The sequence below is a fragment of the Enhydra lutris genome, unplaced genomic scaffold (genome assembly GCF_002288905.1).
Source record: "Enhydra lutris kenyoni isolate GAN:26980312 unplaced genomic scaffold, ASM228890v2 scaffoldscaffold11, whole genome shotgun sequence".
NCBI classification, from domain to species: Eukaryota; Metazoa; Chordata; class Mammalia; order Carnivora; family Mustelidae; genus Enhydra; species Enhydra lutris.
The window spans coordinates 21,155,257-21,299,435 of NW_019154095.1; positions in this window are offsets into that span (position 1 = coordinate 21,155,257).

Below are 144,179 nucleotides of genomic sequence, written 5' to 3' on the forward strand. Positions count from 1 at the left end.
GTTATATCATATATATATGGAAGATTTTCTCATACACTATAGAAACGAGGCCTACGCAACTCATAACTGGAGGCCTGAAATATAATTTAATTTTACTGCTATGATACTAAATAAGTTCCTCCTTTTATCCATTCATAGACAAGTGTACACCATCTTCTGGCAATGATTCCCACAGAATGGGAAAGCAGATAAGTAGACAGGATGAATATATTCCCCCCCCCCCATATATCCTACAGGGAAGAATGTTGTGCAACAATAAAGTATCAGTTACACATAAAACTATTAAGCCGGAGACATAAAATTACAATTATCTAAAAGCCTCATTAAACAAGTGCATTTTATTGCATAACAATAGCTAATAGAAATGACAAGAGAAAGTATGAGGAGAAAGCCATGGTAAAGATTAGTCACCAGAATTCCTTTGCTCAGAAATGGTCAAAATTCTGTCCCTAATTTTGCCTACAAAAAAGTAAAAACAAAGTGAAAAACAAAAGACACATTTAAAGGAGCCACTTAATCTTAGAGGAGATAGGATGTCAGGTACTTCATCAGCACTATCATATTTGCCAATTATTTATTGACCAATTCTTGTGTATTCGTATTTTTAAAGAAGTCCCATTATATATGGAAAAATAAAAATTATTATGACTTACTCATGGCATAGTTTAAAGGGATTATATGTAATTCCAGAAAAATGTTATAATTCAAAAGAATACATTTATTTTTTCAGGTACTGGATCTTTTTCTGAATGATGAATTTATAGTTGGGACTGTATCTTCAAAATATTAGCCCAACATGTAACAAAATTCCTGGCTTATATCAACTCAATAGAAGTTGTTTAATTAGGAAAATAATACTAGTTAATCCATTTTTAATAAAGAAATTTCTTTATCTCAAAAGCTTAAAGTGACTTAATATAAAAAGCAGTTTCAGAGAGAAGCACAACAGAAAATTTGGAGAATGTGTATTTACAGAGGCTGAATTTGAAACTCCCACATGTTTAATAATAGAAAAGTTCAGAATTATATAAATTCTATCATATGGTATTTCATTTCTAAATACGTCTCTTAATCTTCTTTCATAACACTTGGAAGCTCCTCCTGTCAATATGCTGAAGCCTCTCTCCTGCCCTTTAATCTGGGTACACTTTAACTTACTCTGTCCCTGAGATGATGGAGCTACTACAGTCACCATAGAGGAAAAGGGATGTCAACAAGTATTTTCTGCATAACTTACAGCCACAGGCTGGTTCTGAGACACCTCTGGAGTCCTTCTAAATTCTGTGCAAAGCACCATGAGAAGCACTAAAAACTCTTCAAGAGCAGAGACTGTACCCAATTCATATTTAGGCTTGTCGTCACTAGCAGAACAGTACTATATACGACAAGGACCCTTGATTGCTTTTGATAAATGAATAAACAAAGAGAAAAGAGCTAAACAACATAACAGCAACCAAGTCCAAATGTGGAATCCCAACGCTATACACTATATGTAGAGTAGATTTTTGTTTTGTTTGCTTTTATTTTCATATGACTCTAGACAATAAGATTTGAGTCCAGTAGACGGTGTACTTTATGAAGCACTACAACCTATAAAACAAAAGAGAATAGGTAGAGAAAGAGCATACATATGATTTTTAACTATGTGTGCCTATGTATTACAAGGATTTATGCCATGTGTGTGACATTTCTAATTTTATGAAACCTTTTGACCTGTGATCTAATGTTCTGTAAAGGAAAACACTGAATAAAACAAGAGGCTGTGTTCTTTCAATGTCTGAGTCAGTCAAAATAATTTATTTAGAGACCTTATAAAATGCAGTAACTTTTTCTACTGACCGAGCTTCCATGTAGTGACTTACAATGATCATGAACTGAAATAGCTGTTACTTTTCATTGCTTACCCTAACACCAAGGAATGACTAGAGCATTGTGGGGAACAGAAAGAAAAAACAGTATCTCATCTGTTTAAAAAGATTTCTCCAAATTAAAATTTTATTTTGATTATTTAAGGGAACTTCTGTACAAGAACAGTAATCACAACTTGCAGGGACAATTGTGTAGTTTCTTGGCTGTGCCCTCGTATCACCCAGTATTCCTTCCCCCTCAGGATCCAGAACCAAGCTGCTGGTAGTCACCATTTCCTACCATACACTCATCCTCCTAATATTAAGAAATTCCTGGGACATCTGGGTGGCTCAGTCAGTTAAGCATCTGCCTTCTTCAGTTCAGGTCATGATCCCGGAGTCCTGGGATGATGGAGTCCCACATTGGACTCCCTGCTTCTCTCTCTTCCCCTGTCCCTCCACCCCACTTGTGCTCACTTGCTCACTCACTCTCTCTCAAATAAATAAAATCTCTAAAAAGAGAAAAAAAATTCCTGCATATGACCTACTGTTTCTGTAGTATGTCATTACAGAACACCTGGTGGGGGAAGAAGGGAACAGAACTGTGCTGATAATTTACAGAATTCTCATTTGAAATGAGTCTCTGCTTGTCACATTCTGGCCACTGTCATGGTGCCAGGGAGTCAATCACTGATAGTGTTCACATAACGGACAAAAACAAAGCCAAAATATTCCTCATAAATCAGATGAATATCTAGAAACTTAACTGGCAGCATGACAGATCTTAAGTCCCGACCATTATTTCATGCACAGTTGTAGACACCAGTTAAATTTTTTTTTAACACAGTTGGACCTTCTCCGTTACATATACCCGCATGTGCAAGCACACACCAGTCTCCTGGTAGGTGGAAATAAGGCAGTAAGAAAATAATGAAGATAAACCTACCAAATAAAACAAATTACTAACAAGAAATAAAGTATAGCAGAAAAACCCTAGGGAGCAAGGGGAAGCAGATGGAAAAAGACCAATGAAGATAATAATAATAATGACAATGAAGTGAACGAAAATAATAATGAATGTTTCTTTATATGGTATATCTCATCTAAGGAACTCACAAGAGGCTGATCCTATAAAAATGGGTTGCAAATAAACATTTCCTCATGTAGGCAACTGTGTGAATAATGGTAAGAAGCAGCATGGCTTATTGGGCAGGAAGATGAGAAGAAAAGAACTCTTTTTTTTTTTTTTTTAAAGTTAGGAAACTGGCATGGGTTGTTAAGTTTGAAAGCAAAATCAACATTTATTCATCAGTGCTTAGAAAAAGAAGGAATGGCCCATTAAAACAGTTCAATAGTTCCCCCTTTCTGATGAAAAAAAAAAGAAAAGAAAATCAAATTTCTTTCCATGAACTACAACTCAATTGGCAGATAGACATTAGCCCTACTCAACTATCTGTGATTTCCTAAACACACTATGTTCCTTCACATCTTCATGGCCTTGTGTTCACTCATTCTCTTCCTCACAAACTTCCCTTGGTGAAAAAATTGTGTAGACCAGGATTAACACAACTTTTCTGTAAAGCACCAGAGAATTAATATTTTAGGCATTACAGGCCATGTGCCCTCCAATAACTATTAAACTCTGTTGTACCATGGAGGCAGCTTTTAAAAACACACATTAGGGACGCCTGAGTGGCTCAGTGGGTTGAAGCCTCTGCCTTCGGCGCAGGTCATGGTCTCAGGGTCCTGGGATGGAGCCCCGCATCAGGCTCTCTGCTCGGCAGGAAGCCTGCTTCCTCCTCTCTCTCCTCCTGCCTCTCTGCCTACTTGTGATCTCTGTCTGTCAAATAAATAAATAAAATATTTAAAAAAAAAATAAATAAAAACACACATTAATTAGTGTGGCTGTGTTCCAATAAAACTATATTTATGGACAACAAAGTTTAAATTTCATACAATTCTATATGTCAAAAATAATTTCTTTTCTTCTAATAATCATTTGAAAAATGTAGGGGGGGGAACAACATTTTGAGATAGTAGGCTGTACAAAAACAGATTGTAGGCCACGTTTGGTCAGTGGGCTGCAGTTTGCTGATCTGTAATCTAAATAAATATCATTGGCTTTGTGAAATTATTTTTAATATATTCCATGGCCAGTCACTACTTTGTTTTCTTTCATAGTACTCTGCTTATATTACATCATTGTTTATACTACTCATCTCTAAATCTACCATTTCTTCCGAACTATGAACTCCTTAGAAGCATCAAATACTGGAAACATAGTGGTTAAGGACACAGATTCTGGGGCCAGACTTAACTAGGTTTGAATCCAAGTTCCAACACTGTATTAATAAGCTTTAAAAGAGTTTATGATCCCTGTGCCTCACAGCTTTTAAAAACTGAGAATTATGATTGTCCATATAACACAAATGTTCTAAAGCATGCTTAAAACATGCTATCCCAAATTTGAAGAGTTCTCACAAATTTGTAGCAACAAGTGAGAACCTTTTGAAAAATTATAGTATGCAAACTTTTATCTTCAGTTTATCTAATGCAGAACCCAATACACAACTGGTGTTCAATAAGTACTTTTTTATGTTAAATGACTGTTTTTTAAATTTAACTATTTTCTATTCTTTTCCCCAATGGTTAGTATAGTTGTGTGTACTGGGGAGGGAGAATAAAAGATTAAACTCATGTATACATAATAGAAATTAAGTATCATAAAGTTCTTTTTGACACATGTATGGTATTTTAATGTTCTCACAATTTATTTACAATGAGTACAGATGTCCACTGCGAGCCCAGATGTCATTGTTTATTTACTCATTCAGGAAATTTCCACTGAATCTGTATTCTCTGCCAGGATTTGGTGCTAGAATAAATGAATTCAATGAATTATGGTATCAGCCACCAAAAAGTTTGTTGTTCTATTGTTGAGACAGACTCATAAACTAACAGTATCAATAAAATGCAAAAGGTACCTATTAAAGGCAGAAAGAAATGAGCATGTGAGTGATATACCCAAAAATTTTTTTAAAAACAAATGAGTTGATAATCAAATGAAATACTGCAGATAAATAGAATTTGTCAGACTGATAGATGAGTTTTCCAAGAAGAAAAACAGCTTTTACAGGAACACACAAATGCATTCAGTAACTTGGCTATTTCAGACAAAACAAAAAACAAAAAAACAAAACAAAAAAACGCCAAGTGTTGGGGAGAGGTCAAGATACAGCTGAAAGGTGGTCTCCAGTCATGGAAAGTACAATATGGCATGATAAGGACTTTGAGCTCTATTCTTTTGCAGAATAGAAATCATAAGGGTTTTAACAAGGGGAACAGATGTAAGTACCCAAGGAAAAGAACTCAGTGCAAGAGAAGAGGCAGGTACGTCTAAATCACAAACAGATGGTGAACGTGCAAAGAAGGAGCACCTTCTTTCCTTGTGAACGTATTCCCTTATGAGATAAGAAGATAGTTAATGAATGGGAAAAGGGGGAGGTATTCAACAAAATATTAAATTTAAATGACCTTAGGACATCCTCAAAACATATACTTAGTGAGTCATTTAGACATAACATATCTTATACATATGACAGCCTAGATGTAATCTGCTTATTTATGTTAATTTAATAATTACTCTTAAATTAAGTTGGATCACAAATTAATTGTAGTATGAATGAAAAAGGAGCACACACTTTGAAGCCAGGGAGATCAGGCCTTGTCTGTGACTTGAACAAGGTATGATCCTCCCTAGTGCTGTTTCTTTTTTTTTTTTTTTTTAATTTTTTTTTTAAAGATTTTATTTATTTATTTGACAGAGAGATCACAAGCAGGAAGAGAGGCAGGCAGAGAGAGAGAGGAGGAAGCAGGCTCCCCTAGAGAGCAGAGAGCCCGATGCGGGGCTCGATCCCAGGACTCTGAGATCATGACTTGAGCCGAAGGCAGCGGCTTAACCCACTGAGCCACCCAGGCGCCCCCCTGGTGCTGTTTCTTAACAAAGCAGGTGTTATGTTTAATTTTCTCATCTGTAAAATAAAAAAATTCTACCTGCCTTACCGAACCATCACAAATTAAGTGAGATACTATCTACAAAATGTCGGGTGTAGTACCTTTCAAAGAATAAATTCTCAATTCCTAACATTCTCTTTGTCCATCTCTGTGCTGTGGGAGTCACAAAAACAAGGTATGGCACGCACCTACAAAGAGTTCATGGTCATGCTGGGACAAGAAACATTATAATGTAAAAATAATTCCACAGAGTATCTACACAGTTTGAGAATTTATAAAACAGACTGAGCATTGAAATGGGAAGTAATCAGGATAGAACAATATAAGCAAAAATACTGTAGATACAAAAGTCTATAACGTTTATGTGTACTTTCATACACAGAGACTGAAAAGAAATGGACTAACTAGTAATAATTGTCATAGGTCCTTCATAAGATTACAGAGTATTTTAAATTTCCCTCTTTGCACAGTTTCTGCATTTTCTAATATAATATCAAAATTGTAGCAAATTTACAATAAAAAATGCTTTTAAAACTGTTAACTGATTTTTTCTCAACAAAAAGAGAAAAAAGAAAAAAGATGTAAATTTAACTATCTAATGATAACATCACTAATGTAATATATATAATTTAATAAATATTTAGCAATATATACCATATAGTAAATATCAAATGTTATATTATAAATATTTATAATTCTACATTATTAACTATGCAATGTATCACATATAATATTTTATGTAACATTAAATATAAATGTATAATTTATATATAATATAAATACAAATATATTTATAATATAAATAAATTATATAAATATAAATATATAATATAAAATTTATATATAGTATAAATATATAATATAATACATAATTAGTAATTGTATATTAGTAATCCTATAAAAAATTAGTAATATGTATATTAAATATACATATATGGATGGGTAGAATTGAGAACTTTCTTCTAAAACTTAGAATAATGGGTACAATATGACAAAGTTAAATAATCTGAAAATTAAGCTAGACAAGTTTATGTACATGGAGTCAAGTTTACCTGATGGAAAACACAACTCTCACCTGCACATGTAATTAATTATGGTAAAAATCTGACTTTTGCTTTTCTAGAATTGTCACCTCAATGTTTTAATTTTTCATATCATATTGAATGTGTTAACTCAATCTAAATATCTGAGTTAAATCTAATTTTTATTTACTTCTATAGACCATAATAGAAAATTGATTATTGGCATACATGATTAAAATGATGCATTGTAAAATATAATTAATAATTTTTATTAAATAATTAAATTTTCATTTCATCAAGTTGTCTAAATATGAAGCAGTGACATCTTTTTGCAGTGATAATCTCAAGAAAAACACAAGCTTCATATTCCATTACTTAGATAGATACAGATTCTATTTCAACTGAAGATATATTCACAGTGAATTATTTGTATCAGGACACTAATTTTTTGTATTAACTTTTTTTATATTCTAGTTCATTAACATAGAGTATAATACTGGTTTCAGGAGTAGAATTTAGATTCATCACATACATACACTTACAGTGCGTACCATAACAAGTGCCCTCCTTTTATTAACATTTTTTTCTAGGGAAATTTTCATGCAAGTGGTTTCAGCTTGAATTAACATATTACTAACATAACGGGAATATTTTAACATCTCATATATATCAGAGTTTGATTTCATATGATGTACTATACAATGTTTGAAAGTTTTAAGGAACGTAAATATTTGTGTGTTCTCTTCTCTCCTTACTAAAAATAATAGTAGTAACATATATGATTCCTAATATTTCAAACATGATGGACTTTTCAACAGCCTAAATTTTTAGGACCCTAACTTCTTGCACATTTTTTCTTCCAAGTTTTCAATTTTCATATTTACCCTCTATACCCAGTATGAACACAAAACAAATGAAGGAAAACAATAAATCCCTTTATTCCTGCTCTTGGGTTTTTCTATCAAGATTAATGACACCATAATATACCCAGATGGGAGAAGCTAGGCCATATGATCAACGTTTCAAGCTCCCTGGCTGCATACTCCCTTTTATTGGGGGGACAGATTACACATTATTTTCACAAAGGGCCATACCCTTCCACTACAAACAAGCACTTTTTTAGAAAAGACAAAATGACTAAAATCAAATTACTTCTAATATTCTTTTATATTGCCAACACTACAAACCATCCTTTCAGCCCCTGAGCAAAGGGAGAAAAGCAACATACACCATACAAACCTGTAAGATTGATATGGCACATGAGGGTCTCTAAGTCTAGATCAGCAGATCCCCTTAAACAAGAAAGGAAAACACTCCACACCCTCAAATGCCTCAATTTCTTTAAGTATCAGAAAAAGGCAAGAAGGGGATGTAGGGGTTATGTTTGGAGAAAGGTGGGATTTAACATTAATTTTAAATAACTGACAGTATTCATTGAAACCGGCAACCAAAGGCTGATCTCATGCTTTCCTTGATGACTGCCTAACTGTAGCCAAGGCTAAAATCGCATAGCCCTAGTGATTCTATGATCTTCACAGAAGTGGTAAGAATATTTCTACCAACCAGTCTCCAGAAATATGTACATTTCATAGGTTAAATAAAAAGCCAGCTCAGCACTTTTACTCAACTGAAATAGTGGTTTTTTCTTGTAGTTGTTTTTGTTTAGTTTTCATTTCAGTATACTTTATATAAATTAAATGGAAGAAATGATTGACATTCACTTATTATTTTCAATCAGGATATAGAATCCTGGCATAAAATTTTCCTTTAGCACGACTTTCACAGATCCCTGTAATTAGGCTGTTAAGATGGCCTTAGGTCTATTTCCTAAAGCATTTCTTTCCAAACTTCCTCTGGTCAGCTCACAACCTATCATTCTACAAATACTTCCTTTACTCTGCTTTTATTAATCAGGTAATATCTTGAGAGAGAATCCTGTCCAAAGACAGAATGTGATGGTTAATATTATGTGTCAATCTGGCGGGCCATGATGTTTGATGTGCATTCAAACATTATTCTGGATGTTTCTGTGAGGGTATTTTTGGATAAGATTAACATTAAATCAGTGAACAATGTGTAAACAGGTTGCCGTCTATACTGTGGGTGGGCCTTGTCCAATTAGTTGAAGGCCTTAATAAAACAAATGATTGCCCTCTCCTAAGCAAGAGTGAATGCTACAGCCTGACAGCCACCAAACTTGAACGCCAGCATTGGCTCTTCTCTGGGTTTCCAGCCTGCCAGGTGAACCTACAGATTTAGGATTTGCCAGCCTCCGTAATTACGTGAGCCAATACATGAGCCAATTTCTTAAAATAATTATCCTTATGTCCATATATACACCTACATCTTATTGGTTTCTTCCTCCCCTATGGAGAATCATAAGATACCCCACAACATCCTATTGCCATCTAAAAGTTAGCCTACACTTTCTTTAGTTAAAGTTAAGAGTGTCCATGCCTCCCTGTCCTACGAGAAGATAAATCCGGTGAAATAGAAACCACATTTTACTGTCTTTACGGACACCGCCACAAAATTGTCTAGCACATGGGAGAAGCTCCGTAAGTAATTAACTGAATCAATCCACATGGACTTTGAATATAACTTTAAAAAGTTACTTTTATTAAAATGAATAATATATAATTATTCCCTTTGTCTTAGGAATCCTCAGCAGCTCCATGTGTTTTGGATCACTCTATGACTTTGCACAAAGTATTAAAGAATCACTAGCTTGAAATGTCAGTAATTGAACCAACGATCCCCGTTAGCACAAAGGCAATATATGTAAGCCAACAGGAACAATATTACTATCCTTTCAAAAGGATTCTTCATCTTATATTATCCTCATTGTTTTGTTCACTAATTAGTTCTTTAATCAACTGATTATCTATTAAGTACTCATTTAATTACCTTACATGTAGATACTGGTTATATTAAGGGCTTTTGAACATTTTACTCTAACACCCTAAGAAAATTATCACTGTAGTGGCTTTGACTCAAACACCACATGAAGAAAAAATATGCTTATAAGGAATATTCAAATATATAAACATTCACAATTATAATGTACTAAATTGTGAAGACAAATGCTTTACACAGATGTGCAAGAACAGTAATGAACCTCATCTTGTTACAACTTCAGTAGGGTACAGTGCTTCTCCCAACAGACTGTGTATGAATAATCTGGGGATCTTGTTAAAATGCAGATTCTGACTGAGTTGACTTAGGGTGTTATCTGAGATTTGAACTTTTTCTAACAAGCTCCCTGGTAGTCCCTTGAACTGTTTCCAGATTACACTTGGAGTAACAAGAGTTGAGACTATAGAATCCAAGAAAAAAGAAAATCAGTATTTTACCTTCTGCTTCTATGTAATAATGTCAAGCAACTGGGAGATTTATGGCTCCCCACATTTTTATTAATAGAAAAAAAATCCTACTACTTGTTATACAGAATTATTCACTTATCCAGTTATTCTCCTCTGTATATGACAGCATACTAGGTACCAGGTTTGATGTGTGTGTGAGCGTGTGTGTTTGTGTGTAGCAGAGTGAAGAATAAAAATCATGAGGTAAGGCGTACAATAGATCCTGACTCTGCCTTCTTTCTGATTATAATCAGTCTAAAGTGTTACCAAACAACTTAACCATATAATGAAGTACATAGAAAACACGAGCACCTAGAGATGCATTAAGTATAAAAATATGTGTGGAATGCGTTAAATTATATACAAAGCTCCAGGGGAGCAAGACTTTAAGTCATTTTTTAAAGAGATAGAAGACAGACTGTCAAATAGACAATCAGAAGGGGTTACTGAGTATTAATGGAAGTAAAAATTAGCAGATGTAAAAACTGAAGAATAAAAAGAAAACGAAGAATGCAAGTGAGCACAGATTATCTTCATTGTGATGTAGAAGAAAATAAGGGCAAATATCACTATGTGAAAAAGATAGATGGGACAAGGCAGTTAGGGAAAGAAGAAGATGGACTCTTGTATATGGGCTTTTCCCAAATAAATAAATACATCCTGGAAAAAAAGAAACATTATTATGTGTATACAATAGTATCATTAAAAGATGCATACAGAAAAAAATGGAAACATTTAAAAGTTGATTGATGGTGGGACTGGAGAAGAAAGTGAATTTGGAATTCTTATTTTACAGAATTTTTAATATGATAGATTAAAGCCTACTTTATGCTTTTTACTTTACTTTTAGAAGAAAATATCTAGAAAGTAAAATTGCTATACTCTTCCTTTTGCTAAAACACTGAAATAAATTATCAAGTTGTAGAGTAACTAGTAGATTAACCTCAGAGGAACTGATAACAGTCATCTGATATGTACTCTGGAGAAAAGATAATAGAATGAAATACAATTTTCACCTTACTAAATGGTACCCAAGTGTTTTGGGAGATAGCCAGATGCAGTCCAGCATATATTAGCTCTGTGGGTGGGAGCTATGGGTCCCAAGAGTGGTGAAACTCTGCAGTGAACATATCACTATGACTTAAATATAGCAAATTCTTAAGGGTACAGCATTTGAAATAAATGGAAGTTTATCTACAATTAATCCACCCTAAGAGAATCTAGAGCATTTCACTAAAACTTTCATCACTTAAAACATGAGATAAAATAGCATAAGAAATATGACCTAAATTATTTCAGAAGCCATAATATACAGCAATGTTATAGATATGATAAGCTGATAGTATCAATGATCTATATTTAATTTTTACAAGAGACACTGGGATAACAAAGAATGTGTCATTTTCTACACAGTTCAGGGAGAAAAAGTGCTTTTAAGTGACTAATGCAAACAATTTGACAAATTACCACAGCTTAATTTTAAAATAAAATTCTTTCATTAATATTTTTAATATTTTTCCTCTTCTAGTTGAAGATCCAATCAAAGATTGTATACTGCATTTAGTCTTTATGTATCTTTAATCATATATTCTGAAACGCTTCATTAGCCTTTTCATAATTGCAAAGTGGTACCTAAGACACTTGCATATTCATAATCACAGAACTAAACTATTTGGAAGCCATAGAACTACTATACTATTTGGAAGGCATGATATCTGAAAATTATTCTCAAATGGCTCAGGGGAAAAAAAAAATTGTGTGTGTGTTTGAGAAAGAGAGAGAAAATAGGGGTGCCTGGGTGGCTCAATGGGTTAAGCCTCTGCCTTCGGCTCAGGTTATGATCTCGGGGTCCTGGGATCAAGCCCCGCATCGGGCTCTCTGCTCAGCGGGGAGACTGCTTCCTCCTCTCTCTGCCAGCCTCTCTGCCTACTTGTGATCTCCATCTGTCATATAAATAAATAAAATCTTTAAGAAAAAAAGAGAGAGAGAAAATAAACCAATGTGGCAAAAATGTTGATTGAATATGAATAAATTATATACAGAAGTTCTTTTTCTTCATCTTATAACTCCTCTTTTGTTTGAAATTATTTCAAAAGAAAAATTTTAAAAAAGAAGAACATTACTTATAACTTTATAAATCATATCAGATGGGCTCTTTCTTATGGACTTTGGGAGAACATAATTAAAGTTGAGAAGTTGTCTAGAATTTCCAAGCAAGATTTCTCAAGGGTAGATGGCCATTCAAGGGCCTGAATAAATTTGATTGAGTCCAGGAACTCCTTAAAATTATACATAGACATTTGTGAATGAGTTTGTTTTTTGTTTTTTTTTTTTCTGGAAGGACAGGCCATAGTCTTCATCAGATGTTCAAAGAGATGTGTAGACCTCAAAAGCTTGGGAGTTACTGCATTAATTTATGTTCATCAAAAGACATCTTAAAGAAACTGAAAGCCAGAGTACAAACTAGAAGAAGTTATTAAAATTGTTAATGTATGTAAATAACAAAACACTAAAAACATAGAAACATACAAAATGCACCCATAAATCACTAGGAAATCAATAATCTAATTCAAAATGCGGGTAGAGGACATTAACCTAAATTTCAAAACAGAGGAAACACACGACAATACACATTCAAAGAGCTATTTCAGCTCATCAGTAAATCAGAAAAGTTCAGATCAAGATCACTATGAGATATCATTTACACAAATTAGATAAGAATAAAGAAAAAAAACCAATAATACCAAGCATTTAAAAGGATATGGATTAAGAATATTCTATAGAATGTTGGGAGTATAAAGTTGTATAACCATTTTTGAAAACAGATTAGCATTATCTAATAAAGTTAAAGAGTCACACACTTCATGATCCAGCAATGACATTCCTAGACATATATCTAAGAGGAATCTTTATATGCATACACAAGGAAACATTTATAAGACTGTCCATACCAAGACTGTCAACAACAAAACTAATAGAACTCAAGTGCCATGTGAAATAATAAAAAATATATTTACTGATCTCTGCCCCCAGTCCCCGGCACAGAGCTCCTAAGACTTGTAATTTCTTAAGTGATAAGTCCACCAAGAGCATTCTGTTCTACTATTTGGTCTTTGACTCTGGTTCTTGACTCGGAGCTCCTAAATCTCTTAGAATTTCCTGAATGACAGGACTATCTCCTACTCTAATAAGGAAGCTCTTCTTAGGCTCCTGGAAAACTTCAGATTGGATGCTGGTCACCATAAAGACCAAGCCATGTTTAAAAGTTTGGAACTTTCAACTCCATCCCCCTTTAGGTAAAGTGGCAGAACTGTGGGAGACTGAATTAATGATTAATCATGCCTACCTGATGAAGCCTCCATAAACACCCAAAAGTATGGAATTCTGAGAGTTTCTAGGTTGGTGAACACACAGAAGTGCTAAGACAGCTGCAGGCTCAGAAGGGTATGGATGCTCTACACCCCTTCCAACATGCTCTGCTCTATGCATCTCTTCCATCTGACTGTTCATAAATTATATATTTTTTAAAAGATTTATTCATTTATTTTAGAGAGAGCAAGAGAGCATGTGAATGGGAGAGGGGAACTCAGAGGGAGAATGGGAGAGGGAATCTCAAGCAGACTCCCTGCTGAATGTGGAGCCCAAAGCAGGGCTTGAGCTCACGACCCTGAGATCATGACCTGAACTGAAACCAAGACATTTGACCAACTGTGTCAGTCAGGCACCCCTCTTTTATAATAATCTATTAACCAAATATTTTCTTCCTGAGTTCTATAAGCTATTTTAGCAAATTAACCAAATTTGAAGAGGCAGAATAAGAATTTTTGATTTATAGCCAATTGGTCAGAAGTGCGGGTAACAACCTGGACTTGCAGTTGGCACCTGAAGCAGAGGGTTGGGTGGGGGGAAATCTCATGGGACTGAGCCCTTAACCAAGTCCAGGTAGACAGTGTCAGAATTGAGTTAAATTATAAGACACCCAACTGGTATTGCCGAACTGCTTTAGTGTGGAGAACCTACACAATAGTGCAGATACAGTAAAGTAGTGTGAAAGTAAAGGAAACACACAGGATGAGTGTAGTTTTTTCCCCTATAAATGACAATATTCAAGAGAATTGTAATATTCCATTTCTAGGATGGCCCCATGATACTTGCTTCCTAGGATCCATGACTTTGGGTACTCCCCTGACATACTGTATCAGTCACCTATGTAACCACTAGACTATAGCCAAAGGGACGACACACGACTTCATGGTGAGGACATTAAAGACATTACAACTTTTGCTTTGGTCTCTTCGATAGTTTGTTCTAGGAGAAATCAGCAGCCATAATGTCAGAGTGCTCACACCTCCTATTTTGAGGCTTACATGGAGAGGAATCAATTAGCCAGCACCAACTTATCAAACATGTGACTAAGCCACTTTGGAAGTGGATCATCCAAGCTCAGCCATGTCTTCAGATGATTACAACCCAGCTGAAATCTAACTCTAAGCTTATGAGAGACCTCGAGCCCGGCTTTCCAACTGAGCTGGTTTCAAATTCCTGACCTTGGATTTCCATGAGAAATCAGGAGATAATAAATTTTGTCTTAATCTGCTAATTTTAAAGGTACTTGATAAGCAGAAATAAAAACCTAATGCAAATTAAATTATGGTAATTTTTTAAAAAATTCAAAATCAACTGAAACTAAATAAAATATTGTTAAATGTACATTTCCTTTAAAACTTTTAAAAGCAACAAAAAATTAATGATACCATTTATTTTATGTGGGCAAAGGAAAAGGGACTAAGCAGTAGAGGAGCACATAAGTACATGAAAATTATTAGCAATGTTCTGATTGGTAGTGTTTTCATAGATGTCAATAAATTAATAATCACATTTAATTTAATTTTAAAAAGTCACGCATGGAACAAAAATTATAGTGTTTCCTCATCCAGGGATTATAATCAATTGAATTCACTGAACTGAAGACCCACTGGGAATTTCTGAGTGACACAACAGGAAGAAAAACCATTACTCTGAGCCAGAGTTCCTTTCCAACTTCCATAAAATATAATCTGCTAGAGGTTACTATCAAAAAAGATAAAAATGAACATGGAAAAATATAATACCTTAGTTTCCCCTGAGACAGAAACACAGTGAGTTGTGAGAATTTAAAATGGCCCATCATTTAGTATGTACTTTTGACCCTTTTCTAATACCTCTTAGACTCTTAACAAAAAAGACAGACACTTTTCCCTGTGAGATAAAGAAGAACCTGTGCCTCAGGAAAGAGGATGCTGGTGAAGGGATGGGCAAAATAATGAAAATCACCTTGCTGAAATAACCCTTTAGACCCAAGATGATGCCACACATGCCAGGGTGCCACATGAGCAAACAGAAACTCAGACAACTCTCATGTCCCTGTAAGTGCTTTCATGACCAGAAACACAGTATATCCAGTCAGCCAATCCGCAAACAGCAAGACAACTCCAGGCTCACCTCAGACAAGGTTAACATGTACCCCAAGCCAATCAGGAATATTCTATTTTTCTCTGTTCTTTATTCTTTATCTTATACAGGCTTCTTCTCTCCCACCCAATTTTTCAGGTCTCTATAAGCAGACCATCACTTCATGAAGTATTAAATGAAGTTTTTCTATCTTACATAAATTATCTTCTTTGAACACTTTTTAACATTTTTTGGTCATGAGGAATGGGATCTGAAGCTCACATGAGTCTGCAGGATGAAATGTGCAGAAGTGCTCCCGAGCCCCAGGAGTTCACCGTGTCTCATTTTTACAGAGGGCCATGGGTTGGTGACTCCTAGGTTTGAGTTCTACCTAAGGGCATGCAGCAAGCTGACCCAAGGAAAGTTTATTTAAAAAAAAAAAAAAAAAAAAAAAAAAAAAGTTTCCCAGAAAGGTTAGTGGTCCTGGAAAGGCTCTAGGGTAGTTATATTAGAATAGAGTCTACAATGAGAGGAAGCTGTTAGGGAACTCACAAAGCCTCAAGGCCAGTCTAAAGCCTAAACTGCTGGGGGGACACCATTAGGGCTTCCACCACCATAAAGAAATTTCCTAAAGGGAATCATTTCTTGCAATGGCAATTTCAGAGACTAAAGTCACAAAATTGTTGAGCACCAATCCTGTACTTAAAAGCGGTTTGAGGGCTCACTGCTTAACTCTAAGATGATCATGCTAGGATAAGTTAGTCATAATACGGGTAAGATCAACACGAGGTCACCACCAACCTTAAGAAAATTTCCATGCAACAAGGTACTCTATAAAATGCCACAAAATCCCCAATTCAGTGGCACATTACTCTTAAGTATTAATCTGGCTCCAAGAGACCCAAGGCTTAGCTAAAGAAATGGAATCCTAGAAGTTTCAAAGAATTGAGTGTGGGCCTCTCAATACATCTGCTTTTTTTATATTTATTTTTGTTTGTTTTTAAATTTTTATTATTTTTTTATTATTTTGTATTTAAAAACTACAGTCCCCAGAAGCTGTAGACATCAACAAAATAGCAAAATGTTACTAAGACAATCTAAAATTACAATGGCCATTATGGAGAATATTCCAATTAGACAATATCGTTCATTTAGGTACACTTAAAAGCAAGGTTTCCCAAATCAAACAGAGAGAATGGAGTACTTACTTGAGTTGGCCTAAAGAAGCCCACAAAAGTCTTCATGACTTCAAAATAGCTTTATTGAAAGATTCATTGCAAAAGGCTAATGAAAAATTAAAGACCCAAGAGACACTTAAAACAAGTCTATAAGACTGACATGGTTCCTGCTCTTCCCATTTAACCTCCTTTACTTTAGTACTCAGTCTATTAATCCTCTATCAGAATTGTCTTTCCACCCCGAAAAGACTACAAGGATGTAAACCAAAGTCAAATCCTTGTATACCAACTCAAACACTCCCAGGTCCACCCAGAAAGGAGGGCCCCTGTACGGACTGAGGGTTGATGGGATTCGAAGGGATTCTTTGATACTACTACCAGATACTTCCTTAAAGAGCCAAGGAGAAACTAAAATTAAAATCAGTAGAGAACACTGCCAATCTCGTATCTCGTAGATACCAGAGCTATCTTCTCTATTTAAACCCCACTCACTCAGGACACTGCAAATGGGATCCTGGGAAAACTGGCAGAAGCCAGCAAACAGTGAGAACTGTCACCGCCAGCTCTCCCAGATCTCTGGAGTACTTGGTCAAGAAAGGAAGGTAAAATTTCACATTGTCCCTTCTTTCAAATTCAGACTCTTGTGAATTTGGTTTTGGGGTACCCACTGGTTGCCAATCTTTTCTCTCTCAAGGACAACTACTGCCTTCTTGTTTATCTTCTTTTTGTGTCCTAAGACTTGACTTAGCTTTCGGAGGGCCTGGGGCCCGCAGGCGGGAGGGCTTACATATGCAGGCAGCTCAGTTGTCAGGTTGATTATCTTGGGAGGGTGGTATCTTTTGGGGCTATTTAATACTGACAGGTATATGTACTGCTTGTCTGGGCTAAAACTTGGCAAGATATTTGAAATCTTTTCAATATGATACTTTTTAAGTTATATTTAAAGTAGGGTCAGAAGTTAGACAGATTGAAAGCTACTGTGCAGAACCCGAAAGAAACTTTGTTAGACTTTCTCCCTAAAGCTAAATGAGACTATGTACCCAAAGACAAAAACAAAACAAAACAAAACAACAAACCAAAAAAAGCATGTCAAAGACAACAGCTTTAAGTCCAGAATACAGGAATCTTCTGATTTCTTAGTTGAAGATCTTCCTGCTACAGTGAAATAAACTAAAGATAATGTAGTTGGATTGGGGGTGGGTGGTCACCAGGGTCTGGTATCATTCAGGTTCCATCCAATTCTTTGAAGGATTAAAAACATTGTTCTACAAATGAAAACAACTGGTACAACTTGTCTTACAAATTGAGTCTTATAAGCACAGAAAAAGCCCACCTATTTTTACCAATTCCCAAACTTTCCCAATTCATCTCAAAAGGCTTATAAATATTGCCAAAGATCTTGATGCAGGGTAAAAATACCCTTCTGGTGGAGTGTACATTTTTAGTCTGTGCTTTTGTGATGTAAACATTCTACTGTGCCCTTTCCCGGAACTGGGGGCCAGCACTTTAAATGCAAACTTCAGGGAGCTAATTCTTATCAGAAGGGGGAAAAAAAGAGAGAGAAAAGAAGGGAGGGGGTAGAGTGCAGGAGGGAGGTTATTTGGAAACTGTATGAACAAAAAAATCTTAAAATATTCACTACAAATATTAGTGAAAAGTATAGGCCATCTGAGCAAGTAACCTTGCTTATTCCATCTGCCAGAAACATAACTTGGATCCAATTCTTACAGACTAGTACATTTTTGCATTACTCTAACTATCTCATGGCTAAAATTTGAAAACAAAAGCTGTAAACTCTGTTTGTATTTGTCTGCATATCTACATATGTATATGTATGTAGGCCACAGATGCATATTTACCTATTTCCAGGTAGTGTCAAAATTAATTTGTCAAGAGCTCTATTTATTTTGGCTTAAAGGCAGACAAATGTTTCTATAAAGAAAGTATACTCTCAGAAATAAATAAAACTTAACCCAAATGGTTTTCAAGTTCATGTGATCTAGTACAATCAAGTAAAACCTAGTTTACATTTGTTGATTTAATTAAAACAGACATGTCTTTAGAGTTACAGCATTAAATATAATCCTCTTATTCTACCGAGCTTTAGTCAAAGTCAAATGAGCTCATAATATCTGTTACAGAATTTGTCAGCAAAGAAATATAACTTAAGCTAATGGTTACCTGTTTAATACCTCATGAAATTTTCATGAGTAATCTAAATATAATTATTAAAATCAAGTAAATTAAATGTAAGTAAAAGTTCATAAACGGACTTTTCAACAACGATTATGCCTTATGGTATGTCACTTAAAAATAGTTCCCAAAATCTTTTTGGTAACTTGAAATCTTAAAGTTAAATTGAGATAAGTTAAATGATGGATATTCATTGACTATCTAGATCATTTCCAAATTTTACTGTTGAATTTGCAAAGATGCTGGTATTCCATAGTTCTGCTCATTACAAATTTTTCCTTGATTTCAGGGCCTTAGTTTCTCTGAAACAAGCTGACTGAATAACACTCTGGGGAAGAAAAGATACAGTAATACAAAACACGTAAGTAGACCAACTGGCTTATTATCTCCTTTACCCTGGAGATATTGAAGGCTTGGTGCCAGACCATCACAACGAAGTAACTATCTCAATAGAGTCAGTCAGCTGAATATTTTTGTTTTGGTTTCCAGTGCATATAAAGGTTACGTTTACACTACACTGTAGTCTATTAAAGTGTTCAACAGTATTACGTTTAAGAGATGCACATATTTTGGGACGCCTGGATGACTCAGCCTGGATGACTCAGTCCGTTAAAACGTCTGCCTTTGGCTCAGGTCATGATTCTAGGGTCCTGGGATCAAGTCTTCTTCCCTCTGCCTGCCACTCCCCCTGCTTGTGTACTTTCTCTCTCTCTCTCTCTCTCTCTCTCTCTCTCTCTGGCAAATAAATAAAATAAAAAAAAAAGAAATACACAATTAATTAAAAAATGATTTATGGCTTAAAAATGTTAAACATCATTTGTGCTTTCAGCAAGTCAGAGTGTCTTGCCACCATATTGACAGCTGCTGACTAATCAGGGTGTTGGTTGCTGAAGGTTGGGTAGCTGCAGCAATATCTCAAAATAAGACAACAATGAAGTCTGCTGCATTGATTGGCACTTCCTTTCTCTACTGACTTGTAGCATGTAACGGTATTTGACAGCATTGTACCCACAGTAGAAACTTCAAAACTGAAATCAATCCTCTCAAGCCCTGCCACTGCTTTATCAACTAAGCTTATAGAATACTCCAAATTCTTTGTGGTCACTTCAATAATTTTCACATCACCTTCACCAGGAATAGATTCTATCTCAAGAAACCACTTTTTTTGCTCTTCCATAAATAGCAACTCTTCAACCATTCAGATTTTATCTGAGATTGCCACAATTCAGTCCCATCTCAGGCTTCACTTCTAATTCTGGTTCTCTTGCTATTTTCACCATATCTGCAGTTACTTCCTCCAGTGAAGTCTTGAACTCCTCTAAGCCATCCATGAGGGCTGAATGGTTCCAAACTCCTACTTATTTTACATTTTGACCTCATCCACTGAATCATGAATGCTCTTAATGGCATCTAGAATGGTGATTCCTTTCCAGAAGGTTTTCGATTTACTTTGCCTAGATCTATAAAAGGAATTACTATCTATGGCAACTATAGTCTTATGAAAAGTATTTCTTAAATACTAAGACTTGAAACTTTAAATTACTTCTCAATCCATAGAATAGTATTGTGTTATAGAATATATTGGGCTATAGAATAGATATTGTGTTAACAAGCATAAAACAACATTAATCTTGCTGTAAATCTCCATCAGACTTGGGTGACCAGATGCATTGTCAATGAGCAGTAATATTTTGAAAGGATTTTTTTCTTCCTGAGCAGTAGGTCTTGCTTAAAATATTCAGTAAATCATATTGTGATCAGATGTGTTGTTACCTGCGTTTTCTTGTTCCATTGATAAAACATAGGCAGAGTAGACTTCACATAATTCTTTAAGGGCCTTAAGATTTTCAGAATGGCCATGAGCACTGGCTCATTAACCTCTAACGAGAGAGTCAGCCTGTCCTTGAAGCTTTGAAGCCAGGCTTTGATTTCTCCTCTCTAGCGATTAAAGTCCTAGAGGGCATCTTCTTTCAATAGTAGGTTGTTTTGTCCATACTGAAAATCTGTTGTTTAGTGTAGCCACCTTCATTAATCATCCTAGCTAGACCTTCTGGATAATTGCTGTGGCTTCTACATCAGCATTTGCTGCTTTACCTGGAATTATTTTTTTTAAAAGATTCATCATTTGGTATTTACCTAAGAACACAAAAATAAAAAATTCAAAGGAATACGTGCACTTGAATGTTTATAGCAGCCATATCTACAATACCCAAATTATGGAAGCAGCCCAAGTGTCCATCAACTGATGAATGGATAAAGATGATGTGATACACCCCCCGACACACACACATGCATGTACACATGCACACACAATGGAATATTACTCCATCATAAAGAGAATGAAATCTTATCATTTATAAGGACATGGATAGAGCTGGAAAGTATCATAAGTATCATGCTGAGTTAAAAAGTGAAAGAAAGACAAATACGATGATTTTGCTCATATGTGAAATTTAAGAAACAAAGTGAATGAGCAAAGGAGGGGAAAAAGAGAGGTGAACCATGAAACACTCTCTTAACTATAAAGAACAAACCGATGGGGTGCCTGGGTGGCTCAGTGGGTTAAGCCTCTGCCTTTGGCTCAGGTCATGATCTCAGGGTCCTGGGATTGAGCCCCACATCAGGCTCTCTGCTCAGCAGGGAGCCTGCTTCCCCCTCTCTCTCTGCCTGCCTCTCTGCCTACTTGTGATCTCTCTCTCTGTCAAATAAATAAACAAAATCTTAAAAAAAAAGAAAAGGAAAGAAAAGAAAAAAGAACAAACTGATGGTTATCAGAGGGTAACCACTGTGGGGTGAGCAGGATGAGGGGGTTAAATCAGTGATGGGGATTAAAAAGTGCACTTCTGATAAGCATCAGTATTACATGGCAGCACTGAACCACCACACCACAGACCCGAAGCTAATACTACATCATATATTAATTAACTGAAATTTAAATAAAAACTTAGGGAAAAAACACTGATGGAAGAAAAAGAAAAGTTTTCCTCTGCATTCAAAACCTGGCTATTTGACACAAGAGGCCTAACTTTTGGCATAGCTCAGCCTCTGACGTGTGTTAATAAACTTCATTTTTTTAAGTTTTTGATTTAAAGTGAGATATGTAATGACTACTCCTTCCATTTGAATACTTAGAAGCCATTGTAGGGCTATTAACTGGCCTAATTTTAATCTCGCTGTATTTCAGGGAACAGGGAGGCCTGAGGAGAGAAAGAGAAAAGGGAATGGCCTCTTGGTGGAGCAGTCAAAACACATACGTTATCAATTAAATTTGCCATCTTATCTGGGCACAGCTTGTGGCTCCCCAAAACAATTATAATAGTAACATCAAAGATCACTGATCACATATCACCATAATAAATTTAACAATTAAAAAGTCTGAAATCTTTTGAGAATTACCAAAATGTGACACAGAGACAAAAAAAGTGAGCAAACGCTATTAAACAAATAGTGCCAGTAGCTTTGCTTGACACAGGATTGCCACAAACCTTCAATTTGTAGGAAAAGTAGTATTTTCAAAGTGCAATAAAGCAAAGCATAATAAAACAAGGTATCCCTGAAGACTCTCTTTGGGGTCATTTCTTGATCTATTCTATACTAGCTGGAGTGGGTCATGGGGACCCTGACTCAGGAGCACACTCCAAACCATGGGCATTGTTTATTATTATTATTATTATTATTTCCTTGAGAGCTTGTTTGGAGGTTCTAGCAGGGGAGCGCAGCTACTCGTATACCCTTGACCGAAGAACTGTCCTCTCCTCTATCGGGGAAGGTCGTCCTCTTCGACCGAGCGCGCAGCTTCGGGAGGGACGCACATGGAGCGGTGAGGGAGGAAGGGGACACCCGCCTAGCCAGCCAGATCAGCCGAATCAACCCTGGCGATCAATGGGGTGACAGATGTCGCAGCCAGATCGCCCTCACATCCTTACTAATAACTATATTATTAATACTTATTATTTCCCTAATATGCTGCATTATCTCAAAAACTTCAAATGCACATGACAACCACTGACCAGCTAACAATCATCTCTCTCTGATTATAATGCTAAAAGGACCAGAAGAACTCTAAGAATGGGAGTTCCAGCTCTAGAAATGAGTCTGCTATCATCTCTTGTGAACAATACACAGAGACCCAAAGAGGCAATATTAACTGATAGGCACTTAAGACCTATATTTTGATCCAATTGCTTGACTTATCAAAGGATGATCAAATAGATGAACTGCTGAAATAAAGATCAAATCCCAAGTCAGAGTCACACGTGCCTCAATTACACAAAGCTAAACTTTGTGTCCCTATAGATAATCTGTGTGATCAGAAACACAATATATCCAGCCAGCCAATTCCCAAACATCAAGCCAACTCTGGGCCTTCTAACCCCAAATGAGGTGGATTGTGTGGCCTTAGTCAATCAAATATCTTCTATTTTTCTCTTCCTTGGTCTTTATTCTTTATCCTAAAAATGCTTCTTACCTTCAGACCTATTTTGCAGTTCTTCACAAGGAAACTGTTCACTACAGGAACTGTTAAATAAAGTTTGTTTGTATCATCTAAATGGTCTTCTTTAAGCATTTTTTAATGGCCTTTAGAAACAGGCAGAATAAAAGGTAAGGCTTCGGGGAGAAACCGGTTGGTCATAGAAACTCAAGTAAAGGTACATTTAACCTGTTCCTTTTTAAAAAAAAATATATACTAAGCGTAGAACAAGAGAATTAATTGTATTTTAATATGCATGACTTGAACTTCACTATCCTGAATATTTCTATTCCTTTCTGTTTTATTACTGAAATTAGCAGCATTTTTTGGGTAAATTTATATATGCTGGATTTAGTTTTTCTTTTCTATTAAAGAATTCTAATTGGAAAACAATAATTGGAAGAATTATAATAATAATTACAAGAATTATAATAATTATAAGCATAATAAAGAATAATTGGAAGAAAAACCAACCAGAAAAAAAAAAAGGCAAATTCTCAAGGTTAAAGAGAATGAGTAAATAGATCTGTTGTCAAAGAGGCAGAGATGAAAAGAAAATAGGATATCTTCTTGAAACTAAAACCTGAAACAATTAGTCTGCCAGCAGAATATCTTAATCATTCCATAGATATTTACTATGGAACTAAATTAACACATATGCCTGAAGGATAAAACTAGTCCTTTGACAGTATTACCATTATGCCATTATGTAATTAAGAAAACAACTCATTGGATTCACTGCCCATTCTTTTAGGATGTTATACTCCAAAGAAGCCTGAAACACAAATAGAAGTCTCTTTTCCTTTAAAATAACATTTTATTTACGGGGCACCTGGGTGGCTCAGTGGGTTAGGCCTCTGCCTTCAGCTCGGGTCATGATCCCAGGGTCCTGCATCAGGCTCTCTGCTCAGTGGGGAGCCCGCTTCCTCCTCTCTCTCTGCCTGCCTCTTTGCCTACTTGTGATCTCTCTCGCTGTCAAATAAATAAATAAAATCTTAAAAAAAAATAAAATAAAATACCATTTTATTTTTAATTCTGCTAAACTTACTTTCTCATTAACTATGTATAATTAATAATTATTTGGATTATTCTTATACATTCATTCTTAATAACATAACACATATATGACTAGTAATATATACTTGCTAGCAGCTGAGAAACATAGGTAATACCTTAACAGTGACATTATGACATTGATTTCCTCAGGAAACAATTTCACCCACCTGGGTCCAATTCCCTTATTAATATAATTAAAGAAATTGGCTTCAATGTTTGCTGAGGATCCTAACAGAATAAAACTTTGTGATCTATAATACATGCTAATACTTACTGAACACTTCCTTAGTACAAAGTATTATTCTGGAAATACTGAAATAAGAAATTTGTCATTTTAATGAAGAAAACCAGATTTCACAAAGATAGGTTGTAAATGTGTGGAAAATATACAATTCCTGACTCCACTCCTCACTGTGAATGTGCTGAATCTTAATGTGAGTCTCTGGAACCTTCTTTTATTTGGTGTTTTTTATTTGTATGTTTGTTTTTGATCTAGTATTCCTCTAAGGTCTAATGTCTCTTTCCTTCACATTTAAGAACTGAGACTCAGAAAAAATATATCTCACAGAATTGTCACAACATTTTACAGAAGTAAATAAATTAACCATCTGGAACCACCTAAACAAGACTCATTCCAACATTGGCAATCTGCTATAAACATGAATAAAGAATCCAATTGTGACTCAGACTGAGAAAAGATAAGGGTTTTTGAATGAATTACTGAGATAGTTATAGAAAGAAATTATTACTAGAAGTGATAACAATGAATAGAAACAAACAAGAAATCTTTCACTGCAAAGAGACTATATATAAATCCTACTCTATATTTGCTAGTGTTTATTATGAACTTAATATGATGCATTTCTCAGACACAGGCATATTACAGGTATGAAAATCTATGCTACTGATCAAACCATTCATATGATTCAATAGCCAACTGGTATCTGTGTCAGGATTTCTCAGAGAAGCAGAACCAATAGGATACATCTAGAGAAAGATATAGATGATAGATATAGATAGATACAGATACAGATACAAATATAGATATAGAAGAGGAGGTTTATTACGGAATTTGGCTCAAACAATTATGGGGTCTGAGATATGCCACAATATGCCTTCTATAAGCTGGAGAACCAGGAAAGTTGGTGGGATAATTCAGTCTGAGGTTGAAGGCCAGAGAACTTGAGGGGCAGGGTAGGACACTACTAGTGTAAATCCTGGAGTCCAAAAGGCTAAGAACGAGTAGCTCTGATTCCCAAGGACAGAAGGGGATAAAAGCCCTAGCTCAAGAAGAGACTTTTTTGTTCTAGGTCCTCAACAGAATGATGTCCAAAAGGCTAAGAACCAGTAGCTCTGATTCCCAAGGACAGAAGGGGATAAAAGCCCTAGCTCAAGAAGAGACCTTTTGGGGCGCCTGGGTGGCTCAGTGGGTTAAAGCCTCTGCCTTCGGCTGAAGTCATGGTCCCAGTGTCCTGGGATCGAGCCCCACATCGGGCTCTCTGCTCAGCAGGGAACCTGCCTCCTCCTCTCTCTCTCTCTGCCTGCCTCTCTGCCTACTTGTGATCTCTATCTGTCAAATAAATAAATAAAATCTTTAAAAAAAAAAAGACCTTTTTGTTCTAGGTCCTCAACAGAATGATGTCCACCTACACTGGTGAGAGCATATCTTCTTTACTCAGTCTACTGATATGAATGCTAACCTCTTCCAGAAACATTCTTATGGACATACCTAGAAATAATGTTATCCAGCTACCTGGGCATCCGTTAGCCCCTCAAGTTGACACATGAAACTAACCATCACAGTGACTTATGTAGGCTAGAAATAAAATGAGCAGAAATCAGCATTTTTCTAAAAACTTCCTGTTTAGATATTTATAATGCAGGCAACAGATTAATGTATTACAAATTCATTCTAAATATAGGAACTTATGGTCACAGATAATTGAGTAAGTTTAGAAATGATATTGATAACGTAGTAATATCTAAGGAAACTAAAATCACAAGCTAAAAACTTGGCCTTCAAGCATTTTTTAATATAAAAACAATTACATGTAAAATTTAAATATTGCTATAATAGAGCGCTATGTTAGTATTTTCTTCTGATACTGACAATAGTGATTCCTGATGGTTTTCTTTGGTGGCTAAAAGCTATATAATATATGTTAGTGTATTTTCTCAGTTAAATGACTAAATTTCAGTTCTGAATTTAGATTTATTTTTATTTTTATTTATTTATTTTTTGCTTTCTAAGATAATAAAATTCTCAGTCACTTGGAAATAACTGGCAACCTAAGAGTCTTGTTTTTCTTTTTTTAACTCCTATTTTATTCAATTCCTAAAATTTTTTCAGAAGTCGTTTGCTATATAGTAATTAGAAAGCAGAACACAGATCTTATGGGGAGTTTTAAAGTTTTTTTTTTTTTTTAATTAAGGTTGTAATAAATTTGAGTATTTGAAGGAACATTCTCATTTTCACATTTATCGGTCAGTTTTTACATGTGGGAATCTTAAAATAATTCTCTTATACATTCTATATGTATGCATTTAATGAATTAATTTAATCTCACGTTTGTCAGAAAAAAATCTGTCATCTTTGTCAGGATTTTTGTCACACCTACAGAGAAGTTTTAGATTTGAGTAAAACAGATCTGGAGTCATATATAACCCATATCAGTCACTGAATGGATAACTAGAAAACCTATCTGAAGATTTAAACCAACAAAAGTTTTAGATAAGTAAAAATAATAAGATGCCTATAAACATTCATTTAGAAGCAGAAAACAACCTGACTTAATATCATTTTTAAAAAGACAGTGGGATTTAATCTAGGGAGCTTTCACAAATATAATTTAAAAGACTATGAATATATAGAAGTTTTATAGTACATAAAACCAATTAATAAAAAGGAAATAGATAATAAACACTTCTAAGACATTACTTGTATTGTTTTACTCACAGTGACATCACCCTTTAAAAGTTTTAAAAATATACTACAGGGGCGCCTGGGTGGCTGAGTGGGTTAAAGCCTCTGCCTTCTGCTCAGGTCATGATCCCAAGGTCCTGGGATAGAGCCCCACATAGGGTTCCGCTCAGCAGGGAGCCTGCTTTTCCCTCTCTCTCTGCCTGCCTCTCTGCCTACTTGTGATCTCTGTCTGTCAAGTAAATAAATAAAATCTTAAAAAAAAAATAATGCAAATGCATAGTCTAAATATATATAAGTTTAACAAGACAAACATTAATAAAATAAATTATGATTTGAAGTAACAAAACATGTCTTATCATTCATTCATTTATCCCATTATTAATTGAATTAGGTTGGAGACTTTTCCTTTACCTATAGAAAAATCAAGATTAAGAATATGCTTCATAAAATTACATTCTAAGTAATATAAAATACCATAAATACTATGCACCCCTATGTTTATTGCAGCATTATTTATAACAACCAATATATGGAAGCAGCCCAAGTGTCCAGGGACAGATGAATGCATAAAGAAGACGTAGAGTGGGTGTGCGCCTGTGTGTGTGTGTGTGTGTGTGTGTGTGTACACATATATAATGGAATATTACTCAGCTAATCATTTGCAACAACATGGATGGACCTAAAGGGTATTATGCTAAGTAAAATGAATCACAGAAGAACAAATACTGTATGATTTCATTTATATGTGGAATAAAAAAAAAAAAGAATAAGCAAACAACAAAAAAGCAGAAACAGACCCAGAAATATAGAGAACAAACTGATACTGCCAAAGGGCAGGAGAATGGGCAAAAAGGGTAAGGGGAGTAGAAAGTACAGGCTTCCAGTTATGAAATGAATATGAATAACGGGAATGAACGGTACAGCATAAGGAATATGGCCAATGGTGTTATAAAATCATTGTGTGGCTACAGATGGTAGCTACATATGTGGTCAGCATAGCATAATGTACAGACTTGAATCTATAGATAGCACTGTGTGTCAATGTACAATTAAAAAAAAACTAATCTAGGGGCACCTGGGTGGCTAAGTCAGTTAAGTGTCTGCCTTTGGCTCAGGTCATGATCCCAGGCGCCTGGAATCCAGCCCCACAGCAGGGTCTCTGCTCAGCAGGGAATCTGCTTCTCCCTCTCCCTCTGCCTGCCACTACCCCTGCTTGTGCTCTCTCTCTCACTCTCTGTCAAATAAATAAATATTTTTAAAAGCTTATCTAGTTTACCAGTAATTGGGAAATTAATAGATTATGCTGTTATTTGTTTTATGTCATTATTTTAAAATGTATTCTATTACTGAAGGCAATATGATTATCATAGGCAATAATATAGATTATGACAGGAACATCTAACTTAATTATTAGCAAATCACTGTATAACTTGTCCCAAGTATACAAAAATGACACAGCTGGGAGGATGGATGAAATATGGATAGTGAGAGGATAAAACAACAAGGGGCTTTCAAAAAGTGGTACTCTGCTCTGGGTTGCATGTTGAACATTCTGTAATGATCATTGTCAAATCCAGAGAAGAATTGATTTACTCTCACTTCCTCTTGAATGTGATGTTCCATTGTAATTATGCTAGGTAAAACCTTTAGTTATTTTTGGATTACTTATAAAGCTGCTTTTAAATTAAGGGAAAAAATGGCTCTCCATTTAAAAAAAATCTATGAAGTTGCATAATACTTAAAAATAATTTTATGATGGATTAATTATTTCAACATATGAAATAACAAAATGCCAGCATTACAGGAATGTAAAATATGACTTTTAAAAATCTTAAATGTGGAATTACTATTTTATCAGGACACCAAAAATTGATATCATAAAGGTAAAGAAAGATGTATGTGTATTAACACTAAAAACTTACACAGAGCAAAGGAAATACAAGCCAGTGCTTCTCGTAGCACACACACACGCGTGAACACAGGAAACAAAGACATAAATGGCAAATTGAGAAGCATTTGATATAACACTTATGATAAAAAAGTTAATACCTTTACTTTTTAAATGTCTACTCCATATAAGTGAGACGAGAAATATTTTAAAAAGTAGGCAAAGACATATATACATAATTTACAAAAGGAAATATAAATGCCCAGTAAAGATATGAAATAATATTAGCTATGATGAAATGGAAAATACCAGCTTGCAACAATAGTAAATTGTGATTTTTACAAATCATTTTGGCAGTGATTGAATAAAATTATAATCCTGGTGCTGTATTTTGATTGACTGCTTTTTGGAAATGTATTTTAAAGTTCACAAGTATAAATTCACTGATATACTTCTACTACCAGAAATTTATCTAAAAAAACATTTTGGACAAGTATTGGGAAAAAGTTAAGATGTATGCATTAAGTTGTTTATTGTAATGCTTCTAATAACAAAAAATTATAATCATGTTGAACATACCCGAACTAGGAAATGCTAGATTATGTTTTATACAAATAATGGAATACGTTAAAGTAATCAAACAAGTGAGGTTGCTCTAATTCCTCAGTAGCCTACATAAATAAATAAACCAAAATAAATAAATAAACCAAAGACTAATTCAGAGTTAATATACCAGAATCCAAGATAACGAAACTTAAGAACTAGTTGAAACAGCAAACTAGGTTTTCTCAAATAATTCCTTAAGTTAGAGCCAAACAAATAATTTCCTTGCTTTGCTTTTGTGTCTTTTCTCTAAAAACTTTTCCCTTAGCTCCCATTGGTGGAATGCCCAATGGAGAACTTCCACTTGCAGTTTGGTACTACCCAATTCATATCAATATTTTGCTCAAATAAACGCTTGAAAATTTTAATACGTCTTAGGTTACCTTTAGGTAAATATGTATGTGTGTATTTTATATATATATATAAAAATCCTTAACAGGATAAAATATAATATATATATATATATATATATATATATATAATTGTCTATAAAATTTATACACATATACATGTTCCAAAATATTATTGTATTCATTAGAAATCATTTATGAGTTCACAGTTATTTTCATCTCTATTTTAACATCAGAAATAAAAATAGTTTGGAATTATGTATTTAAAACAGGAAGTGTCAGGACATGGATGTGAGGCAAGAGGTGTGGCTATACCACGTAAAGGTAATATAGGACATTTATATGTTCACTCCTAAAATTAAAGACAGGTACTGCTTAAATGAATAAAATAATTGACTTACATTTTATTATAATGTACCTTTATACAGTTTGAATTGAACAAACATCTGAATATAATGATTAGCACTGTTATAGATTCCTATTTAGTAGTTTCCAACAAGCTTTTTAGCTAAGCTAGATAACATATATATTTTAATTAATAATTTTAATAACATAAATATCAAATATATATAAGAATGCATAGAAAGTACAAATTCTCATTCGGTGCAAAGGTCAACTGATTAGATAATACCACATAGTTGTTTCTTTGCAACTCTAAGAGTATGAGAGCTTGATTTGAAGGTTTAGCTGAAGAATTTGAAATTTAAATGTAAAGCACTAATGGGAGCCCCAGGTTGCAAGGAAAGTCTAAAATCTCTATCTTTAAATTTTTTTTTATTACATACACATCCCCTGTCTCAAAAAACAGATCCCAAAATTTGCATGGTATGAAACTTAAATCAGTCATTTTTGAAAATGCCTAATTGTCAATGGCTGCTCTTAAAACTTCCCTAACATTCAATATTTATCAATAGATACTGCTTTGTTGCAGGTTTCCATCTCCTGATAATATCTGGACCATTAATAAAAAGGCTAATACACTAAATATAGTGTATTATATTTCAAACCAGGAAACCATCAAAATCCTAGAGGAGAACACGGGCAGTAACCTCTTTGACACTGGCCACAGCAACTTCTTTCTAGACATGATACCACAGGCAAGGGAAACAAAAGCAAAAATAAACTACTTGGACTTCATCAAGATAAAAACTTCAGCACAGAGAAGGACGCAATCAACAAAACCAAAAGGCAACCAAGGAAATAGAAGAAGATATTTGCAATGACATATCTGGTAAAGGGTTAGTATCCAACATTTAAACAGAACTTAAAAAAAACTCACCATCCAAAAAACAAATAATTTAGTTTAAAAATGAGAATAGACATGAATAGACATTTTTCCAAAGGAGATATACCAATGCCTAACACAGATGAAAAGATGCTCAAAATCACCTATCACCAGGGAAATGCAAATCAAAATCACAATAAGATACCACCTCACATCTGTCACAATGGCTAAAATTAACATCACAGGAAACAACAGGTGTTGGCAAGGATGCCAAGAAAGGGGAACCATCTTCCATTGTTGGTGGGAACACAAACTGGAGCAGCCACACTGGAAAACAGTATGGAGGCTCCTCAAAAGTTAAAAATAGAACTACCCTACATTCAGCAATTGCACTACTATGTATTTACCCAAAGGATACAAAAATAATGATTCGAAAGTGCACATGCACCCTTTTTTATAGTAGCATTATCAACAATAGCCAAACTATGGAAAGAGCCCAAATGCCCAAGGACAGATCAATGGATAAAGTGGTGTGTGTATACAATGAAATATTGCTCACTCATAAAAAAGATGAAATCTTGTCATATGCAATGACGTGGATGGAGCTAGAGAGTATTATGCTAAGTAAAATAAGTCAGTCACAGAAAGACAAATTATCGTATGATTTCACTCATATGTGGAATTTAAGAAAAAAAAGGTAAAAGGGTAAAAAAGAGAAAGGCAAACCAGAAAACAGACTCTCAACTACAGAGAACAAACAGGATTGCTGGAGGGGAAGTGGGTAGGGATGAGTTAAATGGGTGATGGGGATTAAGGAGGGCACCTGTTGAATGAGCATTGCACATTGTATGTAAGTGATGTATCACTAAATGCTATACCTGAAACTAATAATACACTGTATGCTAACTAATTGGTATTTAAATAAAAACTTGGGGGAAAAAGGAAAAGGTTAATATGGTTTTGACTATGTTTGCAGTATCCTTATCATTGAGGTTTTCATTTAAACTATTTATACAAAAGCCCATTTGCTATGTCTTGAGACTTCTACGAACTTATCCCAACCCAAATAAACAGATTTGCATAGATTTGACTTGTTATTTTTTTGTATGGTATATTTTAGTTCACTTCCTAAACAGGCAAAGGATTGTGGTACTCATATTCTTTTTGACTTTCTTCCTTTCTCCCAAGTTTGATTGCAAAAATTTCTATTCCTGCTGTGCTACTTGTTTTATGTTCTTTTTCTATTCCCAGAACCCATTCCCATTTTAAAAAATCATCTCCCAAAAAAGTGACTCACGATTTGCAGATACTTCATGTGGAAATGAAAAGAAATTTGTTTAGAGAAAGATTTTTATACTTTTAAGACTTTATTTTTCTAATTTCTGAAATTATCAGATGAGTAGTATATAAAAATAAATGAGATTGCTATTTTAAGTTCTCAAACCTTCTTTATTTAATAGTCCCTAACCCTGAGTCCATAAAAATATCAGTTATTTTTTTATTTCAATCTCACCTTTGATAGCTTTTTTCAGACAATGGCCTTTAGTTAGAATGGTCTTTAATACGTTAAACATTTTTCAATACAAAGGAGCACTTCAAACCATAGTTATCATACTGGCAGGGAATATATAATTCTCCTAAATTTTCCTCTAATTGGTACCTTTTGTGAAAGAACTCCAAAAAATACATCTGAGTAAAGAAATATCCATAAGAAATTGTTTAAGATTTGAAAATATACCATTCAAAACAGAACTGTTCAACTCAAAACAACTACATGCCTTCACAGTATTCTAGTCGACTGACAGTTTCCTGGAAAATGACAAAATCATTTTGTGTATACATTTTCATGTAACTTCAGAAAATGACCATATTTCGCCACAGTTTAGTTTTAGGTTCCATGATGTAATCTACATGAAAATGAGATTATGTCATGCACAGCAGTTTTAAATACTAACCAATGATCCAGGTGCTATTTTCCATTTCCATTCAAACAATCATATTATCTTAAGCTTTCCTAGGCCATTCTGTGCCTCAGGAAAGAAATAGTGTAGTGCAATATATAAATAAGTAAATGTATAAGCAAGCAAGCATACACAAAATGCTGTGGAGGTTTAACACTAGTTTTTGGGGAATTATAACTATCTAAAGGGGCTTAGGGAATATTAATGTGACTTAAATTAGAACAATATGTCTTAAACTAGAACAATACTTTTCCAAGCCAGAAAGGAGTTAAAGATTCCATGTTTTAGGAGAGGGAGAGTTCAAAAAGGGTAAGGAATGCATAGATTAAAATTGCCTTTGATAAAACAAACCTCCTTCACTCCATGGATGGAGGGGGGAATGAGGGGAGAAAGCTGGGTGTAGGATATAGAAATGCCTGGACATCTGGTAAGACTGGAAAATCAGAGCAGGTAGAAATTTACAACTTCCCTATGGAGCATGTCTAGATGGTATACCTAAAAAGATATAGATAGGGGCACCTGGGTTGCACAGTCTGTTGTGTGTCGGCCTCCTGATTTCAGCTCATGTGGTGATCCCAGGGTCATGAGATCAAGCCACCCAGTCAGGCTCCACAGTCAGTAAAGAGTCTGCTTAGGAGTCTCTCTTCCTCTCCCCATTTCCCCCATACCCCCCTTGTTGTGTGCTCTCTCTCTAAAATAAAGAAATCTTTAATTTTTTTAAATGGAAAGTATATATATATATATATATATATATATATATATATATATATATCTCCCAAGCTTCCCAACCAGTTCCCTATAGCCCAGTACGACTTAGGAGCAAGAGCATGAATTTGTGTGACTGAGAAAGGCATGGAAATATATAGAAATAGATTATGACAGCCCACATAATTTTGCTTGAAGCAGTAGGACATGCAAACAGCAGAAAGATCCCTAAGTGCCCAAGAGCTGAGAGAAAGCTAGGCCTCACAAGTCTGTCATCTGCAAGGGTAATATAACCAACAAGACGAAGCCAATAACTTCTGAGGAAGTACAGGACACTGAGATTCAGATGCATCCCCACCAAAATATAACAACTTACAGCTTTATAAACCTCCAGAGTTTATATATGATCCTTAAGAAAATGGTGAACCATAAATGAACAAGATGATGATTTTGTCCTTTAGCAGAATAGGGGTTCTTAGTAGATATTGAGAAAATAAGACATTATATTTATTACATATCTTCATTTGTATCCTGAGATTAGCTACTATACTTAGTTAACTCAGAAATGTAAATTTTTTAATCTGTAAGGTAATTATTTCATCAGAATCAGTGTTGTATGAAAAGAATAGTAATTTAGGGAGGTTACTGGGTGGCTCAGTTGGTTAAGCATCTGCCTTTGGCTCAGGTCATGATCTTGGGGTCCTGGGATTGAGCCCTGCTCAACCTCCCTGCTCAGCAGGGAGTCTCCTCCTTCCTCTGCCCTTCCCCAATTCATTCTCTCTCTCTCTCTCTCTCAAATAAACCAATAAAATCTTTAAAAAAGAGAGAGTAGTAACTGAATTTTATTCTAACTTAAGATCCTTTTAGAGTGGAATATAATCTGTAAAATGGGAAAAACATAGCCAAATATCTCAACATTAAAGATAACTGTAGTCAAGGCGAATTCAGGCAATTCTCAATATCCATTTACTAAAAAGATATTCAATATGTCATAGGAATTTACTTTTACACAGTAATTTATTGATCTGGTCAAGCTCTTCACTTTTTATTCAAGAAATATTGATAGATTTTAGATAAAAAAGCATCATGTTTACCAAAAGGGAAATCATTTGAAGTGGAAAAAAGCATTTTCTTACTAGCTTTTCCCTAAGTAAATGAAAATTTATCATTCTTTTTCTTTTCCCTGGAGATAGAGAGCAACGCATACCCTCTTGTAAGGTCTTCCCAGTCTCCAGAATAAAGCACACCATGCAGTTAGGTGGGTGTGTATACTATGCTTATCATAGCTTTGCTCCAAGACATGTAAACAGTGTGAAAGTAGCACTGCGCAGGATGTGCTGGCAGCAGGACCCTGGGCAATTACATTCCCTATGCACTGGCTTCCTCTCTTGTCAATCAGGAAGAAGAGTATGTCCCCTACTCACTTCAGAGGAGTCTGTAGGAACCAAGAGACATTAAGAAAGAGAAACTATTTTAACTGGGGAGTTTGGTTGCAGCTGTGGCTGCTTCTGCTCCTGTTATTGCTGTTCATCTTGGATAGTATCAATCCTAACACGTTCACTCCTAAGTGTCTTCATTTAAGACACGGGGTATTAATAATAATACCAACCTGGTATGTTGGTAGGAGGGTTAAAGTGTTAACACATGTAGAAGCACCATAAATGTTAGCTATTCTCGTTGTTTTTAATAAACATAGCCTCTTCTTTTTTTTTAAAAAAAAAGATTTTATTTATTTATTTGACAGACAGAGATCACAAGTAGGCAGAGAAGCAAGCAGAGAGAGAGAGGAGGAAGAAGTCTTCCTGCTGAGCAGAGAGTCCCATGCAGGGCTTGATCCCAGGACTCTGGGATCATGACCTGAGCCGAAGGCAGAGGCTTTAACCCACTGAGCCACCCAGGCACCCCAGCCTCTTCTTTTTTGATTAAATTTTTATTTAAATGCCCATTAACATACAGTGTAATGTAAGTTTCAGGTGAACAATATAGTGATTCAGCACTTCAGGACAACACCCAGTGCTCATCAGGACCAGTGCACTCCTTAATCTCCATCACCCATTTCACCCATTCCCCCACCTATCTCCCCTCCTGGTAATCATCAGCTTGTTCTCTATAATTGAGAGTCTGTATCTTCATTTGTCTCTATCTTTTTCCCCTTTGCTCATTTGTTTTGTTTCTTAAATTCCATGAGTGAAATCATATATTTATCTTTCTCCAACTTATTTCACTTAGCATAATACTCTCTAGCTCCATCCATGTCCTTATAAATGGCAAGATTTCATTTTTTATGGCTGAGTAATATTCCATTATGAGCAATACTGTCTATAAAGTTGCCATAAATCCTGAATTAGTGAGTACTAATTCAATGCTCTGAGGAGAAATAAAGAGTTAGATTCCTGTGATTCCCCCATCACATTTTCATCAAGCAGTAAATACATAACTTTGTTTTGTATGTCTTTCTGTTTAAAGACACCATATTTAATATATATTATTAACACTGAATTCACAGCTAACAACACTATACGTTATGCCTGAGCAAAGCTTATCTAACACATGTGTTTTCTCTGAAAGGCAATCACAACCCCTGTGTTTAAAAATACAGGCAGTACTTAGTAATATACTTGGGGTTATCTGAAACTAAGACATCAACAAAAAAGCCCAAGAAATGCAAATAATCAGGTGCTAAAAAATTCATGAAAATAGCACTTGATAATATGAGAGCTGACATGACAAGATACAGTGTCACATGGTTCAACCTCAGCAGGGAATGTGCCTGTGGGCAGTTCAGAATTTTCCCAGCTCTGCATATACCCTTGTTTGCAAATGACAGCAAAATTGCCCCTAGTGTTTATTGATTTTAAAGTCACAAGTAAATTTTAGTGAGTAGGCTAATTCACAAACACAGGATTCATGAATAATGAAGATCAACTGTATTATTTTCAGGATATAATTTCCAAATATATATCTAGTTCAAAGTTCTATTATCTAAAAAGTTACAAGACCCTTCATAACTGCAATACACAGCCAATGCACATGCAGTCTGTACTTCCTAAAACATTCATTCTCTCTTTCATCCATCTCTTACCCAGGTACTGGGGCACCTGGGTGGCTCAGTAGGTTAAGTGTCTGCCCTCGGCTCAGGTCATGTCCCAGTGTTCTGGGATCAAGCCTAGCATTAGGCTCCCTGATCTACGGGGAGCCTGCTCTCCCTTTACCATTCCCCTTCCTTATGCACTCCCTCTCTGTCAAATAAATAAATAAAATTTTTAAAAAATGATTCATCCTGGGGCACCCGGGTGGCTCAGTGGGTTAAAGCCTCTACCTTCGGCTCAGGTCATGATCCGAGGGTCCTGGGATCAAGCCCCACATCGGGCTCTCTGCTCCTCGGGGAGCCTGCTTCCTCTTCTCTCCCTGCCTGCCTCTGCCTACTTGTGATCTCTGTCTGTCAAATAAATAAATAAAATCTTAAAAAAATATATAAAAAAAAATGATTCATCCTCTTTCTTCACTGAGTAACTGCTTTCTACAGCTTTCTTTATAAGCATCTCTTTTTATCTCCCTGACTAGGTTAGTTCACCCAATTATTTTTACACTCTCAATAGAGTAAACCTCTTAAAGTGTTCTTCTGCTCATAAACCTCTTCTTATCACTTAGCACAGTTAAATTTTACATTTATTTCTATGCATATGTATACCATCAATGCTTCCCTTCCTCAATAAAACATAAATTCCATGAAGAAAAGAAAATCCCTGATTTTTCTAACATTTTATCAAATGCTTGATATTCAATAAATGTACATCAAATAAATGTAAACCAATGTAAATGACATGTAATGTATAATAAATGTGAATCAAATAAATATTTAAATATTCTACAGCCATAACAAAAACCTTGGAAAAGAAGAGTACTAATTTATTTACATCATCAAAGCAATTTTCTGAGCATTGAATGCAAATGTTTGTCCATTAAAAATAGGAAATACATAATGTATACTTTTCGAGGGTCAATCCTTTCAAACTGGGTGCACAGAATCTGTCCTTAAATCTTTTATATGGTAAATACAGCCAAGACCAATAAGTAATTGTACTAAAAAGTATTCAAATTACTTGTAATCAAATACATGCAAATTTATAATTACAAATAAGTCATTTTGCACCATAAAACTAGCAATAATGAAAGTAATAATCTTCATTGCTAGTGAAGTTTTGATGAAATAGCATTCCACATATGACTGATGAAAATGTACAGTGTTTATCACTTTGGTTATGTAACTGGCAGTATTAAAAATGTTCATAGTGTTGATCCAGTATTCTAATTTCTAGGGGAAATCTTATCTTCAAAGAGAACATTTACAGAAATACTTAACAGAATTAAAGGTGAGAAAACAACACAATGTCCAATAATATGAAAACAGTTAAAATCAAAATATATTTCATTTGATAAACTAAAACCATTTAAAATAGTAAGTAGAGTAACACTGGAAAATTATCATGTTGTAGCTGAAAAATAGGATATGGTATCAGACACAGTATGATTATCATTATTATTATAATCCAAAAAATCTCTAAGCGGTAGGATCCTAGATTTGTCTTACATTCTAATATCCTATACTTCCTAGAAAGTGAATATATCAATTCTTCAATTGAAACAAACCACTATTCTTGTCAAATCTTTTAATTCTAACACCACATTCTTCAAATTCTTATATGACTTTGGCAGAGACTGCTTCTCTTTTGAGTTAAGGAATTTGTGATCAAATGCTTCAGACACTGACCATCACAAGTGGCAGGCGCGCACGGTGCCACACAAAGATACCCCAATCACCTCACAGCAACATAAGTCCTGCCCTGGAATTAAGTAGTCATTTTCTGTAATAAAACTGGTCCACATGTAAAACCTCTCCCTACTTTTATCTGGACAACCTGAAATGCATATCTTCCTGTAGTTAACTGTCTGAGACCACGTTTTCCTAAACAGACGTTGCTAGAGTTGGCCAAACCATCACCCTCCCTCCAGTCCCATCCACATTTTTTACCTTACAGTATAACCGACTGTACACCTCAAGGAAAATAATCTATGTTTAGATAATTCTGCACATAAGCAGCAATCACAGCTCACAGCTACCTGGAAGACTATTATGTGCATATTACTTTGCAGTTTTGATCCAACCTTCAGTAATCCCCAGTGAAGCAAAAGCAATAGGTTCCAATGAACAATCCTGAACCACCAGCAAATTAGATGTCTTCCAGACTTTCTGTTTTAAAAATTCGGCAATAACATACCCGTGGTCTGCTATGCATTACAATGATGTAGAAGGGTTCCCTAAATCAATTCTAGCCACACTGTAAATGCAAAATGAGGCTTCAAGCTCATTATTTTGCAAAACAGAAATGGAATGATAGGATGTAAATAATGATGTAATCTATATGAAAAAAAATAATAAGGCCGTCTAGCAGGTACTCAAGAGTATAATAAAACACAGTTGCCAATAAATAGAAAGGAAACATTACATTAATCCAGGAGTTTACAGATTCTGCTTTTTCACCTGTTGTCATATAAAAGCAAATATGCAGAGAAATATATAATCAAAATATTTCATCTATTATTTAATGTTATATATATGGATATATTTTCTTAAATATTAAGTTGATTTTAGTATCTCTATACACATACTAATCAATATCTTTTAAAAAATCTTGCTGTCAACTTTTTCTAGTTCCCTTCTATAGGAAAGACACGTCTGTATTGTTTCTTCTCATAATCACCAATTCCATACTCAATCCTTTCCAGTTAAACTTCTATCCTACTATGCTGATCAAGGGTGACAATAATTTCCAAGTTGCAAAATCCATTAATCACTTACTGCCTTCACTTTACTTAGCCTGTCAGCATCTTTCAATAGAATCAACATTCCCTCTCTCTTCAAGCGCTGACTCTTCTGGCTTCCTGGAATTTTTCCTCTCATTCACCATGTTTTCATTTTCTTTGCTTGCTTTTCATCTTCTTCCTTACCTTTAAGGTTTGGATGTCTAAGATCTTGTCCCTGGACCTTTTATTCACTAGACTGTCTTTATAGGTGATTTCAAGAAGCTTCATGACTTTAAAAACTTTTGTCATCCTGATAATAATAAATGCATATTTCCAGGTCTTACCTCTTGATCTTGACTTCTTGACTCTAACATCCATTTAACATCAGTATCGAATCTCTAATAGGCATCACAACAGGAATTATCCAAAAGAGAATTTTGGATCTATACCCTCCCATGTTCTTATTATATTCTTTCCCATTTAGAAAAATAATACACAGCTGATTAAAATTGAAAACCCTCAGAATCTCTTTCATTTACTCCCAATATTTATCAGCGGTCTCAATGACCCCTCCAAAATGTACTTGAAACTATTCACTTTCCTCTATCTTCACTGCTACCACCTTGCCCAAGACATTTTCCTCTCTTGCACTGACTGCTAACATAATCTGCGACTAATGTCCTGCTTCCATTCTTATCTCCTTAAAATCCAATTTTCACACAGTTACCAAAGCTAATTTATTAAAATGTAATAAAGGAACTTCTGGATTAAGATGGTTAACCAGATACTTCAATTTTTCCTCTTTTTTTAAAAACCACATAAACTTTATTAAATAAACTATTTCAAAAATGCACAAACTGCAAACACAGGATAGCAGGGAAAGAGATACAGCATCAAAATTTTGGAAACCTGAAAGCAGGCTGACAGTGTATTTGAGAAGTTGCTTAACTGGCAGTGGGAAAAGCTGAGGAATAACTCAATGTAGATGGAAGATACCTCAAAAGGCCTGGGAATTGGCAGCTCCAGGAAACTTAGGAACTTGGTTTTTAAAAAGATGCTAGATGACAGACATGTGTGAATGCTAATGGAGAAGCACTTAGATTACTAAACACCTGTACCCCTCCAAACTACTGAGTACCTCAATTTCACCTTAACAGTCTGGAGCTTTCTCTTTGGAGAAGGTAAAATGGAGGGACTTTGGACTGTTGGACCTAACATATCATATCAAAACATGAGAAATAAAGGATAAATGCTTAAGCAATACAAAATTCTAAAACCTTCATAGTGTGGTTCTCCCACTTTGCATCTAGAACTATACCAGTTATATTTCATCCTCTAGAAAAAAGAAATACCTTCCTTAGGAAATATGACCATTCTAGGAATGAAGAATATAAAAATAATAGAGACTATACTTCCTAAGAAATAGCCCATCAAGATTATATTCAGAAAAGTTCAAAATCAATATATCCAACTCATGCAATTTCAGCTTTATATTATGTTTTTAAGTAATCTTTATACCCAATGTGGGGCTGAAACTAATGACCCCAAATCAAGAGTTGCAACCCCCACCAACTGAGCCAGCCAGATGTTTGCCCCCACATTTTTTTTGCTTTATATTGAGTAGATATCCTGACTAGATAACAGCAACAAAAATTTATCTAATACCAAAGGAAAGCTGACATGGAAGATAAAGAACAATGAATATAAGTAGAACCAAAACAATGACCCAAGAAAAACTCCAGAGGTAACAAAATATGCAGGAGAAACAAAACTTTAAAAAAAAAAAATTCTATCACAAATATTGAGAAAAAGAGGGGAGCCAGGCTCCCGGGATCATGATCCGAGGCAAAGACAGAGGCTTTAACCCACTGAGCCACCCAGGCGCCCCAAGAATATATGTATTATTTTTAAGATTTACTTATTTTAGAAAGAAAGAGCATGACAGAAAGGGAGTATCTCAAGCACACTGCCCACTGAGCCACCCAAAGACCCTGGCAGTTTATGGTAAGAGCTTAACACATAAGCTGTAAATGCTGTTTATTTGCTATGGTTTTACTTTTCTCACATAATGCACCTGATTAAATGCCACTACTTAATAATTATTCATGTAATAAAAATAACTTTTCTTATTTGTAGTCCATATCCATCAAGTTTCCAATTGCCACTACTCTTCAACAATTTTAATAAAATTATGTCATCCTTACAGTTGTGGCTAGGTATTTTGCTACCTTGTCATGTACGCATCCTTAGTGAGACTTAGTGAGACTTTTAATATGCACATATACAAATATTGTATTGTTATGATTTAATAGAAATGACATAAATGGATAGGTCATTTTGTGACTAATGGAAAACCTTAGTAAACATACAATTCAACTGGACAGAGTTAAGAGAAATAAAAGAAGTATTAGCCATGAATATTCATTGTTCCAAGGCCATTGGTCAATAAATTTTTATTACAGGCCATGTGAAAATTGGAGACTGCTTTAAAAAACTCATTCTGCTTTGTATCTGTGCTGCGCTAATGAAATTCTGTATTTAAATTTTTAAGCACAGTGTCCAGGACATTTTAAGCAACAGATAAGTGTTATCGCTGCTTTCGAGAGGCCCCATAACATTGTTGGTCATTTCACTTTTAGAAGTCATTTTAAAAATTCCCACCCAGTTAAGGGGGTAGGAGAAGAGTAAATGAAACAAGATGGGATTGGGAGGGAGACAAACCATAAGTGACTCTTAATCTCACAAAACAAACTGAGGGTTGATGGGGGGAGGGGGGTTTGGGAGGGGGGGGTGGGGTTACGGACATTGGGGAGGGTATGTGCTATGGTGAGTGCTGTGAAGTGTGTAAACCTCTCGATTCACAGACCTGTACCCCTGGGGATAAAAATATATTATATGTTTATAAAAAATAAAATTAAAAAAAAAATTCCCACCCAGTTCATTTAAAAACTCAAACAATGAAGAAAATCTACAAATCCTTTTCTAATAGGAAACCTCTTTATGTATTAGAAGACAATAATCTTCTTCCTTAAATTATCACTTCTCTTATTCTAGCAATCATGTCCTTCTGTTTTAAAGCTAGATATCATAAAGTATGCTTCCCATGGGTTCTAATTTTGTAGATGTTTTCCTCTGGAGGTACACTAATTTGAAAATTTGTTTCCATTACCTGAAATACAACTTACAGAAGTAAAACAAACAAATGAACTAAGCATATGAAGATGCTCATTAATCTTAAATCTGAAAGCAAGAGAGCAAGAGTTTAGAAATAATCTTACGCTTTGGAAATGGTTTAGCATCTTATGTTGTATTGGAATACATAAGTGGTAGAATACTCCCCACCACTAAAATCATTATGAAGTCTGTGTGATAACATAAAAAAGTGCTCAAGTATTTTACATGAAAAAGAAGAGTATGAGATAAAAATCTATCCTATGATTCTACCATCTTTATTAGATTATGCAACTTCATTATAATAGAATTTGTATAAATAATCTGTCAAAATCCTTTCCAGTGCCAAGTCAAAAACTACATAAATTTTCAAAGACTTTCTGAATCTTGCAATTAAATGACAGAAGTAAAAGTGCTTTTAAATGTTACATAATTACTAAAAAAAGCATTTTTTACTAGATATAAGTCTATCATTTATCCACATATTCTAAATCTTGTGTTATATATGAGACAATTGTCATAGCAGAATAGGGGCTTCTGAGAAACCAAAACAAGTACTCCATCTCTTGATCTCAAAAGGAGCATTACATAAAATTATCTTTGATGATATTTTAAAAAACTATATTTCTTAGGGGAAAAATCTGCCAATAATGGAAAAAGAAAATTTAGCAATTAAGATACAGATCTTATAAAGATATTTAGAAGTATGCCAACTTATTTTGCTAAATAGAATAGAAAGTACTTGAAACAAAACCCAAATAAAACAATATATTTTTGGTTTAACAAATATTTATTAAGTGCTTCCTGCATTCCATGTTCCCTAAACAACACTTTGCTATGCTTGGGGATCATACATTGTTTGATGAATGTAAAAATGTAAATCAATTTAACCTGCATTAAGGTAATTTAAAACAGTATTTGGGGGCTTAATGTTAATGAGATGACACTTTAATGAGAATTCCAAACTTTTGATTTTTCTAGTTACATACTCTTTAGCAAGAAGTTAGATTTATTTTGTTAAAATAAACCCTCCAAATCAGGATTGGCTTTAAGAAAAAGAGAAGGCATAAGAAATTGTTTTTGAAGAGTCTCTTATTTTCCTTTCTCTGATAGGAATTCATTTGCTACTTGCAGAGAACCAGAATTACCTCTCTTGTAAAAGAAAGATCTAGGACGGAGACTGCAAAGTGATCAGGGACTCAGCACTTCTATTCTTACAGTCCATTCTTCTTCTTCTTTTTTTTTTTTAGTTTTATTTATTTATTTGACAAGGAGAGAGAGAGATCACAAGTTGGCGGGGGTGGGGGGTGTGGAGAAGAACAGAGAGCCCAATGTGGGGCTCAATCCTAGGACCCTGAGATCTGACCTCAGCTGAAGGCAGAGGCTTAACCCACTGACCACCAGGCACCCCACAGTCCATTTCATTCTTAGCACTTGGCTTTAATACTCAAGGCCACATCTTCCCTAAGAAATTAATAAAAAGACCAGCCATGACCTCCAAATTCCAAGCAAATTGAGTAAGGGGCGGGGGGGAGGACAACAGCAAAAAAATAAAAAAAATTAAAAAATAGAAATGTATAGCTCTCCCAGCTGAATCAGATTATTTGAAACAACATTCTCTCAAATCTCATACTCTTCTGCTCACCTCTCATTAGTGTGAAGTTAGTCTCAGGACCACAGTCAGATCCAAGCAGGCAATGCAGTCTTTTAGCTGAACTCATGCTCCTCTGCTAAAGACGAAGGGGAAATGGAGGCTGAGTACGCAGCAAACAGTTTCTGACATATGCCCTTCGCTTATTATCCTTCTCTTCGCAGAAACTTCAGATTGCTTTCTAACATCCTTGTTCAAAGTCCTAGTCTCACATTCCCTCCTCAACAGTGATACAAAGTTTAGACCTATCTGTTCATTTTCCTACTGTTAAAAGCACTGCCCATGATCAAAAAGAGATAATTACAGATTTGAGAAATTACATATGAAACTATTCACCTGAGTCATTTTCAAAACTTCTATCTTAATTTTCTTTCAGATGAAACAGAACGGTGGAAAAAATGAATGTTTTTAGCAGAACCATGAAGACAGCAGTTCTTGTCTCTCACATCTATAAAAGCTTCAGATTTTAAAGTAATTGTAACTCTTTTCTCCTGCCATTCATCAAATGATTCTAGTGAAAAGCAGTAGTGGAGATCTATATTCAAATACTAAGGTGATGTCCTCTCATCTGTTTTTATCCTACTTCACTCCAAGAGGACTTGAAGTAGATGCCTTTTTTTCCAGGTTGTGCATTACCTGGGTTAATGGTTTAATTTTTTCTGAGCTATAGTCCTCATCTGTACCATGATGGTGATTAACATGCACTCCAGGAGTAGTTATGGGGTGAGAAAGTGGTTACAGGGATAAAAATGAGCCAGGCCTATAGACAGGATCAGTAAATATTACTTTTCTTAAACCCAACTGAAACAGTACAAATTTTCAAAGCAATTTACAACATTTTTGGTGAAATATACTTAAAAACTTTTTTTTATTACATTCAGTTAGCCAACATATAGTACATCATGAGATTTTGATGTAGTTTTCAATGATTCATTGGAAGGAGCTGAGATGTCCCTCAACAGATGAAAGGATAAAGAAGATATGGTTCATATATACAATGGAATATTACTCAGCCATCAGAAAGGATGAACACCTACCATTTGCATCTACATGGCTGGAACTGGAGGGGATTATGCTGAGTGAAACAAGTCAAGCAGAGAAAGGTTTCAGTCGTAGGTGAAATATAATTTTAGAACTATTATTTTTGCCACACTGATTAAAAATTAACTTTTAACTGTCTCTGGAAAAGATAAAGCTGTGCCCTGATAAGAGCAACAGAAATATAAACAACTGGTAATACATTTAAAATTCAAACATCTGTCCATTGTTACATAAATCCCGCAGTTGCTTCAGACCTTGAATGTACTTATTATTGTGTACTTGTTTGTTGGCAATGTAAAAGGGCAGCCTGGTTATGACCCAGTGAGATGACTCAGGAAAGAATCTTATTTGAATGTTTAAGGTGCTGAAAGGTGCTTATTTCATTTGAATTCATCCCATAATTCAAAACTGAGTATCTTGTTTTGATAATGTCATAACCTAAATGACTCCCAAATACCATATAATATATACAACACAAAACTCTGTAAGTGAGCTAAAATACTATAATTTGTGCATATTACAATTAATGAAAAAATAAGATGATTGTGGAGACAATAAGATAATTTAAATAATTATTCCACATTCACTCTCCTATCTTCTAGAAGATTTAACTTTACAGTATTTTTATAGCTACTGTTGCGAGTCTCATTTACTTAATGTATGAGCTTCCACAATTACCAGGCATGCTTACTGAACTCTGAAAAGAGCACCGTGTTTTGCAAACCCTTCAACACTAGCACTCAGAGAACTCCTTTGACAATATCCCCTAACACCCTTAAGTAATATGCAGACCTACACAGTTATATAATTGAAGAACTGTCTTCCCAAGACCCTGAATGCTATGTCTCAGTAAATCTGAAGAGAACATAAAATATATTAGACTAATTGAAATGCTAAATGTTCTTAAACTCACAAAATATAAAATGAGTGAGGTATTTTTTTTTTGCTGCGGGGAACTGGTGGCTTACAAATATTGGGACAGAGTTATAAGCAGCTATCTGATATCTCCAAGAGTTCAAATGTGATAAAGGTTTGTTTTTAATGCATAAAGCACCCTGAGATACTCAGGATTTATCAATCATCTCGAAATTCTATGCACTAATATACACCACATTCACTTCATTGAAATTTCACTAGTCTCTTACATAATCTCTATTTTAAGAGTAAGGAAAGAATTCAGAATCTTAATGCACCCATTCCCAGATGAGAGAATTAAGAAAAGGCAGGGAAAGTCATATGGAAGGCAAAGTGAGCAGTTTAACCCTTAATCCTCAAAGGCACATACCTCGAAATTCTTAGTTGGGCAATGTTTCTTTGCTTGTTTGAGGAAAATATCTATTTTATGTACTAGTAATGAAGTTAAGTAAGACTGAGTAAAACAGAAATCTAGCATCATAACAGAAGGCTATGGATTATGAAATTCCTGCTCTGAAATCTTAGCTTCACAGCACACTAAGGTTAGCCAAGTCCTTTCAATTTGGGGGTCACCATTACCTCACCCATGAGCTTAGGATAATAATATTGAATACTCATAAGTGTTAAAAAGGATAAGTAGGCACTGCCTGTGAAGTCCCTACCACAGTGGCCAGTCCTTACTAGATATGCTCCTATGAGATACCTATTAAGTAACCTGACACAGTAGTATGGACAGAATACAGAAAGAGAATTTCATTTTGAGACTGGAATAGTTAAGAAAATATACAATAGAGAGAATTAAGAAAGAAATTACTGGTATCAACAAAGAGAACAAAGACTATATTTGTTTGTTTGTTTGTTTTTAAAGTCTTAGTGGGCCAGACTGCCCTCCATCTCCACAAATGATAATACTAAAGGGAGGAGAGTAGGAGAGGCCCAAGCTCTAGAACAAGGGGCCATGTTTGAGTTTCTCCTAACCATGGGGAGCAGGTAGAAGAGGGAAAAGCAGAGATTCAGAGACCTATACCCCCATTTGCACAGACCTGGTAGAAGGAGGAACACATACAATTATACAGTCTATAGTAAGTGAAATAGACCACTCCATAGGCCCTCTTACAGGTCTCTAGAAGTACCACAGAATTGAAAGCAGTGACCAGATCTGTAGAGGGGCATCTTGTAACCAAAGAAACAACTGACCTAATACCTATCTGTTATCTGGCCCTACCAAGTACAAGATCCTTGTAAGAGTCCAGAGAACAGAGGCCAGATGCTAGCATTGTATTTCTTGCCAGTTCAGCAGTTGGAAATTTCAAAAAAAAAAAAAAAAAATATATATATATATATATTTTTTTTTTTGGGGGGGGGGGGGGTTTACCCTTTTGTCCATGAATGTTCACAGCCACTACACAATGGTAGCACAGCATCATGGATATCCAGGAGGCAACAGAAAGACACTATTCCCTAGGAATGAAGAATGGAGGCTCCCAGAAGAAAACAAACAAAAACAAAAACAAAAACAGAAGTACTGGAAAAGAAGTCTGATAGCTCTTACCAAACAACACCTGCTCTCACCACTTTGCAGGGTCTAAACCTGTGGCTCTATCTGTACCACAGTAGTCATGTCCTTACAGAGGTCAGTTAGAATTTCATTGCCTTTTTATCTGAGCAAAATTTTATTACTTTGAAAATAGGATTCTTTTACCAAAGGTAATAATTCTATACAAATAGCAATCTGTAAGTTTAATACACTAGAAATATTTATAATTTTACTAGATAAATAATCTTACTATTTTGTACTAATTAATGTTAATTACATTGCTTTTGTAATAAGTTACTGCAAAAAAAACCCATTGTTCTTAACTTGGTTACTACTTCCTCCTCCCCTCTCTTGTTTCTGATTTGTTTGATTTTAAAGCTGAGATTCTCTGATATGTGAAGATATGTGATATCTGAAGTGTGGTAATTCACCTTATTAATTGGAGCAATTTGTCCCAAAATGACATCCTGTCAAAAGCCAGTTCTGTTTATGTTTCAATTATTCAGTGTAGTTGGAGAAAAAAGCATTCAGTATCTAGGAAGATTACTCAGAATTTTCTGTAGGATCATTTACTTATTGAGTAGTTATATCCCAGTTTTCTTTTTTGCGGAGTTTTATCTTAAAAGCAAATAAAAGAAAAACAAAAATAAAAGAAAAAGCAAAAATCCATTTAATAACTCTTATCTTTAACGGAAGATTATAAATATAAAAGTTGCCAATTCCTTATCACATTTGCCAGTTCTTCAAGCAACTTGTATATTTTTTGCATATGGTTCACAACTATCTACTTTGAAACTTAAAAGATAGGACTAGATGTATTCAGAGATGGGGGAGTGAGAATACGCACAAGGCCTCTGTGAAGTAAATATCCTCATGGCAATTTATCTCCAGGAATAAATGGTTCTGGATTCTTTAGACATTACTGCAGTGATGTCAGCACCTCCTGTTCAAATGTTGTAGTAATATTAGACTCCAATAAGGCGTTCCTTTGCCACCTCACTACCTGGGCGGCATTACTGTTAGCACCATAGCAGGATACCTATGGAAATTTGAGATACCTCTTCCTATTCCAACTGTTGCATCAGCAATAGTGCAAAGAATTCCACTTGTATGAAGCTTTCAGACAAAAGGGGAAAAAGAAAAGGTAAGCCCTTACAGTTGAGGATTATCTAGGATACTGTATGATAATATGTAAAATCACATGGGATGTTATGGCGGAAAATTGGTATCATGTGTGACAGTACATTAAGAGATTCCTGAGACTTCACTTAGAGTAACTGTATGCTCAGGATATTCCTATCTAAGGGAAGAACAATATCCATTTAACATATTCGGCTTGGGTTCACCCTCCCTTGTAGCACTGTCAAATAACAATGTAATATGAGGGGCGCCTGGGTGGCTCAGTGGGTTAAAGCCTCTGCCTTCAGCTCGGGTCATGATCCCACTCTCTGCTCAGCGGGAAGCCTGCTTCCTCCTCTCTCTCTCTGCCTGCCTCTCTGCCTACTTGTGATCTCTGCCTGTCAAATAAATAAATAAAAAATCTTAAAAAAAAAACACAATGTAATATGAGCCACATATATAATTTTAAATTTGCCAGTAGTCACATTAAAAAAAAAAAAGAAATAAACTTGGTAACATTAATTTTAATAGTTCATTTAACAAAATATATCGAATATCTCAATAATTTCAACATGTAATCAGTCTTAAAATTGAGATATCGTGCATTCTTTTTTCTCATATTAAGTCTTCAAAATTTGATGTTATATATTTTCACTCAGACTACCCACACTTCAAATGCTCACTATCTATACATGACTCATGGCTATTGCATAGGACAGCACAGCTCTATAAAGGCCTATTCAACATCTTTCTACTTGTTCCTGTGTGGATGGGGAACACATCATCAGAAATTTTTTAAATAGTCTGAAAATTAGCTAAAAATATGTGTTATATGTGCCTAATGTAAAGCATCTTGGACTACTGATTAGTCAGAAAGTATAAAGTTATAATCATTGCTTGCAATTTGTCAATTTTCTCTCATGTGAAGACATATGGATATATGTGAAACCTAATCTTTTGTATATTAATATAATTACATATGTAAATAATATGTAACGAAAAGCATACAATGGAATGAATTTAAATGAACTAGTTTTTTCAAGACTTACTAATTTCTCAGTCATACTAAATTACTTTACTCCAGTTCATGGCTATTAGACCATGAGGTAAACATAAGACATCCATACACTGCAGACAGACAGATCAACAGACAGAGAAGAAATACATTATAGCATTATTTACAATAGTTAAGATATGAAAGCAACCTAAGTGTTCATCGAAGGATGAAGGGATAAAGATGTGTGTGTGTGTGTGTGTGTGTGTGTGTGTGTGTGTGTGTGTTTATTTATTCAGCCATTAAAAAAAAAAAAAGAAATCTTGTCATTTGTGACAATACGGATGGACCTTGAGGGCATTATGCTAAGTGTAATAAGTCAGATAAAGACAGATACCAAAGAGCTCACTTACATGTGGAATCTAAGAAAAAGCAAAAACAAAAAAACAAACACAAAGATTAAGAAAACATATTGATGGCTGCCAGAGGTGGGGATGGGTGAAAGTGAATGAAAGGTTCAAAATTCTAGTTATAAAGTAAATAAGTCATGGGGATGTAATGCATAGCATGGTGACTATAGTTAACACTACTATATTGTATATTTGAAAGTTGCTGAGAGAGTAGATTTAAAAGTTCTCACCGCAAGAAAAAAAAAATTATAATGATGGATGTTAACCAGACTTATTTTAGTGATCATTTTACCCTATATATAAATACTGAGTCATTATGTTTTTATACCTGAAATTAATATATGTCAATTATATATCAATTTTAAAAAGTGATGTAAGAAATAAACCATATGGAAATTAAAGGAAAATTTAGTGATACTTAAGCAACCAAAACAGGGAGTCTCTTGATCAAATTGTAGGCTCCGTATAGCCTCCCTTACATATTTTTTATCAACTCACTGAATTAACAAAATGTATTATTTTTTAAAAAGATTTATTTATTTGACAGAGAAAGACAAAGCGAGAGAGGGAACACAAGCAGAGGGAGTGAGAGAGGGAGAAGCAGGCTTCCTGCCGAGCAGAGAGCCCAGTGGGAGGCTCAATCCCAGGACCCTGGGACCACAACTTGAGCCAAGGGCAGCCGCTTAATGACTGAGCCACCCAGGCCTCCCCAAAATATATTATTTAAAAAAGAAATGCTTCTCTCAGCAGAACAAAGAGGAAAGTTTATACTTCCCATGTCAAAATTTTTTAATTTCAGTCTTAACATCAAGATACATATATCCCAATTGTTTTTAATATAACCATGTCTAAACTCTTAATTGACACCATGGATTCATCTAGAAACTGAACGTCAGATGATTTCATCAGCCCTCAGATCCACATTAAAAACTCTATTCATTTCATCGCCTGAGGTGCTAGTTCCTCCCACACCTAGGAGGTTCCCATGTTTCCTCTCCCCTTCCCAGTGATCACACCATCACTGATACCTGGCATAATCAGTCTCATCACAGAATGTTCCTGCTTCCTCTTCCTTTGTAGGATGCTACCTGATACCTCATATGCTCCTCCCCTGTCCTTATTTATCTGTTATCTATTTATTATTTTTACCTATTGAGCTCTTTATATTACCTAACAATCAATGAAATGTGTGGCTCCTGGGTTACAGGGCTTTGCTTTCTTAAGTTCTGTAATCATCCTGGGTGACTTCAAAATTACTGTAGATGACCTATTTGACACCTAAGAGATCCTAAGATTCTTAATTTTCTTAAATTCAAAATAATTCATGTTTACTCACCCATTCCAAAATCCAAATAATATACCTTGTCAGTCCTTGAAGTTGTTCTGTATCCTAAATCTTAAAATCCAGGATCTTACTTTTAATATAATCTCTTACCTCTTTCATGCTCTAACTCCCATAACAAAGACCATTTGCATTTTTAAAGCTCTCATTTCTTTACTTACTTAACCCATTAAGATCCACATTATATATGAATTCCACCATGTTTTAATATCTTACTTGTCTACCAAGACCTAAATCTGGATTATTCCTAGTCACCATTCTTTGCTTTTTAGATCTTATTTAATAAATGTTCCTGCTGTTTGGGACATGACTGATCATTAATCTGTTTAACCATCTGTGCTACCTCGAACATAACTTTCTCCAAAATCTTCTACATGAACTCCTTAAATTTACAGTGGCATTCCGCAGGGTGCCATCTTATCCACTATTCTCACTCCATGAATTTTCTTTACATAGTATCTTCCCACTACCATTTTCTAATTTGGTTTATCTGTTTTAGACATCAAGTTTAGGTCTGTACTTTCTGTTTCTTATGAGCCTTTGACTCTCTCCACTGTACTTACTATCTAACAAGACCAACAAATAGCTCCAGATTAGCATGGTCCCAAGCTGAAATATTATTCCCCACACTATAACAAATTGTATCTCCTTCTAGGTTTTCTTTCTCAGTTAATGTCAGTTGTTGTCACCAGCATCCAGTAAATAACATGGTGGTTATCCTGTACTACTTCTCTCTTCCACCCGGAGCTCCCTGAAACCATCACCAAAGAAGGTTTGGTGCACTGTAGAGTTTTGGCATTATTTAGAAATTTCCCTATACAAACAAGCAAACAAACAAAACTAACACTTTTATTTTTAATAAATGTAGAAATGTAATAGTGCTCTCTAACAAACCACACCTTCTGGTATTCACAGCCTGTGTATGGCCCTACTAAGGACATGCCATAGTAAGAAAGAAGAAGTCAAGATGGAAAATACTTGGTGATGGTTTCAGGGAGCTGTCACATGAATGACCCCAGCTGAAATTACATAGAATAAAAAAGCTGCAAATAAATGCAAAGAATTGTGAGAAATACTCATTTTTTAAAGCCACTAAGTTTGGAGGTGATGAGTAATATAGCAATATGTAACCAAAATAATAAGTAATTCTCAGTTTTTAACTTCCTAAAAACTCATTGAGAAAAAACATAGAATGTCATAAAAATGCAAAATGGCACATTATGTCATGCTTTGGGGACAAAAATAATCTGGAATATAAGATTATTTGCAAGTAACATGGTAGAAAGCTTTATCATCAAAAATTCAAAAACAAACTTTTTAAAAGCTCAGTGTATTTTCTCCATTTAAAAACACTGGTTGTTTAAGTATCAGTGACATTTACAATTACCATATACGGTTTCACCAGATGAAAGAATACATAGGTACATAAATATATACATGTAACTTAGAGCCGGAGAATATCAAGTTGAGATGACTATGCAGAATTACTATTATATAGTCTTTTTTGCTCTGTATTTTTATCAGTGATTACATTATTGAGCATCACTCCATGCACTTTTCATGTATTATTTATTTTTTACAACAATCATCTTTATATCTTTCAACCACATGATGTTAACATAAATGCAATATATATACACATACATATAAACACATATAAACACCCACTCACATGTTCTTGTGTGTACTTGTGCATGTGTGCACATGCGCGTGCATGTTTGTGCCCTTGCATGTGCACACATGCACACACACATTCTCACACCTGGTATATTTTTCAACCTGATTTGCTGAATATCAATAGACAAGTAAGTCTAAATATTCCTCTTTAAACAGCAAATATAGGGGCGCCTGGGTGGCTCAGTGGGCTAAAGCCTCTGCCTTCGGCTCAGGTCATGATCCCAGGGTCCTGGGATCGAGTCCCGCATCGGGCTCTCTGCTCAGCAGGGAGCCTGCTTCCCTCTCTCTCTCTGCCTGCCTCTCTGTCTATCTGTCTACTTGTGATCTCTCTCTGTCAAATAAATAAATAAAATCTTTAAAAAAAAAATAAAAAACAGCAAATATAATCTTTGGACAAGAGATAATGGATATTAATTTAAATAATAAAAGAATGTGATAAACTGAATTTCTACTTGTTTACACAATTAATATTTCATTAAAGAATTCACCTATTATAGCACTTATTTCATTATTTTTCCCTTCTACTCTCTTTTGTCCTTTCTTAACTTCTTGAATTGGATCCTAACTAATTACTTTCAGGGGTTATTTTTTTCTAATGAAAATATATGACAGCAAAAACTTCCCTATCAACATCTTTGCATACTACTTCTTTATTTTAAATTTGGGTTTCAGTAGCAAAAACTGAATTAAAAATGTTCCTTGGCAAATAAACATTCTTATCTTTGATCTTTTCATGGGTCACCTTTATCTATTTATTTATTTCATGAGTTCATTAGTGATTCAGGAGTATATTAAGATAAATGCATGTTTAATTTCCAACCCCTTTGTTGTTTTAGTTATCTTTCACTGTATTATATTAGTTTCATATTTCCAACTTAAATGCATTTTGGTGACATAAATGTTCCATATGATACCAGTGCATTACTATTTATGAAAATTCGTTTTTATAGCTTAAAACATGCCCAATTCTTACACCTTTTGTTAGACCTTAAAAAGAATCTGCATGGTTCCTCGCTCTCTTTCATTTTCACTCTCTATTGCAGAACTCTACATATGCTTCTTAGAACAATGTTATTAATTTTATTACATAAATCACCTCTATCCTTGCTATATTTTAATAACCACAGATAAACTGTCATACTCAATATAATATTAATGTGTTATTTATTGATAAATGAGGACTATAAATGTTTATTCAAGAGTAGGCAAAACTAAGATTTTGTTTTTCATATTCCACTGATTTTAGGCTACAAAGGAATGCTACTGATTTACATGTCATTATATCCTCAGTTGGTCAAATTACAAATCAGGCCCTGAAATCGACGTATATTTGGTCACAAAATATCAGAAGGTATGCAAGATCTTTCAGTATGCAGTTATAATAAATTTAAAAGTTGCTTATTTTAAGAAAAGCTTTTAAAAACTGGTTTTAGGAGAATGAAAATGAAGAAACTATCAGTTTTCTGCACCAAAAAGAACTCTAAATCAATATTTGTATTATTTTATATTAGGAAGTGGAAGAATAGAAAAATGCTATTGAAAGGAGTCAAGAGAGTTAAGTAAATGTCTTAACTGACTCCAAAGTAATTATGTGACTTTGGGCATATCACTTCTGTAAGATTCACTTTCCTTGCTTATCACATAAGAGTCATATCTTCTATGGTAAGATACTTCCAATTGGAAAAACATGTGTCTGTGATTATGAGCATGAATGATTATGGCTAATTGCAAGATTATAAAGTAGAATAGAGAGGTAAAATATTTTTTAATTTTTATTCTTTTAAATAATTTTTATATCTGATAGCAAAATATCCATGGTGTTCTATTTGTGGATATTTGAGAGTACGTGGCATGCTGGGATGTTTTATATACAAATATACTGCTTCACTATTAAATAAAGGAGGCAACCACAGCTGTACCTACACATGCGGGCAATAAAAGCAAGCTGCCCTCTGTAGTCTCTGGGGCTATCACGGTTCCACTACTAGACTTTTCTCTGTCTTTGGGATGCTCACATTTCTGGAGCACAGTGCTCCACGTTGTAAGAAATTTTGGCAACAGACAGATGTGGATTTGAACTTGAGGTCTATCACTTACTCCCTCATGTAATCTTAGACAGGATATTTAACTTCACGAAGCATCTCCTGAACAAACAGCTTCATACGTATATAATGAAAAATCCTAATCCATGTTTAATGACAAATTTTAAAGTAGCTAATTGTATTATGTTTTATTGAGGCTTATTATAGACTATTAATCATTGGTAGTACTAATCTAGTTTAAGAAACACGATAACAAAAAGAAAAATAAAATATAAACAATATCAACTGTTGAAACAGCAATGTCTTTTTATAACACTACTGAGATGAATAATGACTTCTTTTAAAGGTATTTGAAAACATCATGACATTAATTCTTTTGTCTAGAAGTAGGAATCGCATGCCAACTATTTTTACATTTGCTTTCATGTGATATTTGGAAAAAAATAGATATACTTACTATTAAAAGAGCTATTGTGTGGTTGACCACCAACTTAGTATATATTACTGATAAATGCTCTCAGGCTGACGTTCCATGCTAAGGATCTAGCCTAAAAATTTACTCAAGGGCACCCCTCCCATGATGTCCAGGTAATCTTTGTCAAGGCAAGACAAAGAAGCTGATTTGATAAGTGTGGGCACTAACAACTGCTTTCCATCACTATTCCTAGACATATCTCTCTAGGATTATTTGTACATAACTTTAAAATTAAATATAGGAAAATCTAAGATATATGCTTTAGAGAGTTCAAGTGAATGCAATAATTTTATTTTAAAAATCATAGAGACAGAAGGGGGACACAAAGGGATGTTTAAGATTCTGGTAATATTCTGTTTATCTGGGCCTAGAGTATGTGGGTATGTTGGTTTTGAGAAAATTCAATGAGCTCTAAGATTATAATTTGTGTACTTTCTTATGCATATCATGCTTCAAAAATATTATAATGAACATTACACAGATATAAATAATTCATCAATCCAACCCTTCAAATACTAAGTTTTTCTAATAAATATGTTACCTAAACAGTAGTTCCTTTTCAACTTTAAAATCTCAAAAAATGAAAGAAAATAATTTTGGTATATACATAATTCAAATACTATGAATTTTAAAATTTTTCTGTATATTGGTTTCCTTAAGTAGTTTGATTCTCTTATTTATTTTCATGATACTTCTATATTGGGATGCTTCAGCTGATCTTTCTTTATATCTAGAACGATGGAACCTAAAACATTAATTATTCTTAAGTAAACACAGCCTATTTATAAAACACACACACACACACACATTTTTTCCATTAGAGAAAATGTGCATTAAGGTATTCAAGTTTTGAAAAGAAATTAATATACCAAAGTATAATGAGCTGGCATCAGTCATCATGAAAGAAAAATGCAGTAGTGTGGGTTTAGGCAGATTTCACAAATTTAAGTACCTACAAAGTATCACTTATGAATGACATAGGCAGGAAGCAGTGGAGACTGATGCCAACTAGAGAGAGAAAACTCCATTTAAAGGTACTGAAATTCATATTTTATTAAAACTTTGAAAGGGTCAAACAATACAAATCAGTGGCCACACCTGTCCTGGGGATATCTGTTTGAAATATAGATGTTTCTGATCAGCTGACACAGGTCCAAGAAACACGAGGTTGAAATTTCTGAGCATTTCTGTGAACTGACACCCTTGTCAGTAATGATCTTACTTAACATTTTAGTACATGATTTGAAAAGGAGACTATCCTCAATACATCAAGGTTTCATTTGATTCTCAGCTCACAGGAGTAAACTACAAAGAGTGAATATGCCTGTGGATGAAAGTTCTCTCAGGCAGCTGCCTTCCATTTTTTAGAAACAGGGAGAAGTACCAAAAGGGGTGAAGAAGTGGAATAAACTCCAAAAAGGAAAGGTGAGTAGAAGTGTTGAAGTCTAGGAAGAAAAAAGGCATAATGGAGCAGGGGATGATTCCGGGGGAAAAAATGTATTAAATTAAATCAACTGAAATGGGTGGAATGTCTTTTTCAAGAATGCCTACAAAAATTAAAAGTTAAGAGTGTGGGAAAGGGGTGGAAAATATATTTTAGGCCTCAATAAAAATATTATGAAGGTTACTTTGAAAATAGTCAAAATCTTATTCAATAATTTCAAATTGTAAATTTGGGTCCTATTTGGAAAGAAGACAAATGAGCGCAAGCATACTGTCTGCAGTAAGACTGAAAATATAAATAAGTTGAGAAAGGCCTTGGATTATTTTTTATGATTCATGATACTTAACTGTTGTCAGTAAGTATTGATATTTTATAGAACTATGTCCTTTCTTAAAGAAATTCTTGATGTCAATAATCTCTACCAAGACAGATTCCATATATTTGAGTTGTATGAAATCTTTACAATATTTAAGTTTAACCATTTTCTTTATATCATTAAGAGTTGTTTTACTTCTTCCTTTGTAAAAAACTATTTTGGTTACTCATATTGTGTTCATCAAAATAGGCTAGATAATACAGAATTAAAAAAATCAATCCCTAAGCTCAATATAGGTTTATTTTTAATTCATACTACAAATTCATCACAGATTGAACGAGGTGTCTTCTATACATAGTCGCTCTCAGATTCAGACTGTCAAAGAATTCCTCATCTGTGAAAGTGCTATTCCTTACAGCATGTGGAAGAGAGAAACTGGAGACTAATGGGCCTTCAAGGTCTCAGTCCAGAAATATACAGTTTCTGCTCAAATGTTACGGAACACAACTTTGTCACATAGTCCCCCCAAATTATAAAGGAGCTGGAAAATATAGGGAAGCAAAAAGAGTATTTGCAGATCAGATCTTCTTTGATAAAGTGGAAAGAGAACAGAACTGGGTGGTTAAAAGACCTGGAATCTAATTTCACTGCTGCCAGTTACCACACATAGGAAGGAGCCTGGGCAAGTTATTTGTCTCCTAAGGCCCACAACTAGATCACCGGCAAAACAAGGTCCTCTCCCCATCTCTGTTTTTTTTTTAGCAACATCTGCAGAGGAACTACAATAATGAAACAGATAAAAATAATTATCTTCCTTAATTCATTCCCACCCCCTATTACCCTTGGAGACCTCTGAGGCACTTCTGCAAATGACTCGGAAGCAACTCTTTGTAAATTAATGTAAAGTTAAAAGATTCAAAATTTTTCCTTTTCTTCCTAAATAGTTGTATTACCATATCTGACCAAATAAATAAGTTTGCTAAGAGACTTGCAAACAAAACAAAACAAAACAAAACAAAAAACTGACTTTTCTTAGAGCACTCCAACATTTTTCTTTGAATGAGTTACCCGTGTGGGGAGATGTTTATCCTTTCAGTGCTCAAGCAGGGAGACACTGCCTATGGCAGCTGAAACCTGTCATTTCCTGACTAAGCTGACCCCTTTGTCACTAGGATTACAAATTAAAATAAAAAAAAAAAAAGGAAGATTTTGTATATTTTGTTACTTTCTTGTTGCAAAAATATAATTAAAAAGAGCTCCAAACTATGTAACTGTTTTCTCACCATTCCCCTGAAACTAGACTGCATTTTAGAATTCAAGGCATCTGCAGGTTACTGCATTCCCCTCTGCTTTTTACAGTGTCTCTCTAAGCTTGACATACTGCTTACCTGCTTTTCCAGATCATTAATGGGAGTGTTAAATAAGGTTGGGCCCAGCACCAATTCTTGAGGCCCCCCGCTAGACACCTGCTCTAATTTGGTATCCACCATTTATCATTACTTATGTTTGCTGCTCTTCAGCCAATCTGTGCTTGGCCTCACAACAGAATCTCCATGATTCTTGGTAAAGCTGACTGTGTGAATGTATTCACATTGCTAAGGCCAAAAGCCACTGATTCGTGGTCCAATGGGGGATTTTTTTTTTTTTAATGTGTCCATTGATGGGAAATGTTTTTTTAGTAGAAATATTAATCACAATATCTTAAAAATAATTTATAAAAATAAGGGTTGCAGAATAAAGGCTGTTAGCCTAACTCTTATCTGTAAATTAATAGTTAAAATAAAATTTTCAATGATTTGCCATATATTAACATAAAGCAAGTTGTAAACCCAACACTTCAGACCCAAAGCAAAGCAAATGAAACTACCCACTTCCCTTGGTAAATCTATTCTTCCCTTTAAACCCTCTATCTTGATGAATGCCATCAAGTGCCATTCACTCCTCACTCTATCCTTTCCACTACCTTCCTCCCACTTCATCTCTCACCCCACTATCAAGGGAAACTGCTAAGTAGGTTCTCTTAACCTCAGAAGAGTAGAGTGCACTGTTTACTCTGATAACCTACGAACAAAAATTCAATTGTAGGCACACAAAACTATTCGAGGCAATTGTTAACTCAATAATCTCAAGCAAGTTATTTATCTTCTGAAATTCAGTATTTTCATCTATAAAATACCTGTAAGACAATGGGACTATTGGGAGACCATTTTAGGACAGGGATCATTAGTAAAGCCCCAGTACTCTGTCCGGAAAATTTAGGTGTTACGTTACACTTTACTTCCCCTTTCCATACAATCCTTGGTCTTCCTCCTTCTAGTCTCCCCTCTCTCTCTCCTTGCATTCAAACACTCACAATTGCCTTTATTAATAATAAATGAAACTATGTCATTTCCTGCTCAAAATATTTTACTACTACTTGGGACGCTTGGTTAGCTCAGTTGTTAATGTCTGCCTTCAGCTCAGGTCATGATCCCAGGGTGCTGGGATCAAGCTCCCCACCCCCCCCCGGCCCCCAATCAGGTTCACTGTTCAGCCGGAAGCCTGCTTCTCCCTCTTCCACTTCCCCTCCTTGTGTTCCCTCTCTCTCTGTCAAATAAATAAATAAAATCTTAAAAAATATATATTTTACTACTACTTGCTTTACCTAGTACCAGTTATTTTACTATTTCCATGGAAAATAATATGCACTGCCCAGAATGGCATCTTCTATGAACCCATTTGTACAATCTGAGAATAAATGCTTCCCCATTTCTGGAGGCTATATCAACCTTTGCATATTTACTCAAAGAACTGATACTTCCTTTCTTATTCAGAAATAAGCAGTATTTTTCTTAATTTCCAAAGCTCTAAATTAAATACATTTAGCTCTTACAATTTACCAAACACTGTTTACAGCAATAAGGATACAGCATAGTTCCATAAAATAGGTCATCTCTACAAACATGGAGCTTACTTTCTAGTAGGAACAGAGAAAATAAGCAGTAATTATGCTATGGCACCAGATGGAGTCAGTTGCTAATAAGATACAGTGGGTGGTCAGAAAAACCACCCAGAATATGTGATGTTTGAATGCAGTGAAGAATGGGGTAATGAGCCATGCAGAGAGGTCTGAGAAAGGTGTTCTAGGCAAAAGGAGTACCAAATAAAATACCCAATAAGAGAACACTGTTTTCAAAAATAGCTGGTAGGGGCACCTGGGTAGCTCAGTGGATTAAGCCTCTGCCTTTGGCTCAGGTCATGATCCAAGGGTCCTGGGATTGAGCCCTGCATCAGGCTCTCTGCTCAGCAGGAAGCCTGCTTCCCCCTCTCTCTCTGCCTGCCTCTCTGCCTACTTGAGATCTCTCTGTCAAATAAATAAATAAAATCTTAAAAAAAAAAATAGCTGGAAGGCTAATGAGGCATAGAGGGATCTACTCAAGATTCCAAGATTCCTGCTCCCCCTTCCAGACATAGAGTTCTTTCTGGAAATTGGCTGCTCATTCATGAACTACATTTCCCAGACTCTTACATCTAGGTGTGCCTATGTGGCCACTCTTGAAAACAAGATGGAAGCAAAACTGTTAAGAGACATATCCTGGCTAAAATGGTGAAGAATGAGTAGTGCCTACTCTACCCTCTCTACTATCATTTGAATGTAGAAGCTCTACATCCATGTATTGCATTTTTTTAAATCTGCTATATATGCCAGTGTTTTAAGCACGCACGTGTGTATGTGTGTGTATGCATTTTAAACATCTTAAAAACTCTTTTTTTAAGAGGGAGGAAAAAAAACAGGGAGAACCTGTCCTTCCTGGACCTAGCCAATCCTTAGAGATAGCAACAGACTCAGCAAGAAGCATGCCTTTGATGTGCAAACACATTTGACAATATTATACTAAATGCTTATATTGAAGACCCTTTCATCCAGAGATACTCTGGTTTCCATCCTTTTTAGGCTTTACTTTTTCACTGTTTCCTTTGATATTTCAAGTTATTCTAAGACCATTTTGAGTTACCATTTGGCTTAGACCATCTCAATTTGGTATCCATTCCTTGTAAACCAAAATAATCTTGGTGCAGACAACAGCATGTACACATTCTTATATCTATCAATTTATCTGTCTTATTCAGCCACTTGGCAAAGGTTGAAATAAGATGAATGTGGGTGAGGCACCAATGGCTAGACAGGTCAGGAGGAAGGGATTCTTAAGGTATAGTTTCTATTGACCATTTTTGGCTTGAATAAAAGTAGCTGCCTATAGTCCATAAAGGCTTAGCTATAGCCACAGTCCTAGAGTTAGTTGAAGCTTTAACTTTTGGTGGCACAAATGTACCCACTGAAATGAATAACATGGTACTAGCAATGCTTTCTTTTGCTGTCTTGGCCCAGTATGATTCCATTCTCTATTGCTGGAGTGAAATATCGATCTTACTACCTCTCCTTGAAACTGAGAGAACGGAAAAGGAACTGCCGCTGCTAACCACTTGAGTTCAAGAAACTAATCCATCTCTGTCATAATTTCAAATAAAGCATAAAATATGCAATTGAGAAACACTGATGCATTTAAACAAGTAAATAACACAGTACCACAGATAGAATATATCTTACAATATAAACATAAAAAAGTTTACATCATTCCTACTGTTTTACAATGGGTCTTGTAATGATTCCAATACTAAACCTGTATCATGAAGGATTCAAGACTCTTAATACTGTTGTTCTTCCCCTTTATTCAAGTTAATAATATTCTCATCTATTTATTACAGTTTCATATTACATCAGTATCCACTTCAAAATTAACAATATGCATTAAAAATGATGTGTATCCTACTTCCTATTATTCCTCTCCTTCTCACAATGTTGCTTGAAAACCTCACAAAGATTTCTCAGCCAAGTTTTCAAATTAACCACTTTCTACCTTTTCTGACTTTTCCATATTACTTTGCTTGTTACCATGTCAAGGACAGCTGTCCTGCATATCTGCTTTCTCTTCAAACCAATCATAAAACAGCCTCAAACATTATATTTTTAAAAATCCCTTTTCAATCTCTAGTTAGTATCATAAATACTTTTTTATTTTGTTATTTATTTTGTGTGTGTGTGTGTTCCAAAATTCATTGTTTATGTACCACACCCAGTGCTCCATGCAATACGTGCCCTCCTTAATACCCACCACCAGGCTTACCCAAACTCCCACTCCCCTCCCCTCCAAAACCCTCAGTTTGTTTCTCAGAGTCCACAGTCTCTCACGGTTTGTCTCACCCTCCAATTTCCTCCAACTCACTTCTCCTCCCCCTCCGATTTCCCCCAACTCACTTCTCCTCTCCATCTCTCAATGTCCTCTGTGTTATTCCTTATGCTCCACAAGTAAATAAAACCATATGAGAACTGACTCTCTCTGCTTGACTTATTTCACTCAACATAATCTCCTCCAGTCCCATCAATGTTGATACAAAAGTTGGATATTCATCCTTTCTGATGGAGGCATAATACTCCATTATATATATAGACCATATCTTCTTCATCCATTTGTCTGTTGAAGGGCATCTTGGTTCTTTCCACAGTTTGGTAACTATGGTCATTGCTGCTATGAAGATTGGGGTACAAATGGCCCTCTTTTCACTACATCTGTATTTTGGGGGTAAATACCGAGTAGTGCAATTGCAGGATCATAGAGTAGCTCTATTTTTAGTTTCTTAAGGAATCTCCGCACTGTTTTTCTAAAGTGGCTGCACCAACTTGCATTCCTGCCAACAGTGTAAGAGGGTTCCCCTTTCTCCACATCCTCTCCAAAGCTTGTTGTTTACTGTCTTGTTGATTTTAGCCATTCTAACTGGTGTAAGGTGGTATCTCAATGTGGTTTTGATTTGAATCTCCCTGATGGCTAATGATGATAAACATTTTTTCATGTGTCTGTTAGCCATTTGTACGTCTTCTTTGGAGAAATGTCTGTTCATGTCTTCTGCCCATTTTTTGACCTGATTATCTGTTTTGTGTGTGTTAAGTTTGAGGAGATCTTGGATATCAGTCCTTTGTCTGTAGTGTCATTTGCAAATATCTTCTCCCATTCCACGAATATTTTCAATACCTATTCATCTTATCCTTACTCCAGGGCTCAAGGCTGCTAACCCACAAAGGAGCCCTGATAACCTTAGTGAGAAATAAGATAAAGCCCCAGTAGGTGCTAAAGAGAGCAGCTTCTTCCTTCATCCCACTGATTGCCAAGCAATCTGCCACAGGCCAGTGACAGCTCCCAAAGCAAAGGGTATGGTATGATTCCTTGCATTTTTCATATCTAAAAATTCATGTGTTTGCACTGCAGCAGTAATGCAGAGGAACCAAATAACATATATAGACTTGCATTTGTAATGACTAGAAATAATAAAACATATCATCATGAACAGGTAAGCCTTAAAGTAAAGTAGATGTCCCATAACAGATTATTGATATAATTTGCATATAATTGCCAGCTTGAAAGTGAAGGAAAGACTATTTGTGCTTGAAGGATTTTGAACACAAGAGAATTCAGTTTGCCTGATCAGAATGATCAGGCAAATCTTCTAGCCAACTATTTTAAGGAATAGGCATTAGAGCAATATTACAATTCAAAAAGGAAATATTATTCACATGAAATATTAGAGATCTTTTTTTATTTGAATTAATGTTTCAGTGGTAATAAAACAATTTAAAGAAAAATAACATATCGATGTTATTATAGCCTGTAAAAACCATGATACACAGTACTTCATCAAATTCTAGAAAATATTATTTCTGATTTGCCTATTAAAACTCTGTATCCAGGTAATTGGAGCTAATGGAGAAGATAATCAGAATCAATGTCAAAGCAACCCAATCTCACTTCTCTAAGATGAGCTTGTCTCCTGCTCCGGGAACTATCTTCAGGCCACTTACAAATACAGAGCATAGCACGTAATTGAGGAGACCTAAATTGTATTGTCTTGTCAGGATCTACCTTCTGTAAGCTATTTAATCTTCACAGAACTTAGTTTTATCTATAAAAGGAAAGGATTTGATGAGAAAGCATCTTAAATTATTTTTACCCTAGACTTAAGAGACTTTTAAAAATGTCAAATTTGTTGATGTGTTGCTTCTGAGTGATGTGTTTACTTCTGGTTGCAAGACATCAATTCCTGCAATAATAGTTACTGTATTGGGGGTATCTACTATATTTTAGATATTATAATGAGAATGATATCTTAATATTTCTGACATTTCTATGAAGTTACTCTTACTATTCCCATCTTATAGATGAAGAAATTTTATCAGAGAACATAAATAAATATTTTGCCTGAGGCCCTACAGCAGGAAAATGGAAAACTGAATCCACTCTAACAGAAGAATAGGGAAAAGAAGAATAAAAAGAGAACAAGGCACTTTCAGTTTAAATATTGCATGTCTGAAATACTAAGTCTCATTGATGTTAAAGAGGACTGTTAAAGACAGACTAAATGTTATGCTATGACTCAATCATCAAGTGTAAACTAAAGAGCCATGCAAATAGATTCTTCTCTTTTCCATTTGCAAGCACAAGCTCCAAAAATGCTTTACATGCAAACCTAAGGAAAGACACAGTTTTAAATGTCTACTATCTAGAATTTTGCTAACTGGATTTTACCTTCCATTCAGGGAAATATGAAGGAAGAGTTCATATTCATGAAATTCAAAGAACTAAAGCTTTCTTCTTTCTGAAAATTCTGCTCTCCACAAAATTACATGATTGGTCAGTAGGAAGTTCCAGCCCCTAGAGCAGGAAACTTAATAGCTTAGGAGAATTGTAAATAGCAAATTTTCAGAAAAAAATAAAGAGTTTTCATTAGATAATTAGGAATTTCTTTCAGCTTTAAACTAAGAAATTATTGGAATTTTAACTTAGTAATGGCTAAGGCTTACTTTGTGGGTGCTATAAAAAGAGATAAGCTCATTTAAAATGGAATTACTGTCAGAAAACACAAATAATCAATTTCAAATTCTCATAAAATTATACATTATTAAAGGATTTCAGAGATCACTTTATCCAATGTTCTCATCTTACAAGTGAGCAAATCAAGGCCTAGAAAAAATTTTCCTTATTCAAATCAAAAAGTCAAAGGAAGGTGCAGAGTAGAACTGGACTCCCTGACATATAGCCAAGAGCTCTGCACTCTTCTGACTTCCACAGTAGGGTCTGCATCCCATACCAGGACTTCACTCAAGGGCTGAATTGTGTGGCTGTGGATGTGGGTATGTCAAAAAAAAAAAAAAATTATTCCTTTAGCAAACAGACACTAAGCAAGGGTCAGACCTTGCAGTAGACTTCAGTTATATAGTGATAAGATGAAACTGATAAGGTAATTGTTTCCACTGAATATTCATCAATCAATGTATAATTACATATTCAGGTTCTGAAGAAAATGGAATTGGATAGAGGAAATGAAAAGCAGCAACTAGAAAATGCTTTCCTGAGTTGGTAATATCTGAACTGACATCTGAGGGATAAGTAAAAGAAAACTAATCCAAAAGGGGACGAATCATTTCAAGATGAGGTGGAGAGTCAGGCAGAAGCTGTAGTATACAGTATTTATAAACCTATTGTGGTGATTAATTTGATATGACAAGTTGACCTGGCCACAGAGTGCCAGGATATCTGGTGTCCTGATATATGGTTTAATATTATTCTGGGTGTGTCTTTGAGGGAGTTTCTGAATGACATTAACATCTAAATGGTAGACTGAGGAAAGCAGATTGCCCTCCCCAGTGGGGGGGCAATTGGGTTGGCCTTTCCAATCAACTAAAGTAAGCAGAGTAAGAAAAAATTTGCACACTCTGCCTGACTGTCCATGAATTGGGACAATGGTCTTCTGCCTTCAGACTGGACTAGAACTTGATTTCCACCATCAACTCTCCTGTTTATTGGGCTCAGACTTTGATCAGAATTTACACTGTCAGATCTCCTGGGTCTGGACTTCTCAACTTCCATAATCCCAGAAGCCAATGCCTTATAATAAACTTCTCTATTCATGAGCATGTATGCACACACAAACATACACACTCTGCAGATTCCTAATACACCTATTTTAAGAATTTTTTTTTTCTTTATGGGAAGAGAGAAGAGAAAGATAAGAAATTTTTTAAATGTTTAAGCACCAGAATTAACATAATCAAATTTGCATTTTGAAAAGGTTGTTATGCTTGCAATTCATATAGCCAATTTGAAAATGCCCAAGCAGGATAAATGATGACCTTTCAAGCAGTTCATGTTAGTGGCGAGGCAATTTGGAAGAGAAAGGTTCCCAGGGAGACTCTGAGATTCATCTCAGGTCATGCATTTTTGTCATCCACCATTAACAGTTCATTTCTTCCAAGTTATCAGAATACTAATTTTCTACGGACGTGGATATTTTCAAGAGAAAAGCAGTTTAAGCCTTTTCATTTGTTCAGAAGTCTTAAAATATGAACCACAAGTATATTCTCAAACTATTGTTTGATCGTTTCTAACTTATGGTCTCATAAATGGTGAAATCAAGACAGACTGATTAGAATTCTATGTATCTGTTATGTGAAAATAACAATTCCACAAATATACTCTGTACAGTGTCAGCCACATAGTTTAGTGCTTACTAAATGCACTTTCATCACCGTCTATCCTTTCATTCATGGTAAACACACTAGATTAAATATTCTTGTTTCTTCTAGAGTAGATTAAAAAATCTATTTCAGAAAAGTAAAAACATATATTGAAGGTAACACATATGTCTTTGCTTAGAGATAAAGATACTCAATCTCTTTCTCTCTTTCTCACACACACAGTACATCCAAAATACAAGGTATGGATCTGAAAAACGAAAAGTGACAATCAAACATTACAAAGAGATAAGTGATAAGTTAGTTATGAAACTCTTCTAAAAATTTCCAAAATATTCATGGATAATACACTTAGCTCATTATTCCCATACTCCTTTAAGGGTAATCAAAATCAACATTACTTGTGTTGCTATTCTAACCTTAGTTCTGTTCAACAGAAGGCTGTCCAACTAACCTATTTTCCCATGAACAGTTTTATAATGCCCAAGATAAGACAAATTTTTAGGAAGGAAGGTTGGTATAATTGCAGAAATCCGTTTTGTCTGTCTCTCAGGGGAATATATAGTATTTACAAGTTTTTAAATATATATAATTTACAAATGGATATTATTTATGTAGATATCATTTAAAATACTTTAGGGTAAAAGTAAGACATCATAAATAAGATAATTATTTTGTAATAATACAATCAAGTATGTGTCAAGTACTTATTTTTCACTAGATACTAAGAACTTTGGGTTTTTTTGTTTTGTTTTGTTTCGTTTCAGATTTTATTTATTTTTGAGAGAGAGAGAGAGCACATGCACCCAAGGAGGAGGGGCAGAAAGGGAGGGAGAAGGACAAGCCAACTTAGCACTGAGTATAGAGCCTAACTACCTGGGGCTCAATTCCAAGACCTGACACCATGATGTGAGCCGAAATCATGAGTTGGGTGCTTAATTGACTGAGTCACTCAGGAGCCCCTAGATACTCAGTATTTTCAATATATTAACACATATTATTCACATCAACTCTATGACACAGATATTATTATTATCCCTTTACACAGACGAGGGAACAGCCTCAGAGAAGTTAAATGATATGCCTAAGTTTTCTCAGATCCTAAATAAAGAGTAAAGTAGAAAAATAAAGATTGAAACGCAAATCTGGCTCCAGAACTAGTCCTGCTGGACTGATTCTCTAGATTAAGACTGCAGTGTAATTTTAACCAGTGCAATTCTGATTTTAATCTACATATTCTTGAAATGTTTGATGAATTTTAATTTAATATATATACAATCTCTTTGTTCAGATTTTAAAAGGGTTTCTACTGAAGAGACAAGTAAGTGTGAAATAAAACTATTTGATGCTGTTTCCATTGTGTTTAAAATGCTATACAGAGAAATCCTACTGTTATTCATTGTATATACTATTTCCATATTGCAGAGAGTAGATACATGAGTATGACAGATTCTATTCTTGCCCTTTACTATTTACTTTTGCCTTCCCCATACAAAAATGATATGCCGGGGAACCTGGGTAGCTCAATGGGTTAAAGCCTCTGCATTCAGCTCAGGTCATGATCCCAGGGTCCTGGGATCAGGCTCTCTGCTCAGCAGGGAGCCTGCTTCCCCTTCTCTCTCTGCCTGCCTCTCTGCCTACTTGTGATCTCTCTCTGTCAAATACATAAATTAAAAAAAAAAATGATATGCCCTTTCCCATTGCCATGTGATTTATAATGCCTCTGTGGGAGAAGTATTCTTCTCTACTGGGATCAGTTTTTCCAATGGGGTATATAATACATCTGACTCCAAAAATAAGTAGCTTCAAATGCCATGGTGTTATTGGTTCTAGCCACTCTAGGTTTTCATTCTACCATGAAAATTTTTTTGTCATACTGACTCCTTTCATATAGTTACTGGATGAAAAACATACATACAGCAAAGACTCTCAGCTCACATAGAACATGAATGATAAATAAATTGTTCTAAGATGGGAAGATTTGGGGTCTGTTTTATCAGACCATGATGAAGGGAAGGAAAACTCAAACAAAGCCCAGTAGATTCCCGGAGTTGACGACATGTTGCTGAGAGTCTGAAGTGAAAACAGTAGCTAGACTTTAGGTATAGAGTTTGAGAGAGGACAGAGCTTCAGACAGAGCTCTGGAAACCTACAGAGTGCCCATCTGAGTGTTTACCTAATCAGTGCAAGGAACTACCCAAGACTAGGGAAAGAACACCCCAAAAAAGTGAGATGTTATAGTGCCCAGCACTCACACTGGATGGGAATAGTGCCTATTCCCACCATCTAGAGTAAAATCTGCGATGTCTGAAAACTAATAAGAAATTACCAGGCTTGCAAAAAAGCAGGAAAATATGGCTAATGAAAAGCAGAAAAACCAATCAGTAGAAACTTACCTAAAACTGAAAAAGAACTGGTAGACAAGCACATTAAAAACAGTCATTTTAACTTATTCTGTATGTTCTAAAATTTGTGTAGAAACATGGAAAAGATTAAAAAAAAAACTCAAATTGACTCCTAAGTATGAAAACTATAGCATTTGAGATGAAAAATTCATATTATAAAATTAATGATAGATTAGATACTGAGGGGAAAAAAAGATTAACAAACTTAAATATGGAAAAATAGAAGTTATACAAAATAAAATACAAAAGAATTTGTCGTATTAGGTAAAAAAATAAAAAGTTAGATATAACTATGTGCTTCCTACAAATAATACACTTTAAATGTATTTAAATGTAGTGGCAAAAGGATGGAAAAAGACACCACCAGCTAAAAGAAATAAGAAGAAAACAGGAATGGCTATCTTAATATAGGCCAAAGTGGACTTCAGATCAAAGAGGAAAAAAATTTGATATGACTAAAGAAGCCAATTTATGAGACATTATAACCCTAGTCACAGAGCTTCAAAATATATGAAGCAAAAATTGATGGTATTGCAAGAAAAAATAGTAAAATCCACAACTATAGTCAAAGATTTCAATACTGCTCTCCCAATAATTGATTAAATAAGACAGAAAGCAAGTCCGTAGGTAGCAGACTACAACAATACTACCAACCCATCTACTTAATTTACGTTTATGGAATTCTTAACCCACTAAATACCTAGGTTGGAAAAGGAAAAAAAAGTTGATTTTTTAATTTATTTTTTTTAAAGATTATATTTATTTATTTGACAGAAAGACAGCGAGAGAGGGAACACAAGCAGGGGAAGTGGGAGAGGGAAAATCAGGCTTCCCACAGAGCATGGAGCCCAATACAGGGCTCGATCCCATGACCCTGGGATCATGACCCAAGCAGAAGGCAGTTGCCTAACAACTGAGCCACCTAGCGCCCCGAGAAAAAAAGTTTTAAATCAATGATCCTAGTCTTCCCCTCAGGATACAAACAAAACAAAACAAAAAAACAAAACCCAGAAAACAACAAAAAAAGAAGAGTTAATTAGACCTAACATACACAGAAAAAAAAAATATAATAAAGAACACGATGGAAGTCAGTGAAATAGAAAACATAATCAGTACAGAATTTTTTTCAAAAAGCCCCATCTGTCAGGACACTATTAAATTAATATACCCAAGCCAGACCAGCCGAGGGAAACTTCAGGCCCATGTGGCTTCACTGGTCAATTCTACCAAACATTAAGGGAACAGAAAAAAAAAAAAACTGTATAGAATTAAATTACTTTAATTCCCAAACTTGGTAAAGGTATTCAAATAAGATTGCAGACCAGTATCTTCCATGAAAGATACAAAAACTCTGAATTTTTTTAGCAGATCAAATACATCCAATGATACATAAAAAGGATAAAATACTATGACTAAGTTGGGTTCATCTCAAGAATGCAAGGTTGACATAAAATTTGAAAGTGACTATATATAACTTACCAGATTAAGAAAGTTAAAAAAGGAAAACTACATGACCATCTCAGTAGATATAGAAGTATTTAATAAAATCCAGCATCCATTCCTGATAAAAATTCTCAAAGAACCGGGAATAGAAAGGAAATTCCTCAATCTGATCAAAAGGGATTTATATAAAAAAACAAAAAACCCTAGAGCTAATATCACACTTAATGTTAAAAAAACAAAAAACAAACAAAGAAAAATACTAAAACTGAGTATTTTCTCCCTTAAATCAAAGTCAAGGAGGCTTGCTCCCACCATTTTTAAATTGAGATATAATTAACATATAACATATTGGTTTCAAGGATATAACAAAATGACTCAATATGTTTATATACTGCAAAATAATCGCCACAGTAAGTCTAGTGAGCATCGATCATCACACATATACATTTTTTCTTGTGATGAGAACTTTTAAAATCTATTTTCTTAGCAACTTTCAAATATGCAATAAAGTATGAACTATGGTCACCAGTCTGCATTACATACCCATGATATTTATTTCATACTGGAAGTTTGTACCTTTGACCACCTTCACCATTTCACCCAATCTCTAGTCCCTGCCTCTGGCAACAACAAATCTGTTCTCTGTATCTATGAGTTTTATTTTTATGCTTGTTCCATTTCCATTCAACATTGTACTGAAGGTAATGGATAGCGATTTCAGCAACACAAAAACATAACAGTCATCCAGACTGGAAAAAAGTAAAAATGTCTGTTTACAAACAACATGATCATCCACCTAGAGTATTAGATGGTATCAAAAAGGAAGTTACTAGAATTAATAAGTGAGCTTAGCAAGATTGTAGGATAAAAGGTGAATATAAAATCAAATTTCCATAAACTAGCAACAAACACTTGGAAAACAAAATTCTAAGAATTTTATTTAATAGAACCTAAACTTACTAAATTTTTAAGAATAATTATGATGGAAAAAGTTAAAAACACTATAAACTATGAAATACTTTTCAGAGAAATTAAAGAGAATAAACATAAATGGAGACAAAGTCTGTGTTTATGGGTAGGAAGTATCAATATTGTTAAGATGTCAGTTTCCTCAAATGGGTCCATAGTTTCAGTACAATGTCAATTAATATCCCAGCAGGCTTTTCCATAGAAATTAACAAAATCACTTAAAATTCAGGTTTAAATACAAGAAACCTGAAATAACCATAACAACATTAAAAAGGAGAACCAAATTGGAGGACTAATACTATCTGATTTTGAAGCATATTATAAAGTCACTATAATCAAGATGATGTGTTTTGGAAAAAAGATAGCCACACTGATGAATGGAACAGAATAAAGAGACCAGAAATAAAACCACACATATATGGATATACCTTGCAAAGATGCAAAAACATTTTTGTGGCAGAAGGATGATCTGTTTAACAAATAGTTTTGGAACAACTGGGTAGCTATGTGCAAGAAAATGAACTCTGATCTCTTCCTGCTATACATGACTTATGGCTTCAGACCTAAATATAAATTCTAAGATTATAAAAATTCTAAAAAAATTTTTTTAAGATTTTATTTATTTTTTTATTTGAGAGACAGAGTGAGAGAGCATAAGCCAGGGGGAGAGGCAGAGGGAGAGGGAAAAGCAGCCTCCCTGCTAAGCATGGAGCCTGATGTGGGGCTCAACCCCAGGACTCTAGATCATGACCTGAACTAAAGGCAGACAATAAATTGAGCCACCCAAGCGCTCCTAAGATTATAAAAATTCTGAAAGAAAGCATAAGCTAAAACTTTCGATTAGGCAAAGATTTCTTAGGTACAATTGCAAATTCATGATCTTAAAATGACCACATTGATAAAATGGACATGGCAAAGTTATAAACTTCACCTCTTAGAACGTCAATGTTAATAAAGTGCAAACAAGCCAGAGAATGGAAGAAAATTATTATAGCACATAAAGGATCTGTGTCAGAATATATATAAAGGATTCTCAAAAATTAATAATAAGAAAACAAGTATTCTAATTAAAACTTTGGTAAAATTTTGGACCAGATAGTTCACCAAAGAAGTTACATAGATGGCAAATAAGCACGAAGATGTTTAACATCATTGCTTTTAAAGAAAGGCAATTTAAAACCACAATTAGATACCACTACACACATACTAGAACACCTAAATTAAAAAGACTGATCATGAAAATCAGTAGTAAATATGTAGAAAACTAGATCTTCCATATAGTACTGGAAGGAATGTAAAATAGTAAATCCACTTCAGAAATAGTTCGTTAGGTTCTTAGAAAGTTAGATACACATCTAACAAATGACCCAGCCACTCCATTCCTGGATATTTATCCAAGAGAAAAAAAAAAGTCAATAAAAATACCTCTACACAAATTTTCATAGCAGCTTTATTTGTCATATTCAAAATGTGGAAATGACAGGTTTGGTGAATGGATACACAGCTGTGGTACATACACACACAGGAATGCTACTCATCAATGAATAGAAAGTACTGATACACACCAAAACATGGATTGATCTCAAAGTAATTAGCCTATGTGAAAAAAGCCAGACAATAAGTAGCACATCCCATATGATCCTTATTATACAAAACTGTCAAAAATGCAAACAAATCTATCCTGATAGGAAACAGAGCTGTGACTGCCTCAGATACAGGTCGGGGAGAGGCAGGGCACAAGGAGTCTTTGTGGGTGATAGGTTCATTATTTTGAAAGTCGTAATTATTTAATGGATATATACTTATGTTAAGCTTACCAATTTTCATATTTTAAATACATGCAAGTATGTTCCTATAAAATTGTTAAAGGGGAAACGAAACAAAGTTGAAATTGGAAATCATACAGCTTCCAGCACTATCCAGGACAGAGACACTTAAATTAGCGTATTATAAAACAGCAAATTGTCTCTTTTTCTTCTTTATTATTTTCAAATCACCTTAACACAGAAAGGTAAAGGTGTTCTGACTCCTTTTCACAGAGACATCAAGAAGACTATATTCTACTCAACAGTCCATTTTAGATTCTGGAAACTGAGATACCCATTTGCAGTCTTTGGCACACAGACTAAAATAGACCTCCTTTTGTTCTGAGAGACACAATCTGTTTGTACCACCCTTATGTGATTAGATATGTTATGTTAGCTTTACTTCAAATAATTTCATACTACCTCACTGCCAAATTTCATTATATAATATGCAGGTAAGTTTTTAATTCAAATATTCATTCACTAACCATTTACTGAGCAGTCAAAATATGCAGGCACTGGCCTGGATCCTAGGTTAACAAAAATGAAAATGAAATCGTCCTTGTTTTCAGGGAACTATTCTTCTAAAGGAGAAAGCTGTGTAAATAAGTAACTACTATACCATATGACGCATGTGATAAATAAGAATTATAAAGACAGAACTGTAAGCAAACGAAATGAATGTATAATTTTGATGGGGGAGCCATCGGAGTGCTGGCAGAGCAAAAAAATGTTTCAGGGAACACTTTGTGGCCTAAGTTCTGGATAGATTGTTTTGAAGGGTGAGAGTTGGTGAGGTAGACAAATGAGGAGAAGGATATTATATATGAGACATAAGGATGACTCAGTGAACTGGACTCAGTGAACTGGAACCAAAATAACTAAGTGAAAGACATAAAATACCATGATAATGTTTAATGTATAATATGCCACTGCTACAGTCTGACCTTTATCCTGAAAGCAGAGGAAAGCTTTTAGGGAATTTATGTAAGATAGTGATATTATCAAACCAATACAGAGAAGGAATTCACACATAAATATTTAACCCTGGCTTCTTAAAATACAATAGCACTTTTACCAAAAGAGTGTCAATGGTTTACTCTAATCTCTTTAAGTAATGATTTGTTGATGTCTTTGAAACCCAAATGCTTTCATATTATTTTTCTGTCAAAACACATTATCCACTGAAGAGATGGCCCAAACGTTTTACGTAAGAAATATTTAGTACTGGGGCACCTGGGTGGCTCAATGGGTTAAGCCTCTACCTTTGGCTCAGGTCATAATCTCAGGGTCCTGGATTAAGCCCTGTACCATCGGGCTCTCTGCTCAGCAGGAAGCCTGCTTCCCGCTCTCTCTCTGTCTGCCTCTCTGCCTACTTGAGATTTCTCTCTCTCTGTTAAATAAATAAATAAAATATTTTAAAAAAAAAGAAATATTTAGTACTTTTTGCATCTTTGAGGTAATCCATGTGTAGAATATTATTTCTACTTGTATCTGTTCTCTGTGTCATTATAATCTTAGTGTATTGCCTGGACACTTCTGGGCTTTAGGGGGAACACGGTCTTGGAAACCTAAGTTGATTGAGAAAGAAAATTGTGCCCATTTTCTCTAATTTCATGACTTTTCTTTTCTCACAAGAATAAAAGCAGGATTATGCACAGGATATCCAGTTTTATTAAAGGGAAATGTTGAAAGCTGTGATCCTTGATAATACACAGAAGAAAAGCATTTGACATAGAAAAGTTTATTAGACCCATCTTTGACATCTCCCTCCCAAGGAAATAAACCTCACCAATTTACTTGTCCCTTCGGGTTAAAGGTTCCTTCCTTTCACTTGTTTATGTTAAGAGTATTGTTGATCCCTAAACTTCTGTGATCAAATTTTTGGAAGAGACTGTATCTTAAAACTCCTCTGGTCAAGTCATTTCAAAACACAGAAGCACGAAAACTCCAGTGCAGTATTTCTTAAAGTGGTACACATTAATATTGCTAAATATTGGGAACATGTACAGTGCAGACATAGCTTCAGGTTCTAAGAACATGGAAAGACTAGATCAACACTGCACATATATTTAAATAGCCTTTTTTTTAAAGTATTGATACTTTGCAAATAATTCATAGAATATAAAATATTCAAAGATACTTCAAGTTGATATTTGCCTATAGAAGAAGATTCTGCTTTTTCTACACACTAGAAAAATAGTGGGCAGGGAAGCTCTAATTTTTTACATATGATGGAATAAAACTCAATCGGAATGAAAACCTGAGTCAATAAGAGTTCCTACTGGGTACACACAGTCCACAAGAAACACCCTGCCAACAACTGCCTGAAAACATTTGTAGAATTAGCTATTTTTCATATCAATTGAATATTTATTGACTTTTTTTCTTATCACCAGATGCCTATAATCTTCTCAACAAACACCCTGTCTTTCCCATTTTTATTCATATTTAGTTTTTGGCAACTGCTGCTTGTATAATTATGTTGGAGCAAGACCAAATTTAGGAAAACCTGTGAAGTACAAGAATTTTTCTTTGGCTTACCTCCACCTCTCGTGTTTCATAGAGTAACAGCATTTCTCTCCATCAATGTCTTTCCTGGATTCCTGGAGTATTGTTCCCACATTCTCTTTGACTAAACTCCACTGGGGTGTTAACTCCTACAAACATATGTTAATATTTCTATGGAGCTTTTGCTCTCCAGATAATGGGAACCACTGTGAAAAAGACCAGATATGCACTGCTCTTGATGGCAGCCACATTCACCATCAAAAAGCCATCTCTGCTTCTGAGGGTACATGGCAAGTACCGTGTACTTCTTCCAATAATAATTTGATCATTCATCAATTAAACCAGCATTTATGTTTAAAGAAAGTAAAATGAAAGCATGCATATTAAATTTGTGCTATTTTCAGTTAAAAACACGTTGCCCATGAATTTCTAACGACTGCATGTAATCCCCAGTTATTTTCTTTATAGTATAAAATGTTTAAAGAATGGGGAAAAGGAAGTAAAAATAGAAGATCTCAGGTGAATAACGATTAGGTATTTTATGAGAAAGAGAGGCTTCTAAACACAGGTCAACCACTGTACTTCACATCTCACCTGAGGCATGCTGGCCACTCCAGTCCACCAAATGCAGTTCCCTTGGGACCTACGCTGGATGGACACTCAAGGTCTCATGAGGTAAAAGGCTAGGACACTTGCTCTTTCTGACCAGGCAGTGCTGTGGCTGATTAATATCCACCCAAAGCCACAATCACCTTCTGATCTGAGGAGCAGGTGACGTGGAGATTCTGAAGTGTCTTGATAAATTATGCAGGCATATCAAACAATACACACAGCAGATCAAAATAATTCAGTTCACTAAAGTGGTTGCTTTGTCCTTTTAAGAACTGAATCTAGACAGCTCATCATCAATCACCGACAACTCCTAGCATGACAATGCTGAAAAAAATTAGTATGACATGGATACCATATAAAATCTATTTTCCTTCTCAAGGAAATTTTTGGGAAAGGAGAGAGGAAGGGAGAAAAATAAACAAGGTTATTTTACTCTAAAATTTTGCTTTTTCCATTCTTCTGGCAGCAAAAGACGAATTTATTCACCAATATCCAATGCCCTTCCGATACTACATCTTATCCTAAGCCTTCCTTCCTCCTTGCCAATACAAATTACACCCATCTTTCAAGCATCTTTCGAGACCTACATAAAGGGTCAAGTGATATCTGTTCCACAGTACCATTTTGTAACCACCCAATTTCCATGTGATTCCTCCGGCAATATACACATATGCTATCTATGCTTAAAATATTTCTTCTACTATAGTCACAAAATATAATTTAAATACATAGTTGTTATTTTTCTTTTTTGGGTTTACCTCATTTCCTTAACTATTTAGTAGTTCTTTAGTACAAGAATTTTCCCTTAAATATGTTGGCCTTTCAATAAAGATTTAGTGTTTAAAAAATTATAGGAAAAATAATTCACCACACCACTACATTCAAAACTCACAAAACAGAAAGTTAATTTGATTACATAAAATTAAACACATGGGGATTTAAAAAATATATAATTTATAGTTCATTAGACCCCATATTATTCCATAAAGAATTTAAAGCAGTAAAAAAAACCTTTAAAACTGTACACATTTATTTTAGCAATACACATTAATAATGTATTAGCAAGTAAAACTAAGGTGCTTCTAAAACCAATATATTAAATTCAACAGCCATTAATTCTGTCTTCATGATAGGAAACCAGTTGTTTTCACTGAGTGTCAACAGTCTTAATAAATTTCATGATTATGACAAATGTAAAATAGCTTTAAAAAATAGATGGGTTTCGGGGGGAGGAGTCAAGATGGCGGAGAAATAGCAGGCTGAGACTACTTCAGGTAGCGGGAGATCAGCTAGATAGCTTATCTAAAGATTGCAGACACCTACAGATCCAACGGGAGATCGAAGAGAAGAAAAGCAACTCTAGAAACAGAAAATCAACCACTTTCTGAAAGCATATTTTCCTGGAGTTGTTGCCACCCTTTTAGTATTTTACTTGCTCCTTCATATACTCTTCTCTGGACAAAATGACAAGGCAGAAAAATTCACCACAAAAAAAAGAACAACAGGCAGTACCAAAGTCTAGGGACCTAATCAATACAGACATTGGTAATATGTCAGATCTAGAGTTCAGAATGATGATTCTCAAGGTTCTAGCCGGGCTCGAAAAAGGCATGGAAGATATTAGAGAAACCCTCTCGGGAGATATAAAAGCCCTTTCTGGAGAAATAAAAGAACTAAAATCTAACCAAGTTGAAATCAAAAAAGCTATTAATGAGGTGCAATCAAAAATGGAGGCTCTCACTGCTAGGATAAATGAGGCAGAAGAAAGAATTAGTGATATAGAAGACCAAATGACAGAGAATAAAGAAGCTGAGCAAAAGAGGGACAAACAGCTACTGGACCACAAGGGGAGAATTCGAGAGATAAGTGACACTATAAGACAAAACAACATTAGAATAATTGGGATTCCAGAAGAAGAGGAAACAGAGAGGGGAGCAGAAGGTATATTGGAGAGAATGATTGGAGAGAATTTCCCCAATATGGCAAAGGGAACAAGCATCAAAATCCAGGAGGTTCAGAGAACCCCCCTCAAAATCAATAAGAATAGGTCCACACCCCGTCACCTAATAGTAAAATTTACAAGTCTTAGTGACAAAGAGAAGATCCTGAAAGCAGCCCGGGAAAAGAAGTCTGTAACGTACAATGGTAAAAATATTAGATTGGCAGCAGACTTATCCACAGAGACCTGGCAGGCCAGAAAGAGCTGGCATGATATATTCAGAGTACTAAACGAGAAAAACATGCAGCCAAGAATACTATATCCAGCTAGGCTATCATTGAAAATAGAAGGAGAGATTAAAAGCTTCCAGGACAAACAAAAACTGAAAGAATTTGCAAATACCAAACCAGCTCTACAGGAAATATTGAAAGGGGTCCTCTAAGCAAAGAGAGACCCTAAAAGTAGTAGATCAGAAAGAAACAGAGACAATATACAATAACAGTCACCTTACAGGCAATACAATGGCACTAAATTCATATCTCTCAATACTTACCCTGAATGTTAATGGGCTAAATGCCCCAATCAAAAGACACAGGGTATCAGAATGGATAAAAAAACAAAACCCATCTATATGTTGCCTACAAGAAACTCATCTTAAACCTGAAGACACCTCCAGATTTAAAGTGAGGGGGTGGAAAAGAATTTACCATGCTAATGGACATCAGAAGAAAGCAGGAGTGGCAATCCTTATATCAGATCAATTTGATTTTAAGCCAAAGACTATAATAAGAGATGAGGAAGGACACTATATCATACTCAAAGGAACTGTACAACAAGAAGATCTAACAATTTTAAATATCTATGCCCCTAACGTGGGAGCAGCCAACTATATAAACCAATTAATAACAAAATCAAAGAAACACATTGACAATAATACAATAATAGGAGGGGATTTTAACACTCCCCTCACTGAAATGGACAGATCATCCAAGCAAAAGATCAACAAGGAAATCAAGGCCTTAAATGACACACAGGACCAGATGGACATCACAGATATATTCAGAACATTTCATCCCAAAGCAACAGAATACACATTCTTCCCTAGTGCACATGGAACATTCTCCAGAATAGATCACATTCTTGGTCCTAAATCAGGTCTCAACCGTTATCAAAAGATTGGAATCATTCCCTGCATATTTTCAGATCACAATGCTCTGAAGCTAGAACTCAATCACAAGAGGAAATTTGGAAAGAACCCAAATACATGGAGACTAAAGAGCATCCTTCTAAAGAATGAATGGGTCAACCAGGAAATTAAAGAAGAATTGAAAAAATTCATGGAAACAAATGATAATGAAAACACAATGGTTCAAAACCTGTGGGACACAACAAAGGCAGTCCTGAGAGGAAAATATATAGCGGTACAAGCCTTTCTCAAGAAACAGGAAAGGTCTCAGGTACACAACCTAACCCTACACCTAAAAGAGCTGGAGAAAGAACAAGAAAGAAACCCTAAACCCAGCAGGAGAAGAGAAATCATAAAGATCAGAGCAGAAATCAATGAAATAGAAACCAAAAAAACAATAGAACAAATCAACGAAACTAGGAGCTGGTTCTTTCAAAGAATTAATAAGATCGATAAACCCCTGGCCAGACTTAACAAAAAGAAAAGAGAAAGGACCCAAATAAATAAAATCATGAATGAAAGAGGAGAGATCACAACTAACACCAAAGAAATACAGACAATTATAAGAACGTACTATGAGCAACTCTACGCCAACAAATTTGACAATCTGGAAGAAATGGATGCATTCCTAGAGACATATAAACTACCACAACTGAACCAGGAAGAAATAAAAAACCTGAACAGACCCATAACCAGTAAGGAGATTGAAACAGTCATCAAAAATCTCCAAACAAACAAAAGCCCAGGGCCAGATGGCTTCCCGGGGGAATTCTACCAAACATTTAAAGAAGAACTAATTCCTATTCTCCTGAAACTGTTCCAAAAAATAGAAATGGAAGGAACACTTCCAAACTCATTTTATGAGGCCAGCATCACCTTGATCCCAAAACCAGACAAGGATCCCATCAAAAAAGAGAACTACAGACCAATATCCTTGATGAACACAGATGCAAAAATTCTCACCAAAATACTAGCCAATAGGATTCAACAGTACATTGAAAGGATTATTCACCACGACCAAGTGGGATTTATTCCAGGGCTGCGAGGTTAGTTCAACATCCGCAAATCAATCAATGTGATACAACACATTAATAAAAGAAAGAACAAGAACCATATGATACTCTCCATAGATGCTGAAAAAGCATTTGACAAAGTACAGCATCCCTTCCTGATCAAAGCTCTTCAAAGTGTAGGGATCGAGGGCACATACCTCAATATTATCAAAGCCATCTATGAAAAACCCACCGCAAATATCATTCTCAATGGAGAAAAACTGAAAGCTTTCCCGCTAAGGTCAGGAACACGGCAGGGATGTCCGTTATCACCACTGCTATTCAACATAGTACTAGAAGTCCTAGCCTCAGCAATCAGACAGCAAAAGGAAATTAAAGGCATCCAAATCGGCAAAGAAGAAGTCAAACTACCACTCTTTGCAGATGATATGATACTATATGTGGAAAACCCAAAAGACTCCACTCCAAAACTGCTAGAACTTGTACAAGAATTCAGTAAAGTATCAGGATATAAAATCAATGCACAGAAATCAGTTGCATTTCTCTACACCAACAACAAGACAGAAGAAAGAGAAATTAAAGAGTCCATCCCATTTACAATTGCACCCAAAACTATAAGATACCTAGGAATAAACCTAACCAAAGAGACTAAGAATCTATACACAGAAAACTATAAAGTACTCATGAAAGAAATTGAGGAAGACACAAAGAAATGGGAAAATGTTCCATGCTCCTGGATTGGAAGAATAAATATTGTGAAAATGTCTATGCTACCTAAAGCAATCTACACATTTAATGCAATTCCTATCAAAGTACCATCCATTTTTTTCAAAGAAATGGAACAAATAATCCTAAAATTTATATGGAACCAGAAAAGACCTCGAATAGCCAAAGCAATATTGAAAAAGAAAGCCAAAGTTGGTGGCATCACAATTCCGGACTTCAAGCTCTATTACCAAGCTGTCTTCATCAAGACAGCATGGTACTGGCCCAAAAACAGACACATAGATCAATGGAACAGAATAGAGAGCCCAGAAATAGACCCTCAACTCTATGGTCAACTAATCTTCAACAAAGCAGGAAAGAATGTCCAATGGAAAAAAGACAGCCTCTTCAATAAATGGTGTTGGGAAAATTGGATGGCCACATGCAGAAAAATGAAATTGGATCATTTCCTTACACCACACACGAAAATAGACTCAAAATGGATGAAAGACCTCAATGTAAGAAAGGAATCCATCAAAATCCTTGAGGAGAACACAGGCAGCAACCTCTTCGACCTCAGCCGCAGCAACATCTTCCTAGGAACATCGCCAAAGGCAAGGGAAGCAAGGGCAAAAATGAACTATTGGGATTTTATCAAGATCAAAAGCTTTTGCACAGCAAAGGAAACAGTTCACAAAACCAAAAGACAACTGACAGAATGGGAGAAGATATTTGCAAACGACATATCAGATAAAGGGCTAGTGTCCAAAATCTATAAAGAACTTAGCAAACTCAACACCCAAAGAACAAATAATCCAATCAAGAAATGGGCAGAGGACATGAACAGACATTTCTGCAAAGAAGACATCCAGATGGCCAACAGACACATGAAAAAGTGCTTCACATCACTCGGCATCAGGGAAATACGAATCAAAACCACAATGAGATATCACCTCACACCAGTCAGAGTGGCTAAAATTAACAAGTCAGGAAATGACAGATGCTGGCGAGGATGCGGAGAAAGGGGAACCCTCCTACACTGTTGGTGGGAATGCAAGCTGGTGCAACCCCTCTGGAAAACAGCATGGAGGTTCCTCGAAATGTTGAAAATAGAACTACCCTATGACCCAGCAATTGCACTGCTGGGTATTTACCCTAAAGATACAAACGTAGTGATCTGAAGGGGCACGTGCACCCGAATGTTTATAGCAGCAATGTCTACAATAGCCAAACTATGGAAAGAACCTAGATGTCCATCAACAGACGAATGGTTAAAGAAGATGTGGTATATAGACACAATGGAATACTATGCAGCCATCAAAAGCAATGAAATCTTGCCATTTGCGACGACGTGGATGGAACTAGAGGGTATCATGCTTAGCGAAATAAGTCAATCGGAGAAAGACAACTATCATATGATCTCCCTGATATGAGGGCGAGGAGATGCAACATGGGGGGTTAAGGGGCTAGGAGAAGAGTAAATGAAACAAGATGGGATTGGGAGGGAGACAAACCATAAGTGACTCTTAATCTCACAAAACAAACTGAGGGTTGATGGGGGGAGGGGGGTTAGGAGGGGTGGGGTTATGGACATTGGGGAGGGTATGTGTTATGGTGAGTGCTGTGAAGTGTGTAAACCTGGCGATTCACAGACCTGTAACCCTGGGGATAAAAATATATGTTTATAAAAAAATAAAATTAAAAAAAATATATCAAAAAAAAAATAGATGGGTTTCTATATTACCCAAGAGAAAAGGGAAGGATTTACTGGGCCTGTGGATCACCTCAAGAACATAAGCAGGAACTCTGTTTGCCTTGATCTTTTTTTTTTTTTTTTTTTTTTTAATAAGAAGGTAGGGAGAGAGTAAGTCAGCTGACATGAGAATCCTTGGCTGGACACATAAGACTTTCCGAGTATGGTCCTCTCACAGCCTCCCCAACTTCTGCCATCAGAGGCCCATCACCACTATTCGCACAGAGATGTGGCATGTTCAAAGAGGTCTAAGCAGTCCAACTGTGGGCCTTTAATAGGAAATCCCTACCTTTACTTTATTTGGCTAACTCACTCTTCCTCCAGGATCCAGCTTTGATGTAACGTCCTAGGGGTCTCCATTCTTAATTTGCCTAGTTTGGGTATCAAGTGAGTATACTTTGTGCTCTCATTAGACCTATTACCCACCCTAATTCACATCTGGCATTCCCACGTAAATATTCATTTTACCCTCAACCGTACTCAGGCTGATGGTAGATTAGAACCACAGGGTTGAACTTAAAACTGGCTTTGATCAGAAGGTCAACTCCTGGCCTCTCATTTTAAGGCACTCCCAACAGCTACCAACGGGGTTTTATCAACACTGACCAACTGAAGTCAACTCTGAAAAGTTATCAAAAAATACTGAAAGGAAACATACGGTCAAATTGTGGTTGTATTATTGCAAAGGCCCACAGAGGCAGGAGCTTTAGGAAATTTTCCCAGAAATATTCCCCTTTTGATTTTCATGAGCTTGAAAACAGAACATGCCCAGTAACATAATAGTAATGTCAAATTCCAAAGGCAATCCTATGATGGCTTGGCCAGCATATAATTCATTTGATAGAATTCTAAGGCTTTCATTTCTCATGACTCACACTGTTGGTGATTTGAGATTAGGCCACAAAAGGAACAGACCCAACTTCTCACTAAGGTTTTGCCTGAATTTTGCAAGACATTTTCCAGTGATAACAAATAATGCTATAATATAGTTACTGACAATTTAGTCCTATTTGAAGCACAGAATTTCACCAATATTTTTACTTGAAATATTTATCCATGACTAGTGCTTTTGAGTTAATCAAAATCAAACATATTGTTAAATATTTAAGTTGAAGACAGGGTTAAGGATTGTAGCTGGGGCCATGATATAAATTCAATTCTTTACACACCTCTTTCAGTGTTTAAAATTTGGCTAAAAAATAATGTAAGACTGTTAAGTTCAGAGCCAATGAAAACAAATGGGATAAATGCCATATTGGCACATCGATAATGCATGCTGCCATGAATCCTGTATTTGGCAGGAGCTCTAGGCAAAGGATTTGTTAAGGTAATACTAATACTGTTTAACTAATACTGTTTAACAGAAAGTAATACTAATACAGTTGGATATTCAACTTTCAAAGGTTCAGATCTGAGGTGAAGAGGCCAAAGAAAAAAATTTTAAATGGATAACATGTATAACACATATTCCACTCTTTCTAGTACTCAGTTGCAATTAATATACATGGGCAACATTTTCCCATTATCATTTTGGTAAAGTTTTTTGAAAGATGGTAATACCCACTGATAGTGGTGAGATTTTCAGCACCCTTATGCTCTACTAATGAGAATATAAATGGATAGAGCTTTTCTGTAGAGCAATCTGACAAAATGAAAGATCTCTCCAAAATAAAGATTCTAAAGTCTTTGACTCGTCAGTTCCTATTCATCATTCCAACAGAAAACAATTCAAAAATGAAATCTGAATCTCAGGGCAGGAGGCCCATGTAGCAGTACGTTTAAGCTATTCCCACCCCCGGCCTTATTCTGAAATAGTCAGGTTTAGGAATCACAGGTGTATAAAGATTGTTAATATCGAGAAAAAATGTTCATTCAATGTTAACTGATTAAAAGTAAACTACACCTTGTTAGTTCTTAAAACACACAGACCACACATACACATATTCAAGACAAACTATAGGAGTGTTGGTAATAGTTATTTCTAGGTAATGAGATCACAGAAAAGGGATGTGCACATGATTGTTATTATTATTTTAGGTAATTTGTATTCTCAAAATGTTATATAATAGATATGCATTGCCTTTTGAATTAATAAAAGCTATTTTTACAAAACTAGTGTTTAAACATCTTCTACTTCGTAATCTCAGAACTACCTCAAGGGTGTTTTAAAAATGGTAAGGGTGCCTAGGTGGGTTCAGTGGCTTAAGGGTTTGACTCTCCAGCCCAGGTCTTGATCTCAGGGTTATGGGTTTAAGCCCCATGCTGGACTCCACTCTGAGCAGGGAGCCTACTTTAAAAAAAAAAAAAAAAAAAAAAGGAAATTCATTTTCTTCACCCAAGATTAAAAGTCCTGAATGTCTTAGAAGGGGTGAGGCCCCAAATTATGTATTTTCAGATGCAGAAAATAGTTTGAGAACACTGTAGGTATTTTATACTATAATCCCTATTAAATATGAGATAAAATTATTAACTGACTACTGTAACATATCTCAGTGATTCTCAAAATGTTTGATCTGAGGAACCCTCTACATTCTTAAAATTTTTGAAGACCCCAAGAGCTCTTGTTTATGCATGTTATTTTTATCGACATCTACTAAATTAGAAATTAAACAAAGAAATTATTTAAATATTAATTTAGTAATTTGTTTAAACCCAATAATAAACTCAGTAAGTGTTAATGGAAACAACATTTTACAAAAAATATTTTTCAAAACAAACTAATTAGTAAGAAAACTGGCACTATTTTACATTTTTGCAAATCACAATGAATTCTACATTAGAAGACAGCTGTAGTATCATATCTGTTTCTGTTTTCAAACTGTTGAGATGTATTATTTTTGTTGGAATATGAACAAAATCCAGAGTCACACATAATTAAATTGGGTGAAAATGGAAAAGGAAAGGATAGTTTGGCCTTTTCAGCTAATTTTGGATATTCTTCTTTGACACTACAACAAAACTCAACAAGTGGTAGTTAAGTAAAAGGTTAGTTATGACATAAAATCTGAAACCTATGAATAGCTTTTCCCACTCTGTTCCATGAAAACCCTTGGTTTATCTTGTATTTTGAGTGAATTTTTCATGCATGCCTAAATTCGTAACATAATACCTTGGTCATCTGGAAAATACTGGTTCACTGACTTAGGCCAATCTTCTAAATGGTTACATATTTCATTACACAATATTAAAACAGCAGTATGAGGTAGCTATCAAGCTCATGATGTTAGATGCAAGTTTTTAAAAATTACAATTTTCATATGAAAGATCATAATTTATCTCTGGTAACAAATACTGTCAGTTTTCCTTGAAGTGACAGACCTACTTCATTCATTTTTGAGAAAATAGCCTAATAGCCATGTCTGAATAAGTTTTCTGTCAATGTTCTTTTAAGTAAAATGGTATTCCATAAAAAAGCAGCAAGCTCAGCTTACAGGCCACCAACCCCACAAATTCTTTTCCTAATGACAATCATTGGACTTTGGTTTGCAGCACAAGCTTTGTATGTGTATTTTCCATTTCACCACACAGATTATTAAGTACCTTTAATAAAAATTAACTATTGTAACTGTTTGATCAAAGATATTATTAAATGAGAGTATGTAGCAGTAAAGAATATAAGGACCATTAGTACATTTCAGTGCTGTTCCCTTGATTCATCTTAAGAAGCCAACAGTTTTACCTACCTTTACTTCTGCACCATCAGTGAAAGTATTAAAAAGTACAAAAGGCAAATAATATCGTACTATTACTATGAAAATAATTTTAATCCGAAAGACCCTTAAAGGAGTCTGAGGGACACACTGGTTTTTGCTGACCGCATTTTCCAGCCCTGATCCATTGAGAAGATTAATAGGCAGCAGCTGTCCTTCCACCCATTGAAATAATGCCTGTGGTCTCCGTATGTTGAACTTTCACCACTAATACCCTCTCAACACTTTTACTCCCAATAGTTCAGTTCTATACCCAGCAGTGTCCCCTGGGTAAATTCCCTAATCAACATCTGCACATTATCATCTGTTGGCATTATTCTATAAGTTAATGAAATATTATATAAACCAGTGAAATATGAGTGCAAAAGGAAAAAATTGATACTTAAATCTAAGTTCCACAAAGGTATGGATTTTTTTGTTGAATTTACTGCTGTATCCCCAGCAACTTGAACCATGCCTGACACATGGGAAACATTTACTAAATGTTTATTGAATAACTGATTTGTTGTTTCTGTGAAAATAAAGTGCATCTTGGATGCCTTCACAAATTTTAGAAGCCAAATTAAGTGCTGGTATGGCAAGAGTAAAAGATAAGGAAAGAAGTAAGAAAATCTAAAATCTGTATTCTCATCGCTTTATGTTATTGTTCTAAATATAGGAAAATTAGAAATCATAGATATCCTAAACTGTGATATATCCATAAAAGTTAAGGAGGAATCACGCCCATTGATTAAAATTTTTAAAAAATCTATCAAATGCCTTTTTTTCTTTCTCATTTACACTTTGATGATTCCCCATAATTTTACAATACTTACCAAATTGTTCTAGTATTTCCACAGTGCTTAAGTTTGCCCAACGGCAAATTGATGCCAGCAACATTTTACCTTTCTGATGCACCATCACCATCTAGTGTCAATAAGTGGTAACTGCAAGCTTTACTCCACAGACCTTTGACCTTGGCTTTATTTAAAATGGCTTGGGGGGTGGGGAGAAGGAAAGAAAAGAAAATGTAGTGATACTGAGATGCAAAGTGAATGCTTCTGGATCTTCCTTCTACACGTTCTGAATCACCCCGAGTTCAGTTTCAAAATTCATACACAAATTATAGTATTTTGAGATTTAATACACAAATCTGTTTAGAGTAACACATATTATCATTCCAAAAATGTTGTCCTGTCTCCTCTACTTAGCTTTTCTGAGTGAAGATTCACTTTGTGACCGTTCTCTCTCTATTTGCTCTTTAGTATGAAAATAGGGCTGAATGACAAGGTTGACCTCACATACATTTTAGCTAACACTGTTGAGTCTGAAAGCATTAAGCACACTTGAAAGCATAAAGTACACAGTAGAAAGGGTGGTAACTCCACTACTGTGGGGTAGTAAGTAACAAAAATCTCAAGAGCTATACATAGTTGATCTACTGTAGCAAGTGAATGCCAAGATACCAAACGAAACCTGCTGAGCATGGTGCCTCCTGGAGGGGAAACGCAAACTGCCTAGAGCCTACTCAATGAAATTTAAAGGAACCCCAACAATACTCTTCTTACTGAAAGGACCATCTCCAGAAATCTCTCTCAGAATTGTGAAATTCTACCATTAGAAGTTATTTTATGTAAGCAAGTGCTGAATCACTATATTGTACACCTGAGACCAATATTACATTGTACGTTAACTGGAATTTAAATAAAACTTCTTTAAAAAAAAAGAAGCAATCGTATACTTATAATGGTAGTTTCTGCTAGAATTTATGTTCCTATGGAAGAACACTGTTAGCTATTTTAAGTTCTTAACAACCTCTTGATACAGTTGGTTAGCTGAGACTTGGTCTAAGCCCATGCTCATTCACACTGCACAGGGAAAGCAGGCCTTCTGTCTGGAGAGTTGGAGGTCAGCAGGCAGATGGGGGGCAGCACAGAGAGCCAAGTGCAGAAAGTAGGAGCATGTGTTTTCTCAGCACTCCTAAGAAAAATCTGATTTCATAGCCTGGATCTTTCCAAGACTCCACACTGCAACATTATTAAGTTCTTCTGAAAAATCACACTATCCCTAAGTTAGTAAGCTCTACAGGTTTTATGTTAAATGTAGGACAATCCAAACTGTTTATTAAGCAGCAGTTTGAATCTAGGCTAAAATGCTACTGTGAATTAAGGGGTGTGACTAAAGATTGGTTGTTGCTTTCATGTGGCAGCACATCCCCTGGGTGCCTGGCATAAAGAGCCTTATTTACCCCACTGAGTCCTGCAACAGTCCCAGCCCCATGGCCCTATCTCAGGGGATGCCTGAATTAAGAGCAGGAACATTAGGAGTCATGACTCCTGTTTTTTACCAGGAGAACTTCATGGGCATATGAGCAATGTAATTGCACAGGGCCTCGCTATCGGAAGGGTACGGAACTTGGTTTCATGCTCTGCTGTTCCCATACTGAAATTCTTTTACCTCTAAGCTTGTATTTTTTAAGTGAAGTCCAATGAGACAACAAACATGCACATGAGCAGATAACCACTCACAATATGCACGTCTGCCAGTTCTTGGCTCCCCATTCAAATACAGTGTAAGTAGTGCCCCTTGTGCACAGAATTCCAGTGGGTCCATGATGCTTGGAAGTTTAGAAACAATCAAAGTGAATCCAAGGTATGCAAATTACCTAAGAGTGAGAGACTATCTTTCTATGAGAACTACAACTTAATTTCGATGAAGAAAACTTGTTTGTCAGAAACATGAATGACCAAGACACCCCATCCTGTCCATTCTTATACTTTTCCCTTGTATTAGCCCTCCACTGACGCTGAAAATGAGGATAAAAAAGCGTGAGGGAAGAGGACAAACCATAGTCCTTTTTTCTTCGAGTCTTTCCTTATCAGTAAGTTGAAGGTAAGAGCGTATCAGTAGACTGTAAATATATTAGATACATTCACTAAGTGAAATAAAAACAGTAGAGATTGTCTTATGTAGCATTTTCATTTTTCTGATAAGAATAAAAAACATATGCATGTATGAGCTACAAAATGCAAACGTATATTTTAGTGATGGACATAGCAGGTGAATGTTTTTACATTTGCATTTAAAATAGGCATTACACAACATAAACAGTAAAATTTATGCTAATAATTTATTCATTTTTCTTTTTATTGAATGGAATTAAATAACAAATAAAAACATCTTGACAAGTTGAAAAGTCCATGGAAGAAAACTATTCGTATTTTAGTACCTTTAATTTCACATTTTTTCCCTGCCTTTTGAACAAAGACGCTTGCATTTTCATTTTTTACTGGGCCCCACAAATTATGTTCTTTATACTTGGTAGTGCTGCTAACCCTCTCAGACCACTTAAAATATTCCTTGGGGAAAGTCAAGTTATCAAAATATCCTCTCTTTTCGGTGAAGGCTATAATCCTTTTTTCTCTTGGAGTATTCCCTTCCTCTCCAAATAGGACAAAAGATGTATTACATAGAAAGTAAAATGTTTATTTTTGTTTATTTATATTCAGAAAATCTCTGTTTTCCCTGTAAAGACACATTTAGAGAAAAAGCAGACTGCTCCTGTTTCTACTTTTAGAAATAGAAATTTAGTCTTTAACTAGAGTAAAACAATGATGAAAATGCATTTTTCCTGAAGCAAATAAGTATTCTTTAAATCATTTCCAGTCCCTGAGCTACTCTTCATTAAGAGATCTGAAGAGGCACTGATAGTTTCAGACCACTGGAAGACGTTTTAAATGGTTTCCTGTTATTCACACTGGAAACCAAAGCTCTGAGAATATGACTTCCCTGGAGCTCACCTTCTCTGAGCAGGTCTCCCCCACCATTTCCTCCACTGGAGGGACTGATACTCTGGCTGGCCATACCACAGGACACCTTCTCCAAGGGGTCCCTGGGGGTGGCTGATATACCAATGGGGAAAATATAGAACTTGAGGTCTGAATTAAGTCTTCATGCGCATAGTCTTAATGCACCAATTGTTTGAGGATGTCGGCAAGATGAAATAAATTTTATAAGTATGTCAAGAAATGAGGCCAAATCTCAGTCGATTCATTTTGTGGAAAAAAACTGCAAAAGAACACCATCATACTGCATTTTTATATACCTAATATGAATACAAATTTAAAAACATTTCTCAAACATACACTTCTATTTGGTCTCAATACAAAATGACCATTGCAGAAACACTATCACTGGATGAAAGAGTGTAATGATTATTATACTCAAGAACAAAGTAACCTTTCTTACTCTTCATGTACAGATGACAGCAGGAAATGTATGAACACAGAGAAACCTGCCTTTCCCTCTCCAGAGTCAGTACAGTCACTGAGGACAACAGTCCATCAACCCAAGAAGCCAGAGAAAATGATACTTTCATTTTCAAAGTAAGTATAGTTTCTGCTTTAAGAAGTAGATCATTCTATCTGCTCTAGAGCAGATAAGCATGAAAGTTAACTTTTAACTCATGTCTCTCTAAGTCAAAGGGAGGTTAAAGAGAAAGAAAAGTAATTGATATTATTGAAACATTAGGGATTAATGCATCACAGAGTTCTTTATCTTACACATTTAAAAGTTTGGAAACACTGGCTTGCCCTAGGTTACAGTTAGAAATGGGCAGAACCAGAATTTCCAGCCTGGCCTTATTCCAAAGTCTTAATACCTTTCACTCCTCTATGCAGCTGCTCACATAGATAATCTTGTTGCCCTGCAGTGAGGATATGATTCTCAGGGTAAGCATTTATATAACCCCCTACAATTTAAATAATAAGGCATCTATTGCTTTAATTCCAAATAAGTGACTATGTTACCTAGAATGAAGATAAAATTAACACTGATATTCCTATCAATCACTAACATTTTTACGGCTTTAGTCAACAATACAGTATTAAATATTTCAAAGTTGCTAAGAGACTAGATCTTAAGTGTTCTCAGCACAAAAGAAGAAATGACAATTATGTGATGCTATAGAGGTGTTAGCTAATACCATGGCAGTAATCATACTGTAACATATAAAAGCATCAAATGAACACCTTGCACACCTTACACTTACAGTGTTATATAGGTCGGTTGCATCTCATTTGAGAGAGAGAGAGAGAGAGAATATCAAACCAGGGAAATCAATACTGTTTAAGAAAAGATTTTTCTCTATTAAGTGAAGTCTAAGCTCAGATGTTATTATTCTTTTGGATTATAAAGGACTTCTGCTGATAAAATCATGGACAACTATTTAAAAATACACAAGCTGCCCACCTTTCTAACATGGCTAGATAAATTATCCACATGCTGTGAAAACCTATTTATTCAGGGGCAAGTAGTGCCTTTTATTGGGAGGAGGACAGGATTTATCCTTTTTCTATGTGAACATTTACTGCTTTCTGGGTGAAAGAAAAGGGTGACACTGTTTGGTGTGAAATACTTCCAAATATATTCAAGAAATTGCAAACTATTTATAGAAAGTCTTTGACAGGTTTGAGAGAGAACCTGACCTTCTCTTTGACCTCACGAATTCCCACATCAATATATTTCCCTATAGTACAAAGGTATTAAATTATTATTTCAATATATTCTTGAACTAAAAGAAAATCTAGGAAGTAAGGATAAAACATCTTTGAACTAAAAGAAAATCTAGGAAGTAAGAATAAAACATCTTTGAATCTTCAACAATGTTCATCATTGCATTCTAATATAGTAAAAATATCCTCAACCTCCATTATTACTTTGTAGCATTTATATGTTTACTGTAGTTTTTCCTATTTAACCCCACATCCATTGTCATAAAAATTATGCCATTCAGCCTCACATTTTGTCACTTCTTCAAAATCTGAAAATATCAGATAAAATGACTAATTGTGAGTATCAACTTTCTTAAATCTAGATGTTTATGTCTTTGAAAATCTGTCAAAAGTTTAGTTAGATATCATTAAATGTTTATTCACATAGCTGTCAGCATATAACATACGGTCTTCCATCTTAAAAATAACTTCTGTGAATCTGTGATATCTACCATTAAAACCAAAGATTTCTCCTTTATGAGTTACTCGTTTCTTCCTCTATCAACAGAAATGGTGAATGATTAGCTTCTATGAACTCCTCAATCTCTGCATCATTCTGTTGACAAAACGCTGGCTGAGGTCTCCTGAAAGAGGGTGGTGGTGTACCTGTTTGTTCTGTATCTGCAGCTACAGGCATCACTCATCTTTGTGTGCTCCATGATCTAATCCAGAGCTTAGCATGATGTTCAGGGGATCTTTATACATCTGAACTCTGTAATGGAACAGGCCAAGAGATCTGCATAAAGACAATGCTTAATTCAAAAAAGTTAAAAACAGAAACAGGATAATCTTCTAAAAGGAGCTATGGGGCTTAAAGTCTTACTCTCTCCCTATTTTACATGCACTTAGGGAGCTAGCTAATTAAAGAAATCCTCTGGAGAATTTCTCGTAAAGGGAAGAATTCTTTGGCAAAGCAAATAATCAACCCTTAATTTATAAAGTACTTACGCAGTTAGGTGCCTACAGTATCACCAAATGGCACTTTGGGGACCCCTTGTCATTAATTTGTCTACGTAAGCAAGTAACTCCAAAGAAATGTTTAAGAGTCTAAAGAAAATTGGGGAGTAAGTGATTTAAGCTCTTAATTTTGATTTTCTATAAAAGAATTTTGTTAATAAGGCTATATTTGCTTTCCTACTTAAGCTTTAAGCATAGAATAGATTAAAGAATCTCCACAGGTAACTTTCTAATATTAAATTTATTTTAGGCAAAGGGCAATAAAAAAGTTTTCTATGATTAAAATAAAGCATCTATTGTGTTACTGATTTATCTTGGATTTGGGAGCAAAATTTTGGTACTTCTTTCTCAATAATGATAACTTTAAAAAAGTCTATTGTGAAGTCTGTGGTTGTTTTTAAAATAATTCTCCACCCAAGGCAGATGAACTGAATTTTTATTATGAATTAAGATTCAAAGTTTCACTTTGGTATTTTGTATCAACATTCCAAAGATTTGGAAAACAAGCATGACTATTATTTTGGTACTATGTATGTAAGAAAGGAAAGAACACACACGTCTATACTTGTTTACAGGCCCTATTTTTCACAAAATGTCAGCTCCAGATTTGCCATAAATAAGAGATTTTGGAAGTGGCAATTTCCCCAGGCAGGATGAAGCAGAAGCAGCACTAGGATACTGACCCAAAGCTGGAGTTTCTTAGTAAGCAGTTTTTTTGTTTTGTTTTGTTTTTACCTAGGATACATGCATATGTGTGTGGGGTTGCGGGGGGAGGGAGGTTAGGTGACAGTAATTGCAATTCTGTAAAAACTAGATTTCCACGAACTATTTCTTGGTTTCAACCCTGTTCTGCAATTTCTAGGCCAATCTCAATCACAAACACAATTTATCTTATATTTATTTTGCCTTCCTCTCTCCCTCGCTCCCTCCCTCCTTTCTTTCTCTTGGAAAAGCAGTAAGGTAAGTTTCTAAAATTTGTGTATGAATTACATGTTAAAAAAAATAAAATTGAAATGCCTGAGAAAGTAACATATGGTAAGAACCTTTAAAAGAAAATCCTAGATAACGTGTAAAACTCTCTATGTTGGAGTCCCTGCCTACCTCCTTAGCATTATCTCTATACACGTGGCTAATTTCAGTTTCAAGATTCTGTCAAACTGTTTCACACTTCCATGGCTTTGCATTTGCCATTTTCATCGCCTGAAAATCATATATTCACTGAACATTTTTACTAAGATCTACTCGGTGTGAAGAATGGTGACCAAGATATTCACAGTTGCTGCCCACATATGACTCGGTGTCCTTCCTCCCTGGCAAACCCTCTCATCTTGCATCTCCTGTACTGCTTTCTCTGTGATACGGTCCCTGACCACTTCAGGCAAGACTCAGCAATCCTTTCTTTGAGACAGCAGTACAGCTTTAATATATCTTACAGTCTTCACTAAATTTTTTTTTTTTTTTAAGATTTTATCCTTCATTTGACAGAGATCACAAGTAGGCAGAGAGGCAGGCAGAGAGAGAGGAAGGGAAGCAGGCTCCCTGCTGAGCAGAGAGCCCGATGCGGGGCTTGATCCCAGGACCCTGGGATCATGACCTGAGCCGAAGGCAGAGGACTTAACCCACTGAGCCACCCAGGCGCCCCTTCACTAAAATGTTTTTCACGAGGTTGCTTACCTTCCTGAACCCCTTAAAAAACAATCCTTCATTAAAAGAAACTAACTGTATCTTGTCATTTTTCTATCAACATAGTACTTAGCACTGAATGAGTTAATTATTATAGTGACTATACTGAGTGATTCTTCTGGAGAGAGAAAAATTGAATTTCAATCTGAATATTGTTTTACATGTGTTAATAAAAGCCTTTGCAAAGCACATATTTATATGAAAGAAAATTAGCACAAAATTTTAAAATGGGAAGTTGACAAAACTACAATGAATATAATCTCTTACATGAATATGGTATCTTCTTACAATAACCCTCAAAATTCCTCAATTTTGTTCCTTGAAAGATAAGAATTATGATGCTCTTCTATTGCTCTCCTACGTGACTCTGTCTATATATGTGATATTTTTATTGCAAAGGTGGTTATAATTACTATCTAGAGTCACTGAACTCTTTAGAAGAAATATGCTATTTAATTGGAAATACACAATGGTAATAGAATCAGCATCTATTGAATAAAAGCTGAGAAGCTGGCCTTAGGGAAAGAAGATTCCTGATTCTTTGTGAACAGAATGAAGTTTAGAAATTTGTAGCAGCTTTTTTTTTTTTTTATTTTAATTCCAGTGTAGTAAGGAGTTCTTCAAACCACACAATATATGTATATATGCATTAGATTTCAATGTAAGCTAAGGGCACCATAGATCCTACTAGGCTCGAGTCATCAACTGAACTTGATTGTGCTGCTTAAAAATATATTTATTTAAAATAACAGAGTAGGGATAACTATAGGGTACTTTACTGAATTAATTCTAAGTTCCCTGAATATGGCTATCCTATTATATTCACCTTTTTATTCACTCCATTTCCTAGTACATTGACTTTACCACAGTAAATCCCCAATAAATACTAGTCATTTTTATTTGGGTCTCCTACAAATAATAAAAGAAACTCAGATAGGATTCACTGCTTTGGGTAGTTAGAAATAAAACAGAGGACAAATGTTTAATAGGAAAATGCTCTGCAAATACTTGACAGATTTAATTAACTACATGTGGTACCATACAGCTTAACAGATCATGCCATAAATTAGGAGGAGTCAAGTTTTGGTTAAATTTAATGGAAACTGTTTTAATACCAGCAGTTGGCTAGTAATAAAATGGATTTAATATAATATACAATGTTTCCCACTGGTAGATATTGTCCAACAGAACGCATGGAAGGTAGCAGAGGTCTCCTTTAGCTGGGAGGCTGACAGAACATCTGATAGAATCCTGTGAAGCTCTATTTTGTAAGTGCTGTGACAGAGAAATAAGCATGGAGGAGTATATTTAATGCATGTCTTGGTTTATCCAACTATCTTAAAAGACTGATAATGTATGAATTTTGCAATCTATAAATATTTGTCCTCAATGTTATTGAGTTGTGGATTGCTTCTGGACAATGTCTGAGACTCTAGGGTCCTACAGACTTCAGGACTGGTCATAAACTACCCTGGAAGTGATCATCACTTTCCTAGAAAGGTGGGACTTCCTCAGAAACTCATATACAGTGGTTCATTACTTAAAATCAAGAGGAGTCATTATAAGATTATGCATTTTCAGAGGTAAAACACTTAGATAAGTTCATGGACCTACCTCATTAAAAGAATAGATTTCTGCAATCAACCTGGGTTTGAATTCAGTCTCTAAAAGAACAAAGATGAGAAGAATTTTCTTTGGAATTTCATGAGGAGCCCCAGCTCCTCCAGCCAATCTTAGCTGACCAATATGCAGATACTGGCTGAAGTACACCTTTTTTACTTTTAAAATCCCTTGGCTCTGGGGCACCTGGGTGGCTCCATGGGTTAAGCCTCTGCCTTCAGCTCAGGTCATGATCTCAGGGTTCTGGAATCAAGCCCCGTATCATACTCTCTGCTCAGCGGGGAGCCTGCTTCCCCCTCCTCTCTCTGCCTGCCTCTCTGCCTACTTGTGACTCTCTCTCTCTCTCTCTGTGTCAAATAAATAAATAAAATCTTTAAAAAAAATCCCTTGGCCAATGTACATCTAATGAGGAAAAGCAACTTCTGTAAAAGAAAATTAAACTGCAGAAGGGTGCTTTCTGCAATGGTATTTGGCTACTATCATTCTTTTAGGCTCCTTCTTGCAAGCAGCAGGAATTTATAACTCGTGGAAACAAAGGTATGAAATGCAGACATTTGTCCTTCATTGTGCTATGCTCATAAAACTTAACAACATTATAGGGCAAAATAATTATAAAAAATGGTGGAATAAAAAGAAAATAATGATTGACTTTTGGAACTTCTAAAGGAAAAGATTAAAGTGAAGTGAGTGTCAGAAACATACTCTTCAACCAAAACTACTCTTCAGCAATTTGAGAACTTCAAACTTCATTATCTTACAGTGACAAAGAAAAATGTCCTGTGTAATGTGACTTTTTAGTTCTCCCTGGAAATAGTTCATGCATTTCAATACCTTTGAAGAGAAAATGGACTTATTATAGTCAACCTGACTGTCATGCAGTATTGTTTAATTAAACATATTAATTTACCTAGGACTGCTTGAAAGTCAATTGTCCAGGGTTTTTGTGCTAGATGTGACTTGAGTCATAACAGTTACCTAGCTTTGTATATTATTTTTTGCACATATTTGTATATTATTTTTAACATAGTTTCATAAAAAGAAATTCATTACAAAACATAAATTTGTGGGGTGGGGAATTTTTTTATTTATCAAATAGTGTGTAACATACCAACATAAAGTATTGGCTTAAATTTGACTATACTTAGTTACAGTGGGGAAAATATAATATATATTGTAACATGTATGATATTATAAAAATATATAACATATATGCTTTATTATACATTTACGTATCCATGTGTCCTCATTGATATGCATATTTTCTTTTGTCTACTAATACCAAACCCAGACTGAACTTTAAGCTTCCTTTCTTAAACTTCATAACAGGTGGGCTCAGAATGGCTAAAATCAACAACACAAGAAACGACAGGTGCTGGCAAGGATGTGGAGAAAGAGGAACACTCTTGCACTATTGGTGGGAATGCAAACTGGTGCAGCCACTCTGGAAAACAGTATAGAGATTCCTGACAAAGTTAAAAATAGAGACACCCTAAGATCCAGTAATTGCACTACTAGGTATACTAGGTATTTATCCAAAGAATACAAAAACACTATTTCAAAGGGATACATGCACCTTAATGTCTATAATAGCAAACACTATCTACAACAGCCAAATTATAAAACAGCCCAAGTATCCATTAACTAATGAATGGATTAAGAATATTATATATATATATATATATATATATATACACACATTATATATACAATTATTCATACATACATGTATATTAAATATGAATATATTACTCTCATATATAATGGAATATTAGCCATAAAAAGGAATGAAATCTTGCCATTTGCAATAATGTAGATGGAGCTAGAGAGTATTATACTAAGTGAAATAAGTCTATCAGAGAAAGATAGATACCGTATGATCTCACTCAAGTGGAATTTAAGAAACAAAACAAATGAGCAAGGAAGAAAAAGAGAAAAAGAGGCAAACCAAGAAACAGACTCTACTACAAAGAACAAACTGATTGTTTCCAGAGGGGAGGTGAGCAGGGAGACGGGGAGTAAGGACTGCACTTGTCATGATGAGCACCAGGTGTTGTGGGGAAGTGTAGATCACTATACTGTACACCTGAAACTAATATTACATGTATGTTAATTAACTAGAATTTAAAGAAAAAACTTAAAAAAGAAAAAAATTCCAAGGTGTGCAATGGGTGAATGCATATGGGCCCGAGTATTATTCTTTGAAAGGAGAATCAGACTCTCCTAAGAGAAAAGAAGGCATATCTATTATGTTAAAAAATCTAAGATGGTTCCCAAAATTTCTACTCCTTGGGCACATTTATTTTCTCCCTGTTATCCAGTCGAGCAGTAATCCACATGCTGTTATGAAGAGATGTACAGATGTAACTGAGGTCCCAAATGAATTGATTTTAGAAAAGGATATTACCCTGGAGGAGCCTGACCTAATCATATGGATCCACCCTCAAAAAGGATTCAGCTCTTTCTACAGAGATTAAAAATGTAAGAGGATTCAATGGAAGGGAGAGTCTTCACTGATGGCTTTGGAGAAAGAACTAAGAGCAGCTTCAAGAAGTGGAAAGCTGCCCACACTTGAAAGTCAGCAAGAGAACAGGATACTCATTCCCCCAATGGAAAGGAACTGAATTCTGCCAACAACCTGAATGAGCTTGAAAGAGAACCCCATTCTGCTGATGAGAATACATCCTTTTAACACTTTGATTTTGGCCATGTGGAATTGAGATAACTTAATAATGTCATGCCCCTATTTCAGACTACAGAAGTATGAGCTAATAAATGGGTATTGCTTTAAGCTCCTAAATTTCTGGTATTTGTTATGTAGCAAGAAAAAGCTAATACATCCATGATGTAGCTAAACAGAACATAACCAACTTAGATAAATGAAATGTGTGGTGACATTCTGAGACTAAAGTCAGAATAAAGAATTGCTTTTAAGGTAAGAACTGACATTTAGACTCATAACAAATATCTTAATTTACCCACCAGTCAGTTGGGGTTAGTAGACATAACGTACAAAGAGCATGTGTTATAGTGCCTAGCAATAAAATCTTAGGAAGACACTTTGCTACTTTGGACCACAGTTTCCTGATCTTTAAAAGAAAGGTCTAAAACCTGGTTACCTCTGAGATCCCTTCTTAATCAAGGCATCTAACGTTTAAGTAACTGGTAATAAAGTGAATGAACTGTGATATGGTAGAAAGAATATAGTATCAGGAAAAAGGAGAAGTGACTTGGGTTAAATTCTACATTATAAACACGCCACATGATCTTGAACAGACCATTTCATCCCTAGAGCTGAATCAGTTGACTGAAATGGGAATAAACACCACTCTGACTCAAAACTTTTTATGAAGATTAACAGAGTTATTCTTAGGAGCTGACTTCCAACATGGCAGTGAGAAACTTGGTGAACTAATTCACTGAAACAAAAATATGGGCAAAACAACTATTATGAACCATTTCTAAACTCTAGTAATTAATGAAAGCCATAGAAAAATTTTAAAAAATCTTCTATTCAACGGAAATTACTGAACCTACGTAAGGCAGAGCTGTATTGTTTTAACCTGGGACGACTACTCTTAGCTCAGTGGTGTGGTAGTCAAAAGCTGGCAGCATTACAGGCCACCTTTGAAACTCTGCTAAAAGGCACCATCCCCAGAGCGCACTCAATACTTTGTCCAAACCTTTAGATCTCTGTGGAATGCACAAATATGCAGAAATTAAACAGTACTCTCTTCAATAATCAATGAGTCAAAAAAGAAATCACAGGGAAATAAAATATATTTCAAGATAAATGAAATCAGCAACACAACATTCCAAAACTTATGGGATTCAGGTAAAACCGCACAGAGAGAAAATTATAGCTGTAAATGTCTGTATTAAGAAAGAGGAGCTCAGGGCACCTGGGTGGCTCAGTAGGTTAAAACCTCTGCCTTCAGCTCAGGTCATGATCCCAGGGTGCTGGGATCAAGCCCCGCATTGGGCTCTGCTCGGCAGGGAGCCTGCTTCCCTTCCTCTCTCTTCCTGCCTCTCTGCCTACTTATGGTCTCTGTCAAATAAATAAATAAAATCTTTAAAAAAGAAAAAAAAAGAAAGAGGAGCTCAAATCAATAAATTAAACTTGGACCTAACTTTCCATCTTAAGAAACAGAAAGAGAAGTGAAAACTTAATTCAAGCAAGCAGAAGGAAGGAAATTAATAAAGATTAGATTAGAAATTAATGGAAAAAAATAGAGAAAATAAACAAAACCAAAAGTTAGTGCTTTGAAAAAAAATCAAAAACTTCCTATATACCAGCAATGAGCAATCTGAACATAAAATATACAAGACAGATTCTTAAATGATAATAACAGGGATAATAAGATATATAATAATAAATTTATAAAATAAGTATAAGACTTTTGAAAGTACAAGTCTTTTGGTATGCTGAAAACTACAAACCATTAAAAGAAATTAAAGATTACTAAATAATTGGAAATACACACCATGATCACAGAACAGATGACTTCACATTTTTAAGATGAAAATACTCCCCAGAATGATCTACGAGTCAACATGATCACTTTCAGTGTACCAGCTTTTCCTTCCCCCCCAGCAGATCTTTAACAAGGTGATCTAAAATGCATGTAAAAATACAAGGGACCAAAATAGCCAAAACCTTCTTGAAAACAAAGTTGGAGGACTCACACCTCTCAATTCCAAAACTCAGTACAAAGTTACAGTAATAAAGACAGTATGGTACTAGCATAAATATAGACTATGTATCAATGAAACAGACTTGGAAGTTCAGAAATAAACGCTTCCATTTATAATCAGTTGATCTGGACAAGGTTGCCAGGATAATTTAAATGGAAAAGTACAGTTCTTTAAGAAATATTGCTAAAACGGGCACCTGGGTGGCTCAGTCCAGTGAGCATCAGCTCAGGTCATGATCTCTAAACCTTGGGATCCAGTCCAGCATCAGGCTTCCTGCTCAGAGGGGAGTCTGCTTCTCTCTCCCTCCTCTCCCCCTCTGCCCCTCCCCATTGCTCCTTCTCTCTCTCCCAAGTAAATAAATAAATACAATCTTTAAAAAAAAAAAGAAAAAAGAAAAAAGAAAAAGAAATATTGCTGAAACAAATGGATAACCACATGTAAAAGAATGAATCTGGGGTGCCTGGGGTGGCTCAGTGGGTTAAGCCGCTGCCTTCAGCTCAGGTCATGATCCCAGGGTCCTGGGATCGAGTCCCACATCGGGCTCTCTGCTTGGCAGGGAGCCTGCTTCCCTCTCTCTCTCTGCCTGCCTCTCTGTCTACTTGTGATCTCTCTCTGTCAAATAAATAAATAAAATCTTAAAAAAAAAAAAGAATGAATCTGGAGTCCTAGTGTAGGACTTCACATAAAAATTAATTCAAATGCAGCATAGACTTAATTGTAAGAGCTAAAACTATAGCATAACTCCAAGAAGAAAAAATATGAACAAATTTTCATGATCTTGGGTTAGGCAATGATTTCTTAGTTATGATACACAAGATAGAAGCAAAAAAATAAATAAATAAATTGACCGTATAAAAATTTTAAAAAGCTTATGTGTCAAAGGACACCACCAATAAAATCAAAAGACACTCCACAGAATAAAATAAACTATTTCTAAATCATATATAAGACAAACAATTTGTATACAGAACATAGAAACACTCTATCACTCAACAATAAAGACATAACCCAATTAAAAAAGGATTAAAGGACTTGAATAGACACCTTTCCAAAGAAAATATACAGAATATACAGTCAGTAAATACATAAAATGATGCTTAATATCATTAGTCATTAGGAAAATGCAAATCAAAACACAATAAGATTCAACTATATGCCTACGAGAATGGTTAAATACAAAAGAGAAAATAAGTATGGGTGAGAATGTAAAGAAAATGGAATGCTCAAAAATTTCCTGTGGGAATGTAAAATGGTATAGCCACTTTGGAAAGCAGTTTGGCAGTTCCTCAGAATGCTAAATATAGATCTACCCTATGACCTAGCAGGTATTTATCTAAGGGAATAGATTTTATTTGACACAGGATGTGGGTCAGGGAGAGAGCAAGCACAAGCAGAGGGAGCAGCAGGAGAGGGAGAAGCAGGCTCCCCGTTGAGCAAGAAGCCAGATGTGGGGCTGGATCCCAGGACCCTGGAATCATGACCCAAGCTGAAGGCAGTTGCTTAACCAACCAAGCCACTCAGGTGCCCCTATCTAACGGAATAGAAAACATAGGGTCAACACAGAAACTTTTGCATGAATTTCATAGTATTACTATGCATAATAGAGAAAAATGGTAACCACTTAAATGCCCATCAACTGGTAAATGGATAAGCAATGTGGATAAGCCAAACAATGGAATATTACTGAGCCATAAAAATAAATGCAGTACTGATAAACACTATAACATGGACAAATTTTGGAAATGCTATGCTGTGTGAGACAAGGCAGTTGCACAAGACCACATATTGTATTAATCCATTCATGGAAAATGTCCCAAACAAGCAAATCCATGGAGATAGAAAGTAAATTAGATTTTAGTGACAATGGCATATCTCTATAAAATATACCAAAACCTACTGAATGAGTGAAAGTTATGGTACAGGAAATGTACCTCCAAAAGAGAGAGAGAGAGAAAGAGAGAGAGAGAGAGATGCAGCTCAGTAAAGATGTGAAAAAGTACTTTGTTCTGGGCGTTTAAAAATTTTTTAAAGAGTTATATAATGTGACCATAAAGCTATTGACAGAAATACTGAATACCTTTTATTTGTTTTCAACTAGCTGGTTGAAACAATTATTCTGAGAAAGAGAAATACCAAGAATTAGGGAAGAGAGACTGTTCATAACAAAGGAAAAGAGCTAGCAGATGACATTTGTTAACTTCTACTGCTCCTCAGGCCACCCCTTCAGACAGAGATTCCCTCCCCTGAATTTTGACCAAGCAGAGAGCAGCAGAGAAGTTCTGCTGATGTTTGTCTGGGGCCAGACAAGAAGAGTGGACCTATGTTCCACTGGAGAGCCTTTATTTACATAGATCTATTTGAGTAGGCTGAAGACTAGATTATCCCATGTATGATACCATTACAAAGAAATAAACTTCTAGGGACACCTGGGTGGCTCAGTGAGTTAAGCCACTGCCTGCGACTCAGATCATGATCCCAGGGTCCTGGGACCGAGTCCCACATGGGCTCCTTGCTCGGCAGGGAGCCTGCCTCTCTCTCCACCTCTGCCTGCCTCTCTGCCTGCTTGTGTGCTTTCTCGCTCTCTCTTTCTGACAAATAAATAAATAAATAAAATCTTTAAAAAAGAAAGAAAGAAAGAAAGAAACTTCCAAATAATATAGTCAATTTTATTGACTAAATATATTTTTTTATGTCTAACCTGATCTAAGCACTTAGGAAAACTCAAATTGTTTCTAAGTCCTGAGAATTGCTTATACTTTATTCCCAAGTAGGCATTTGATTTGTAGTTCTTCCTACATTACAAGTTTTGAATAAATTTCTGGCATTTATTATCTACAGACATTCTTTAAAATAAAAATTGAGATTCTACAGTATATAAAAATATTTTTCTATCCTGCTGATCTGTGATAATGTTCTCTTTTGCTGTCAAATATCAAACACAGATGTGCAGATTCTATTTTAACTAATTCATCTGAGTTATTAAGGCCAAACTAGTTTTACAATTGATTCCAAAGCATTCACTTTCTTATAAAATGAATATATCTATTTCTTATGAAACAAGTTATAATGAAAACCTGATGGTCTGGTAATTTGCAATGGTTCTGATGAATCTCTAGGTCTCATTCAGTTATTCTTACATTTACACACTTCCCCCCCCCCCAATCTAAATGTGAAAATATGGCCCTTTGGTGAATTAGTGCTATTCAGAAGTGGGCTGTACTGAAACTGCATATTATCCTATCAAACAAGGGAGCAAGGGTGAGAATGGTCTTTTCTCCCAAGTGAACAACTTGGATGCTCCAAGTCTGAAGTAGAAGAGCTGTAACAGAGTGCAGTTGCTCTTCACTTGAGAGCAACTGAGAAGTAGAAACTTTAAAACCCTTAGGAAGCAGACACAGGTTTTCACTTGAAAGCCAAAGTAAGACAATCTTCTCTTTTTCTTTTTTTTCCTTTTCCTTTTTTTAATACTAACATTAGAAGATATGAATTGATACTGACTTGAAAATCTTTCTAATAGTTTTCTATTTTAAGAACCTGCCATGTTTTATATAAATACCTATAATTTCTTCAAGACCGTGCAGATATATTATTTAAGTTACAATAAAATTAGCTGACAAAAAAAGAAAGCAGTTATTTGAATAAAAGAGAAAGCACATATAGTTTATCACTTATGGAGGAAAAACAAGTAGCATGGTGCTTCTAATATAGTCTGCCCTTGGCGTGTATTCTCTGAGGAGTGATTGGCTGGGAAGGATACGAGGTGGCCTACATACAGTATTTAAGTTGAATGTTAATATCTTCCAAAAAGATACAGCAGTGTTAAGGATATTGTTGACTTAAGAAATGTATGCATATGGAATAACTTTCGGAACAGCTTATGTCAAGATCTATAAGAGGAACAGAGCAACAGAGTCTATAATGAGAATGATTCCCGTGGTGTCCAAGAGGCAAGCACTAAATAAAGAATGGCAGAAGCAATGAAACACAAATCACCCCAGCTTAAGGAGAAAATAGCAGAAACGAGAAAAGGAATGTGATTTCTACTTCAGGGCAATGGAAAATAGTTTCAAAAAACAGTTTGGACAGCTAATATGAATACATTAGTGAAAGCAGTATTATAGAAAGTTGACTGAATTCTTACAATTGTTTTATGTATTTCCATAAAGGCAATAGGTTAGATTTTTAATTATACCTCTATTAAAATTTTAAAGCATTTCAAGGCTAAAAGTGAATATATTATTTAAAAAGTAATCATAGAATTAGAAAACAATAAACAAGGAAGATCACTGTCAAAAGATGCATAGCTGGCTAGGCTCTTTTCCATCCCAAAAAGTAAAATGCACTTTGGGGAAGATTTCCCTGATTACAACTGATTGCCTTGGTCTATGGGTTTCTTAAATAGCACGTACTGGTAGATGCCATGTCAATGTATATATAGATACAGCTATATAAATATGTAAATATATAGTACTATATATTACTGCTTAAACAGTTCTTCATTGTTTAACTGATGGTATTTTTTTAAGATTTTATTTATTTATTGACAGACAGAGATCACAAGTAGGCAGAGAGGCAGGCAGATGGGGGTGGGGGGGGAGCAGGCTCCCTGCTGAGCAGAGAGGCTGATGCGGGGCTTGATCCCAGGACCCTGGGATCATGACCTGAGCCAAAGGCAGAGGTTTTAACCCACTGAGCCACCCAGGTGCCCCTCACTGATGGTATTTTTAGTGTCCTTAGCTGCTCCCCAAGGGTCCAGTGTACTGCATATATAGGATGCTCCTCCTTGTCGACCACAAGTTAGATTCTGACTTAGGCTTGTGGAGGTAGATAAAGATTCCAAAAACTGCATTAAATTGCAACTGTATGGCATCCCTGCCCTACTTCCTAGTGTGGGATTATCTCACAGATAATTTAGGTAAGAGCACAAAATATGAAACCAGAATCTCATTTATTTATTGTGTGTGACCTTGGCATATCACCTACCCTCTTTGAACCTCAGTTTCACTGTATTTAATGGAAATAACAGTGCCTTCAACTTACTTTACATAAAGAAACTGAAATGAAAATACAGTTTTCATGATACTATTTGCACATATTATTTATTTTGAGGCTTTAAACAGATTAATCATAATCATTATTTAGTGGCATAGCATCATTACCAATTAACAGTGTCTCTTTTATTTGTGTTTACTTTAAATAGAAAACATTTATCTTCCTTTTGTTCTTTCCCTAATGCCATTCTCTCCTCCATATACCCAGTCACTGGATGAGTTCTCTAGGAGATAGACTGAGACAGAATTTAATGGATGGGATGTTTACTGGAGTATCCCACAGAAGAATGGAAGGAAGCAAGTTTGAGCAGAGGGAGAACTCCAACTGTGATATAGGCCACGTTAGCCTCAGCCAACCTCAAGAGGAGCCCTGGAGTTTGTAATGGCCCCTCAGAGTTGCCCTGCATTGGCCAAGTGGCCAGGACACTATGCCTTAGTCTCAATGTGTTATTGGAAGTGAGACCTCGAGCAAGGGGCTCTCTGAAGCTGACGCAGTCTCTAAAAGGACTGACAGCTGGAGGTTATCTGCTTACACTCCCAGAAGCTGGAGCAATCAGTCTTTTCTTGAGGGAATATTTGGGCAGCATATCAGTGTCCATCAGTCTGCAAATTTTACATGTTACGTATATGAAAGATATACGTAACATGTTGGACTTTTTGTTCTTTTTCTATTTTATCTTCAAAGTGTGTGTGTCAGATTTATTTACGCTGACAGTTGTAGACCTGGTAAATATAAAATTATTTTCCACATTTCCTTCTGTATAATCAAATGAACAGTGTTGGTGCAGTAACAGTAGACAACACCCCAGCACACTTATCATTGCTGTTTAGAAGAGATACTATTAAAATAAAATAGATTAGTCTGTTGTACACATACTGATTAAGTTCTTGAATCAATTAACAATAGGCTCAGGAGGGGAATTCTGCCATTCCAATTTAGTATCGTCCATACCTCTCTTTCCCTAAGCCCGCTTATTGGATGAGATCAGTTTAGTTCTTGAGAGAGGTACAGCTCCTTCCAAGGCCTTCTTCAATCTACTCTCAGATTTTTATATCTCCAGTTCCACTCTGCTTGGGCTTTTTCTCCTTACCTCCCTTCACAACTGCATTGTCAGCATCATCTACAGTAAGGGCCACATTTACAAATTCTCCTCCCCAAGAAGGTATACACTCGCTCAATGATATACAGCAAGCATATAACAATTAGATTTTCAATATTTTAGTGGTTCTAATTTTATTGATTGTATTTCCTATTATATCTTCATAAGTTACACATAATTTTAAATAAATGGGATCATGATTAATTTTTTTAATTATATCTATCATTTTTGGAAAGAAATTACAAAAAGAATAATGCCTACCTAGTCTCTTCCTTATTTCTGGTTTCCCAATTCAGAGGTAAACTCATTCTCATTATATATATTATCTGTCAAACTACAGTTGACCCTTGAGCCCTGCGCAGTCAAAATTTCATGTATAACTTTTGATTCCCCAGAAACTTAACTACTAATAGCTTACAGCAGTCTGGGAGCCTTACTAATATAAACTCAATTACACATACTTTGTATATTATATATATTATATATTGTATTCTTACAACAAAGGTAGAAAAATGTTAAGAAAATCATAAGAAAGAGAAAATATACTTACAGTACTGTACTGTTTTTATTGAAAAGAATAAATCATGTATAAGTGGGCCTATGCAGTTCAAACCCACGCTGGTCAACAGTCAACTGTATTTCATTGTCTGACATGAAGCAGAAGTCTAGGAGTCAATGCTGGCCTATCTATAAATCACAGAGCACAAGGTAAGAACCAGAAGAAGCACCTCCTATGTTCCTCACCTTGGAATCGAGTTGTTAAGGGATTTTTCAGTGGCCACTGGGGGTGAGAGGCTACAGAGAAGGTGGGATCTGAAATCATCTCTTTATGCTTTAACCATATTAACTAACATGCATTAAATACCTGTAATATTTTAAAAATGGGCTTCCTTGCTAAAGAGAGGTGGGGTAAGAGAGAGAAATGAGAGTTACTGATCTAATTCTTACCCTATTTAATAATGAGATACACAGCCCTAGAATGGAATTCACTTGTTCAATATCCAATAATGTTCTCTTCAAATTCTCCTCTTTTTACTCTTTCAAAACTAGTTATTAACAGATGTTTGATTATTAGCCTTAGTAGCCCTGTATCTCCTGAAATCTTTCCCAGGCCCTGCTGGTAGATTCCAGCTGCCACTGTGTAACTATGACTTTGACCTGGCCTTAAGTTCTGACGTATTTCTCATAGCTATCCTTGCTTGCTTCCTGGTTTTGGTTTCTCTTTTTTGGTTGTTGCTTTTGTTTGTTTTCATTTAAAGTTTTTATTTAAATTCCTAGTTAACATGTAGTGTGATATTGGTTTCAGGAGTAGAATTTAGTGATTCATCACCTACATACAATACCTAGTACTCATCACAGTAAGTGTCTTCCTTAATACCCATCAGTCATTTAGCCCATGCCTCCCACCCACCTTCCCTCTAGAAACCGTCAGTTTCTTCTCTATAATTAAGAGTCTCTTGGTTTGCCTTTTTTTTTTAACACCCCATATGTCCATCTGTTTTGTTCTTAAATTCCAAGAGTGAAATCATATGGTACTTGACTTTCTCTGTCTTATTCCGCCTAGTGTAGTATATTCTAGCTCCATCTACATTGTTGCCAATGGCAAGATTTTATTCTTTGATGGGTGAGTAATAGTCCATTGTGTACACACACACACACACACACACACACCTTTCTATCTATCTATCTATATATTTATTTATTTAGAGAGCGTAGGAGGAGTGGAGGCATAGGAAGAGAGAGACTCTCAAGCAGGCTACATTCCCAGCACAGAGCCCAACACCCAGCCTTGATCTCACAACTCTTGAGATCATGACCTGAGCCAAAATCAAGAGTCAGACACTTAACCAAAAGAGCTGCCTAGACACCTAGCCAAGCCACGTAGGCACCTCAATATATACCACATCTTCTTTATCCATTCATCAGTCCATGGGCATTTGGGCTCTTTCTATAGTTTGGCTATTGTTAACAATGCTGCTATAAATATCAGGGAGCATGTGCTTTTTTGAATCAGTATTTTTGTATCCTTTAGGTAAATACCTAATAGTGCAATTGCTGGGTAGTAGGGTAGTTCTGTTTTTAACTTTTTGAGGAACCTCCATACTGTTTTCCAGAGTGGCTGCACCAGTTTGAAATCACACCAACAGTGGAAATGGGTTCCCCTCTCTCCACATGCTTGACAACATTTGTTGGTTCCTGTGTTGCTAATTTTAGCCATTGTGACAGGTGTATGGTGGTATCTCATTGTAGTTTTTGATTTGTATTTCCCTGATGATAAATGATGTTAAGCATTTTTTGTGTGTCTGTTAGCCATCTGTATGTCTCCTTTGGAAAAATGTCTATTCATGTCTTCTGCCCATTTCTTACCTGGATTATTAGTTTCTTGGGTGTTTTGATAAGTTCTTTATAGATTTTAGATACTAACCCTTTATCAAAAATGTCATTTCCAAATATTTTCTCCCATTCTGAAGGCTGCCTTCTAGTTTTGTTAACTGTTTCCTTCGCTGTGCAGAAGCTTTTTATCTTGGATGAAGTCTCAATTTTTTGTTCATTTTTGTTTTATTTTCCTTGCCTCCAGAGACATGTCCAGTAAGAATTTGCTACATTTGATATCAAAGAAGTTGCTTCAACTTGTCAAAATTGAAGATGACACAAAGAAATGGAAAAACATTCCATGCTCATGGACTGGAAGAACAAATATAGTTAAAATGTCTCTACTACCCAAAGCAATGTATTGCTTTAAATGTATTGCTTTAAATGCAATCCCTACCAAAACACCACCAGCATTTTTCACAGAGCTAGAACAAACAATTTTAAATTTTGTATGGAATCACAAAAGACCCTGCATAGCCAAAGCAATCTTGAAAAAGAAAAGCAAAACTGGAGGCATCACAATTCCAGACTTCAAGTAATATTACAAAACTGCAGCGACCAAGACTGCATGGTACTGGCACAAAAACAAACACAAAGTTCAATGAACAGAAAAGAAAACCTAGAAATGAACCCACAACTCTCTGGTCAACTAATCCTCAACAAAACAGGAAAGAATATCCAATGAAAAAAGACCATCTCTTCTAGAAATGGTGTTAGAAAAATTGGACGGACACATGCAGAAGAAAGAAACTGGACCACTTTCTTACCCCATACACAAAAATAAATTCAAAATGGATGAAAGACCTAAATATGAGACAGGAATCCATCAAAATCCTAGAGAACACAGGCAGCAACCTCCTTGACCTTGCCTGGAGCAACTTCTTACTGGACATGCACCAGAGGCAAGGGAATCAAAAGCAAAAAGAACTACTGGGACTTCATCAAGATAGAAAGCTCTGCACAGTGAAGGAAACAGTCAACAAAATTAAAAGGAAACTTATAGTTTCTGGTTTTACTAATAGTAGTCTTTTCCTTTTTTGTTTCTGTCCTATCTTCAAATGTCTTCGGTATTGACAATAGCATTACAGGCTCTCTTTTCATGTTTAGCAAAGTATGTATTTGAAGTTGGGTTGGGTTAAGTATGATGATGAAAGCACTGTCTTCTTACTTACTATATATTTAGAATAGCAGTCATAAAATAAGAAATTGAATTATAATGGAGCCAATCATTTGTTTTGTCATCCTTAAATTTCATATGGGGAATTTAGCATAAACTAATTACTCTTAATGATTATTTAACAGATTAGTTTCAAAGACTATGGAAGAGATAATTCGAAGCATCAATTTGAATAAACAATCACTATGTTTCTCTAAGAGTCTGATTAATTCTAAATACAAATGTCTTGTTCAGAATGCATTGCACTAGATATATGCAATGCACATCCCTCCCTTAATGCTAAAAAATTTTTCCGAACTGGTCATGTTTTTGAAGAACCTTATTGGCCTGAGTCTACTGTAAGGTTTGTAAAGATGTTAAGACCAATGTCACACAATCTATATTAATACATTCACAAACAATTATTTCTGTATCAGTATAAAGCATATGAACTGATTTTATTCTTTACACAATAAACTATAAATAAATAGGATTTTTATTCTTATTCATTTTCCTTCTCAGTAGGTAGATGATAAAGAACTAACATATACTGGATGTCCATTATAGACTAAACATTTTGAATATATTAAAGTTTCCTACAAAGTAAGTCTAAATCAAAATTAGAAAGTTATTATATTCATGATTTTTAAAGACTCCTCTGCTTGTAGAAAAAAATGATGGGTATCTCCTAAGTGTATACAACACCAAAAGGATAAACATTTAGAATTCACTTACTTTAAAAAAAAGTAATTAGATATTTAGCACATAGCATAAGAATTCATCCATTTTAGTACATATTCTTACTTTATATTTTATGTTACAAATCCCCAACACCACAATTTATCTAATATTAAAAGAAAACTCTAGTGTTATGTCTCCCCACTTGTCCTCCCTCTTTTAAGTCCTCCTGTCCTTTTGGTTTCAATCATACTAAAGTCACTACTGTATTGTACACAGGCTCCTCTGTACATTCTCTCTTTTCTTTGTACTTTGTGCACAAACTTTCTTCTTTCCAGAAAGTGTACAACATTCTCCACTCACTGCCATTACTTTATCTTAGTAAATTTTTAATCATATTTTATTTTTCCATCCAAATATCACCTTCTCTGAAAAAGCCTCCCCTGACTCCTTCAGTGAAAATCCCATCCTAGACTGAATTGAGTCTTGCTCCAAAAGGCTTTCATAACTGAACTCTTCCTACATATCCCATTTTGTACCATTGATTATTCTCTATTTAATATGCTCATGTGCTTATGTTTCCAAATTGGTTCAGTTATCTCCTTGAAGAAAGGAATGGAATCTTGGCTAGCACTGTATCCTCAGCACCCAGCATGGTGCTTGATTTGCCACTGATACTTGGTGTTGTGGGATTAATGAATGCTTATATAGTTGTGGATGGTGTATTATATTATCTATTTGTTATGCCTATGCACTAATGCTGCTTTTACTTATAATGTCAGGGCTCTTTAGTGTAATTACTGGGTATGACACATCAAATACATGCTGCCATACAAAATGTGTAATTACTTGGGTTGGACCCCTCTTTGATTGAAAAATTTTCAAAATATGAGTGATCTCATTCTCAATAGCTCAGCTGGATGGGATCACCATCTTCCCTCCCTCTCTGACACTGGCCTGAACCTCTTCCATAGCCTGCATTACAATCCTTCATAGTTGGCAGTGTATGTCCTTGCTCTCTTCCATTAGGCCCTGAAAGTGGGAGGGGGACTTTTTCATCTTTACTTTCTCCATAGTACCAGGCACAGACAAGACGTGCAGTAATTATTAAGGCCGGACTAGTACACAATTAACCAAAGGCCAACCCAATTTCAGGTTTTGTTTTAATCAGTCTTTTTAAAATAGGTGTAGAATCTTTCGGGGCTTTTGTTGTTTGTCTGGCTAAAAATATAACATAACTCACTGTAGAAAATTTGGAAAGCACAGGAAAAATATCAAGAAACAGAATAAAAGTCACTCATACAACTGAGATCAATATATATTAGAATTTCATCACATTTCCAACCATTTTGTGTTCTTTAACCATAGATGGCCTTATATAAATTATTTTATACTTAGCCTTTCACTTAATGCAATAGTATATTACTTTTTGTCATTACACACTTTGACATAATATTCTATCCCATAAATGCCTATAGCTTTTAAAGCTAGTTCCTTCGTATTGCATACTGTTATTTGTCACAACCGTCAGTAACTTCATACTATTTCCGTACGTAATTATTGAGGACTCTCTCTCTACACTTCCAGGTATTGTTTTACATGCTGGAATACAGCAGAGAAAAACTGACAAAAATCCCTGCCCTTGTAGAACTTATACACTAGTTGAAGAGACAAAAAAAATAAATGTGATAAAATAACATGTGGTACATCAGATAAAAATGAATACTGAAGAGGAAACTACAACAGGGAAGTGGAAAAGAAAGTGGAAGGGATAGCCACAAATTTAGGTTGAGATAGCCAGAGAAGGCCTCAAGAGAAGAAATTTGTAAAGAGCTCAAGGATGTGTGGGGTCATCCTGAAATGGGGTGGCACTGGGGAAAGGGGAAGACTATTCCAGAAGGAAGCATAAGCGAAACCCTGAGAAAGAACATGACTATCAGGTTTAAGTAGCACCAGCAAGTCACACTGACTGAGGGGGAGGGAAATAGATAAGGATATCTCAAGAGGATCAACTTTAAGCCTTTCAGACCCTTGAAACTGCTTGCCTTCTATTCTAAATGAGCTGAGAAGTCACTGGAAGCTTTTGAGCAGACGAAAAGCATGATGAAACTGCTGTTAACCCTGGCTTCGGGGTTGAAATAGACTGAAAAGGGGCAAGTCAGGTGCACGGAGGCTGACTGAGAAGCTACTGAAGTACAAGAGGTAAGGGCATAATGATTTGCAATGGAGGACGGGAAGAGAATCAATTATCGCATGTATTATTAGATCAGACGTGGGGTATAAGAGAATAAAATGGGTCGAGGATGATGTCAGGTTTTTTGGCTTGAGCAGCTGGAAGAAACAAGATGCCATCCAGTGAGACGGAACAGACTGCTAGAGAGAACAGGTTGAGGACCAAGGCCATGTCCATTTTCTACATCCTTAAAGTTTATTATCTAAGTGGAGATATCAAGTAGGCAGCTAAATGTACAAATCTGGAATTCAAAGGAGAAGTCCTGGCTGGAGATAAATTTGGGTGTCCTCAGCATAGAGATTATTTTTAAACAGAACATTCTCATGTATAAATCTTTATATAGATTTCTTGTCATTTTCTTTCCATAGATAATCATACATTAGGAATTTCCTGATTAACTTATCTAAATTATTTTCCCAAGACATTGTGACAATTTAAGCTTTCTTCCTACAATGTCATTTTACATTTCTGACATATTAATTTAAAGAACAGAACTTATATATTTTGTACACCTTCATTTGCATTACTTTACTGGTGAAGATATTCTTGGTTTAGAAACTAAAATGGAAGCAAGAGTCCATTAAAATAGCAAAATCTACAAATGTATACCTGAGCACACAGCCACACAATATCATTTTGCAATATGTAAAATATTAGAGTTTGTTTGAAAGAATAGGTAGGCAAAAAACTGACCAGTATGGAGCATTAGCCCTAAGAAATATTCAGCCATATGTAGAAACAAAAGTAAATAAATTAGTATAATACTCACCCCCAAAACAGACAGACAAATTTACAGACAGGCCATTGCACTTACTTAAATTAGTGCATGACAAAAAAGGTACTACATACTGGAAGAAAACAAGGAACAGCCAAGATATAATGAATTTATTATTTATTTGAGAAAAAAAAATAGTTTAGCTCTTTATCTCCTGCTGAATACAACATAAAATACATATACATCACTTTAGCAATCAATCATGTAAATATCTATCCATATTTTTAAAAACCAGAAGAAATGTAGTTTCCCAATTTTTAATTCAGAAAGTAAGTTTCTAAACTTAAATGGAGTAAATTATAAAATATTTTTTAAAATTCTGTATAGGGGCACCTGTGTGGCTCAGTCGGTTGAGTCTGCCTTCTGCTGAGGTCATGATCCTGGGGATCCTGGGATGGGGCCCCCATTCAGGCTCTCTGCTCAGCAGGGGGCCTATTTCTCCCTCTCCCTCTGCCTGCCACTCTCCCTGCTGTGCTCTGTCAAATAAATAAATAGAATATTTAAAAAAAAATAAAGTTCTTTTTCTCAAAACCATACAAGTTTAATGCAATGCCTCACATAATAGATGTAAAGGATTGTTTTCCCTTATAGATCTTTTCAACATATTATGATAGATATGGCTTAAACTATTACTTTAGATGATACAATACATTGCTACATGGCCATTGCTCTTTAATAAAACTCGGTGCACATTTCAAGTAATCTATAGGAATCAAAATAGTATCTAGTCCACATGCCTACGTGGAGTACTCAAATTAGCATGACTTTCTGGATCTCCCCAATCCCTTTGCCCCACCTTCAACAATTTGCCTTAAAATGCTTACAATAAGCACAATACTCCTAGAATCTATTGCAGATCCTTTGGCTTCTATTTAAATCATTTAATTTCATCCTCTCTCTGACTCAAAGAAAAAAATACCAACATACAATATATCATTATAATATGAACGTGTGGTATTGAGACAAGAAACTATTTTTGAATTCCACCCTCTCAGCTTTCTTTTTCCAAACTCATCTCCTCTTTATCTAGGAAGTGATGACAAAAAAATGAAGATGTATGAAAATCCTGTAAAAAGTACTTTACTTTTTTTTTAATTGTTTAATGTTCTCATTCTTAATTTTGTATAGAGAAGAAACTAATAGGGAAATTCTGAAACAGGATGTGGAGTTCACATTATTTCTTTCATATTAGTTTATTATGTTGATATTATGTCAGATGCATACACTAATCCACCAAGGAAAGTGGGAGAGTGATTAAGGAGTAGGAGATTGGGCAAGTGACTTCACCTAGGCTCAAATTCTTATATACAAAATAATGACAGTAATATCTGCTCCATGCATCATTTGTGAAAATGCTCTCAAGACAAAGGTTAATAGAGCATTAATAATATACATTTCTTATATACATAACTTATAATATGTATAACTTATAATAATATACATAACTTATAACTGAAAATATTATGCATATCTCAAATTTAAATTACATCTAAACTTGGGTAATAATGCTATCTTATGGCTCCTAGACAATTTCAAAATTCTTGAAAGATTTTATTATTGCCTTCCCAAGTCGTCCTCCTTGGTTAGACCATATACCCAAACATTCCTTGGGACTTCAAGTAATGTAACATGAATTCTCAGGATGCAACCCCTGAGTGTGAGGTGTATCACAACATGCCTCATTTACCCATTTTACACTCCTCTCAATCAATAATAGCATGATGCACAAATGAAAATAAAAGCAACCTCCCTGCACTGAGACAAAAACTGTCTCTGCTTCCAAGTAACTGATTTCTTTGAGATAGAACTGTAAAAAAAGACTCTGTAACACTAAAAAGAGCAGTCTGGAAATCCTGGCAACCATGAAAAATGTATAGCATCACTCCTCTTTGGAAAAAGCAAAAGTTCTCTTTTCTTGTAAAAACAGAATTAAATGTTTGTTTTCTTAATGTTTATCATGCAAAATATTATTGATACACACATATTACTATGTGAAGAACAGTTGTTGTAAGAACAATAAATATAATAAGGCTTGTTTCCACATAAAACTGTCTTGGAACTTAGTAAAAAAAAATATGATAAATTTTTAACAGTTTCATAGCAAATTAGGAAACCTGGTCATCACCACTGAAGAAGTAATGATCTGACAACACTAAATGCTGAGAATGTAGAACAGTAGGAACTCTCATTCACCACTCCTGGGAATGTAAAATGTTACAGCCACTTTGAAAGACAATTTGAAGGTTTCTTATAAAACCAAACACACTCTTAGCAAGTGATCCAGCAATCACACTCCTTGATATTTACCCAAAGGAGCTGAAAACTCTTGTCCACACAAAAGCCTGTGCACAGATGTTTATAGCAGCTTTATTCATAATTGCCAACATTTAGAAGCAGCCAAGATATTCTTCAGTAGATGCTACAGACTGAAAGTTTGTGTCCTCTCATACTTCTGATTTGAAATCTAACCCCCAATGTGATGTTACTAGGAGGTGAGGACTTTGGGAGTTGATTAGCTCATGAAGGCAGAGCCCTCATGAATGAGACTAGTGCCTTAATAGAAGAAATCCCAGAGAGGTCCCTCGCCCCTTCTGCCATGTGATGACACAGCAAAAAAGAAAACCATCTATGTACAAGAAATGGATCTTTATAAGACACTGAATCTGCCTCTGCCTTGATCTTGGACTTTCCAGCTTTCAGACTATGAGAAATAAATTTCTGTTGTTTCTAGGCCTCCTAATCTCTGGTATCGTATTATAGCAGCCCAAACAGATTAAGACAGTAGGAAAATAGATAAATAAACTGTGATCCATCCGGATAAAGGAAAATTATTTAGTGTTAAAAACAAGTGAGTTATGGGGCACCTGGGTGGCTCAGTGGGTTAAAGCCTCTGCCTTCGGCTCAGGTCATGATCCCAGGGTCCTGGGATTGAGCCCCGTATCGGGCTCGCTGCTCAGCAAGGAGCCTGCTTCCTCCTCTCTCTATGCCTGCCTCTCTGCCTACTTGTGATCTCTGTCTGTCAAATAAATAAATAAAATCTTAAAAAAAAAAAACAAGTGAGTTACTAAACCATGAAAAGACAAGAAGGAAACAAATGTATATCACTAAGTAAAAGAAGCCTATTTGAAAAGGCTACATGCTATTGATATAATTATTCCAATTATATGGCATTCTGGAAAAGGCGGAACTATGAAGATAATTAAAAAATGGGTGGTTGCCAGGATTTGGGAATAGAGAGAGATGAATAAGCAAAGTATAGAGGATTCAGGGCAGTGAAACTACCTGTATGATATTATAATTATGGATATACATACTTATATAATTGTCCAAACCCACAGAGCACAAAACACTGAATGAACCATTCCAGCAGGTAATACTGATAATAGGGGAGACTGTGTTTGTACTAGAGACAGGCAGTATATGAAAAATCTGTTGATCTTCTGCTCAATTTTACTGTAACCTAAAACTGCTCTAAAAAATAGAGTCCTAAATAAAACACAATCAGTCCCTGTGATCACTTACTTTCACTAGAGAATTTTGTTCATCTCACCATTAAAATGGAAAGTTTGAACTAGATGATCTCTATGTCTCCCTTCCAAATCAAACACTGTGGTTCTAAAATCAGGGTATGATTCAGCAATGATTAGACAAAGAAGTACCTACACCACAAACAAAAACTGATAAACCAATGGCCACCTATAATGAAGTTATTCTTCAATAAAGTTCACTTGATTGGCAGAATCATAGCAGGGTCCACACACTAACCCCGGGGGATACTGCACCTTACTCAGTAAATAGGACTATGCATGTATGATTAAGTTAAGGGCCCTGAGATAGGAAGCTTTCCTGGATTATCCAAGTGTGCCCAATCCTATCACACAAGTCCTTAAACATGGAGAACCTATCCAGTCTGTAGTCACAGAAAGGTATTAAGTATAGAAGTAGGGTCAGAGAGATGCAATATTGCTGCTTTGAAGATAGAGGGAAGGGGCTAAAAGCCAAGGAATATGGATGGCTTCTAGAAGCTGGAATGGCAAGAAAACAGATATTTTCTGGAGCCTCCAGAAAGGAAACAACCCTGCCAACAACTTGGACTTAGTACAGTGAGACCCCTATCAAATTTCTGACACCTAAAGCACTAAGATAATAAATTTATGCTATTTTAAAACAAAAAGTGTGGCAATTTCTTAAAGCAGCAATAGAAATTAATATAGCCCAAAAGAAGTGACAAACATGTTCTCTTTTTTCAGAAGAAATGGAATTATATTTTAACAGTATTTATGATGTATTTTGAGTAATTAGCTACTAGCTTCCATGTCACCTCCATAATTTTAGGAATCTTTCATAAAGATTTATAAATATTGCTATCATTTATCAGGGAGCCAGTACTGAGTCTCAAGCAAGAGATATTATGAACTATGTTGATAAGTGCTCATGACCATCTTTAGCTATGATAAATATGACAAATTATCTACCCCTGTCACACAGCATTTTTAGCAATATGCTAAATAATTTAATATCCTCACTTTGCTGATTTGGAGAAAACACCACTAATAATCATCTCTTCAAAGCACTTTCGTATTTTTGTAAGATGTCAGAAGTCTGAAGTGCCAACTATAGTTAGTAATTTCAGCTTTATTCATGATTTGTTATTCTAGCATAAGACAGTTCCCTTAATTCTTACTTCTATGCTGTTTGCAACACTCTTAAACCAGGGAAGAATCGATAACTATATCAAAACTTTTGTAGCAACATGGACGGGACTGGAAGAGATTATGCTGAGTGAAATAAGTCAAGCAGAGAGAGTCAATTATCATATGGTTTCACTTATTTGTGGAGCATAACAAATAGCATGGAGGACATGGGGAGTTAGGAGAAGGGAGTTGGGGGAAATTGCAAGGGGAGGTGAACAATGAGAGACTATGTACTCTGAAAAACAATCTGAAGGGTTTGAAGAGGTGGGGGGGGTGGAAGGTTGGGGGAACCAGGTGGTGGGTATTAGAGAGGGCACGGATTGCATGGAGCACTGGGTGTGGTACAAAAACAATGAATACTGTTATGCTGAAAATAAATTTAAAAAATGAAAAAAAAAAGGAACTGCTAATTGGCTTGAGTTTTACTTTAAATATGACTCATACCCTCACTGAAAAAATGGGAGATATTTAATTTAATATATATAGATGTACAGAGCTTAATTTTATGACATGCATCTAAGTTTTAAGATACTAAAAAAATTAAAATACAAAACATTCAGCAAACTTAGGAGATGTACAACTGAACTACATCACTTTATTTTTTTTTTAATTATTAGTTTTCAAATAAAGAACTATCTGGACAAATTAAGTAACTACAGTTAAATGAATGTCTCCCTCATAACTTCTCTTGGTTATCTTTTGAAGAGTACACTTCAAAAGTATATGCATTCATCACTAGAAAATACATTTCCACCTGGCAAAGATAACTGAATGTCAATGTATAGACTTAAAGGGAAAGATGGACTTTACTTTTTTTTTAATTGCTTTTTAAAAAGCCTATCAGTGTCCCCCTTGGCGCTGACTCAGACAGAAATAGACAGGGATTCTTCAGAATTTTTCCCCAGGGTCTTTCCTTCAGGTCACAATTAACAACAGCTTGTCTTCTTTGTTTCTAATGTTTGCTGAGCCTCTTGTATTGGTGATATAAGTTTTACATTCCCCAAGGGAGAAGCTATTGATCTTACTGAACAATCATTTAAATTCCCAGAAGAATGGAAACAAGTTTCTCATATAAGAAAAAAAAAATCCTGAAACACTTTTGTTGGTTTTTAGAATCTACTTCAGGTAAAGAAGTAATCTTTTTACTAAAAACCATAAAATAATATTTTTACTAAAAACCATAAATAAATTAAAAAATAAATGACATCCTCTATCCCTTATTAAAATCAATCTCAGAGTACCTGGGTGGCTCAATTAAGCCTATGACTCTTGATCTCAGCTCAGGTCTTGATCTCATGGTCATGAGTTCAAGCCCCACACTGGGCTCTACATTGGGCATTGAGCCTACTTTAAAAAAAAAAAAAAATCATATGCTCAACAAGATGGTGGAGAAGTAGGAGACCCTGTTTCAACCGGTCCCCTAATGTGAGCTAATTATCTACCAGAACACTCTGAACACCCATGAAATCAGCCTGAAATATAGGATTATACACTTTTGGATCTCTATGGGGGCAGATGACTCCAGTGGAGAAAAGTGTTCCAGGGTGCACCTTGTCTGGATCACAGTTGATATATTCAGCTACATATCCCCTCAACCACCTCTCACCAAAATAACTAGGAGGAGGAACACCCAACATAGGAAAAATTCAGAGACTGTGCCCTCCCCATCAGAGCTAGTGGATATGGACATAAACAGTATGTCAGAAAGGGAATTCAGCGTAACAATTATCCGGGCAATGGCTAGGTTGGAGAAAACCATTAGTGACAACATGGAATCAATTAGGGCAGAAGTGAAAGCTGCCCAGGAAGAATTTAAAAATGCTATCGATGAGATCCAATTGAATCTAAATTCTCTAATAGCTAGGGTAACCAAGGCAGAAGAGAGAATTAGTGTTCTAGAGGACAAACTGATAGAGAAAAAGAATCAGGAGGTGGCCTGGAACAAACAGCTTAGAAGCCAAGAAAACAGAATTAGGGAAATAAATGACGCCATGAAATGTTCCAATGTCAGAATTATTGAGATCCCTTAGGGGGAGGAGAAAGAAAGAAGACTAGAAAATACAGTTGAACAAATTCTCCATGAAAATTTTCCCAATCTGGGGAATGGAACCTGTGTTCATGTCCTAGAGGCAGAAAAGTCAGCCCCCAAGATCAACGAATCTAGAAAGACCTTGAAACACCTGACTGTGAGACTGATGAATCATAATTTTAGACAAGAGCTCTTGAGAGCAGCTAGGGGGAAGAAAGTCCTTAAGTACAGAGGAAGGTCCGTCAGAGAAACCTGGCAAGCCAGAAAGGGCTGGCAAGACATATTCAGGCACTAAATGACAAGAACATGAAGCCAAGAATACTTTATCAAGCGAGGCTGACATTCAAAATAGATGGAGAGATAAAGAGCTTTGAAAACTGGCAAGGTTCAAAAGAGTATGTGACCACCAAGACAGCACTACAAGAAACATTAAGGGGGTTTCTATAAAAGAAGAAAGAACCCAAGAGTGTCATAGAACAGAAATTTACAGAGACAATCTATAGAAACAAGGACTTCACAGGCAACATGAGGTCAAAAAAAAGTATCTTTCAATAATGACTCTCAATGTGAACAGTCTAAACACTCCCATAAAACAGCACAGGGTTGTAGATTCGATAAAATGACAGGACCCATCCATATGTTGTCTACAAGAGACCCATTTGGAACCTAAGAATACATCCAGACTGAAAGTGAAGGGATGGAGAAACATCTTTCAGGCCAATGGGCCTCAAAAGAAAGCTGGGGTAGTGATTCTCATATCAGATAAATTAGATTTTAAACTAAAGACAGTAGTCAGAGATAGAGAAGGACAGTACATCATTCTTAAAGGGTCTATCCACCAGAAAGATATAACAATTATAAATATTTATGCCCGCAATTCGGGAGCAGCCAACTATATAAGCCAACTGTTAATCAAGATAAAGAGTCCTATTGATATGAGTTCATTAATAGTGGGGGATCTTAACAGACCACTCTCTGTAACAGACAGATCATCCAGAAGAAAATCAATAAAGAAACAAGAGCACTGAATGACACATTGGACCAGATGGACCTCATAGATATATACAGCACATTCCACCCCAGAACAACAGAATACTCATTCTTCTTGACCGCAGATGGAACTTTCGCCAGAACAGACCACATACTGGGTCACAAATCAGGGCTCAACCGATACCAAAAGACTGAGATTATTCCCTGCATGTTCTCAGGCCATGGTGCTTTGAAAATGGAACCCAATCACACACACAAAAAAAGTTTGGAAGGAATTCAAACACTTGGAAGCTAAAGACCACCCTACTTAAGAATGTTTGAATCAACAAGAAAATCAAAGAAGAACTTACACAATTCATGGAAACCAATGAGAATGAAGACACTTCAGTCCAAAACCTATGGGATACAGCAAAGGCAGTCCTAAGGGGGAAATAAATAGCCATCCAAGCCTCCCTCAAAAAAATTGAAAAATCTAGAATACACCAACTCTCTTTACACCTTAAAGAACTGGAGAATCATCAACAAATTAAGCCAACCCCACATACAAGAAGGGAAATAATCAAGATTAGAGCACAGATCGACAAGATAGAAACCAAAGATATAGTGGAACACATCAATGAAACTAGAAGCTGGTTTTTTGAAAGAATCAATAAGATCAATAAACCACTGGCCAAACTAATCCAAAAGAAAAGAGAGAGGACCCAAATTAATAAAATTATGAATAAAAAGGGAGAGATCATGACTAACACCAAGGAAATAGAAACAATCATCAGAAATTTTTACCAACAGTTATATGCCAATAAGTTAAGCAACCCAGACAAAATGGATGCATTCCTGGAAACATATAAACTCCCAAAACTGTATCAGGAAGAAACTGACAATCTGAATAGACCCATATCTAGTAATGAGACTGAAGCAGTGATCAAAAACCTTCCAAAAAACAATAGCCCAGGACCTGATGGATTCCCTGGAGAATTCTACCAAACATTCAAAGAAGAAATAATACCTATTCTCCTGAAGCTGTTTCAAAAAATAAAAACAGAAGGAAAACTTCCAGACTCTTTATGAAGCCAGCATTACCCTGATCCCCAAACCAGGTAAAGACCCCACCAAAACGCAGAATTTCAGACCAATATCCCTGATGAATATGGAAGCCAAGATTCTCAACAAGATCCTAGCTAATAGAATCCAACAGTACATTAAAAAGATTATCCACCATGACCAGGTGGGATTTATCCATAGGATGCAAGGGTGGTTCAACATTCATAAATCAATCAATGTGACACAACAAATCAATAAAAGAAGAGAGAAGAGCCACATGGTCCTCTCAATTGATAGAGAAAAGCATTTGATAAGTTACAGTATCCATTCCTGATTAAAATGATTCAAAGTACAAGGATACAGAGAACATTCCTCAACTTCATAAAATCTATCTATGAAAAACCCACAGCGAATATCATCCTGAATGGGGAAAAGCTGACAGCCTTCCCTTTGAGATCAGGAACACAGCAAGGATGTCCACTCTCGCCACTGTTGTTCAACATAGTACTAGAAGTCCTAGCAACAGCAATCAGACAACAGAAAAGAAATAAAAGGTATTCAAATTGGCAAAGAAGAAGTCAAACTCTCTCCCTTCACAGATGACATGATACTTTATATGCAAAACCCCGAAGACTCCACCCCAAAACTACTAGAACTCATACAGCAATTCAGTTATGTGGCAGGATACAAAATCAATCCACAAAATCAGTTGCTTTCTTTTTTTTTTTTTTTAAAGATTTTATTTATTTATTTGTCAGAGAGAGAGAGGGAGAGAGAGCAAGCACAGGCAGACAGAATGGCAGGCAGAGGCAGAGGGAGAAGCAGGCTCCCCGATGAGCAAGGAGCCCGATGTGGGACTCGATCCCAGGACGCTGGGATCATGACCTGAGCCGAAGGCAGCTGCTTAACCAACTGAGCCACCCAGGCGTCCCAATCAGTTGCTTTCTTATACACTAACAATGAAAATATAGAAAGGGAAATTAGAGAATCGATTCCACTTACTATAGCACCAAGAACCATAATATACCTGGGAATAAACCTAACCAAAGAAGTAAAGGATCTGTACTCAAGAAACTACAGAATACTCATGAAAGAAATTGAAGAAAACACAAAAAGATGGAAGAGCATTCCATGCTCATGGATCAGAAGAATAAACATTGTTAAAATGTCTATACTGCCTAGAGAAATCTACACTTTCAATGCCATCCAGATTAAAATTCCACTGTCATTTTTCAAAGAGCTAGAACAAATAATTCTAAAATTTGTATGGAACCAGAAGAGACCCCGAATTGCTAAGGAATGTTGAAAAAGAAAAACAAGACTGGGGGCATCACATTGCCTGATTTCAAGCTTTACTACAAAGCTGTGATCACCAAGACAGCATGGTACTGGCACAAAAACAGATACATAGCCAGTGGAACAGAGTAGAGAGCCCAGATATGCACCCTCAACTCTATTGTCAAATAATCTTTGACAAAGCAGTAAGAAATATACAGTGGAAAAAAGACAGTCTTCAGTAAATGGTGCTGGGAAAATTGGACAGCTATGTGTAGAAGAATGAAATTCAACCATTCTCTTACACCCTACACAAAGATAAACTCAAAATGGATAAAAGACCTCAACATGAGGCAGGAATCTATCAAAATCCTAGAGAAGAACACAGGCTGTAACCTTTCAACGTTGGCCACAGCAACTTCTTTCAAGATATGTCACCAAAGGGGTGCCTGAGTGGCTCAGTCAGTTAAGCAGCTGCCTTTGGCTTGGGTCATGGTCTCGGGGTCCTGGGATCGAGCCCTGCATCGGGCTCCCTGCTCAGTGGGGAATCTGCTTCTCCCTCTCCCTCTGCCTGCTGCTCTGCCTACTTGTACTCTCTGTCAAATAAATAAAATAATTTAAAAAAAAAAAGATATGTCACCAAAGGCAAAGGAAACAAAAGCGAAAAAGAACTTTGGGACTTCATCAAGATCAAAAGCTTCTGCACAGCAAAGGAAACAGTCAACAAAACAAAGAGGCAACCCACGGAATGGAAGAAGATAATCACAAACGACACTACAGACAAAGGGCTGATATCCAAGATCTATAAAGAACTCCTCAAATTCAACACACACAAAATAGATAATCATGTCAAAAAATTGGCAGAAGACATGGACAGGCACTTCTCCAAAGAAGACATACAAAGGCTAACAGACACATGAAAAAATGTTCATCATCATTAGCCATCAGGGAGATTCAAATCAAAACCATACTGAGATACCACATTACACCAGTTAGAATGTCCAGAATTAACAAGACAGTAAACAACATGTGTTAGAGAGGATGTGGAGAAAGGGGAACCCTCTTACACTGTTGGTGGGAATGCAAGTTGGTGCAGCCACTTTGGAAAACAGTGTGAAGATTCCTTAAGAAATAAAAACAGAGCTACCTTATGACCCTGCAATTGCACTACTGGGTATTTACCCCAAAGATACAGATGTAGGGAAAAGAAGGGCCACCTGTACCCCAATGTTCATAGAACAATGGCCACAGTCGCCAAACTGTGGTAAGGACCAAGATGCCCTTCAACGGATGAATGGATAAAGAAGATATGGTTCATATATAATTGAGTTTTAGGCCTCCATTAGAAAGGATGAATACACAACTTTTTTTCAACATGGATGGGACTGGAAGCGATTATGCTGAGTGAAATAAGTCAAGCAGAGAGAGTCAATTATCATACGATTTCACTTACTTGCGGAGCATAAAGGATAACACAGAGGACATTAGGAGATAGAGAGGAGAAGTGAGTTGGGGGGAAATCAGAGGGGAAGACAAACCATGAGAGACTGTGGACTCTGAGAAACAAACTGAGGGTTTTGGAGGGGAGGAGAGTGGGGGTTGGATGAGCCTGGTGGTAGGCATTATGGAGGGCACGTATTACATGGAGCACTAGGTGTGGTACATACATAATGAATTTTGGAACACTGAAAAGAAATAAAATAAAATTAATTAATTAATTAATTAACTGTGCTCTTTGACACTGAAAAAAATCAATCTCAAACATAAACATTTCGGGGCGCCTGGGTGGCTCAGTGGGTTAAAGCCTCTGCCTTCGGCTCAGGTCATGATCCCAGAGTCCTGGGATCGAGCCCCGCATCGGGCTCTCTGGAGCAGAGAGCCTGCTTTCTCCTCTCTCTCCCTCTGCCTGCCTCTCTGTCTACTTGTGATCTCTGTCTGTAAAAAAAATAAATAAAATCTAAAAAAAAAAAAAAAAAAACATAAACATTTCATTTCTCTTCAGAGGTTCTTGGTGATTCAAAAGCTATTGAATGACTGAGGGGTATATTTAAAATGTAAATAGTTTTTCAAACTGGAAGACTAAAAATCAAGTGCATGCTAAATCTGAATGATGAAATTTTGGGGGCTGTGATGGTACCAAAAAGAAGATTATATCCCTGTACTTACTTTAAGTCAAATTTTAGTGGGAAAAAACAATAAAAATTAATAGTGCAGATTCCAACAGAAGTTATTACACATGAAATCTGAATTAATAAAATATCAATCACTATAACCATTATATTTATTATTAACTTACATAATTAATAATTAAGTGACTTAATTTTTAATTTTATTGCTAACATTTATTCCCAACAAGTTATGCCATTTGATGTGATACTTAAGGACAAGAACTCCAAAAGGATACTACCTGGGCACTATAATCTTGGATAAATTACTTAAGTCTTATGATTCACAGTATATTCATCTATAAATGAGGTTAAAATTGAATAGTGTGAAGCCTGAATGAATTAAATAATTAAAGTAATAGAATAGTTCCTAAAACACAGTTAGCAATGCATTTATATGTGTATGGGAGGGTTGATACATGACATTTCCAGTTTTGTGGACAACTTGCCAGCTATTTTACTAATGTGATAAGAAACCCAAAGATGAGATGAAGAGCTTTAGAGTAATCCTTTTCTCAAAAAATAATATATCTATCTCTATATCTATGTATCTGTGTCTATCGATCTACCTATTTATCTAAATATCAAGGCTGCTGGAAAATCTTATGTTGAATAACGAAGACCAAATATTTAGGAGGAACATACACTAGGTGTTCCATCTTTATGCTAGAGAGAAGTACCAAGAGCAAAGGGTACAGCCTGATAATATTAATAATTATCAAGCTCTACTGAAAGGTTACTATGTGCCAGGCATTTTGCTGTGAGCACTTCTTTTTTATATATTTTTAAAATTTTAGTTGACAAACATTAGTTTCAAGTGTACAACACAGCGATTCAACATCTCTATACTCTGTGAGTTTTTTAGACATGATAAGTGTCAAATAGCAAACTAAGGTGGCAGATGGCAGTGGGCCTCAAACCTGGGCAACACATTGGTACTCTCCTAGCCACTATATCAACTTGCAGTTTAAGCACTTACTGCCTAGCTTCTACCTTCCTGCCTGGGCAGCTTTAAAAAATATCTAAGCCTGGACCTAACTGATCTTTGGTATTTCTGGTGTGAAACTGCATCTTTTTATTTTTAAGCTCTTCTGGTATTTATAACATGCATAGAGGGCTGAGAATCACTTTATTAACATGTTTAAGTTTTTTTTAAAGAAGATCCAGTGTAAAAGCAGATTGAAAAGACAAACCATTGTCTCAATCCAGTATTCACTTAAGTTTTTAGACGAGTCTCTACTAACAAGTAAATTAAAATGGCAAGTAAACAAAAAATCCACTCTTTTTATTCATTCTCTAAAATAGGAAGTGAAGCAATTTCTATGGGTGGGTGAGTTGAATTTTGGTTCCTTTGCTTTTATTTGGTCATGTTGTAGGTCCTCTTTCTCTTACCCTACAATGCTGTGTGAAGAGAAGACTAGAAAAAGAAAGAATGAAACATGAAAGAATAGAACATGAAAGATGATTACTGGACTTAGATGACAAGAGTAGAAGAAAGAAGATTCTAGAATATGTATGAGTAGATTCAAAAAGACTTGATAATGGATTATATATATGAGAGGTGAGGTTGTCAAATCTAAGAATAATTTTCCTGGTGTCTGGTTTGAAATGATGAATAGGGGTGCCAATCTGCAAGACAGAGAATACTTGTTGGGGACTAGATTTAAATATATAGAAGAATAATTCAATGTGTGACACCTCTGTTGACGATATCTACATGTTATAGAGATATCTAAGTGAGTATGTTGTATGGGCAACTGAATAAAATTGAGCTGGAGGTTAGAAATTTGTTTGGGAAATAAACTTGGGAGATTTTTATTTATCAGTTAACAAATCCATGAGAATGAAGAGAATGTACAGTAATAAGAGAAGGTTGCCAAGATTCTGGGATCTATTTGGATAGTGGACTTTTTTTTATCATATTTAATTTTAGTTGTTTCAAAAAAAAAGACAAGCCATTTTATTTAAAAAGGAATTCTAACTGTGTTCCCTAGAGTCAAGGTTAATGTCATAATAGCTACCTTAATCAGAGTTTATCAAAAATCTTAAATAATGCCAATCAGTTGTAATGAACATATATCTTAAGAGAAATTAAGGCTTTAATGTGTAACTCTCCTAACCACAGCATCAGTTTGCAGTTTAAGCACTTCCTGCCTGGGTCCCACCTTCCTCCCTCACTTTCTTCCTGCCTCCCTTCCAGTTTTCCTTCCTCCATCCATCCACCAAATATTTATATAATGACTACTACAGTTTAAAGATACATAAAACAAATAAAGGGTTTCCTGCCCTTAAAGATTTTATAGTCTAGTTAAAAAAGATTTGTAAATTGCTATATTTATAAATTGCTATAAATTATAAATTTGTAAACTGCAAAAACACAGAATGTGATTTAAAGAAGGCCCTACAAAGATGCTGCTCTTTGAAAATAAGTAGCCATTTTCTCAATAGACAAGGGAGACACACTATACAGCGTAGAGAAAGTCTGCCATTTGTACTTATGTCTGCAGAGAAAAGCAGCTATGCGTTCTTAGGTTCCTTATTGTAAATGGCTATGCTAAAATGAATCTCCTCTAGAAGGCATTGGGGGTTTAGTGACTTTTTTTTTTTCCCACCTGAGAGGATGTATCGCAAAGAGGAGGGTAAGAGGGTTAAGGCAACAGCTACACAAGCCTGTACCTCAGAATGAAGAAGAGAAGGGAGGGAGGAAGGAAAGAAGGAGGGGGAAAAAAAAGGAAGACAGGAAGGGAAGAAAGGGAAAGGGAGGGGAAAGTAGAGAAAAAGGAGAAGAGGAAAACGTTAAACACTACAGGAAGAGCAAAGAGATGGAGGGACATTGATTCCCTGTAAGTGCATGCAGCACAAGGTGCTATACTGGTGAAAATGTATGACAGAGAGTATCATCCTCATTCTCTGAGCAGAGACCCTTCAATGAACCAGATTTTTCTCTAGTTACTCTCTGGAAATTGGATATTTTATGAATACCATAAACTCTTCCAAGCTACCAGAATAATTTTTGAAAGCTTTCTCATAAAAATTTCATCAGTATAAATAATACCTATATGAGACCAGGTAGGTTTTTTTTTTTTTTAAATAAAAAGAACACCGATAATTATAAACACTGAGTACCTCTTAGAAGAAATAAATTAAGAAAAGAAAGTAAAATTTAAAAGCCAAATCATTCACTTTTCCTAACTAATGATGTGATAAATCCCCAGTGGCTCTAATTTCTATCATTTCTTCATTCATTTGGTGAGTGAGTGATGCTGAAAGGGATACTATAGTCAATAACATGGGACAGGAACCTACTTCGTAACAGTGATACTCAGTAATCTGTATGGTACAGAAATCAACCAATAAAATCAGCACATCCAGAACACAAAGGACTCTAGCTCCCAAATGACCACCCCAACTGCTGTGTCCTGACTGAGTAGCAGCCCTGATTGAACCAATCAGCCCATATATAAAAAAATCAGTTTAATCATCAATGCTGAAATCAATGAAGGCCTGTCATTTTAAGTTGAATATCAGGTATGATTTCAATTCAGGTATCAGTGAAACTCATGATGAATCCCATTTTTAGATTACAATAGGAAATCTGGAAGATATTTTATCACTGAAGTAAAATAAAGACAAAATACAACTGAATTCACTTAATATTCATGAATATCATTAGCTATTTGTATTACTGAAGGTAATCCAAGCCAAAATTCAACATCCCTTAAAAAAATAGGCACTTCCCATATTGACACATTGTATGAACACTGAAAAGTACAATGTTTTTAATTTGTACTACTGATTTATAAGATTTATACACTAAACGGAAAACTTTGTCAAATATGATTTTTTCCTGTGCATTGTTTTACTGTAAATAGCCCAGGCTTTGGGAATTGATAATCAAATTTGTTAATACCAAGTTTTTTGTCATATTATGTAATTTATGTTGTGCAACAACGGTTACTTAAAGGAAAAGAGTTTCAACTCCCATTACTCCTAAACTTGGCATATTCCCAGCATAAATATTAGTCCAATTATACATATGGACAGTAAAATCTTGGATCAAGTTAAAACTTCTAGTTGGGAGACTCTTCTGTCATCATCCTTAATGAACCCTAAATTAGATAAGCATACTTAAGAAATAATTGCCCAATAAAATCTTCCAGTGATGACTCACTAGTGGCGGCAGTTTTATGATGAGTTGAAGGAACAAAAAAGAACATTTCTATTATCGATGGGTATGCCTCACAAACGTGTATAATGAGTCACCACATGCAAAGTCATTGGTCAGTTTGGATCTGAATATTTTTCTGCCATGATCAGAAGACAATGACATTAACAGAATAAAGTTTAGGGGTACAAAAGTTTTCTCTATGACAATAGAGCATTTTAGTTACTACTGAATTTACCTGATTTCAGATAGAAAAAATAACTGTCAAAATTTTTATTTGAAGGAGACTGTATATATACAATTTGTGATGGACAGCAGTTATTTGGAAAAAATGCATAAATCTGTTCTAAGCAATGTACCAAACATATATAAAAATGGGACTTAACAGATTGTACAATTAGAGATAATATTTTTTTCTCTTTTCATGTGTAAGAAATGTCACATTAATGTAAACCAACTGTGCAAGAGAAGGAAGTGTTCTATCTAAAAGAAGTGAAATTACAGCATGGAACAAATGAGAAAATAATCCTTGTTTACATCTAATAGGAATAAATGAGGACAGTTAATCTTTTTGAGGGGGGTAAATATCACTCATCAATTGGTAAAATCTATCGATAATTACATTTAACCATTTTAATACTTAAATCAATACAATTTATTGCATAAATCAAATTTTATTTTATATAATATATAAGTATACATTATATTATGTATTATATAAATCCATCTATTTATTTTAAGCTATTTGGCTCAGTAAATGCCTAGGGCCACGCTTGGTGGGTGTGTGCCATAGCTCTGTTAGAGCATGACAAAATCTCACAAAACTGTACTTTCATTCCTAGTAGTTTTATTCTGTAACCCCCCTACTCAGTTCCAAGTTCCATTTCTGCATAGTTCCATCACTGTTTTGATCTCCTGATTGACTTGTTTGTCTTCTATCTTCTGTTCTTAACCCTTCCTTCCATGCTAGACTCCTCTCTTGATTCAATATTACTTGGGACTATTTCCAGGCATTCTGACCTGGCTGTAGGGTTCTCTTGCATAATATGACATCTATGTCAACTCTGAAGATCATGTTCAATTATTCCCTGGGCATGAATTTTCCTTGCCTGGAGGATCAAGTGTCTGATATAGAGTTAAGGTCTATGACTGAAATATAAACATAAACCCTGCTTTCTCCTCAAAACCTCCTCTCTAATATGGACATTGTTATGCTATCCCAAAGTCAACCCAAAAAGGAAGGAGTATCTCTGTTTTTGGCTAATGCCTTTGTATACTGCATACCCATGCCTCTTCAGAAAAATATCTATTGTCATTTGGATCCTGATTATTCCTGACATTGAATTTGATCAAGATAGATATAAATATCACAAAATATTTTACCTTATTTGATTTTCTTTACAGTTCTTTAAGATTTTATTTATATATTTGAGAGAGAGAGAGAGAGCATGAAGGGGGAGAGGAGGCAGAGGGACAGAGAGAAGCAGACTCCCTGCTGAGCAGGGAGCCTGATGTGGGACTTGATCCCAGGACCCTGAGATCATGACATAAGCCAAAGGCAGATGCTTAACTGACTGAACCACCGAAGTGTCCCAATTTTCTTTACAACTCTTAAGCAGAGGCAAATATTCTAATTTACAGGTAATCTGTTACCTTAATCAGGAATACATGCTCCATGGTGTGTTAGCTAGCATTCACTCAAAAATCCAAACATTTCTTAATTAACATAATGAATGCTAGAAGTTGGTTTTTATTGACAAAACTGGTGATATCAAAAACATGAACTGGCTAGAAATATGTTCAGAATATTCCTTTTCTTGCATAAAAAAGATATAAATAGTCCCTCAGTCTTGATCTTTGGATGGTGCTGAGACTTAAAATTTCAAAAGTGTCCTATAACCAGTTATGGAGGTAGAAGGCTCTGGTTCCCTTATGCCCAAAGTAAATTTAATTAAATCCTGTCTCTAGAATATTATAGCATTTGCTTCAATGAACCTTTCATGTAGTATGTGGTCAGAGCACCTAGCAGGACAGAGAACCGAGATTTCATTAAGCTACAGGTTTTGAAATGTTCCCATGACTACTGGCTAATCAGTGACAGTATGTGTACCAAGTCTAAGACTTGCCATCATTTTAATAGTGATAGAGCAGCAGGGAAAACTTATGACCATGACCTTTAGCCACTGATGAACACTCTTATTTATCAAAAGAACAAAATAATTATTAATCATACATTGGCTTAGGTTAGTCTGTAATAGAACAGAAAATCCTGACGAAACAAAAAAAGTATATGCCAATGGACTGTTATTAGAATAACTATTAAAGTGTTCTCCGAGTATTTGAGTTTATTTGTTGAAGAAAAGGAAGTTCCAGGAAGGAAGGAAGGGAATGAAAGAATGAATTAGTGATTAGGATAGATAAAAATTAGAAAAGTTTCAATCAGTTCTACAAAACAGGAAATTATCCTGAGGGACTCAGGATCTGGAAGGACAGCTAGTAAGGGAGTTATTATAGCCTGTAATAACTACGTATAGGGCTAGGTGAAGTACATTAACAACAGTCCAAGTATGAGTGATTACTCCTACAATCCAGGAAGTTATTCAGATTAGAAAGAGAAGAGACACACTGCTGGACTTGGGTAAAAATGATAAGAATTTAGATAGAAGTAACAGAAATATAGAGAAGAGAACCTATTTACATTATGAGGGTTAAAATACAAATTCTAGCCATGCCCTTTCTTGTTATTAGTAATATTTTATATAGGAAATTGTGGACTATTCATTCAATATTATTAGATGATGGAATGGCCATTTGGGGACAGTAATAATTGAAAACGTCAATTAGAGTCAATAATTTATTAACTTTAAAGTAAAAAAATACTCATATTCTTCCTCAATTTCTCATCTTACGTTATTATCCACCGTATTTTATAAAATGAATTTATCCTAAAATAGATTAAGATGTACTTAAGGAAAAAAAAATCTGCTTGAATTGCTGCCCTCAGCTTTTTCTGAAAATTTTTTCCACTGACCTTGTTTCTCTGGGAAAATGCACTTGATTTCTCTATCCCTTGTGGCCTTCTCTGAAGACAACACTGCTTCCAAGTACAGAAAGTATAGAATAATGTTTTGGTATAAACGACAATATTATTCCTAACTATCTTAAGCCTTTTTGAAAAAGATTTGATATGGTCCAAAATGCCATGCAAAACATCTCATTATCAAATTATCTCATTATCAAATAATATACATACTTCCCCTTTCTGTGAACTAGAAGCACAATTTTATCTTTTATTTGTATATTAAACTCACTATTAAATAATTTCTGCTAAAAATTTTTTAAATTTCTCTGTAAAATGACATATTCCTATCAGAATAAAATTCCTTTTTTTAAGATTTTTATTCATTTATTTGACACAGAGAGAGCACAAGCAGAGACAGTGGCAGAGGGAGAGGGAGAAGCAGGCTCCCTGCTGAGCATGGAACCCCATGCTGGGCTCCATCTCAGGACATGACCTCAGCCGAAGGCAGATGCTTAACTGACTGAGCCACCCAGGTACCCCTCAAAATAAAATTCTTGATGAATTCTTACTATGGCCAGTAGCACAATTTATAGAGGTTTTTAATGAGAGATTCTCTCCCACATAAGATTAATTCATATAAAGCATTATACTCAATTCAATTATATTCTGTATTTATATTTCATAGATATGATATTCTATGTTGTTCATCTAAGGATACCTTCTTAAATTATTTTACACATTTTATAAATAATTCTTAAAACAGCCTCAGTATCTCTTTTTTATAATTTGATTGCTTTGTGATTTTTTGTTGCATATTCTTTCCTTCATAAACATTCTTTTTTATTTTAACTTTCCTAAATACGTTTATTCTTATCATTATTAATACGATATATCTTGCCTAAGTGTAAAACTTAAATCACAAAACTAATAAAAGAAAATATGGAACAATATCCTTCTAACTCCATGAGTTGAGAAATATTTCTTTTTTTTTTTTTAAGATTTTATTTTTTATTTGACAGAGAGAGAGCACAAGCAGGGGGAGCAGCAGGCAGAGGGAGAAGCAGGCTCCCTACTGAGTAAGGAACCCGATGCTGGGCTGGATTCCAGGACCCTGGGATCATGACCTGAGCTGAAAGGAGATGCTTAACTGACTGAACCACCCAGGTGCCCCAGGAAATATTTCTTAATACTAGTCACACTCTTATCCCTAAATCACAAATTATAAGTAGAAAAGTTGATGAAAACAGGATTTTACTTCTTTGGAATAAAATATTTGTTTTTATCAAATAATGACATCATAGACAAAGTTACCAGGTAAGAGTTTACTATCTGAAATATACCAGACACTTCTTCAGTCATCAAGAAAAAATCTGGAATCCCACTAGGAAAATTGTCAAGGTTATAGAAAAGGAAATTTGCATAAGGAAAAAACTTATTAAGATAATGATGGCTAGTGGTAAATAAATGATCTACCTCACTAATAGATTAATAAAAATTTAAAATATTCAAAATGGCATGACGTTCACTGGTTGGAGTTCCACCTGAAGAACCATATCCAGGGTCTGGTAAAACTAAATATATTTATAATCCAGCATCTAGATATATCTCAAATATATCAGATATATCTCAAAATATATCAGAGAAACATCCTCTCTCTCTTGTTCTCCCTCTCTCTTTCCCTCTCACGTACATGTACATACACACACACACAAAAACACACAAACAATGAAAACTAGTACACTACATAAATGATTAAATTAACCACAATGTTAATTATGGAATCAAATAGTTGGAACCAAACTAGCAAGCCATCTATGAAAATACATAAGTAAAGACATTGTCAGAAAGTACAGACCAGATGGATAGCACCATCGACAGATGTTCAATTAAACAGAGTAGGGAAAAATAGGAAAAAGAAAACAATAAAATGTAAGCTTAAAACCATTTATATAAGGTAAACACACAAAGAAAATGATATATGTGTATACATATACATACACCTATTCATATGCACGTATATACTTATAAGGATGTATATATATCCCAGGAAATGTAAGAAAAGTCCACTGGAAGCACACTTCTAAATACAATAAAGGATAGACCTATGAGAGAGTGTTAGGGTTTGTCTGAAGTATAAAAATAAGCCCAAGTAAGGCTTTCCAAAGACTGATGTTGATATTGTACCATTCTCTGTGATTAATAAAATGCTGTGTGTTTGAAACATAAAAAGAAAACATAAATGAAATAAAGAAAAAGACTAATTACATATTAAGAGTATTAACTCTCTTTTACAATGGCTACAATTTCTTGCATTAATTTTGAGATGTCTTCCACTGTTTTATATAAAGAACTCTATGTGGAAACTATAAAGATCATAATATATGTGCATATTCAAATAACACTTGAGATTATTTGAATTTTTTTTAAGTGTTACCTTTTGAATACTCTTAAAAACAAAATACTTTTACATAAATAACTACAAAGCTTATAAAGTCCAGAAAGACACTAGATATCTATGAAACCAATGGTTCTTAAACCGTGCTCTGGAAAACTCTTAACTACTCTGAAGATGTGTCAAGTTATCTATAAGCAAAGAGTTTTATGTATTTTTTTTTTTACTTTTTTTCATTTCTACCAAACAATGAAAATTTACATTGCTACCACAATAGTTTAGTATAAAGAAAGCCCTTGGCTTCTAAAATGTTTGGAAAGTTAGTCTAGAAAAGAACTACTCATTCAGGTCCATGTCCTAAATCTAATCACCTCAAGTCCCTCATCAACATGGAAATTACTACTAGGATTTAGAAGACTGAAAGACCACAGAACTTCGTGTGATGCACACCCTTCTATGAAAAGACCATCCATGAGGTATGTGTAGTTCTGCTTAGCATTAGAAAACTCTTTTGCTTGAGTCCTCACAAGAGAAACAATTTCCTTGTGAGTTTTACATGGCACAGATAGAGTAACTAAGGTAATAAATTAGACTATGCCATAGTTATGGAGCCAGAGTACTTCCAAATATATATACTTTCAAGGAAAAAAGTTGATATTTCTGCCATTCTCAGATAATCTGTAACAATTCAATAATCTTAAATTATGTCTCATTAAAAACTCAAACCAATACCATAAAATGTTATTTTTATTCTGCCTGGAAACCTGATGTTAGTTTTATACATGTTAGTGGGTCACTGAAATATGAATCACTTGTCTATACAATAATGGTACTTTACTTTAGAAAGGAACCTCCAAGACAAGGAATCTACTGTTTCCCACAGTGGTTTTTATGGCTTCCGGTTAATTATTTAAAAGTACTTGTATATCTGTGTACTAAGTGTCTCCAATAACTAACTTGTGCTTGTTAGTGATGTTGTTCTTAATATAGAAAAAAAATCTATTTGAGTTCATTAGGTTATGTCTTCCTTAACCTCCTCTATGCTGGGGTGCATGCAAGCTACGTTGATAGAAAAACTAATAATCATTACATATACAACCAGGGGCAAATAATAGCAATACTGGGGATAAGAATAGTTTACTAACTATGAAGTATTAATTAATGCTTTTTGGAAAGGATAGTTTAGGAAAACTTTTATGTTAGTTTGAACCCTGGGAAACTGATGTATTTTTTGTTTGTTTGTTTTGGTTTTGTTTTGGTTTGGTTTTGGTCAAAACCAGACAAATAAGGAACACTGTAAAGGAAAATTTCTGGTTTGTTTCTTGCTGTTGCACACTGAAGTTAGACCAAAAAAGTCTGTTAATTCAATTTTTAACATCTTCTTGATGAGCTGACAGGAATAATTTGTAACAATTACACAATATAGTTATATATTATGGCAACTTTAAATTATTTTTACCCAAGTTTCTGCATTGGTATCCAAAATGTTCATGTTTAGAAAGACAGATTACGATATTTATTTTGAAAATAAGGAGAAAAAAGTTGATTTATTCAACAAATATTTACCTATTAGTCATTGTATAATAGGCACTGAGACTGAGGACATGGCAAAGTCTCCATGAGGCCACATTCTGTGAAGGACCATGATACACAAGGAAACATATGAATGGGTAAGATACACGTTTTTATCAAGGTTCACAGAACCTAATCCAAACTGTTAGCAAATGTAAATACAAATCAAGAATACAAAGTTTCTGATATTTTGAATTCCCAGAATTTTAATTACACTTATAAGAGACCAAGAAGTGGTTATTTAATTTCAGACTACCTTGTTTCATGGTCTTCAAATTTTTTTATCCCAGATATTCTCTTCCTAATTATTTTGTAAGATCCTGATGACTCGGGCCACATATGTCATTATTTCTGTCACGGCACCTATGGCAATGCTTCGTATAAAACTAGGACTCTAGTGAGATGGATCAATTTTTCCAAAATTATTAAGGAGAGGTTTGAAAATCACTTGCACCAAGTTGATTAAGTTTCTTGTTTATAGTATTAATCCATTCAGTTAATTATTTTACTTTACTTCCAGACCACTCTTTCTGTCAATTACTGTAATTTTCAATTAGCAGAGCGCAAATTATAGAAGGTTTGTTATATGTATCAACCTGTCCCAAAATCACTGTTACTTTCTGAAGTTAAGAAGTAACTGAATCTACCCATCCATTTACTCCCCAAAATAAATCCCAATTATACAATTCCTTTAGAAAGATTTAAACTGAGCAATTCCCTGTTTTAACATTGTAATGTCTTTTTTCTATTGAGTAGAAATCTGTCTCATTTAAATTGCATTTGTTCTTTCTTTCAAAAGCTGAAAAAGTTACCTTAACTTCCCCACATCTGGTTCCTCCATGCTAAACGTTCACATAATACTTTTTTCAGTAAACTTTGTAAAATAATGATTTGTTAGGCTTCTAAGACATAAATACTTAAGTTTTGGGAATTCTCTCTTGGCTAACAGGTCAAATATTGAATTGAGAAAATAAGATGATTCTAATTAAAAGGCATGGTTTTAATGAGCTAGTCTGACTATCCTCTTTTAAGCACTTTGGTTTATCCATCTTGTGCTCATAAACATCCCTCAATTCTCTCCACCCAGAATGAAAAATTCTCCATGTGTTCTTTGTGTAGATATATAATGAAACCTCATATTTAACAACAGATTTCTACCAACAGCCAATAGTTGAATCATGCTTTTAGTAACTATTTAGCTTTATTAACCATAATAGAGCCTGTACTCAGTTAATTCCTCTGTAATACATGGATTTCTGTCAAGGTAACTATATACCCACTGTGTCCTTTAATAATCAGCTATATTACCTAAATACAAAATGCTATGCATATTATACCTTCCACCTTATTTAAGTTACTAAACTTCTACGTCTATTTAGTCTTTCCAGGCTTCTATCATCTTCAAAACCAACACTGTCTTTCCTATACTCACTTAATCAATGATAAAAATGGTTAACTCTCGGTTAAGGCGGTATATCTCCAATTTGCAATGATTTCCATCAACACATATTAAGATATATTCATTCAGCTGATTAAAATCCATTACACATTCCTCACATCACCATTTAATATGTAATAATACCAGGGAACAACTTGCCAAATTTCTTTTTTGACTAAATATTTGTGATATTTCCTCAAAACTTATTTTTAGTAAATTTATAATTTAGTAAATTTATAAATATACAGTTCTCTTAAGTGCATGCAAACCTTTTGTTTAATAACATCCTCAAAATTTTGAGTGAGATTAATAATTTTTAATAGTTAAATCTGGGGCTTTGGTCCATATTTTGTAAGTCGGTAGACAGACACTTTATGACAGACATTAACAGAAACCATTGCTAAAACTAAGGCTGAGTTACTCATTTTTTTAGACCACCTGTTCCATAATTTCTTTAAATTTCTGAGTTTCTATTATGATATCTATTAATATGAAAAGAGGATAATGATATCATGATATGCCTGATGTCATGTGAAAAATTATTTAGCTTGATTTATACTGCACTTTAATACATTTATTAAAAAACCAAATTGTATTTTTCAGATCTGTAAATACAACAGATTCTAGAAGATATGTGACTTTATGCAATAATCTTAAAATACATATAATAACAAATATATTGAGCAATCTATACTAGAACAATTGTCCCAAAAGTTCCAACAATCAGATCACTGATCAGATCATTGTTCATAAGTATTAAAATAATCTTAATTTCACTATGATGGTATATATTAGATAATGCTCCTGCATGTGTGTTTTGTTTTAAGAAGTGGGGGACAGTGATCATTTTACCTGTCCTCATCAAACTAGAAGCATTTGGAATCTCTGACACGTTTCAGGTTTATTTTATTTCTACCTTCTGGTAGGTGACGCAGTGAGCAGAAAAGAGCTGTGGGCAATGGGAATAATTCAAAATGTCAATGATCACCAGAGTGTCCAGATCTGGTTAGTTAGATTCTAGCGGCTCACATTTCTAATCTACCACCATCTACTACATTCCAACAAAATCAGTGATTCCTGACTGATTTACTGCTTCCCATATCTCACAGAATATGTGACACCACTGCCCCTTCTTCCTCTTAATAGACAGAATGAAATCAAATCTTGGATACCAAGGAATCTACTGAATGAAGAGTAGCTCCATACTAAAGAGATAATAAAGAGAGCATTTGGTAAACAAGAAAAAAACCATAGCAGGTTGTCAGTCATATAATCTCTGGCAGTTAAACCTGAACTGCCAATCATTTGTTAATTTAAGAATAAGATACAATAATTTTGATAAAAATAAAATTTCAGAAATGATGAACACTTCTATGGAGAAATTTAACTTCAGTTCTCATAATAAAACCTGGTTTCAGAAATGCTTTACTGATTACATAAGTAGATTGTTAGAATGAGAATGTATTTTGAAATATATATACATAGGACCATAGAGTACTAATGTCTGAGTAGTTTATATATGTATAAACATTATTTTTACCTGTATCTTTCAACTTACCTCTTTCATTTATTTCCTAACAATTAATTAGGTATAGAAACTGAGCATGCCTTATATCCTATATGGAAACTTGAATAAAACTTCAAAAGAATAATAGTAAAAATTAATATGTAATAGGATTTTATTTACATTGAAATGATAACAGGATACTGCAAAGGTCAAAAGATTTTAAAATAATGATATTATTCTAATAAATGGTCACTTAAGCTATTTGTGTTTCTTCATTTCCATATAAAAAGGTAAAGAGTAGTTGCATTAATGTTATGTATGCATCTATTTTATGTACATCTATTTTTCCTGGTTTATAGATATTTAAGTAAAATAAATAAGTAAAAAGGATAAAATGTTGTTTTAAATAATAATAGAGTTAAATAGCAAACTAGAGATAAAACAGGAAAACATCCCTTTCAAAGTCTTTCTCTTAAGATTATATACATTAGACAGCCCCACTTTGCTACTGTTTCACTTGATGACTTAAACGCAAAGTTACAGTTTGTAGTTTTTTTAATGTATGTAAGATACCAAAAAAGACATAAGGCTCCAGAAAGCACAGTCTTCTAGATGGACAAAATTCAAAAAATGTCCTTTAGAAGAATATAAAATCCATCTCACTTCAGCATAGGAATGATTAGATATTACTATATACTGTTAGGTTTAGTGCTATATATATTTAGAATATATATTGTTCCCAATGTTTCATTTTGATGAAACATTTCAAGTAACTGTCCATCTCAAATGAGGACAAAATGATTCAGAATATAGTAATGATATTTCCAAGTTGTCATGGTTAATTGTTTCTAACTCATACACCATGTCTGTCAGCAATAGAACAGCACAGCAAAACTCTGAAAGTCACCATTCACCTGAGAAGGCCAAGATAAAAATGTCAAAAATGATGGCATATATACAGATCTTGGCTGCAATTTGAAATACCACTCTTTTGCCAGAACCCAGAAGCTTCCAGAATTAATGAAAATGAAATTTTGAGTTGAATGTGATCTCAACAGGAATGAAATACATCTATCTTTCTATCTCTTTGGAGAACTACCAACAGTGTCTCCTTGCATCAGATCTGCTTCCAATTCTTAATTAGGTTCCATAAAGGAAAAAGACTAACATTGCACAGTGAGAATAAATTGTATAGCTGCCCACTTACTCACTCCTGTTTGATTTAGATTGATGATTTACTTTGTTTGTTCTACTTAATAAAAATATTATGATAAATTTTAATAATCCACAGTATAATAAATGTCTGATGTGGTAGAGTGAATAAAAACAAAAATAATGTAGGAAGGTATATATATTGGCAGTATCTTTTTTTTTTTCAAAGATTTTATTTATTTATTTGACAGACAGAGATCACAAGCAGGCAGAGAGGCAGGCAGAGAGAGAGAGGAGGACGCAGGCTCCCCACTGAGCAGAGAGCCCGATGCGGGGCTCGATCCCAGGACCCTGGGACCATGACCCGAACCGAAGGCAGAGGCTTCAACCCACCGAGCCATCCAGGCGCCCCTTGGCAGTATCTTTATAATTCGTTTTCATTTAATTGAAAAGAGAAACCACATCCTAATTGTTCATTGTATTTTTTAAAAATTAGGATCTTGATATTAGCAAACATATTTGTATGACTTAAAAAACAAAATGTAATTAATTAACCCATGCTGGTAATGTGTAGAAAAATAAGTATTTATGTATCTTCTTATTATAATTCTAAATATCCAGACCAATATTACCTAGACTGTATGCCAAAAATGTGGTCTTTGAAAACAGGGCCTGGAGTAAAAAAAATCTGGGAAAATTACATTCATGAAGATTCACAATTCATCTTCACATGTTAAAGGGTTTGAAACATTTGAGCAAAATATAACAATATAGTTTAACTTTATTTTGTAATATCTTTGTTCATAATAAATGTTCAACATATAAGCATAAAAAGTTTAACGTTTCCCGAAAAGACTCTACTAAAAAGTCGCTGCAACGAAAGGATACAGTAAATCTGTCCTTCAGACTTTCCTCCACCTTAGTGCCGCACATTTATTTAGTTTGTCAAGAAACTTAAGTAAAATCTATTTTTGCATCCATTATGATAAATTTTGTATGTGACATATTTAATAAATGACAGAACTATGCTCTTTAAACAAATATTTGTATATAATAACAGGTCTCAGAAAAATATCAGTCAGAAATCGATGTGGGAAAATGGCAGCAG